The 144,179-nt window shown below is 41.1% G+C and overlaps 1 protein-coding gene across 1 annotated transcript; it reads left to right on the top strand.

Moving 5' to 3' along the window:
• Positions 1-38,118: 38,118 nt before the first annotated feature.
• Positions 38,119-129,797, top strand: LOC308671032 (gamma-aminobutyric acid receptor subunit alpha-4-like; the record flags this gene model as incomplete). Its single annotated transcript, XM_081332969.1, has 9 exons — positions 38,119-38,201; positions 38,455-38,573; positions 56,407-56,474; positions 58,118-58,338; positions 58,431-58,513; positions 58,732-58,875; positions 77,915-78,067; positions 102,025-102,284; positions 129,279-129,797. 9 exons carry the CDS (start codon positions 38,119-38,121, stop codon positions 129,795-129,797), a joined length of 1,650 nt encoding a protein of 549 aa, XP_081189095.1.
• Between the last annotated feature and the right edge of the window lie 14,382 nt (positions 129,798-144,179).

Below are 144,179 nucleotides of genomic sequence, written 5' to 3'. Positions count from 1 at the left end.
CATGGCTTCCATGACGGCCATGGACCTGGCGCAAGTAATTCAGGGCCCGACTCATGGGGGGGTCACACACTCGATTTGATTTTTCTATCTGGCCGGTGGTTAGATGATCTGGGTGGGGTTTCCCCAACTGTTACGCCCCTGTCATGGACCGATCATCATCTCCTGCGGCTGGTCTTCTGTTTTGCCAATCCTCGTCGTGGGGTTGTTGAACCAACTAGATGGTTCCACCCCCGGCGCTTAATGGACCCTGAGCGGTTCCAGGCGGCGCTTGGGTCCCCACCTGCCGCCCTAGTTCACAGCTTGGCCGAGGCCTTAGTGGAGGCCTGGGAAAAGGCTGCCACAGAGGCACTCGACCAAGTTGTACCCATGCGGCCCCTGACTCGGTGCAGATCCCAGTGGGCTCCGTGGTTTTCCGTGGAGCTCCGGGAGATGAAGCGTCGGAGACGGGGCCTAGAGAGCTGTTGGAGGTCCAGCTGGTCTGAATCCGACCGATTGCGACTAAGGTCCTTTACAAGGTCTTATCTCACGGCGATGAAGACGGCAAGGTCAAATTACTTTGCTACCCTCATCGCTTCTGCAGATAATCGCCCGGCCGCCCTGTTTAGGGTGACTCGCTCCCTCCTGAATCAAGAGGTGAGGGAGGACCCCTTGCAGGGTCGTGCCGAGGAGTTTAGCCAGCATCTGTCAGACAAAATCGCTCAGATCCAAAGCGGTTTGGACTCTGACTGGGCAGAGTCTGACGGTGAGAACATGGGTGGTCTTGTCAATGTCATCTGGGAGGAGTTCGATCCTGTGACTCTGAAAGACGTGGACAGGATTATGGGGAGGCTGAGCTCCACCACATGTTTATTGGACCTGTGCCCCTCCTGGCTGATATACTCGACTCGGGAGGGGACACGAGGCTGGCTCCAGGCAGTGATAACTGCTTCTTTGAGCGAAGGTAGTTTTCCCGCCACCTTGAAGGAGGCGGTGGTGAGACCCCTCCTCAAGAAGCCTGCCCTGGACCCAGCTGTGTTAAACAACTATCGTCCGGTCTCCAACCTTCGCTTTCTTGCGAAGGTTGTTGAGAGTGTGGTGGCGCAGCAGCTTCCTTTGTTCCTGGAGGAAGCTGATTATCTAGACCCATACCAATCGGGCTTCAGGCCCGGGTACAGCATGGAGATGGCATTGGTCGTGCTGGTGAATGATCTCTGGCGGGCTCGGGACAGGGGCTGCTCCTCTGTCCTAGTTCTATTAGACCTCTCAGCGGCTTTTGATACCATCGACCATGGTATCTTACTCTGGCGTCTTCGGGGGTTGGGAGTGGGAGGCACCGTCTTACGGTGGTTCTCCTCCTATCTCTTGGGACGTTCGCAGTCGGTGTTGGCAGGAGGGCAGAGGTCGGCCTCGAGGCCTCTCATTTGTGGAGTTCCTCAGGGGTCGGTCCTCTTGCCTCTCCTCTTTAACATCTATATGAAGCCGCTGGGTGAGATCATTCATGGTTTTGGGGTTGGGTATCATCAATATATAGGGACGCGGTGGCTCAGTGAGTTAGGACGCTGAGCTTGTCGATCGGAAGGTCGGCAGTTTGGCGGGTCGAATCCCGAGTGCCGCGTAACAGAGTGAGCGCCTGTTACTCGTCCCAGCTTCTGCCCACCTAGCAGTTCGAAAGCACGTAAAAATGCAAGTAGAAAAATAGGGACCACTACGGTGGGAAGGTAACAGCGTTCCGTGCGCCTTTGGCGTCTAGTCATGCCGGCCACATGACCACGGAGACGTCCTCGGACAAGCGCTGGCTCTTCGGCTTTGAAACGGAGATGAGCACCAGCCCCTAGAGTTGGAAACGACTAGCACACATGTGCGGGGGAACCTTTACCTTTACCTATCATCAATATGCTGATGATACCCAGCTTTTTATTTCTAACCCAAACCACCCCAGTGATGCCCTCGATGTGATGTCCCATTGCCTGGAGGCGGTTTGGGTCTGGATGGGGAGGAATAGGCTTCGGCTCAACCCTGACAAGACTGAGTGGCTGTGTGTGCCGGCGTCTCGGAAAATTCAGATTATTCCACCTCTTACTATGGGGGGTGAGTTATTACCCCCCATAGATAGGGCTCGCAACTTGGGTGTCCTCCTAGACTCACAGCTCTCTTTGGAAGATCATATAGGAGCTGTGACTAGGAGGGCCTTCGCCCAGGTTCGCCTGGTGCACCAGTTGCGGCCCTATCTGGACCGGGATGCCTTGCACACAGTCACTCATGCCCTCGTGACCTCCCGTTTGGACTACTGCAACGCTCTCTACATGGGGCTGCCCTTGAGGACTCCTCGGAGGCTCCAGCTGGTGCAGAATGCGGCCGCGCGAGTGGTGGGGGGGGTTTCCCGATACTCCCATGTAACACCTCTACTCCGCGAGCTGCATTGGCTTCCGGTTGTCCTCCGGGTAAGATTCAAGGTGCTGGTTATGACCTATAAAGCCCTAAATGGCATGGGTCCGGGTTACTTACGGGAGCACCTGCGGCCGGCATCAACTTCCCTTCGTCCAGTGTGCTCCCACAGAGAGGGCCTCCTTAGGGTGCCGTCGGTCAAAGATTGTTGACTGGCGGCCCCCAGGGGGAGGGCGTTCTCTGTGGGCGTGCCAGACCTTTGGAACCATTTACCGGTTGAGCTCCAGATGGCTCCCGACCTTCGCTCCTTCCAACGTGACCTAAAAACATATTTATTTGAACAAGCCGGCCTGGTCTGATGGGTTTAGGGTTATTTTAATATTATTGTATTAACTTATTGAATTGGGCTGTAGTATTTAATTTTTTTTTAACTTTTGTATATTGTATTTTATTGTATTGCCCTGTACACCGCCCTGAGTCCTTCGGGAGAAGGGCGGTATAGAAATTAAATTATTATTATTATTATTATTATTATTATTATTATTATTATTATTATTATTATTATTATTATTATTATTATTATTATTATTATTATTTACGTGTGTGTGTGTGTGTGTGTGTGTGTGTGTGTGTGTGCTAGTCATTTCCAACTCTAGGGGCAGGTGATGAGCACTGGCCCCTAGAGTCAGAAACGACTAGCACGCACCTTTACCATATATATGTGTTTTCTGAGGTTTTCGCGGGTGTTTGTATGTGGATCATTGGTCATTCGGGTTTTTCCCTGCGTAGAATTGAAGGTGTAGGAGCAACGTTTCGACGGAATCCCATCCGTCATCCTCAGGCTGGTGGTTTCAGCTTCCTTCTTCTGGGAGAAGCATGTGGTAGTGGCTGTTTGTTCCTCTTTTTTAAACTTCCAGAGGGGGTGTGTTCTGTGGGTGGAGGTGTGCTCTGATTGGGTGGGGGAGTAAGTGTGTTCTGATTGGGTGGGAGTGTGTTTTGAATGGTGGGTGTGTTCTGATTGGGTGGGGGTGTGTTTTGAGTGGATGGGCTGGTCTCAGCTGCCAGCCTTAGACCTGAGCTGGTGAGTTGTGCTGCTTTTGTTCGGCTTCGTGTTTGTGGTGGTGCCATGTTTTTATAGTGGGTGTCAGTTTGCTTATTGTAATCTTGGGCAGACCATAGAGCTTAGGACATCTGGATGATTTTTCTCTGGGAATGATTGTTTTCTGGATCTCTTCACTGATGGGGGTGGCTTTTATTTTGGATTTTGTGGTTTTTTCCAGGTAGGTGGTGGGATCTGTCTTGAGGAGTTTGTAGGTGGAGTCTCGGAGTAGGTTGGATAATTTGGTATGGTAGTCAGATGAGTTCATTACCACCGTGGCGTTGCCTTTGTCTGCTGGCAGAATGATTATGCTGGTGTCATTTTTTAGGTTAAGTAGTGCTGTCTGTTCCTCTTTGGGTAAGTTGCTTTTCTATGGTCTGCCCAAGATACACAAAGAAGGAACCCCACTCAGACCCATAGTCAGCTCCATAGGCTCACCTCTACAAAATCTAGCCAAATTTCTTGCCAAACAACTACAGCCTTACGCAAATTCCATCACCTCACATGTACAAGATTCATTCCAATTCATAGAGATCATAAGTAAACTAAACTTACAGCCCTGTGACCTACTTGTGAGCTTCGATGTCGTATCCCTCTTCACCCAAGTGCCAATCAAAGAAGCCTTGACAGCTATCCTAAATAAATACAACCCCCCAAAACACATCCTAGATCTGACCAACCACTGCCTATCTAACACATACTTCATCTACAATGGACAAAGATACAAACAAATGGAAGGAGCACCCATGGGATCACCCCTTTCACCTGTCATCGCAAACCTCTACATGGAACACTGAAACCCTCGCTCTAGAAAAATCCAACCACAAACCCAAACTCTGGCTCAGATACGTAGATGACACCTTCGTAATCTGGCCACACGGCAAAAAAAAACTGGATGACTTCCTCACACACCTCAATAGCCTACACCCCAAAATACAATTCACCATGGAAACAGAAGCTAACAATCAACTTCCCTTCCTTGATGTCTTAGTCTACAAGAAATCCAACAGCTCCCTAGGACACACTATCTACCATAAAAAAACACACACAAACCACTATCTGAACGCACTCTCACACCACCACCCAGCACAGATCAACTCCGTAGCCAAGACACTCATCTCCAGAACAAAACGCCTAGCTGACGAACAACACCAAAAAACCGAACTACACACTCTCACTAATGTACTAACAGCCAATGGATTCCAAAGAAACACGATTACCAACTTAATCCGAAGAGAGACACCCACAAAAACCCAAGACAGAGAACAAGAAAATGGCAAAGCCCTCCTCCCATACTTAAAAGGGACCACAGACAGAATCAGCAAGGTCCTCCAAAAACACAACATCAAAACAGCATTCTACACAGACAGAAAAATATCCACCATCCTAAGAAACCCCAAGGACATAATTGGCTTAGAAAACCAAGGAGTATACGAAATCCCATGCACCACCTGCCCCACCACATACATCGGACAGACCAACAGAAGAATAAGTGCACGCATTGAAGAGCACAAAATCTCACTCAGAAAAGGAGAACAAACTTCATCCCTGGTCCAACACTTTGAAGCCACGGGACATGAAATTGATTTTAAAAAAACCAAAACTATCGCCAAAATTGAACATTTTAACAACAGAATAATCAGAGAAGCCATTGAGATAGAAAAACGCCCCCACAGCATAAACAAACGAGATGATACCTCTCGCCTACCAACCATTTGGAAACCCGCCTTGATTGACAGACGAGTCCCAACCACCAAGAATGATAGACCCAAAGTCATGATAACATCACATGACATCACCACCACACAGCCATTCAAAAAGCAAATCCGAACACACAATGATAACGAGGCACAACCACAAAACAGAAACCTAACTACAGCTGCAACATCAGCCACTTTAAACCCCTCCAAACCACACAATAAGCAAACTGACACCCACTATAAAAACATGGCACCACCACAAACACGAAGCCGAACAAAAGCAGCACAACTCACCAGCTCAGGTCTAAGGCTGGCAGCTGAGACCAGCCCATCCACTCAAAACACACCCCCACCCAATCAGAACACACCCACCATTCAAAACACACTCCCACCCAATCAGAACACACTTACTCCCCCACCCAATCAGAGCACACCTCCACCCACAGAACACACCCCCTCTGGCAGTTTAAAAAAGAGGAACAAACAGCCACTACCACATGCTTCTCCCAGAAGAAGGAAGCAGAAGCCACCAGCCTGAGGATGACGGATGGGATTCCGTCGAAACGTTGCTCCTACACCTTCAATTCTACGCGGGGAAAAACCCGAATGACCAACGATCCACATACGAACACCCGCGAAAACCTCAGAAAACACACACACACACACACACACACACACATATATATATATATATATATATATATATATATATATATATATATATATATATATATATATATATGCGTGCTAGTCATTTCCAACTCTAGGGGTTTCCAACCCTAGGTGCTCATCTCCGTTTCAAAGCCGAAGAGCCAGCGCTTTTCCGAGGACATCTCTGTGGTCATGTGGCTGGCATGACTAGACGCTAAAGTTGCACGGAATGCTGTTACCTTTCCACCATAGTGGTCCCTATTTTTCTACTTGCATTTTTACGTGCTTTCAAACTGCTAGGTTGACAGAAGCTGGAACGAATAACAGGCGCTCACTCTGTTACGCGGCACTCGGGATTTGACCCACCAAACTGCTATATTGAGGGTGTCTTGGTGACGTTTCGACGAGGTCCCACTCGTCATCTTCAGGCTGGTGTCTTTGGTTTCATGCTTGTGCGAGTGATAATAATAATACTTCTATTTCTAACAATCTATTCTTAACCATATTCAAATTTCTAATTAATAATATAGCATCCCCTCTAATAGGTCAAAGCTTCTGTTTCCTTCAATCTTACTCTAGCTTTCTTTCTTTGCCAACTAACTTTCCAAGTCAGTGCATTTGGATCATCAAATAATTCTTCATCTATTTTTGTATATATTATTTGGAACAAGAGAAACCACTTGGTTAAAGTGTTTTTGGAAGAGCTAGCCCATTGGTATTCATCAAATCACCTCCCTCCTTCTTCAGTTCCCCACAGTTCTGTTAACAAATTTATCTTCAATTCCATCAGCTCTCCTTCCTTGTCATCCAGTATGTTCTGAAATTTTGGTTTACAAAATATCTTTTCTGTTTCCAGTATTATCATTGTGTCTTCTCAGTTTTCATTTATCTGAGTCTGGTCATTGGATTTTTCCTTTAGATCGTCAATATTTATGTAAGCATTCTCTAGTTTTCCTTCTATTTTCTAGGTTGCTGCTTCCTTCTTTCTAGTTGTTTTCTGAGTTTGTAGATTTAGGTTCGAAAATTGTTCTTTTATCTCCTTTGTGTTATTATTAACCTGCTCACAAGCTAAAGTAATTGGTTTTTGTATTAATTTCATCATGGAGAGAATTTCTTTCTTTATTTCATCAGTGTTTTCTTGGTGATGTGGCAAGTTAAGGCTAATGGGAACAGATGTTAAAGATGATGTTTTACTATTTAATGCTGAGTATGGAAGATCCATTTTTTAAATTTTATTTTATAAGTAGTCTTTATAGATTTATCCAACCAACTGTCCATTCCTGAGTCTGTATTTATGTTCAAAATTCAGACAGGCCAAATTTCATCTCTGCCACCCAGATAAGCAGCCCCCAAGTCTAGTCCTTATTTCTCAGCTGAAATTACCAGTGGTAAAAGCTTCCAAGCCCAGCAAAAGTCTTATCTAATTCTGGGCTTCAAGCCAGGCTTCTTTTAGGCATAAATAGGTTGTAGTGCCGTAATTCACCACCAGATGTCATAAACACCGCTTTTCAGTTTTTAGATCAAGAACTTTTATTGTAAACTTTTCAAGTGTTTTTTCTTTAAAAAATAAAGCTCTTAAAAACACTTTTAGTCCCCAAATTTTCAAGCTGTATTAATTGCAAATAGATCTTATGGGTTTATTTTCTGAGGCAATGAGGCAAAAATTCTCTTTCCCTCTTTCATCAGGAGGAGTGCTTTGGACAGATTTTCAGGAAGAGGTCTTAAAATCAGGTCTCACCCCGTTTCATCCACGTTGCTGTAACATTGCTTGGTAGTTCTTGTTGACTTCTGTTGTCAGCAGCTTGGAGGGCTTCCTCAGATCAAATGGGAGGGCTGCTGCCCCCTGCGATCAATGAGAATCCCTTCCTTGCTTGCCACCTCTATGGGTGACTTTCGACCCTTTCCAGGGTCCCCCACAGGGCAAAACCAAATGCGAAAGATGGAGCCCCATCTTCCAGCATCAGTATTGCTGCAACGTCAAAACTGGAAGTCCCTTGCCAGATAAATTTCAATATCAATGTATTTAATTCATTGATTTTTTTGTCAATTTTTATCGGTATTGTTTGAATAAAAAGAGTAGCTTTGGTAAAATGTTCATTTTCACAGTCACTATTCTTCCCAAGATTGATAGTTGTAGATTTTTCCATTTTTCCAAGTCTAGTTTTATTTGTTTTAATAATTTTACATAATTATCTTCTTTTAACGTTGCACACCTTGGTGGAGCAGTGGGCTAATGCCTCCTTCAGTAACACCAGCTGCCTGCAATTAGTGCAGGTTCGCATCCCACCAGGCTCAAGGTTGACTCAGCCTTCCATCCTTCCGAGGTAGGTAAAATGAGGACCCAGATTGTTGGGGGCAATTAAGCTGACTTTGTAATAATGCCGCTTGGGGTGTGTGTGAAAGCCCTAATAAGCAGGTATATACATAGAATGAAGGCTACTGCTAAGCTTGTAAGCCGCCCTGAGTCTTCGGAGAAGGGCGGGATATAAATGGAATTAAAATATATATATATATATATCCCCAAGTATTTAACTCTCTTAGCTACTTGAAGGTCTTTTTTCTATATAATTGTTTTTTTGTGTTTATCTGTGAGGTTTTTAACTATAACTTTAGTCTTTTCTCTATTAATTTTCAGTCCTGCTACTTCTCCAAATTTTTCAGTCTTTGCTAATAATTTAGGACTTGTCTCAAATGGATCCTCCAATATAAGGACCAAGTCATCTGCAAATGTTTGTAGTTTGTACTTTTCATCTTTTATCTCCATTCCTTTGATTTCACTTCCAGAGTTAAGTTAAATAATAGTGGGGATAAAGGACACCCTTGTCTTGTGCCTTTTTTAGTATTGAAACTCTCAGTGAAATCTCCATTCACAATTATTTTGGTCTATGATAAATTGTTTGAATTATATTAATAAAATTTTCCCCAAAGTCCATATAATTTAGTTGTTAAGCCAAAAATTCCCAATTGACATCATCAAAAGCTTTCTGTTCATCTAAAAAGTTCAAAGCTATTTGTTTCCTTGGGTGCATTTCATAATATTCCAATGTAGCTAAAATCATCCTTAAATTAATCTTTGTCTCTTTGGTAAAAATCCATTTTGGTCTGAATGTATAAATTCAATCAAGAATCTCTTTAGTCTTTCTGTTATTATTGAAGCAAAGATTTTATAATCCACATTTAGTAGATATATTGGTCTGTAGTCCTTTATCAGGATCAAGTCTGAATCTTCTTTGTGTATTAGCGTAATATTGGCATCTATACATGTATTTGGTAATTTGGCTTTTAATAGTACCTCATCACATACTTCTTGCATTGGTAAGATTAATGTATCTTGTAAACATTTGTAAAATTCTGCTGGTAGCCAGGCTGGACCTGGAGTCTTATAACTTTTTGTCTTTTTATAGCTTTTGTCAACTCCATCACTGTTATTTTCCCATTTAGCATATTTTTGAAATTCTCTGAGATTTTTGGTAGCTTAGCATTTTCTAAGTATTGCCTCATTTTTTCCTGTGGAATTTCTTCTGTATTGTAAAGTGTTTCATAAAATTCTTTAGTTATTTTTTATTGCATCATTTTGACATTGTAGATTGCCTCTCATGTCTTGTAGTTTGTTCATCAATTTCTTCTCTTTTTCTTTTTTCAGTTTTTAAGCCAAACATCTCCCTGGCTTATTAGATTTTCAAAAAAGTTTTGCTTTGCTCTTTTGATTTGTTGAGACATTTCTTTGGCTTCTATTAGATTTAATTTGTGTTTTATTATCTCCATTTGCTTTTTAAGAGTTTTCTTTTGTGGCTCTCTTTGTAGTTCTAATTCTAGTTTTGTGAGTTCTTCTTTAAGCTTAGTTTGTTATTGTTTTTTGTCTTTCATCTTTTTCACCCTATAAGTTATGGCTACTCCTCTAAAATATGCTTTAGCTGTATCCCAAACATTTTGGAGTGATGTATCTCCTTTCTTATTTTCTTTGAAGAAAAATTCCATTTCCTTTGTATAAATTCTTTCTCTTTCAATAAGAATTGGTTTAAAGTCCATCTCTTTTTTTCTTTGTTCCTCTCCAGGACATCTTTATTGGATTATGGTCTACCCATACATTAATTTCTATCTTGATTTCTTGTATATCCCTTTTTAGTTCAGGAGCTATCCTTATCATGTCAATTCTAGACCATGATTTGTGGCTGTTTGAATAGAATGTATATTGAGATTTCTTAGGATTTATTTCTCTCCATATATCCTGTATACAAATTTCTTCTGCCATTCTGAAAAAAGCCTTAGGCAAAATGTTCCCTCCTTTTTTCCCTATTTTACTACTCCTATAATCTAATTTTCCATCTACAATTGTGTTGAAAGCTCCTACTAAACAAATATTTTGGTACTCTGTTTCCACTATTTTCTTGTGTAATCTCTGATAAAATTCTTCTTTCATTATTCAGTGCATAAATTGCTACCATCAATGTCTGTTTTTTATATATCATTATTTTTACCATTAGTATTCTTCCTTCTTCATTCAAGTAGATTTGTTTAGGGTTCATTGTTTCTTTGATATATAAAGCTACTCCTCTTTTCTTTTGTTGTGCTAATGAGAAATAAAGTTTCCAAATTTTCAGGCACTCCAGAAATTTATAATATTGTCTTTTAATATATGTTTCTTGTAGAGAAACTATATCCATTTTTAAATTTTGTAATCATGTAAAGAGTTTTTTCCTCTTTACAGGGGAATTCAGTCCATTTATATTTATTGAGAGTATCCCATTATCGTTTTCCATCTTCTTCAATTATATTTAGGATTTATTCTCCTAGTTGTTCTAGTTTGTCTCTGTTCTTTCCCTTTGGCCCCTTTTTCTTGGTTTATGGTCTCTATTTCTTCCATGGCTTAGGCCCGGGATATTTACAGGACCGTCTGCTGCCAGGAACGACTTCCCATCGCCCTGTATGCTCACACAGAGAGGGTCTCCTCAGGGTGCCGTCGGCCAGACAATGTCGGCTGGCAACTCCCAAGGGGAGGGCCTTCTCTGTTGTGGTGCCTGCCCTTTGGAATCAGCTCCCCTGAGAACTTCGGATGGCCCCAGATCTCCGGTCCTTTCGTCGTGACCTAAAGACATACCTTTTCCAATTGGCCGACCTGGACTGAAGACGGGGGTTTTAATTTTGTTTTAATTTTTATTGGTTTTTATTGGGGCTTTGTAAATTTAATCTCTTTTAATATTTGTATTTATTGTTTTATTGTTGTTTTATTGTTGTTATCTGCCCTGAGTCCTTCGGGAGATAGGGCGGCATATAAGTCCCATAATAAAATTAAATTAAATTAAATTAAATTTCTCTTTGTTTCGCTGCCTCTTCTAATGCTGTCTCTTCCTGTTTTCTAAATTCCCCTTCTGGTTGAAGTTCTGGGTTTCCTTCTTTGAGAAAAGCTCTGTATCTGTCATAAAATTCCCTTGCTTTGAAGATAGAACCCAATCTGTATCTCTTTGTATCCCAACTGATTAGTATTCCTTCCAGCATCAGCTATCTAAAAGTCACTCCTTTCTTAATTAGTTTTTTGGTCAAAAATTGATATTCTCTTCATGAATCCCTTATCCTCCTGGGTATCTGCTTCAGCATCACAATTTCTTTTTGTTTATATTGCAATGGATCATCTCTCACTCTTCTCAGTATTTCAACTCTTATTGATCTTTTAACAAATGTGACATGGATCTCTCTGTGGACTTTGTTTCTTCTTGCGTAGCTTGAGTTAACTCTAAATATTTGATCTATTTCTCTTTCCAGTTCCTGCTTCCCCACTTCCAGTGCACCAGCCAGCAGTTGTATCATCAGGTCAACAAGGTCCTCCTCCTTGTCTTCCATTATATTCTGGAATCTTAAAAAATAGGATGCCTTTTCCATATCTAAGACTGCTACTGAATCCTCTAGTTCTCTATTTGTCTGCATCAAACTTGGGTTTTCATCTTTTATTTCTTCCATCTTTTGATCGGTTCTGCTGATTTGTCTTCAATTGTCTCAATCCTAGACGGTGGCACCGTCTTGGAGAACAGCTTTTATTTCTTTGATTCCGAAGGAAGACCAAGATGCTACTCAAGTTAAAAATTACAGACCAATATCGCTTTTAAATACAGATTACAAGATATTTGCTAAGGTTTTGGCTAATAGATTGATGAGGGTTCTGCAACAGGTGATTCATGGGGACCAAACGGGGTTTATTAGTGGTAGGCAAATGAAAAATAATGTGAGGCATATAGTTGATGTGTTAGAGTTTTTGGAAAGGAACAACCAGATCCCTGCGGCGCTAATTTTTCTAGATGCTGAAAAAGCTTTTGATCAATTGAATTGGCAATTTTTGATGAAAGTTTTAGATAAAATGGATTTTGGGGAAAATTTTCTACAACCGATTAGGGCATTATATCAAAAACAAACTGCCCGAATCATAGTTAATAATAGTCTGACAGAAGTATGTAATATTGAGAAGGGCACAAGGCAAGGGTGTCCGTTATCGCCCTTGTTATTTGTGTTAACATTAGAGATATTATTGGTTAAAATACGGAATTCGGAAAAAATTAAGGGGATACAAATTAGAGATCAGGATTATAGATTGAGAGCATTTGCAGATGATCTGGTTGTTACAGTGACCCAGCCAGAGAACTCTGTTGTGGACCTCATGGAGATAATAACACAATATGGGAAGGTTTCTGGATTTAAAGTTAATATACAGAAAACTAAAATTTTGGCCAAAAATATGACAGTTTCGCAAAAGGCTCTCTTAGAAGGATTAACTGGATTTGAGATTGTTAAAAGGGTTAAATATTTGGGGGTGCTTTTGTCGCCCTCTAATACAAAGTTATATAAAAATAATTATGAAAAATTGTGGGGGAAAATTCAAAAAGAATTGGAGAGTTGGGGAAAATTGCAATTGTCTTTGTTGGGACGGATTGCAGCAGTGAAAATGAATGTCCTGCCTAAATTTTTATTTTTATTTCAAATGATACCGATTCTTAAGAAAGATTCTAATCTGGAGGAATGGCAGCGAGGTATCAATAAATTTGTTTGGGCAGGGAAAAGGCCACGAGTTAAACTTAAGATTATGCAGGATACTCGTGAGGGAGGTGGTCTCAAAATGCCTAATTTTAAACTATATTATGAAGCTGCTGCATTAGTAGGAATAAGTGATTGGATTAATTTGTCACAAGAGAGATTATTAAATCTTGAGGGCCACGATTTGTTGTTTGGCTGGCATGCATATTTGTTGTATGACAAGAAGGTAGACAATGTGTTTAGAGTGCATATTTTAAGACAGGCATTGTTGAGAGTTTGGAAGAAGTATAGACATAAGTTAGACTGCAAGATACCATTGTGGGCAATTCCAAAACACGCAATAGAAAATATACATGCTGGCTTCAAACATGATGTGACTACGTACAAGAAGATCCTAAGCTTGGAAAGAAATGTTTGGTGTTTGAAATCATATAGCCTCTTGCGAGAAGAGAAGGTTGTTCAAAATTGGTTTCAATATACTCAGTTACGGGCCAGGTGGAAAGAAGACCAGAAAAATGGATTTACAATGACTGATGAAAACTTGATAAAGCAAATCAGAAATCAGGGACCAGCACATATTAAACGGATATATCTTGCGTTGATAGAGATTGATTCAGAAACAGAACTTGTTAAGGATTGTATGATAAAATGGGCCCAAAACATCCAGGAAGTTATTACAATGGACACGTGGGAAAAGATTTGGGTGAGGAATGTAAAATTTACACAAGCTCAAAATCTAAGAGAGAATTTTTACAAAATGTTTTATAGATGGCATTTAGATCCTAAAAAGCTTGCAAGTATGTATCTGAATTATCAGCCTAAATGTTGGAGGTGCGGTGATGAAGACGCAACATATTTTCACATATGGTGGACTTGTAAAAAGGTTAAGGCCTTTTGGATAAAAGTCTGGTGGAACATGCAGAAGATTTTTAAACAGAGGATAAAGTTTTGTCCGCAACTTTTTTTGTTGGGAATAATTACAGATGCTACAGTTGTGGACACTAAGTTGATGTTGAATTTAATTACGGCAGCAAGACTTTTGATAGGTCAGTACTGGAAGAAAGAGGAACTGCCGACCATAGAAGAGTGGACTTTAAAGGTTTCCGACCTGGCTGAGATGGCGAAGATTTCGGCCTATTTGAAAGATCACTCGCAAGAACGCTATATTATGGAATGGAGAAAATGGATTGAGTTTATCCAGAACAAGTATAGGGTTAAGAAGTTTCATGTAGCATTTGAATAAGTCTTCTTTCTTTTCTTCTTTTTCTATTTTTGTTTTTCTATATATATTTAATATATATATATATTATCCTATATAAGCTAGAGAGTGATGGATTTTAGAGTTTATGGATGTTAGTATATGGTTGTTTATGATTGTTTTTTTTATATACCTTGTATTTAGCTCTGGGAAGTCGGGGGGGAGGGGGGAGGGGGGAGAGGTAGGGGGGGAGGGAGAAGGGAGGGGGAGGGGGGATTTTTAAAGGAAAAATTGTATGTTAAAACTTTTTAATTAAAAAAAAATTGTCTCAATCCTTTGCTCATTCTTTGAGATCTTCTGTTGGAAGTTTTCAATTTGGGATTTCAAATCATGAATTTCTTCCTTCACTTTATCAAAGTTATCTTTTGTTTCTTCATGATTTATCTTTGTATCTTCTTTAAGTGATGTAATTGCCTCCTGAATGCATTGTAATTAGTTTGCATATCCTTCTGAAATGTATTCATTTTTTTCTTACTGTAGCATTGCATCAATTGATATCTGATACACAGGACTGTGGGTAGTAGAAGATGGAGCTGAGGATGGGTTTTTTGCTAGCTTTGGCTAAATTAGAGACACTCGTTTTTGTTCCTATCCTCACAAGCTTTCTCAATTCTAGTATATACCCCTATTATCAATTTTGTATAAAACCTCCAATCTTACAACCAATATTCTTGTATATCCTTTAAATTCACCTTTAATAAGTCTTATATTCTTCCCCTTATAGACTTCACACATACAGGGGGAAGCAGGAAGAAGGAAAACCTTCTAGTCCACTTCTGTCTTTCCGTCATGGTTTCAAAGAATTGTCCAAAGGTCCAAAGTTTTCACTCAGCCCAAATTTGTAATCCAAAAAGTCCTGAATATAGGGTTAGTAATCCCTCAAATGGAGTTGCCACAAGTCAGATTTCCATTGTCTCTAAATAGTTCTTGAACATAGGGGTCTCTTATCCAGTTTAAGGGGAAGCAGTAGCAGATTTTTTTTAAACAATCCACTGTAATCCACTTTTAGCTTTGTCTTTCAACACCAGTTATCCAAAAATCCAAAGATTAAAAAAACAGCCCAAATTTGTACTCCTCAAGGTCTTGGTATTCCAAGTTGGTAATCCACAAGGCCTCTTCCAAGGAAAATAAAATCCAATTTCCTCTGCTTCTAGATAATTCTTAACCAATAGTATTTGTAATCCAGAAAAGCCGGATGGCTTTTAAGTAATTTATAGTTATAATCCATCATACAGACAAACAGCCCAAAGAGTTTTTTTCCTCCCTTTTCCAGCTGCAATCTGCAAGGTTAGGAAGCACAGACACATCAAAAAGTCTAGTATGCTATTTCATTTCTTCCAGGCTGGATAAAAAACAAAATCTTGGTGATGTTCCTTTATTCCACCATTAGATGTCATGAAAGGTCTATCTTCAACCAGGACTTATTTCTTAAAAGTTCTATTTGGTATTTTTTCCAAAAAAGGAAAAATGAAAATAATAAAATGTTCAAAGTTCTTTTAGATCGCCCAGTTTTTTCAGTCTTAAAACTCTAAATTGTTTCCAAGTTAGTTTTACACTGTCTTTTTCTTTCTCCCAAAGGTTTTGAACCACTGCTACTTCTAGTGGGAAGGGTGCCATAACCCCCCCTTTCTTGCTTCTGGGAGCCATGCTTTTGGGATTTTTTTAAAATAAGGTTTTTACAATTATAGAGCAGGAGGGTTAGTCTCACCCAGTTCCAAACGTGATGCATTTCTGCTTGGTCATGCTTTTTTCCCAGCTGTCAGCAGCTTCTGCCTTGCTGCTTGCTTGCAGCCAGTCTTTCACCTGTTGGTTTAGAGGGCTTCCTCAGATCCAGAGATTTGGCTGCCGCCTCACCATGATCAATGAGGGTCCCCTCCTTCGTCACTTTTCTTCTCGGTTTTACTTGTTGCAAGCCACCTTTGAAGATTGCAAATGACAATCATATTACTGCCGGATGCTGCAACCATCATAAATGCATGCCAGTTGCCATGTGCCCAAATTGTGATCATTTGACTGGTTGTAAAACTACTTTTTCAATATCATCATTACTTTGAATGTTCACTAAATCTGTTAATGAGGACTATCTGTATATTTTTAAGTTTGAACCATAATGAAAAAACTAGACTTAGCATTTAGCATATAAAAATAGTGTGTGTGTTAAATTATTTATTTATTTATTATTTTATTAATTTAATTTGTATACCGCCCTTCTCCCGAAGGACTCAGGGCGGTGAACAGGGCAATACATAAAAACAAGATACAAAAATTAAAAATTATTAAAAAGTAATTAAACAGTGCCCATAATAAATTAATACAGATTAACAGTTAAAATCCATTTATAAAATCCAACCCCGTCCCATCAGGCCAGGCCAGCTTGTTCAAAGAGATGGGTTTTAAGATCGCACCGGAAGGAGCGGAGATCGGGCGCCATCCGGAGCTCGACCGGAAGATGGTTCCAAAGATCCGGTGCACCCACAGAGAACGCCCTCCCCCCTGGGGGCCACCAGTCGGCATTCTTTGAGGAGGCCCTCTCTGTGGGAGCGTACTGGGCGGAGGGAAGTTGACGCCGGCCGCAGGTGCTCCCCAAGGTATTCCGGACCCATGCCATGTAGGGCTTTGTAGGTCATTACTAACACCTTGAACCTCACCCGGAAGACAACTGGTAGCCAATGCAGCTCGCGGAGCAAAGGTGTGACATGGGAGTGTCGGGAAACTCCCAACACAACTCTCGCGGCTGCATTCTGTACCAGTTGGAGCCTCCGAGTGGTCTTCAAGGGTAGCCCCATGTAGAGAGCGTTGCAGTAGTCAAGACGAGAGGTCACGAGCGCATGAGTGAAGGCATCTCGGTCTAGATAGGGCCGCAACTGGCGCACCAGGCGAACCTGGGCGAAGGCCCCCCTAGTCACAGCTACTATATGGTCTTCTAAGGAAAGCTGTGAATCTAGGAGGACTCCCAAGTTGCGAGCCCTATCTACAGGGGGTAATAACTCACCCCCCATAGTGAGGGGTGGGATATCCTGAATATCCCGAGATGCCGGTACGCACAGCCACTGAGTCTTGTCAGGGTTGAGTCGAAGCCTGTTCCTCCCCATCCAGACCCGGACCGCCTCCAGGCATCGGGACATGATTATGCAAATATCGTCTAATAATAGAAATTTTGGCTTGAAATTAAAATTTCTGAGAAGTTGATCTTTTGATTCTTCTAGATTCAGATTTTTTGTAACAGGACCTGCAGTTGCTTGACAAGAAAATATTTTGAAATGAGGCAGCAGATGGAGTGCAGGCCATAGCTCTGATAGAGAGTGTGGCCCCGGTGATGGGTGCAAGACCAAAGGAAAGAGAGGTCTAGCAGGAACTCTTATGGTCATCAGAAGGGATTCTGTCTAGTGGAGATAATCCAGCTGAAAAAGAGCTCTGCAAAGGTCGCTGAAATTAAATTTCCACTGACTGCTTCTCATGAATCTCACTTTCCTGATTGAACATTTGGCACCTTGGGATGAGTCAGGGGAGTGGAAATACCTGACAGCAATTTGGAGCCAGTTGGTTGAACTATTGAGAGAAAGGTTTGAGGGACTGGAGGTGGGAGGAAAGGAGCCAGTCACCTGTCAGTTACTTTCCAGTGAGCGGGATGACAGATGACCCCCAGACCATCCCCAGTCCAGGAGAAGTCCCAGTCCCATAGCCAGGGCCAGAGCCACCTCCCCACGATTGAAGCCACCAACTTTAACTTTGAGTCCAGAGCAGGGGCAAAGTCCAGATCAGCATCAGCGTCACGTTAGCCCCGACCATCGCAGGCAGCCACTGAGTCCTGATTGTCATCGACGTTATGCCAGCCCAATCATTGAAAATGGTATGTTAGCCCTGAACAGTACCACCGCTACACAAGCCCTGATCACTACCTATGCCAAATCACCCCTGAACGTTATCAGCATAGAGCAAATCCCTATCACCGCTGATACCCTGATAGCCCTGACAGATACCCATGTCGGGCTAGTCCAGATCGCTACCAGTACCAAGCCAGTCCAGACTGTTATCATTACAGAACTAGTCCCAAGTGGAAACCCTGGTGACTCAGCCCCAACCACTGTTACTGGTGCCACACCAGTCCAGGACCCCTGCCAAGGATTGATTGGGCAGTGGGGTTCCCACAAGATCAATTGCAACAGTATGGGTGGCTACAAGCTCTCTTAGATTGGCAGCGACCTGCGGCAGCCCCTCCTTTCAAACCTACGTTTGATGGTGATCCCAAGAATTTGATTTTCTTTTTGAATCAAGTGCGCTCCCACATGAAACAGAATGCCAATGTCTATACAGACCCTGCTGCTATGGTCAATGTGATAGTGACAAACCTAGAGGGAGAGGCATCAGAATGGTTGAACAGCTTGTATAACGAACAAGCACCTGAGCTATGGGACTGCAATCTATTCATCCAAGGGTTGAGAGCCAGATTCGAGGATGGATCCATAGCTCTGCAAGCTGAAAAGAACATTCATGAAGTGAAACAGAGGGGTCGGCCAGTGAAGGAATATGTGCATGAATTCCGAAGAGTGGCTGACAGAATTGTGTAGTGGCCTGAAAGACCACTGGTTCATCATTTCAAAAACAGTCTAGATCCAGACCTATTCTATGCATATACAGGGGGATCCCTGACCAACTCCAAGAATGGTATTGCTTGGCTGTAAATTTAGACATCGAGCTGAACTGCTACAAAAGCTGCTGATTCCTGGACCTGGGCTGAGGCCTGACCCAACGAGATGTCAATTCCCCCAATGGACCCCACCAAGTGGGACAACTGGGACTCCAAAGACATCAACTGAACCACTGATCAAATCTTTTCTTTGTGGTCAGCTGGGTCACTGAGCTGCTGTTGGTCCAGTTCCATTCCCTCAGCAAAAAAGCATTTCAACTGCTCCAGATAAACAAAAAGGAGGCTCACAGCCTACCAGAGAAAAATCAAGCTGGATTAATCAGGAGCAAGCCACTCAAGTCACCTCCCCTACTCAAGAGAAGGCCAAGGCCCCGACTGATGCTGCCACTTACCTGCTCCATATCACAGCGATGATGAGGGAGAAAATGATCTGTTCCACCTTTTTCCCTCTCCACAAAGATCGTAGTCCCTAAGACAGGCACCCAAATGGACTTACAAGTATTAGTAGACTTAGGATGCTCACGATGCCTGATCAATCTCCCTACTGTCCTCAAGTTAGGCATCAGAGCAAAAAAGCTTTCATCCCCCATGAGGTTCAAACAAGCAGATGGATCTTTCATGGGCAGAGTTTTAGCCACCCACCTAATGCCCCCCATTCTTCTCTTTGATAAGAAATATACATACCTAGAACCCTCAACCATTCATCATATGATTTAGTCTCCAAACCCTTTATCATCTTTGTTGCTCTTCTCTGCAAATTTTCCAAGTTCTCAACATCTTTTTTTGTATTGTGATGACCAGAAAAAGCCAGGCAAAAGGTGGAAAAGCTGGAGTACCTGTGTTGGTTAGGGCTTGATCAGCCATAGGCCCTATGACATTCACCTTGAGTCCTTTTCTCATACATCTTTTCCTTTTCCTGCTTCAGAACTGCCTGCCAGCCACTTTTCTCCAGCCTTGGAGCAATGTGTGAAAACTGCAAGGGGATTGTTACAGTTGCTCAGGGCAACAGGAATTTATGATCAGTTTTGCCTCATAACGTTCCAAAGGGGAACATTTTGTGCTGAAGTGTTCTCCCCAAGACTTCTCCCAGCAGCCTGCCTTGGGCCTCTGTTGCTGTAGGCTACGGGAGCTGAAATAAACATAGTGTGAATTGCTGAAAGCAAGCAAGGAATGAGAAAGCTGTAGTTTGTAAGCATCCTTTCATTCATCTGCCTCCTCCCACTTTTCATAAAGAGTTTCTTTCCCAGAGGCTTTGCACAAACAAAGTCTGGAGCAAACAGCTCCAAGCTCTGAATTTATTTATTTATTTATTAAATTTATATGCTGCCCATCTCATTCTGAAAAGCAACTCTGGATAGCTTACAGTTATACTTGTAAATATAAAAGATATAACTACAAAAATTCCCGGAGGGGGAGCATAGGAGCTTAAAACCCCAAAGCACCCCTCCAACCCGAGGAGAGGAGAGAGCATTAGTGGGGGAAGAGAAGGGGTTACCAGAAATACTGGAAGAAGACGTGACCTTGCTGAAGTTTTCAGTGAGAAACGGGCAGATGAGCTTCCCCTTCACCGACCCACAGACTGTGCTAAAGAATTCAAACCCGGGGCAAAACTCCCAAAGTCCAGGCTGTACTCTATGAGCCAAGAAAGAAGTGGCAGAGATAGAAAGATTCATTAAAAAAACCTAGAAAGGAGATTTATTGAGCCTGTAAACCCAAAGTGGCTGCCCTGGTCCTGTTCAGGAAGAAGGATGGCACAATGCGTTTGTGCATGGATTATAGAGCCCTTAACACAATTAGTGAATGTAATCTGTATCCCCTACCCCTAATGAAGGATATGCTATCCCACCTGTCGAAAGGAAGGATTTTTACCAAACTAGACCTAAGAGAAGCATAATACCACATTAGGATTAAGGAAGGGGATGAATGGAAGACTGCGTTCAATTGCTACCAGTTCAAAGTCCTGCCATTTGGACTGCATGCCCCCCCCCTGCAGTTTTTATGCAATTAATTAATGAAGTGCTAAGACAGCACCTATATAAAGGGGTCCTGGTTTGCCTAGATGACATCCTTATCTTCACTGAGACCAAAGAGAAGCATATTAACTTAGTCAGAGGAGTTCTGAAAAAATTGCAGGCTACCCACCTATATGCAAAATTATCAAAATGTGAATTCCACCAGGAAAGAATAGACTACCTGGGATATCACATATCCCCACAGGGCATCAAAATAGACCCCGAGAAAGTCAGGGCAGTATTAGAATGGGCACCACCCCACACAAGGAAGCAATTGCAAAGTTTCCTGTGGTTTGCAAACTTCTACCACCAATTCATCCCTTCATTTCCCCAAATAGCCCTGCCCCTCACAAACTTGTTGAAAATGAGGGGGGTCACCAGTGAAACCCAGACAGCTGCTGAAGCAGCATTTGAGAGGCTAAAGGGCTTTTTTCTGCCAAACCTGTACTGAGACACCGAGATCCTGATAAACCTTTTGTAATACAGGCAGACGTGAGCAATGTGGCAGTGGAAGCTGTATTATTACAGGAAAATGATGAGGGAGCATTGCAACCATGTGCATATATGTCCAGGAAACTCACGGAGACAGAACAAAATTGGGCCGTGTGGGAAAAGGAGGCGTACGCTGTGAGGTGGTCATTGCTTACATGGCATCATTTCCTTGAAGGAAATAAAATCCCCTTCCAGGTCTGGACAGACCACAAAAATTTGGAAGCACTAAAATCACCCAGGAAACTCACTCCTAAGCAAGCCCGCTGGTCCCAGCACTTTCACCAATTCTGTTTCACTCTCAAACACTTACCGGGAGGAAGAATTTCCTGGTGGATGCATTATCTTGCATGCCCCAATATAACAGCACACAGGCCACTGACTCTAAACCACTTACGCCTGAACAACAAGTAGCAGCACCAGTAACCACCAGGGCCCAAGCTAAAATAAAGCCACAGGTGGATAGCCAAACCGGAATAGAATTCTGAAAGTGTTTGGAAACTGATGAATGGTTCCAGAAAAATAGACATGTGTGCACAATCAAAGATGGACTACCCTGGGTGGGTGAGAAGTTATACATACCTGCCATCCAGGGGATCAATTTCACACAGTTGTGCCATGATACAAAATCAGCAGGACATTTTGGGTTTGTAAAAACCAACCTAGCAGTTCGAAAGCATGTAAAAATGCAAGTAGAAAAATAGGGACCACTACGGTGGGAAGGTAACAGCATTCCGTGCACCATTGGCGTCTAGTCATGCCGGCCACATGACCACGGAGACGTCCTCGGACAAGCGCTGGCTCTTCAGCTTTGAAACAGAGATGAGCACCGGCCCCTAGAGTTGGAAACGACTAGCACACATGTGCAGGGGAACCTTTACCTTTAAAAACCTTACACGTAACTAAAAGGCAATTTTGGTGGCCATCCATGAAAAAAGACATAGAAAGCTATGTGGCCAGTTGTCAAACTTGTGTGACAGCTAAGAGGCTGCAAGGGAAGTCACCCAGACTGTTACAACCAGTGGCAAACCCCTCAGCCCCATGGAAAGAGATAGCCATGGATTTTATAGTGGAATTACCAGAAAGCAACAGGAACACTGTGATCTGGGTGGTCACAGATTTGTTTTCTAAACAGGTGCACTTTATTCCATGCCAAAAGATTCCCACTGGAAAAGCCTTAGTGAAACTATTCGTGCAACACATTTACAGACTGCATGGAGCACCCTAACACATCATATCTGACAGGGGATTACAATTTATGTCAAAGTTTTGGAAGGAATTTTTATCCCTCTTAGGAACTACTCAGGGACTGAAATCTAGTCACCATCCTCAAGGAAATGGTCAAACTGAACAGGAGAACTCTGTACTTGAGCAATATTTAAGATTCTTTATTAATTTCCAGCAAACAAATTGGACAGACCTGCTCCCTTTTGCAGAAGTTGCTTACAATAATGCAGTTCACTCCAGCACAGGCTACACTCCTTTTCAAATAGCCACTGGTCAAAGTTTCAGCCCTATGCCAGAACTGATCCCAAACAAACCGGAAATCCCATCGCTGAAGGAATGGATTGCACAATTACAAAACACCTGGCCAATTGTTAGGAAAGTGTTAGATGAAGCTAGACAAGCATATAAAACACAAGCAGACAAAAAGAGAGTCGATCCCACACCATTCAGGGTGGGAGAGATGGTATATTTATCCACAAAATACCTAAAATCCCTACAACCCTGTAAAAAACTCAGACCAAAATATATTGGACCTTTTCCAATTAAATGAATCATAAACCCAGTAACAGTAGAATTAGAACTACCCAAAAATCTTAGGCAGATACACCCAATTTTTCACTGCAGTTTACTAAAAAGGGAACAACAGTCACCCCTATGAACAACCCCCCCCCCACCTCCTATCATGGTTGAAGGAGAAAAACACTTCGAGGTAAAATAAATCCTGGATTCTAGGAAACACCATGGAGCAATTCAATACTTAGTAGCTTGGAAACCCCTCCCCTCCTCAGAAAATGAATGGGTCAATAAACATCACTTTAGAGCACCCAAGTTGCTAAAGAAGTTTCATACAGAATATCCTAGCAAACCGGGCTAACATCTATATTTTGTTTCCTCTACAGGTGGACCTCTCTTTTTTAAAAAAGGAGGGCAGGATGTCAGAATCCATCTATATGTCATTTCTAACTCCTTCTCTGTGCAAACCCAAATCTCACCCCCCCCTTTCTGAATTCTGCCATTCCCAAGGAGGAAAGAGAATAGATAAGGGCGTTTATTGCCCCCATCTCTTTCCCTTAGATGTAACTTTTTATTTATTCAGCCTGCTGTTGGCCATCGCAAAAAGACCGATGAAAGGAACCCTCTCCCTCTGAACTATGAACAACTAAGAAAGGGGGTGGGGAGAATTCTGGCTGTTGCCAACGAAAGGAATCCTCTCCCTTTCTGATCTACGAGCAAACAAGAAAGAGGGGGGGAATTCTGGATTGTATCTCTGGATGGAATCTGAAGGGGAGGAAGTAATTGTGTTGCAAATATTCTGATGGTTCTCCCTTTCCCAAGAGGGGTTTGACACCAGACACTTGACTGATCTGGGACTGACCAAATGGACTGAGGGGTGGGGTTTTGCTTGGAGACACTTTAAAAATATTGATCTCTGAGACAGTTTTCAGATCCTGTCTATTATATTCTCTGTCATATATGTCTTAGTAAAAGTTCCTGCTTGGACAATCTTGTCTCCAAGAGTTTTTCTTTTCTAAGATGTGGATTGGAGTGGGTTCTGACAATTCCAGTATTTGAGGAGCTGCCACAAAGAAGAGGGGATCATGTTATTCACCAAAGCACCAGAGGGCAGGACAAGAAGCAATGGTTGAAAATTGAACAAAGAGAGAAGCAACCTAGAATTAAGGAGAAACTTCCTGACAGTGAGGACAATTAACCAATGGAATAGCTTGCCCCCAGAAATTGTGGGCACTCCATCACTGGAGATTTTTTAAGAAGAGGCTAGACAGTCACTTGTCTGAGATGGTATAGGTTCTCCTGTTTGAGCAGGGGACTGGACTAGAAGACCTCCAAGGTCCCTTCCAGCTCTATTCTATTCTATTCTGTTCTGTTCTGTTCTGTTCTGTTCTGTTCTGTTCTGTTCTGTTCTGTTCCTCTCAAGAGATGAAATGCAGAGAATAAAATGACCAAACTATGTCACCAGTAAAAGCTTCACAAGAGGGTAATACTACAAAGCAAATAGCAGACAAGCATCAGAGTCCATAAGAAATATTGTTACTTCTTGGTCCTCCAGATTTTTTAAAATTTCTATTATAATTTTACTAGAAAATTGTAAGGTCACCCAACTCTACAACAGTTCTGGGACACATATTTTTTTTTCTTCCTAGCATTTTCCTGCAAGTGCAGGGTTCGCTTCCCTCCCCCCATATCAACCAAATGTTGAACCACTGGCTGCAACAGGAATTAACTAACCAGCTTATTAAGCAAGCCTGACATTGTGGGGTGAGAGAAAGTGACTGGCTCCAAATCACCCAGTTGATGAGACCTAGAATATGCTGACTCTGCCTGGTAGTACAAGCTGGGCAGAAGCCATAGAAGGCCTTCCTTTAAATAATCAGGCCCTACACCATAAATTGATTCATAGGTAGTAACCAATACCGCTGCACCTTACCAAACAGAAATGTTTCATGGACCTAATGAGATATGCCCATAATTGTGTATGCTACCAGGTGATATGAATCACATCAAGTGGTTTGTTTATTATTGCCAGAGGGGTGAGGGTTTATTGGGTTTTATATTTGGTGTTTTACTTACAGAAGCCATTTAGAGTCACCATGAATGAGTTGGGAGGACATATAAATTTTCTTAGTAAATAAATTAACAGAAGTGTCCAGATGGTATGTATCAGGTCCCCTTTTTGGGTGCCCTGCCATTCTGGTGTAGGGGGGAGCATTCTTTGCATGTTTTTGCTTTTGCAGTAACCACATGGGAATTAGGGAGGCAGGATCATTTTTGGAGATGGAATGGACTCCCTCCCAGCCAGTTCCAGCCTGACTCTAAGGTTGCTGCACCTTGAGGATGACCCATTATATATCCTGTACCTTAACATTCTCAAAACAACCTTGCGGCATTTTATTGGCTGCTGGTGGACTGGTCAGGGGAGTTGGGTTTCAAAGTGGGAAGAATAGCTTGGTGCTTTTGGTGTGAATGGTAGATTCTGCTTCTCAGTAAAAGTTTGTTTGATTAACCACATGGTATCAAGAGCCATACTTTCCTGAGAGGGCCACTTGGGGCAGGTTCTTACATTAAGCAGAATCTGCAATAGTGGTCAACCTGGAGAGGCACCCACCTCTACCATGGGACTGTGCAAGGAATGTCCGCACAAGGCAGTGACCAAGAGGAAGCTGAGAGCTGGGAGGTAAGCCTCTATCAAGGCGAACACTGGGGCAGAACTTTCTGGATGGATGGAGAAGGTCGCCAGCCTGGGATATTCATCAAAGCCCAGATTGTCCATTGGGGTCAGGAAGAAAGATGACTGGGAAGGGAGAACTAAAGGAGTAACTTGCACTCAAGGCAGCCAATGACACAAATGGCAAGTGGAGCTGGAATTGCTCAGAGATAAAGAAAGTGGCGAAGTCAATCACTCGACTTCCTCATGAAGCAAGCCATGCATTCCATGATGGAAGCATTCCAGAGCCTCAAGGCACACAAGACTCTAGCCAGGATGGCCTCTGGGGATGCTCACAAATGTTGAGAAATATTGCTATAATCTTATAATAAAGTAGTGTTAGCATTCATAACCTGGTGTCTTAGTCTCATCTGTCTTGAAGGGATGACACCTACTGTATCATCTCATTTTGAATTTCAAGATATATGAGATGGTGACTGACTTGCTATTCAGTAACTGTAACAGTGGTAATAAAAGAGGAAGATCTAAAATGATTCTCTATTCAGTTAGAAGGAGAAAAGCAACAAAGATGATTAGGAGACTGGAGGCTAAAACATATGAAGAACAGTTATAGGAATTATATACATTTAGTTTAATGGAAAGAAGAACTAGGGGTGACATGATAACAGTGTTCCAATATCTAAGGGGCTGCCACAAAGAAGCACCTGAAGGCAGGACAAGAAGCAATGGATGGAAAGTAATCAAGGAGAGAACCACTCTAGAACTAAGGAGAAATTTCCTGGCAGTTACAGCATTTAATCAGTGGAATAGCTTGCCTTCAGAAGTTGTGAATGCTCCAACATTAAGAAGAGATTGGATAACCACATCTGAAATGGTTTTACTGTCTCCTGCTTGAGCAAGGGGTTGGACTAGAAGACCTCCAAGGAACCTTCCAACTCTAATATTCTGTTTTGCTGTTATCTGCGTTCATTTTAGGATTGAACAATTGCAAATCCTAGACATTTTCAGAAGAGAAACAACAAAGAAATTGTCCTTAGCAATGAGATGATAAGGTTTCCATGTTTTATGGGATTGACAAATCACGACAGAGTAAGCCTACCAAATATGAACAGCAAAAATCCAGACAACCAGTAGGAGGCAGCAAAAAATGAGAAATTTGAGTATCTTTTTACTGCTACCCAGAGAACTCCAAGAAATGGAGTAAGTGCACAACTCATAAAGGAAAATATAAGTTGGGCACTTTTTCTATTTTTTTGGACTAGGCTGCTTCTTTATGGCAACAGTTAAAACATTTCTACTTCCATTAGAAAAGAAAAGAATTTTCTTTTTTTTTTATTGAAAAGTTTTTCAATACATTTTATCTTTAACCACCCCTCCCCCACACCCCCTACCCAACCCTTCCCGACCCTCCCCCCTCCCCTTCCCCCCTCCCCCTCCCCGACTTCCCAGAGCTAAATACAAGGTATAAAAGTAAAAACAATCATAAACAACCATATGCTAACAACAATAAGCTATTAAGTCTATCGCACTCTAGTTCATATAAAATGACTACAAGCAATACTAATATCACATCAATACTTATGCAAATGCTAAATGAAACTTTTTAGTCCCATATTTATTCTGGATGTAATCAATCCATTTTTTCCACTCCGTAATATAACGTTGTTGCGAATGGTCTTTCAAATACGCCGATATCTTTGCCATTTCCGCCAGGTCAGAAACTTTAAAAGTCCATTCTTCTTTAGTCGGCAGTTCCTCCTTCTTCCAATATTGACCTACTAAAAGTCTTGCTGCCGTAATTAAATTCAACATCAACTTAGTGTCCACAACAGTAGTATCAGTAATTATGCCCAGTAAAAACAATTGCGGACAAAACTTTATCCTTTTCTTAAATATCTTCTGCATATTCCACCAGATTTTAATCCAAAAAGCTTTAACCTTTTTACAGGTCCACCATATATGAAAGTACGTTGCGTCTTCGTCACCACACCTCCAACATTTAGGTTGATAGTTCGGATACATACTTGCAAGCTTTTTAGGATCTAAATGCCACCTATAAAACATTTTATAAAAGTTTTCTCTTAAATTTTGAGCTTGCGTAAATTTTACGTTCCTCACCCAGATCTTTTCCCAAGTATCCATTGTAATAACTTCTTGAATATTCTGAGCCCACTTTAACAAGTTCTGTTTCTGAGTCAATTTCTATCAATGCAAGATATATCCGTTTGATATGTGCTGGACCCTGATTTCTAATTTGCTTTACCAGATTTTCATCAGTCATTGAAAAACCAATTTTCTGATCTTCTTTCCACCTGGCCCGTAGTTGCCCATATTGAAACCAGGTTTGAACAATCTTCTCTTCTCGTAGAAAATTATACGGCTTCAAACACCATACGTTCCTCTCCAAACTTAGAATTTCCTTATATGTAATCACATCATGTTTGAACCCAACATTTATGTTTTCTATTGCGTGTTTTGGTATTGCCCATAAAGGTATCTTGTAATTTAACTTATGTCTATACTTTTTCCAAACTCTCAGCAAAGCATGTCTTAAAATATGCACCTTAAACACATTATCTACCTTCTTATCATACAATAAATATGCATGCCAGCCAAATAACAAATCATAACCCTCAAGATTTAAAAATCTTCCTTGTGTTAAATTAATTCAATCACTTATCGCTGACAAAGCAGCAGCTTCATAGTATAATTTAAGGTTGGGCATTTTTAGACCACCTCTTTCACGCGTATCCTGCATAATCTTAAATTTAACTCGTGGCCTTTTCCCTGCTCATACAAATTTATTGATACCCTTTTGCCATTCCTCCAAATTTAAGTCCTTTTTAAGAATAGGTATCATTTGAAATAAAAATAAAAATTTCGGCAAGACATTCATTTTCACTGCTGCAATTCTTCCCAATAGAGACAATTGTAATTTTTTCCAACTATCCAATTCCTTTTGAACTTTTCCCCATAACGTTTCATAATTATATTTATATAACTTTGCATTTGAGGGTGATAAATACCAATATTTTAGTTTTTTGTATGTTAACCTTAAATCCAGAAACCTTCCCATATTGCATTATTATCTCCATCAGGTCCACAACAGAGTTTTCTGACTGAGTCACCGTAACAACCAGATCGTCTGCAAACACCCTCAATCTATAATCGTGATCTCTTATTTGAATTCCCTTAATTTTTTCCGAATTCCGTATTTTAATCAATAATATCTCCAATGTTAAAACAAATAATAAAGGTGATAACGGACACCCTTGCCTTGTGCCCTTTTTAATATTACATACTTCAGTCAAACTATTATTTACTATTATTCGGGCTGTTTGTTTTTGATATAATGCCCTAATTGGTTGTAAAAATTTATCCCCAAAATTCATTTTATCTAATACTTTCATCAAAAATTGCCAATCCAGTTGATCAAAGGCTTTTTCAGCGTCCAGAAAGATCAGCGCCGCAGGGATCTGGTTGTTCCTTTCCAAAAATTCCAACAAGTCAACTATATGCCTCACATTATTTTTCATTTGTCTACCACTAATAAACCCAGTTTGATCACCATGAATTATCTGTTGCAATACCCTCATCAATCTATTAGCTAAAACCTTAGCAAATATCTTATAGTCCGTATTCAAAAGTGATATTGGTCTGTAATTTCTTACTTGAGTGACATCCTGATCTTCCTTCGGAATCAGAGAAATAAAAGCAGTTCTCCAGGACGGAGGCACCCCTCCTCCCCTTTGAATTGTCTGAAACAATTCCCTTAATGGCTTTATCATCTCCGACTGTAAGTTTTTATAATACACCGCAGTCAATCCATCCGTGCCTGGCGCTTTATCCACCTTCAATTGTTTAATTGCTAGAAGAATTTCTTCCTCAGTTATCAATTGATTAATCTCTTCCTTTTGTTCTTGTGTAAGAACCGGGATATTAGCATTCCTCAAATATGCATCAATATCTGCTTCATTAATCTTATCTTTAGCATATAATTTAGAATAAAAGTCCACAAAAGCTTCCTTAATAAGATCCTGTTGATACACAACCTTGCCCTTATATTCTATTTTATCTATATTGGAAGCCCTTTGCTTCTTCCTTAACATGTAAGCCAACCATCTACCTGGTTTATTGGCATTACAAAAAGTATTATGCCTAGCAAACCATAAGTTAGTTGCCACCTGATCAGCCATCAACTTGTCAAACTGTCCTCTTAACAAATTAATAACCTCTTTGATCTTCACATCCGATGGATTCAAAATTAGGGCCTTTTTTCCCTAATTTCATTCTCTAATTCTTTCCTCCTAAATTCCAAATTACGTCTGTATTTGTTGTTCATATATATTAACACCCCTCTCATATAAGCTTTGCTAGCATCCCAAACCATGTCCATAGAAGTACCCTTATTCATGTTAGTTTCAAAAAAAATCTTCATCTGTTTTTTACATTCTTCCACGTTTCCCTGATTTCTAAACAGGTTCTCATTTAGACACCAAGAGCGCCTATCTCTATTGTCCTTATCAATCTCTAACCAGACTGGGCTATGATCAGACATAGTTCTTGGACAAATCTTTATCTTCTTGATTCTAGAAAAAAAATCATTAGTCGTTAATATAAAGTCAATCCTGGAAAAAGATTGATGTCTATCAGAAAAAAAAGTATAATCCTTTTCTTGTAAATGTCTTTCTCTCCAAATGTCTTGCAACTCCAAATCATCCTTCATCTCAAAAAAAGATTTAGGCAATCTAGCGTGACTTGAGGTACGCCTAAAAGAACTACAGTACACTTGTCCAATTGTACATCCAAGACACCATTCCAATCTCCTATAAAAATAAAAGATTTATAATCCAACTGAGTGATCTTGCTGTGTAATGAACTGTAAAAATCAGCTTGTTGTTGATTGAGCATACAGTCCAACCAAAAGCGTTTTTTTGCCTTCTAGCAACAAATCTATTATAACATATCTTCCTTGTTTGTCTGCTTCTATTAACTCCGCTGTCATAGTATTCTTAACATAGATAACCACTCCATTCTTCTTGTTCATTGCAGAAGCAATAAATTGTGTACCCAATCTAGAGTTCAATAAGTACTTTTGGTCCATAGCCCTAATATGTGTTTCTTGCAAGCAAATAACATCAGTCTTAAATTGTTTTAAATATTGAAAAATTTTCTTTCTCTTCTGTGGTGAGTTTAAGCCATTGACATTCCAAGTTAAAAACTTAGTCTCCATCCTTAGTGACCCGAAGCTTTTAGAGCGCGTCTTCCAGGAGTCCCTTAACTTCCTTAGGCCGCGCCCCTCCCACAGCTTCGCTATAGGTACGCTTTGGGGGTTCCATAACTTTCTGCTGGTCCTGTTCTTGCTCTCGTCTCGCTCGTCTCAAAGCAGCACGCGTCATCCTCTGGTCTCTGGCATCTTCCGATGAAACTGTAATTTGATCCACTCCTGTAGCTTTCTCATCTGCTTGCGTTGTTCCTTCAGCGTCTTGAGGCTTTCCCTCGCCATTCTTCTTTGTGGATTCCAAAAGTGGTAAGGGGGTTGCTTTTAAAACATTGCTATAGAAATCACGTGCCTGCATCACTGTAATAAGACGATGTCTCTTGCCTTCATGCATCACCACCATACCCACTGGTATCTCCCATCTAAACCTAATATCACGTCTCCTAAGTTCTTGTGCCAAAAAAGCAAAGTCTTTCCTTCTCCTTAAGATTCTTGGAGGGATCTCTTTTAGAATCAAAACTTCTTGTTCAGCAACCACAAGCTTAGTATTATAAGAAACTTGGATGACTTCGTTCCTGATTGCTCTCTTTGTAAAATAAACAACCACATCTCTAGGTAACTTCCTTTGCCTTGCAATCCATGAATTCACACGAAAGATTTTATCTATGTTTCCCACAATTTCAGCTGCTGACTGTCCCAGTACCCCTTCCAAAGCCTCAGAGACTATTTGCTTCAAATCTTCATTAGGATTCTCTTTTAAGCCTCTGATCCTGATAGCAAACTCCATCTCATGGTACTGGACCAAGGTCAAGTCGCTGTCAATTTTATCCACCACATTTTCAGTCTCTAACATTTTTGCTTCTAATCTGGAATTATTTTGGCTAAGATCTTTCACTCTTTCGTCCAAGCGTTCAATACATAAAGCCATACCTTGAAGTGCAAGCAAGATGTCTGCCCTCATTTCTGTGAACTTCTCCTCCAGCTTTTCATCCATAACTTCAGCTAACTTTTCTGGCAGCTTGTCATCCAGCTTTTCATCTATAATATCTGCTATTTGTTGTGAATGCTTTTCCAAAGCATCCTGCAAGTCTTTAACTGTCAGTGCTGGAGCAGGTGCAGGAGGCAATAAAGCTTGCAACGAGGACTGCTGCACCGGGGAAGCCCCCGCACTCCTGAGAACTTTGGAAGATTTAGCCACCATTTTCCCCCACTTTTACTTGCTACGCACTTTCACTTTCAGAGTCTATAAAATCCATTGAGCTAAAGAACAAAAATCCACTTTCACCTTGATCTCCTGTATCGCTCTGCCTGCATCTTCGCACTCCAAAATCCTTTCCTGCTGGCAGGGGTGGTTGCTAACGCTTTGTTCTGCTCCCAAAAGCACGGAGCAGAAACGCTGCGCAGCCCGGAGCAAACCCAGGCTTCGGGGGGGCTCGATCCTTCAGCTGCTCGAACTTTAAGCTCAGGCGGCCCCGGAGAGCTCAACCCCTACCTGGGTACTCACCCCCTCCTCTTCTCCCGAGGAGGGGGCTTCCGAACCGCCGAAACAGCTGATCGGCGCTGTTTTCGGCGGTTCTACAAAGCCGCGGAGCGGACAGCCTAGAAATGGTTGTCTTCAGCGTCGCGTCGCCACCGGAAGTCCTCGAAAAGAAAAGAATTTTCAACTCAGACAATGACCCAAAGAACCAAGAACAGCACATGGAGGTACTTCTGAGTAATTCTTTGTAGTTATTTGCCTACAAACAAAAATTCTGTTCATATTTAAGTGATTGTCCACTAGGGCTCCAAGATCCCTCTCATTGTTACTTCTATTGAGCCACATTTCACCTAATTTGTACATGACATCATAGGGTTGGAAGGGACATTGGAAGTCTCCTAGTCCAACCCCCTGCCAAAGGCAGGAGTCCTTATACCATCCTGAAAAAAATGCTTGTCCAATCTTTTCTTTGAAAATCTTTGAAAATCTCCAGTGATGGAGCAACCACAAGGCTATACTCCTGACTTAAATAAATGAGTGACACTTCATAATAAGATATGTTTGGTTTTTCTTGCCTAAGTGTAAAACTTTATCTACACTGAATTTCATTTTCTTAGATAGGGCCCAATGTTGAAGTCTGTCAAAATCCACCTGGATATTAAGCTTAAATTTGTAATCTACAGATATAAAAATGATAAATAAATATATAAAATAACAGATGAATAAAAGATGAGAGCAAAAAAAAAGTCACAGCTGAAAAGGAAAACTGGTGTATCAGCTGAGAATAGAACAAAATAAAACAGAACAGAAAAGAAAAGAATTGTTTATTGACCAAGAGTGATTGGACACACAAGGAATTTGTCTCCGGTGAATGAACTCACAGTATAAGCAGCAAGTGATAGCTAATAGACCATATATTATAGTTACAATCATTAATCATAAGTTACAAAAAACAAATGATGCATCATAAAAAACCAATAGGAGAAGATAGTAGGAAAGATGAGAAGATGAGAAAAGATGAAAAATGAGACAGTGCTGTAGGGATTAAGTGTTCAGCAGAGTGATGGCAAGGGGAAAAAAACTATCTTTGTGTCTTGTTGTTTCAGCATACAATGCCCTATAATGGTGTCCTAAGGGCAGAAGTTGAAATAGATTATGTCTAGGATGTGAGGAGTCTATAGATATTTTCTCAGCCCTCTTTCTGTTTTGTGCAGGATACAGATCCTCAATGGAAGGCAGGCTGATTGTGACTGTTTTTTCTGCAGTCCTATCTGTTGAAGTTTGTACCTGTCCTGCTTGGTTGCTGTGCCAAACCAGATAGTTAATGAGGTACCAGTTACAGATTCATTAATTCCTCTGTAGAACTGTATCAGCTGATCCTTGGGCAGTGTGAGGTTTCTGAGTTGACACAGGAAGAATATTCTTTGTTGTGCCCTTTTAATGATCATTCTAATATTAGGTGTCCATTTCAAGTCCTTGGAGACAATAGAATCTAGAAACTTGAAGGTCTCTACTGTTGATACTGTGTTGCCTAATATTGTAAGAGGTGGTAGAATAGGAGAGCTTCTTCTAAAATCTACTATCATCTTTACAGTTTTAAGAGTATTCAGCTCCAGATTGTTCTGGCTGCACTACAGGGCCAGTTGATCTACCTCTTCTATATGCAGATTCATTATCATCTTGAATGAGACCAATGACTGATGTATCATCTGCAAACTTCAGTACTTTAACAGAGAGATCCTTGAAGATGTAGTCATTGGTATATAGAGAAAAGAGTAATGGAGAGAGCACACAGCCCTGGGGGCTCCTTGCTTTAAGTCTATGTCTATAAACAGATACAAGGTGAATCATACAGTGATCAGAGTGTCCCAGAGCTGCTCTTGGTAGAGAGCAATAGGCATCTTTCACTGTAGACAGCAGTGGTCTAAAATATTCTTGCCTCTTGTGAGACAGCTGACATGTCGAATGTATCTTGGTATTTTATGTTCTTTATATAACAATGTATCTTATATAACTGTAATATCAGCTTATAGTTAGTGTACAGGTATGTAAAAGTATGCAGTTTGACGTTCATGAAAAAAGAAGAAAAAAATTATGAAGTTTATAGTGAAAAGTTAGTGTATGTTTGATGTAAGACAAAAGAAGTTGCTGTGAACAAAGGGAAGGACTGCTTTCTCCCTAACAAAGGATGCCTATAGCCGGACTAGGTCACTGGTTTGCCGCTGTTCTGCTGGACTGGGTCTTTGGTTCGCTGCCCATTCACCACTGCTTATCTGGGCTGCTGGGCTGCCTGGCTGGGTCGCTGGTTCACCACCACTCAGTGCCATCTCTCATGTGGGCTGCTGGGCTACCTGGCTGGGTTGCTGGTTCGCTTGCAACTGCCACAAAGCTCTCGGCTCCTGGGTCTATGATTCACCTCCTCTCAGCTGGGATCCTGGGCTGCCTGACTGGGACACTGCTTCACTTCCACTCAGCTGGCCTCTAACTGCCATGAATTCCAGGCTCCTGGGCTGCTGCATTGGTTAATGTTTCACTGGGCAGCCTCTCACTCCAACTGCCTCCAATTGCCTTGAATTTCTAGACCTCCATCTTCCAGGCTCCTGGGCTGCTGGGCTGAGTCAATGGTGTGCTGGACAGTCTCTCAGGTGGGCCACTGCCTGCCTCTTCTTAGCGTGTACTATTTAGACTTCCTTGCAGTTATTACTTGAATTTCTAACTACAATCAAAAGGATCCATTTTAGTCATCTCAAAATATTTTGTGAAAGTTCAGCATGAACCTATGTGGTTAAAAGAAAACCCCACTATTTTCATTGGAACTTCTGGCCAAGTACTATAGTTACCCTATGTTAAATTTGCATATACAGCCACACCCAAATATACTCACACACTTGTATACACTTTGTGCAGCAAGTCTGCTGGCCTTGACATCATGCATTTTTTTGCCCTTCTAGATTTACCACTATACGGCTAGGAGTCAGCCCTGAATACAGACTGCAAGCCAAAAAATTGCTGTTCTTTTTTATGATTTCTTAGATGGGAGAGAGACAGTATGTTGGAGTAAGCAACAGGAAGAACTGAATTTAGCTATCTGGAATTCAACAGAGGAAAATGTTTGCTTTTTTGTGATAAGAATGAGAAATGTTGTTAACCAGCATTTGTTCCCCTGCTGCCACTTATTTAAATCACTTGGAGCTCCTACTCTATATCAAGTTGTACCTATGGACCACTTGGAGGAGAAAGTGGCAGATAGTGAACTAACTCTTCACTTCAATCCTTCCCAAAGTCAACTGCCAACATCTTGCCAGAATGATCACTCTCCACTCTTTCTGCTTATAGTATGCAACAGGTCAGACTGCATTCTCCAGATTGCTAAATCTGGCTCTTGTTCATCCAGGAGCTGATCCCAAATAATGAATATCCAGTTCTGTGCCCCATAAAGCCAGCAATCTTAGTGAATATGAATAAATAATTATTTTCATGGCACAATCAGAGAATCCATGAAGAGTGTTGTATGGGAGACATCCAGATCTGAACAGAATTGGATGAAGTAAATTTCAGAAATAGCATCATTATATGTTTGCTATCCCAAAGGATTTTCAGAAGGCATTTAGATCTCAAAGAAAATTTGGAAGCATTCAAGCATAAGGTGGAATTGAAGGCAATCTAATACATCTCATGGTATATTTTCTTACAATTTCCAGATATCTTGGATCTAAAAGTCCATCAGTTCAGTGGTTATTGTGTAAACCAGTGTTTTTCAAACTTGGTAACTTTAAGATGATGTGGTATAAACCAGTATGTTTACAAGGCCCAAGAATACAGAACACTGTTACACGTATTACTTACAGTAGCAGTAAGCCCTATGGGTATCAGTGGGTATCACTTCTGAATGGTCTTGTGTGGGATTGTGCAATAAAAATCCAATCTCTATGTAGTATTTTTAGTGGCCCAGATAAAACAGTCTGGCATTCTGATTGGAGGAGCCTTTTCTACCAGCTGAGTCCAATAGAATTCTGCTTGCAAGCTTTGATTGAACAAAATTTTTCTTTATTCTTGAAAAGTGGTTGATGAATACCTTGAAGGAACTGTGATACAAATTATTTGGGTCATCAAAATCTGATTTGATAATAGTGAGCAACAATGTAAGGGCACACATGTAACCGATTAGTTCCCTCTCTGTGACTTTGACATTTCTGTGTTTTGTGTTCAGTGACAATTAGCCCAACTGCATACATTGATGGGTTGAGAGACAGTTTTTAACAAAGCAGTTAATTTGCATGATTTTGCATGCTGCCTGCATCCTGTGATGGGGCTTCACTTGTTTGCGTGGCCCAGTTGCTAGTATGCCACACACTAGTGCCATTCCACAGATCGGGGGTTGGGGACCCCTGTTCTAGGCAATTCCCATCCACCCACCCCTGCTCTGAGGACCAATGAAGAATTCAACTTGATATCAGCCAGAAAAAGAAGAAAGACAAAATCTGCAAACCAGCCAGCGAGTGGAGGTGACAGTAATTCATATATTATGAACAGTAGAGTCTTTCAAGAAATGGAAGAGAAGATGTCACTCAGGCTCTCCACTCTGGATTATAAAAAGCTTCATGGCAGCCAAGTTAGATGTTTCCCTGTTTTTGCTGCCATCTGTGGTCAACTGGACTTTTGCAGGCCTGATGTGGTCACCCATAATGCCATTCAAGGAGGTCTGTAGCATCTGGAGCAGAGGAAGGTAGAAGACAAATTAAGTGGGGCAATGTAAAGCCAGGTTGTAGAGAGAGTTGTTAATGATTGTGTTCATTTTAAGTTGGAAGCAAAATTTATCCTCAATTCTGATTATTTAGCATATGGCATATCATATGTGGACTAGCAAAATATATATTGACATTTCATCTTAATCCTGGTTAAAGTAATGTTTAATTCTAGTTAAGGAAAAGATACCGTAGAGTTCTCCTAAAATAGTTGGTAATTTTAAAGAAGCTTCCTAATCCCAGATTGTATTGGTGCTAGTAACTTATTTGGTTATGAGGGGGAAATAAGACACATTTAATAGATACCTTTTCCTTATTATTTCATGAATTAGCTTTATACTGTATTTTTGGTTGCAGGACTTTTCCCTTGGCTTCCTTTATTCACGTGGAAGGGGAATACGTTAAGGGTAATCGTCGAGGCACTCTGCATATGCTCGGAAATTCATTAATGGCTGGTGTTAAGTCGAGATTGATTTTGCCGATCCGCGCAGACAACTTCACGAGGTGATTTTAACCCCAAATTTTGCTAAAGCAGAGAGAAAAAATTTAAACCGAAGCAAAAATGAGATGTGGGAGAGAGATGTAATGGGAATGGGGAGGAGAGAAGGAGGGGCTCCAGGAAGAGGTGGGGTTTGACAGCCTGGGATCCCCCAAAGAGCGAAGGGAAAGGACTCGCAGGCGAGGAACTGGTGTGCGCGCTCGGGCGCTAACCTGCCTCGGCTCCGGGGACGCCGAAAAGATGTAGCTTAGCTTGAGGAACGGGCCCTACTTTTTCCTCCTCGTTCTTCTCCGGGCTTTTGCCTTTCGGCGTGTACCAGATCGTTGTCTAGGCGGGCTCCGGGCTGGAAGAACGTGCGTACCGGTGTCGGGATCGTCCGCCCCTCCTCTCCTTCCCCCGCCCCGCCCGCTCTTTCCTTCTCCGCTCCCCCCCTTTCCTTCTTCAGCGGCCGGGTGATCTCCTCTCTGGAAGAGGCGTTTAGCGACGTGAAACGCGCAACCAGGCTTAAAGTATGGCAAGCGAAGATGGTTTCTGCCAAGGAGCCAACGATCGCTATGTTTTCGGGTCTGTCGATCATCTTCGTACACTTCCTGTGCTGGGCAACCTGGTAAGCGCTCTATTTCTCGCTTCGCTTCTTTGCCTTCTTCCGCCGCCGCTGCTTTCCAGTTTCCTTCCACCTGTACCTGATGCCCAGAATCGGGGACAGGGGGTGGGTGGTGGCAGAGAATTAGGAGTGGGCGCGAACCAGGGAGGCAAGGATGCGTCCCCCTTCTCCCGATGGCGGCGGTCTTATCTCGTTTCCTTTCCTGATTTCGTATGCGTAGCCCCAGGCTTCACGCTTCGTTTCCTTCGACTTCCAGTCTCACCGCGCACCCGGGACAGCTCAGAAAGGAAGAGAAATTACGGCCGGAGAATTTTACACGCATCCTGGACCGTCTCCTGGATGGCTATGACAACAGGCTGCGTCCTGGATTTGGGGGTATGGTTCATGCCTGCGGTCCTTGCTGTCTGCCTCTGTTTCTTAATTTGGGGGGGGGGGGAAGAAATGTGATTCAGGGATTCTACAGCGCCTTTGAAAATAGAACCGAAAGTAATTGTGATCTTTGCATTTTCCCCCAACCCCTTGTTGAGATGTGGCAGCCAAGGGGACTGGCTGAACCTTTCTCTTCTTGCTCCCACTGATGAATTTGAAGAGGGGAAAAAAAAGATAAGAGATCCTGCTAGTTCCTTCTCCCAGAACTCCTCAGTTATGGTACCTGCTCCTCCAATGCCTGGAAAGCCAGGGACACCATTGAACTGAATTCCATGTATTTAATACCAGGAGGAACTTTTCCTCTTCCAACTCATACCCCTCGGTGAGCTAAACACAGCAAGTGACTCCCAAATACCAGGCAGATTTGATGCCAATTCACATGCCACTTTTCTCCTCCTCTCAGCTTCTTTCTTTCTTTCTTTCTTTCTTTCTTTCTTTCTTTCTTTCTTTCTTTCTTTCTTTCTTTCTTTCTCTCTCTCTCTCTCTCTCTCTCTCTCTCTCTGTGTGTGTGTGTGTGTGTGTGTGTCTGTCTATACACAGACACACAAATACACACACACACACACACACACCACCCATCTTGTGGATCTTGTCCACTGGGAGCTGGGAGAAGTTGGGAGTGGGTTGTCTGGATTGTGCCACTTTGTGGGCAGCTATTGCTCGACATTCTGTGAAAGTAGAACAAGTGCAGCTGTTGCTTCTTGGTGAAAAACACACCTGTGTGCTCTAGTCCTCTAGTAGTGACAGCAGGGAGGAAATATGTAAACAGCCCAAGGCTTGAGATCTTGCACCTGCATCTGATTTATTCTTGGCAGCCATATTCACTTTCAAAGCCCCCATCTTTTGCAATTTATAGCAGCAGAAAGTGTATAACACCCCCACTTGCCCTTTTTAGCAACATCCATGCTTTCCATGGATGTAGAGATCTTGAAAGAATCTCTTATGTATCTCAGTTACTGGTTTCCTCCCAGATATTTCTACTCTGCTATTCTCACTGCCCAGCATCTGGACTTCACAGTTTTGGTGGCTAACTCAGAATTGATCCATGGCCAGCTTTGTGGATAGAAGAGATACAACTTAGAGTAATGACCCAAAGAGGGTCTAACAGCTTGTAGTATCACTTTAATTTCTGAGAGGTTGGTTCAAGCATTTCTTTCTCACCAGAGATTGGTATCTGTGAAAATGTAGGAGGAAGCCATCTTCCTGGGAACTACTTAGCTGACATTGTAAGAAGACTTAGTCCAAGCTTGTTCCCTGAAAAAAATGCGTTCCTTTCTTTGAGTGTTTAGTTTAGACATGTGACTTATTTACAAAAGCAACTATTCAACCAATTTCCATATACATATCCTGTTATCTACGACAGAAACTGTATAACCTGCTTATTTCAATATGATTTGAGAGACCTGGATTTTCCTTTTCATCCATTTAAGGATGGGCAGGATAGATACAGCTAATCTTATCAAAACACCATAGAGAATTGGTTCCTTAAATTCAGTTGGGCTTTTCTATTGTCTTCTGTGTATTTTTGTCTTGAATGTGTACGTTCTATTCTTCCCCATGTATTTGTTTATCCTATGTGTTTAGATGGTAACCACTGTGTGATGCCTCTGATTTTGCCAGCTTCTATTAAAGCGAGACTGTCTTTTCCAGTCTAATAACTTCCCAATGGATTAAGTCTACAAATCCTCATATTGATTCAGAGTTATGGGAACTGTAGTCTGGAGGTTTTTGATTGGAGAAAGAAATTAACTTTTTTAAGTTAGGGAAACCTCTTTAGCAGGAAGACAGAAATGCTGCCAGGATTGAAATGTATCAGTCATTTGCTTTTTGACTCTAGAAGGAAAGGGGACTTGCATTTATAGTTTGGGACCAACAGTTCTTTGTATCTTATGATAAATTGGTTTGGGAAATATGAGTAGAATTTTAAAAGCATTTTGTTATGCACCGTAGAAGATGCTTCAAAATGACTGGGGGAAATGAAGAGGAAATAAGCAAAATTGCTACTTGGTCCAAATGCATAGGAAGAGTGCTGTTCTATCCAGATGGACTGGAAAAGGATCCCTGCTGACTTCAGTGGAAATTACATGTGGGTGAAAAAATTTCTGATTCTCAAACTGGTGCCTGTCAGTTCTGTAAATTACAACTCAAGTCAGTGGCTATGTAAGATTAGTGAGAGGCTTTATATCTCCATAATGAGGGCTAGATTATGTTAGAAATTGCTACTGAGGAAATGGTCAGTCTGTGAGCCATATGTAGGTCAGAAAGAGAAATCCCATCTGCACGGTGAACAAAATCAGATATATAGGCAACTCAACTTTAAATTTTAAGTTTGGTAGAGGACAGTTTAATCACTTCAGACATATATATTTTCTTCAATAATCACAGCCTAGGGCAGGGGTGTCAAACTCAATTTCATTGAGGGCTGCATCAGCATTGTGGTTGCCCTTGGGGGGGTCAGGCAGCAGTGGCCAGGGTAGGCATGACCTACTGGGTGGGCATGGTTAGAGTGCATGTGGCCTACTGGGTGGCCATGGCCAGCTCTACATCATTCACGTCAAGGGTGCCTATAGTGGTCTGGGCAGGAGTGGGACAGATTTGAGGGTCTCTGGCAGAAGGGGGTGGATCGGGGCAAGTACCAAGGCATGGTCCACTGGAGGAGCCTCACTGTTCCTCTCAGGCCATGCAGGGGAGCTGGACAGTGGCACGGGGTGCCCGGAGCTCTGGGCTGAAGAAGTCAAATGCCCAGCCCTCAAGGACCCATGACACTAAGCCCAGCCCCACTTCTGCAAGGGGGTGCCCAGCTGCACTTACCTCCTTCTCAAGGCTGTTGCTGCTGTGCTTGCTCTCCTTAGCCAAGTTGTTCATGATGGGTACGAGGGCAAAGTCAGAGGGAGGCCCACTCCCTTTCCATGTGAGGAGACCTGGCTTTGTATCCAAAGCTTCCTTAGCAATAGGTTGGGAGACCCCCAGGATAGGCCAGGAAGAGGGGGCAAGGGGATGGTGAAAGGGCAGCAGGGAAGGACTAAGGCAGAACTTCCCTCAGACTCACTCACTCCCTTCCTTCCTTCCTTCCTTCCTTCCTTCCTTCCTTCCTTCCTTCCTTCCTTCCTTCCTTCCTTCCTTCCTTCGAGAACAGAGTGGTGGGAAAATATTTGAGATGAGGGAGGGAGAAAAACAGGCAAGAAACGCAGCTGGGGAGGTGTCTCCTTTCGTGAGGAATGAAGAAATGCACCATTGCCTGGAAGTGGCCAGCACATGGCCCTCACCTACTTCACGTATCCGGCTTGGTGGGCTCTGGGGGAGGGGATGCCATGAGCAGCGTGAGAGTCGACGTTACCTGCACAATGCTTCTCAGCCTCCAGCCTGCCCAGTTTCGGCAGGCAGCGGGGCACTCTTTTCCCAGTGCTGAGAGGCTGTGCCAGGTGGTGCAAAGCATAATGTAGGCAGCGGGGTGCTCTCCTCACAGCGCTGAGAGGCTGAGCTGGGTAGCACAAATATGAAGAGAAGCACAACACTGCCCAGTCCCCAGCCTACCCAAAGTAGGCAGGGCCATGTGCTAGCCACTTCCGGGTAATGGTGCATCTCTTCATTCCTCACAAAGGGTGATACCTCCCCAGTGTGTGCCCAGAGGGCAGAGCTGATGCGGCAAGGGCCAGTTCCTTGCTGTTTCCAGACAGCATTGTGGAGCTAAGACTGAATGTGTTTCAGTATAGATGCCACCATGAAATTGTACATTGGCTCCTGGTCAGCCTGGGCTGGGGCCAAGGCAGCCGGGGCCATTCCCTCACTGTTTCCAGGATGGCTTCGTGGGCCACATGAAACCACTTCATGGGCCAGATCTGGCCCTGGGCCTTGTGTTTGACATGTCTGGCCTATGGTCTTGGGGTAATAGGAAGTGCTACCAACCCAACTATTTAGACATTATTTGTCTCCTTCTAATATAATTTTTTCCCTTAGAAATATAAAACTGTTTTCTACTTGGATATCCTAAGGATGTTTCAGGACTATTTAGATTAGTAATTCCTGTCAGATGTTGTCTGATGCTGTGGCTTTCCTTCCTGTGCTTCACTGCAGAATACCCAAGGGAAATGTTTAAGAAATTGAAAGTTTAAATCTGCCATCTGAATGACCAGTAACCTTTTGCTGGATGCACATCCTGTTTGATGTGCCTGTGATAAAAGAGGTCAGCCCCAACTATATTCTGAATTGACTTGCACAATTGTTGCTTGGTATATCTAAAAAGTGTTTTTTCAAAAGGCAACTGGACTGTTGTTTTTTTCTTGAGATAGAAAACCAAAAACAGTCCAACTGCCTTTTGAAAAAGCACTTTTTAGACAACTATGACCTTGATGACCAAAACAATTGCTTGGTATACTTTCAAGAGTAGTTCAATCCAGATAATGGAGTTTGATTAGATTAAACTAGGATGGTTAAAAAGTCTTCATCTATCCAAAGATCACATGAGTAGGAAAATATCCACACTGCTGGCTCAAACAACAAATCAGTGAACATCTTGATGCAAACAAAGTCATCACTAAAAGTAAACATGGGTTTGTCAAAAACAGATCATGCCAGACAAATCTTATTGCATTCTTTGACCAAGTGACAAAATTAGTGGACCAGAGGAATGCTGTAAATATAATTTACTTGGACTTCAGTAAGGCATTTGATAAATTAGATCACAACCTACTACTTGATAAGATAGAAAAATGTGGGTTAGATAGCATCACCACCAGATGGATTCGTAGCTGGCTGACAGGCCGTACTCAGCGTATGGTCCTCAATGGAACTGCATCTACATGGAAGGAAGTTTGTAGTGGGGTACCCCAGGGCTCTATTCTGGGCCCAGTGCTCTTCAACATCTTCATCAATGATTTGGATGAGGGGATAGATGTGGAACTCACCAAATTTGCAGATGACACCAAGCTGGCAGGAATAGCCAATACTCCAGAAAATAGGCTTAAAATACAGGAGGTTCTGGACAGACTCGAACACTGGGCGCTATCTAACAAAATGAAATTCAATGGTGAAAAAAGTAAGGTTCTACATTTAGGCAGGAAAAATCAAATGCACAGATATAGTATAGGTGGTAGCTTGTAAGCCGCCCTGAGTCTTCAGAGAAGGGCGGGATATAAATGGAATTAAAATAAAAAAAAATAAATAAATAGTAGTAACTGTGAGAGAGATCTTGGAGTCCTAGTGGACAATCACTTCAATATGAGCCAGCAGTGTGCTGCAGCTGCCAAAAAAGCCAACACAGTGCTAGGCTGCATTAACAGAGGGATAGAATCAAGATCACATGAAGTACTAATACCACTTTACAATGCCTTTGTAAGGCCACACCTGGAATACTGCATCCAGTTTTGGTCACCACAATGTAAAAAAGATGTTGAGACTCTAGAAAGGGTACAGAAAAGAACAACAAAGATGATTGGGGGACTGGAGGCTAAAACATACAGGGAACGGTTGCTGGAATTGGGTATGTGTAGTTTAACCAACAGAAGGGTGAGGGGTGACATGATAGCAGTGTTCCAATATCTCAGGGGCTGCCACAAAGAAGAGGGAGTCAGGCTATTCTCCAAAGCACCTGAAAGCAGGACAAGAAGCAACGGATGGAAACTAGTCAAGGAGAGAAGCAACCTAGAACTAAGAAAAAACTTCCTGACAGTTAGAACAATTAACCAGTGGAACAACCTGCCTCCAGAAGTGGTGAATGCTCCAACACTGGAAGTTTTTAAGAGGAGACTGGATAGCCATTTGCCTGAAATGGTATAGGGTTTCCTGCCTGAGCAGGGGGTTGGACTAGATGACCTCCAAGGTCCCTTCCAACTTCTTCTTCTTATAATTATTATATTTAAGTGATTATCCACTAGGATTCCAAGATCCCTCTCACAGTTACTACTATTGAGTGACATATCACCTATACTGTACCTGTGCATTTGATTTTTCTTCCCTAAATGTAGAACCTTACTTTTTTCACCATTGAATTTCATTTTGTTAGATAGTGCCCAATGTTCAACTCTGTCAAAATCCTAGTTGACCAGCGAAATGCTGTGGAGATAGTATACTTAGACTTTAGCAAGGCATTCAACAAAGTAGACCACAACTTACTTCTTGGTAAGCCAGAGATATGTGGCATAGACAGCATCACCACCAGATGAATTTGTAACTGGCTGACAAACGATACTCAATGAGTCCTCCTTAATGGTACTACATCTACATGGAGGGAAGTAAGCAGTGGGATACCACAAAGTTCTGTCTTAGACCCAATACTCTTCAATATTTTCATAAATGACTTAGATGAGGGAATACATGGGGAACTCATCAAATCTGAAGATGCTACTAAGCTGGCAGGAATAGCCAACACCCCAATACTGCAACATGATAGCAGTATTCCAGTATTTCAGGGATTGCCACAAAGAAGAGGGGGTCAAATTTTCCAAAACAACAGAGGGCAAGAGAAGAAACAATGGATGGAAACTAATCAAGGAGAGAAGTAACTTGGAATTATGGAAAACATCCTAACAGTGAGAACAAATAACCAGTGGAAGTGCTTGCCTTCAGAGGTTGTGGGTGCTTTATTACTGGACATATTTAAGAAAAGACTGGACAGCCACTTGTCTGAAATGTTATAGGGTCTCCTGCTTGAAGACCTCCAAGTCCCTTCCAGTTCTATTCTAAATTGAATTAAATTGATATCAGAGAAGTGTTACATATTGTCTGAGATGTTCTAAAGTTGGACTATGTTCATATAGTTAAGAATTGTTTATTGTCTAGGCCTTATGACTCATTTCAAAAGTAATGTAGAATACATTTTTAAAAGATAAACTCCCTTTTATAGAGATTGGTTTGATCAAAATATTGACCTAGACTCAATATTTAGTAAGTGCAGGAGCCAAGTGATGCTCCAAGTGACTTAATATCATTGAGCAAATTACATACTATTTGTCATTTGGTTTATGAGAATATGATGTGACTGACTCAAATTCCATAATTCATGTCATTTGGGCAATGGTGTCATGATAAATACAACAACATTGTAGCTTCTGGGCACCTACATAGAAATTAAATAGGAAATGTTAAACTGCTAAATGAATAAGGATTTTTTCCCCACAAGCCTCTTTTAGAGGAGTATGTGAATTCTGATTTAAGATATTATACGAGATTTACTGCACTCCTCCATCAACAGATTCCTATAATTAATTTTTTTTTATTGAAAAGTTTTAAAATACATTTTATCTTTAACAATCCCCCCCTCCCCCTCCCCAACCTATCCCTCCCTACCCCTCCCCCCCTTTCCCCCCTCCCCCCCCGACTTCCCAGAGCTAAGTACAGAGTATAAAAACAAAGAACAATCATAAACATCCATATGCTACCAACAATAAATTCTTAAATCTATCACTCTCTAGCTCATATAAAATAACTACAAGCAATATTAATATTACATATAAAAAGAAAGAAAAAAGAAAAAAAAGAAAGGAAGACTTATTCAAATGCTAAGTGAAACTTTTTAGTCCCATATTTCTTCTGAATATATTCAATCCATTTTTCCCACTCCATAATATAACGTTCTTGCGAATGATCTTTCAAATAAGCCGAAATCTTTGCCATTTCTGCCAGGTCAGAAACCTTTAAAGTCCATTCTTCTATAGTCGGCAGCTCCTCCTTCTTCCAATACTGACCTATTAAAAGTCTTGCTGCTGTAACTAAATTTAACATCAACTTAGTGTCCACAACAGTAGCACCTGTAATTATACCCAACAAAAAAAATAGCAGACAAAACTTTATCTTTTGCTTGAAGATCTTCTGCATATTCCACCAAATTTTTATCCAAAAAGCCTTGACCTTTTTACAAGTCCACCATATGTGAAAATATGTTGCATCTTCACCACCACACCTCCAGCATTTTGGCTGATAATTCGGATACATACTTGCAAGCTTTTTAGGATCTAAATGCCATCTATAAAACATTTTATAAAAGTTCTCTCTTAAGTTTTGAGCTTGTGTAAATTTTACGTTCCTCACCCAGATCTTTTCCCACGTATCCATTGTAATAACTTCTTGGATGTTCTGGGCCCATTTTATCATACAGTCTTTAACCAATTCTGTTTCTGAATCAATTTCTATCAATGCAAGATATATCCGTTTGATATGTGCTGGACCCTGATTTCTAATTTGCTTTATCAAATTTTCATCAGTCATTGCAAAACCAGTTTTCTGATCTTCTTTCCACCTGGCCCGTAATTGAGTATATTGAAACCAGGTTTGAACAATCTTCTCATCTCGCAAGAAATTATACGATTTTAAACACCATACACTTCTTTCCAAGCTTAAAATCTCTTTATACGTAGTCACGTCATGCTTAAAACCAACATTTATGTTTTCTATTGCGTGTTTTGGAATAGCCCACAATGGTATCTTGCAGTCTAGCTTGTATCTATACTTTTTCCAAACTCTCAACAATGCCTGTCTTAAAATATGCACTTTAAACACATTATCTACCTTCTTATCATACAACAAATATGCATGCCAGCCAAATAACAAGTCGTGGCCCTCAAGATTTAATAATCTCTCTTGTGTCAAATTAATCCAATCACTTATCCCTGCTAATGCAGCAGCTTCATAATATAATTTAAGATTGGGCATTTTAAGACCACCTCTTTCACGAGTATCCTGCATAATCTTAAGTTTAACTCGTGGCCTTTTCCCTGCCCAAACAAATTTATTGATACCCCGTTGCCATTCTTCCAAATTAGAATCTTTCTTAAGAACCGGTATCATTTGAAATAAGAATAAAAATTTAGGCAGGACATTCATTTTCAGTGCTGCGATTCTTCCCAACAAAGACAATTGCAATTTTTCCCAACTCTCCATTTCTTTTTGAATTTTACCCCATAGTTTTTCATAGTTATTTTTATGTAACTTTGTATTAGAGGGTGACAAAAACACCCCCAAATATTTGACCCTTTTAACAATCTCAAATCCAGTTAATCCTTCTAAAAGAGCCTTTTGCGATACTGTCATATTTTTGGCCAGAATTTTAGTTTTTTGTGCATTAACTTTAAATCCAGAAACCCTCCCATATTGCCTTATTATCTCCATCAGGTCCACAACAGAATTTTCTGGCTGGGTCACTGTAACAACCAGATCGTCTGCGAACGCCCTCAATCTATAATCCTGATCTCTAATTTGAATACCCTTAATTTTTCCGGAGTTCCGAATTTTTATCAATAATATCTCCAATGTTAAAACAAATAATAAAGGTGATAACGGACACCCTTGTCTTGTGCCCTTCTCAATATTACATGCTTCAGTCAAACTATTGTTAACTATTATTCGGGCCGTTTGTTTTTGATATAATGCCCTAATAGGTTGCAAAAATTTATCCCCAAAATTCATTTTATCTAAAACTTTCATCAAAAATTGCCAATTCAATTGATCAAAAGCTTTTTCAACATCTAAGAAAATTAGCGCCGCAGGGATCTGGTTGTTCCTTTCCAAAAACTCTAACACATCAACTATATGCCTCACATTATTTTTCATTTGCCTACCACTAATAAACCCAGTTTGATCCCCATGAATCACCTGTTGCAGAACCCTCATCAGTCTGTTAGCCAACACCTTAGCAAATATTTTATAATCTGTATTTAGAAGTGATATCGGTCTATAATTTTTAACTTGAGTAGCATCTTGATCTTCCTTCGGAATCAAAGAGATAAAAGCAGTTCTCCAAGATGGAGGCACCTTTCCCCCTCTCTGAATTGACTGAAACAGTTCCTCTAACGGCTTTATCAACTCCATTTGTAAATTTTTATAGTAAACCGCAGTCAAACCATCCGTACCTGGCGCTTTATCCAACTTCAATTCCTTAATTGCTATAAGAATTTCTTCTTCTGTTATCAACTGGTTAATCTCCTCTTTTTGTACTTGCGTAAGAACCGGGATGCTAGCATTCTCCAAATATACATCAATGTCTTTTTCATTAATCTTTTCCTTAGCATATAATTTAGAATAAAAATCCACAAAGGCTTCCTTAATAAGATCCTGTTGAAACACAACCTTTCCCTTATGTTCAATTTTATCTATATTAGAAGCCCTTTGCTTTTTCCTTAGTCTATAAGCTAGCCATCTACCTGGCTTATTAGCATTGCAAAAAGTATTATGCCTAGCAAACCGCAAGTTGGTTGCCACTTGATCAGCCATCAATTTATCGAATTGTCCTCTTAATAGCTTAATAACTTCCTTAGTCTTTACATCCGATGGATTCAAAATTAAGACCTTTTCTTTTTCCCTAATTTCATTCTCCAGTTCTTTCCTTCTGGCTTCCAAAGTACGTCTGTATTTATTATTCATATATATCAACACCCCTCTCATATAGGCCTTGCTAGCATCCCAAACCATGTCCATAGAAGTATCCTTATTCATATTAATTTCAAAAAAATCCTTCATCCGCTGCTTACATTCTTCCACATTTCTCTGATTTCTAAACAAATTCTCATTTACGCGCCACGAGCGCCTATCCCTATTGTCCTTATTGATCTCTAACCAAACTGGACTGTGATCCGAAATAGTCCTTGCACAAATCTTTACCTTCTTAATCCTAGAAAAAAAATCATTAGTCAACAAAATAAAATCAATCCTAGAAAAAGATTGATGTCTGTCAGAAAAAAAAGTATAATCCTTTTCACGTAGGTGTATGTCACGCCAGATATCTCTCAATTCCAAGTCGTCCTTCATTTCAAAAAAAGATTTAGGCAATCTGGCATGACTCGGAGCACGCTTAAAAGAACCCGCCTTGTCCATCTGTACATCCAATACACCATTCCAGTCCCCCATAAAAATAAACGATTTATAATCCAATTGAGTGAGCTTTGTATGAAGTGAACTAAAAAAATCCGCTTGTTGTTGATTAGGAGCATACAGTCCAACTAAAAGCGTTTTTTTACCTTCTAACAACAAATCTATCATAACATATCTTCCTTGCGTATCTGCTTCAATTAATTCCGCTGTTAGAGTACTTTTGACGTAGACAACCACTCCATTTTTCTTATTCATCGCAGAAGCAACAAATTGCGTGCCCAACCTTGAGTTCGATAAATACTTTTGGTCCATAACCCTAATATGCGTTTCTTGCAAACATATAACATCAATCTTAAATTGTTTTAAATATTGAAAAACTTTCTTTCTCTTCTGTGGTGAATTTAATCCATTGACATTCCAGGTTAGGAATTTAGTCGCCATGCGTGGCATCCCGAAGCTTTTGAAGCACATCTTTAATAGCCCCTATATTTTCTTTGGGCCGCGCTCCTCCCACAGCTTCACTATAAGTACGCTTTGAGAATTCCATAAACTTCTGCTGGTCTTGCTCTTGTACTTGTCTTGCTCGTTTTACAGCGGCGCGCGTCAACCTCTGCTCTCCAGCAGCCACCAATGAAGCTGTAGTTTGATCCCCTCCAGCACCATTCTCCTCTGTTTGTCCCTCGTCAGCCTCTTGAGGTTTTCCCTCTCCAGATCCCTTTGCTGCTTCCAGGAGTGATAGTGGGGTTGCTTTTAAAACATTGTTATAAAAATCACGCGCCTGAGTCACAGTAACCAGACGGTATCTTTTACCTTCGTACATCACCACCAGTCCAACTGGAATCTCCCATCTAAACTTGATATCACGTTGCTTAAGTTCCTGTACGAGGAATGCAAAATCCTTCCTTCTCCTTAAAATCTTTGGAGGAATCTCTTTTAGAACCAGAACTTCTTGCTCAGCAACCACAACTTTAGTATCATAAGCAGCTTGAATAACTTCATCTCTAGTTGCTCTCTTTGTAAAATAGACCACCACATCTCTAGGTAGCTTCCTCTGCCTTGCAATCCATGAGTTTACACGAAAAGCTTTATCCATACATCCCTCTATTTCAGATGCTGGCTGGCCCAATACTGCTTCCAAAGCCTCAGAAATCAGCTGCTTTAGGTCTTCTTTAGGATTCTCTTTTAAGCCCCTGATTCTTATAGCATACTGCATCTGATGATACTGAACAAGACTCAATTCTCCGTCCATTTTGTCCCTTAAATTTTCATTCTCCAGTACCTTTACTTCTAATATAGTGTTCTTTTGACTAAGATCCTCCATTTTTTCTTCCAAACATTGCACACATTCAGCCACGCTTTCCACTGTAGACAAGATGTCTACCCTCATTGCACTAAACTTCTCGTTAAGCTTCTCTTCCATCCTCTCCTCCAATTTCTCCATTCTCTCCTCCAATTAATTTTTTAGTTTCATTTTGTAAAGAGTTCTTGCACAAACTCTAGAACAGTTTGAGACCCGTTTAATATTGACTTTACCCCAATTGATTCAATATTGATAGTTCTTTATTGGAGAAACTTGAGCATAAAGGAATACATCTTTTTAAAATTGACTAAGAATTAAACCAGAACATTTAAAAATGTATTTAAAATGAAGAAAAGAAATCTTCCAATATTTGAGGGACTGTCACAGAGAAGAAGGGGGCCAACCTATTCTCCAAAGCATCTGAAGGCAGGACATGAAGTAATGGATGGAAGCTTATCAAAGAGAGAACAAATGAAGAACCAAGGAGAAACTTCCTGACAGAACAGTTAATCAGTGGAATGGCTTATCTCCACGGGTGCTCCCTTGTTTGTGGGTGCTCCATCGCTGGAGAAGAGATTGGACAGCCATATATCTGGAATAGTAGGGTCTCCTGCTTGAGCAATGGGTTGGACTAAAAGACCTCCAAGTCCCTACCAGGTCTGTTAGTCTGTGTTTTGTAACTTCTAGAACACACATTTGCAATTATAATTGGCCAGAAGGCTAAACTGAAATGTTTACAGAGGTGCCAGCATAACAGCAGATGAACAAACTGTGTAGCTGAAAGAAGTTCTTGATACTAAATGTTTTTTATATTTTTGTACATTAGTATCTATCCATACATTTAAATTTTATGCACTATGATTATAGAACCAGTTATGCTTGGAAGAACAAGAGAAATGTAACAAATAAACAATCCATTTATATTTAAAATGTATATTTTGAAGGGACTGATTTGGGTATGTTGATATTGAAAGTAAAAAAGCTAAGCAACTCTATTCCTTACTTGGCAAGAATATTTAGAAGGCCTTCTTGCTTTCTCCTAAACTGCTCATTATTGTGTTATGCTTCTGTACTTTGGAACTGGATTTTACAGCTCATGTGGACATATAAACAGTAAAATAAATATTACCTCCAGAAATATTTAGACATTTAATTCTGGATTCTTTTAGCATAAATAATGTAAGGTACTAATACCTTTGAAATGAGCCATTGTAAGAACATAGTGTAAGAATAAGCTTCTACAATAGACTGTTATATAACTTGGTAACTTTAAGAATAGACTTCAACTCCTGAATTCCCCAGTCAACATTTGAAGTCTATACATTTTAAAGTGGCAAGTTTGAAAAACACTGGTTTATTCCATCATCCTTTTTGTTTGATTTTTACAAGCCAATATATATATATATAAGGCATGTGGGGTTCTGTGGTTTCACAGATTCAAGGATAATGCATGGTAAAAAAAAATATCTATAGATACACAAGGTACTAACATTAATTTGCACAGAAAATAAAATTCTGAGTAACATGCGAGAAATGAAATGAGGTTGATCACTCTTTCAGGCAGCTGTCCAGCCTGAGAAACTGGATTAGTCAAGGGACTGCAAAACAAGTATGGAAGTATTAATTGCAAGTTGATTCCTTCTTCAGGTTGACAGTGATAGAAATTATTACCATCTGTCTCTTGGTTGGAAACCTTGGCAAAATCAGGTGCTATTTTTAGCACTGTCCTTTTTGGACAGGTGTCCCAATCATGAATCTGGCCCATTACCATCTTTCTTTCTGTCTTCAGATGGTAGGCTGAGTGTTGAAGAAGAATAAAAATACAGTTTGTCCTCTACTTTCTACAGGTGACCTTTCTAAGTCAGGAATTAGAAAGATGTCACTGGTTGCTTTCAAATATTCTTGTATTGGTTTATTCAAGGAAGTCTCATCACAGGCCTGCAATACATTTTCTTATGGTTTGTTGAAAATGTTGTAGTATATTGTGTTTGGAGAGCTCACTAAGACTTGCACCATCATGATTTACAAGTTGCAGGAGTTAGGTCCCTAATTCATGCTAAGTAAAGCACTAATTGTCTCTCAGAGGTAAACTTGCAAGGCCTCTGTTGTGTCAGGATGATTTCCTACCAGAACTCCCTGCAGACATTAAGTACAACTTCAGCTTTGGCAGTTTGGCACCAGGTAGAATTTCTATAGCATAGTCAGTAGGTCTATGGGGAGGAAATTCATCTGAGCCCTTTTTGCTAAATGCATCTCTGAGGTCTCAGTATTCATTGGGGATGACAGGAAGGTCCTTCCCCTGAATGACAGCCCATAGTTTGTGTTTCAGGGTAGTCGCTTTTATAAGTTATTCTTGGGTGCAAGAGGAGCAGTTCATCAAAAACTTTAACAGTTCTTTCCTTCTATTCACATAAGGGTTCTACTTTTTTAGCCAGGCTAGCCCTAGAACTAGGGGTCTTTCCATCCTGGGTACTACTGTGAAGCTGAAGACTTCTGAATGGGCCCCCATCTCATCTCTATGGGTTTGGAGTAAAAGTCGCTGGGATGCTCCCCACAATAGAACTGTCCAATTGACAAAATGCAACCAGGACTTTTAACCATCTCAGTCAGATTCCCAGTTTTTGACCAGTGCTGAATTTACCAAGCATCTGGTATAGCCTGAGTCTAGTAGGGCTCTTAGAGTAGCTTTCATCCCTGACCCATGGAAACTCAGTTGCTGACATGACCAGGTCACTTACCAGGGGGTTGTTGTTGGAGTCAGTATCTGTTAAACCCTTGCTGTCATCTGGTGGGATTGGCATTCTCTCCACCCTTTTGGGTGATAGAGTGAACTCCATGACCTCCATTTTTTAAGCGCCATCCCTTTGGCCCGTGGCTGTGCCTTGTTGGTTTTCCCCATGGGGTTTGGGCTTGCCTTCTTGGCTGGATGGCCAGTTTTACATTCTGCAGCTCGATCCCCCTCCTGGCCACATTTAAAGCAGGTGGTGGATCTGACTTGCGCAGCTTGGGGTTTGGCCATTTCCCTCTTCTCTGCAGGGGATCTTTCCCAGGACCTCACCATGTGGTACTTGTTTCGGGCTTGGTCAACCTCTACTTCCTCAGCCAGCACACACCAGTTGTGAAGGGTTGCAGGGTCCCCACTTGCCACACAAGCATTGTCTAGGCCATTATTTAGCCCATCTTTAAAACAGATGATGAGGATGTCCTCTGGCCAGTCAAGTTGGCATGCCAGGTCACAAAACTCCTTGGTGTACTCTGCCGTGGCTCTGCATCCTTGCCTTATGGTTTTAATGTGGTCTCTTGCTTTTCGGTCAGCAAGAGAGTCCTCAAAATGGTGGTGGAGTGCTGTAATGAAATGATCGAGGTTCCTCAAATCAGGGGCATTTGTGTTGTGGAGCATCACCATCCAACGAGCTGCTTCTCCTTCCAGCCAGCGTGACACACCTTACCTTGGCATCTTTGGTGGGAATTTCTGGTCCATATTCCTGCATGTAGGTTAGGACATGGGCCAGGAAAAAACCCAGTTGCTGGGAGTCCCCATCGAACTTCACACCCAGCGGTGAGGCTTTTTGTCTTCATGGACCCATGGCTCCAACACCCCCAGGACAGTGGTCCTAGTGGGCCCCCTCTCCACTACTCCCATGGCCGCAGTTGCACTGGCTAGGGTTGATGCAACTCCCGCCATGGTGTCTAACGGTGAGGCTCTCCCACCATCCTTCTCTCCCACCATCCCCAGAGGCCATTCTGGCTAGGATCTTGTGTGCCTTGAGGCTCTGGAATGCTTCCGTCATGCAGCGCATAACTTGCTTCATGAGGAAGTTGGCGTGATTGACTTCACCGCTTTCTCCCTTCTTATCTCCAAGCTCTTCCCCTCCACTTGCAATTTGTGTCATTGGCTGCCTCAAGTCAGAGTTACTCCTTTGGTTCTTCTTACCCAGTCATCTTTCTTCCCAATGCCAATGGACCACCTGGGTTTTGATGAATCTCCCAGGCCAGCGAACTCCTCTGTCCACCTGCTGAGGTCTGCCCTGGGTAAGCCTTGGTAGAGGCTTCTCCCCAGCACTCTGCTTCCTCCTGGTCACTACCTTGTGCAGACATTCCTTGCACAGTCCTCATGGTACAGATAAGTGCTTCTCTGAGTTGACCACTATTGCAAATTCTGCCTAATGTAAACACCTGCCCCAGTTGGCCCTCTCAGGAAAGCATGTCTCTTGACACCATGTGGTTAATCTAAAGAACTTTCCTGAGAAATAGTGGTTGCAATAAGGTCAGGTGGAATCTAACAATCCTGCGCAAAGCACCAAGCTATTCTTCCCATTCCAAAACCCACCCAACCCTAACCAGTCCACCAGCAGCCAATACATTGCTGCAAGGTTGTTTTGAGAGCACTGAGGTACAGGACAGATAATGGGTCATCCTCAGGGCACAGTGACCTTGGAATAAGGCTGGAACCAGCTGGGAGGGAGTCCATCCCATCTCTGAAGACAATCTCCCTACGGTTAGAGCAGAAGCATGAAAAGAATGCTCCTTGGAGCCTCCCCCTCCTCCCCTCCAACAGAATGGCAGGGCACCCAAAAGTGGACCTGACATGAAGTTCCATGCAATAGTTAAAAAAACTTCAAATGTTTCTGCTAACTCATACTCTAATGGCCTGAATTATATGGTATAAGCCCTGGTGGTGCATTGGTTAGAAGGCAGTATTGCAGGCTATCTGTGCCCACATCCTGGAATTTGATCCTGATGGGCTCAACATTGACCTCATCCTTCTGAGGTCAGTAAAATGAGGACCCAGATTGTTGAGAGTAATATGCTGACATTGTAAACCATTCAAAGAGTGCTGTAAAGTACTATTGAACAGTATATAAGTCTAAGTGCAGGTTGCTATTGCTAATGTTATTTGGTTTTTAAACATAGAGCAAGTGATAGAAGAACTCATTGTAGGTAAATAAATAATTTGCATAAGAAGAGCTTTTAAAAATAGAGTAAAGGTAAAGGTTCCCCCGCAAATGCGTGCTAGTCGTTTCCAACTCTAGGGGCTGGTGCTCATCTCTGTTTCAAAGCCGAAGAGCCAGCGCTTGTCCGAGGACGTCTCCGTGGTCATGTGGCCGGCATGACTAGACGCCAAAGGCGCACGGAACATTGTTACCTTCCCACTGTAGTGGTCCCTATTTTTCTACTTGCATTTTTACATACTTTCGAACTGCTAGGTTGGCAGAAGCTGGGACAAGTAACAGGCGCTCACTCTGTTATGCGGCATTCAGGATTCGACCCGCCAAACTGCTGACCTTCTGATCGACAAGCTCAGCATCCTAACCCACTGAGCCACCACGTCCAAAAATAGAGTAGTACAATTTATTTTCCCTTGTTTGAAGTAGTATGGAATTAGGTTTTTATGCATATACTATATATTCTCTTATCCATGTCAGTGGGAAATGGAGCACTACAAAACTGTATATAAACTGTATTTGCATAAACAAAGGAAATTATATAAAGGTACATGGAAATCCATATTATACAGGAATCTGTAAATACAGCTGCCATATGTTAGTGCTTCATTTTCCTAAAATGAGGCCAATGAATTGTTCCTGTAAGTCTTAGCATTACTTGTCTGCATAATTTTTCCCTAGTTTTTGATGTGAAACAATTCAATTCTCCTTGGTTACTTTTTTTATACATTAGGTCCTGTTACTGAAGTCAAAACAGATATCTATGTCACAAGTTTTGGACCTGTTTCTGATGTAGAAATGGTAAGTATGAGTATTTTGGTAGGTTTAAGGAGGAAAAAATAAATAAATCTAGTACTAAGTGGGTGACTAAATGAAGGACTTTGGGATTCACCTGTTATTCATGTAAAAAAATACCAGATCACCAATAATTTATTTTCAGGGTTTATTACATGTGGCTATGACAGCTTCTATTCTGGTCTTTCCATATTTTAAAAAAGAAAAAAAACCTCAAAATATTAGCATGGTAGGGATGGGTGCTTGCCTGAAGTCAGTCAGGATATGATGAATACAGTACAACAGTGGTGGCAAATCTTTTAGAGACCGAGTGCCCCAAACCCGCCCCTGTCCCATCCCACCCACTCTGCCCCCACCCTGCCCCTGAGCCACCTCCACCTCCTCGGCTTGCTGCAGCAGATCACCCAGGCAGCCCAGCAGCACCATTGTGGCCACGCCCTCCACCCACTCCCCATAGCATCATCTGCACATGAGAGGTCACAAGGGTGGAGTCTTGTCCCCACTGCCCGGCTGCCATTTCTTTGGCTGCGCTGCTCCATGCAGGCTGCGCTTGGGGGCGACTCCTCTGGGGGGGGCTGCTGGTGAGGAGGGGGCCATGGGGGGAGGTGGGACTGGGGCAACAGCACGCATGCCCACCAAGAGGGCTCTGAGTGCCGCCTCTGGCACACGTGCCATAGGTTCGCCACCAAGTGAAATCATCCCATTTGCCTGGGAGGATCGTTATTGATCCTATATCCCAGTTCCTTGATATTTAGTTCAGAAACACCTCTGAATTTTCAAATTATACCACACATTACATATATATGTAAGCAATTATCTTGCAATAACAGTTTAAAAAGAATAATAAAGGATAAACTGAAATTTTTAGAAATTGAATTCTACCCTATGCATTTTTTATTTTTTTACTTATTTTATTCAGTTTTGACACTTGCAGGACATTGCAATAGTTGTATAACCATCCCCAGATAGAAATAGAAATGTTGCCCAGAACTATATGATTGAAACCCCTCTCCCACGTATTTTAAGACAGGGGAAGGCCTTAATTAGGTGACTATGGCCACCATCTTGATTTTTTAAAAAGACTTCTTGCAAATGTCCCAATGCAGGGGCCCAATGCAAAGATTCTGAGGGCCCAATTAAAATGATTCTGCATGATTTACAAACTTCCATATCTATCTTAAATATAAATGGTAGTGAAATCAGAAGACTTACTATTTTGTGGAAAATCTATCTTCACTTTTTGTTTAACCCAATTATGTTTTTACTGGTTGCAATTCAATAACATTCCTTTCATTTGTTTGCTATAAACATACAGTACAGTATATTCCCAGTATAAATTTTAATCATATGTAGAAAAAAACAAAATAGCATGGACATAAAATCATTAACATATGTGAGTCAATTAATCATTTTGTTTCCAGTCCTGAACAAATTTAATTACATGCTTCTTGCCATTCTATTAGATTACACTAATTATTTTTATTTAGTATGTTTAGTAATTTATATAACTAATAAAGAAAATATTAAAATGTTTATAGTTCTGTCAAACTATAGTGTTTAGGGAATTTATAGTTTCCTATCACTGATTTGTCCTTGGTGAAATGCATATAGTGTATAACATTGTTTCATTTGCCTCCCAATTATTGTAGGAATACACAATGGATGTTTTCTTTCGTCAGACATGGGTGGACAAGAGATTAAAATATGATGGTCCCATTGAAATTCTAAGATTAAACAACTTGATGGTTAACAAAGTGTGGACCCCAGATACTTTCTTTCGAAATGGAAAAAAATCTGTGTCTCATAACATGACAGCCCCAAATAAACTATTTAGAATTATGAGAAATGGCACCATTCTCTATACAATGAGGTAACTGCTTTATATATTCTGTACTTTTACATGATTTATTAATTGCTGATGTACTATCCGATGTGAGAACTAATTTTACATGTTTCCTATAGACTCACCATAAGTGCCGAGTGTCCCATGAGATTGGTGGATTTCCCAATGGATGGACATGCTTGTCCGCTAAAATTTGGAAGCTGTAAGTCCCCATTATGACATTTTACTTATGGTACTAAAGCTTCATTTTTGTTCTTGTTGTAAGAAACAGGTCAGAGAATAGCCAGAGGCTTGTGTCTTTGTCAAAAAAGAAAGCTGGTGTCCCTGAAAGCAACATAAATGCTTTCAGTGCGTTTTAGGATAAGTTCTTAAGACAAATGTCCTGTCCATTAATATTTTTCCTAAATATATCTTGTTCAGATGCATACCCAAAGAGTGAAATGATCTACACCTGGACAAAAGGGCCAAAAAATTCAGTGGAAGTCCCTGAAGAGTCTTCCAGTTTAGTTCAATATGACCTGCTTGGACATACAGCATCTACTGACACAATTAAATCCATCACAGGTAAGATTCTTCCAAGTTTAGATAAACTTGCTTGCTCTTTGCTGGATAATTCTTTAGGAGGCAAAGTGAAAATGATTGAAAAGGCAATTAAAAACATGGGAGTTTGTAACGTGGCATGTTTCATAACTACTTGTTTGTCAATGATAATCATTATTTGTGACTTAGTGTACAACCAAACTCTGCAGGTGGTCCAAAGAAATTCATATTAAAATGCTGCTAGAGCAAATCTATCAAGTATAACCATCATTACTGTTTGTGACGGTTTTTAAAATCATGTTTGAATAAAGCAATAGGTAGAATAGGAATAGAAGTGACAACACTGATGGTCTGTGGGTGGTTTTTTAATTAATTTTGTTGTTTATATTATGTGAAGATTTACTAATTTGCTGTTATTGGTGTAGCTGAAATCTTGTACTGTAACTGAGGACAGAACTGGGCAGCAGAGGGAGCAGATGTAGCTGACATATTTTTGAATGGCATTATTGATAGCAAGAGAAAGCAATATTTTCATAATGAATTGGAAATTATTAGTCAGTGAGACACTATTGATCCCTGATTCATTCAGAAAAACTTTATACAAAGAAGTTATCAAGGGATAACAGTCAAATCTTTGCACATTTTCTATTCAGTATTTGAGGCTCGTTAAGAGCATCCTTCTAACCCAGTGCCTTTAAATTTGCATCCTATTAAATTAAGTTTCAATAGCAGCCAATATTGGAATAATTATTTGATACAAGAAATTTTAAGTATATAGAATTAAATTAAAAAGTAAATAAATTTTTCCATTGATGTACCTTGATATGAGCTGAGAAAATTGCATCCTATTCTCCAAACTGTGATCATCTAAATGGCTCTCTGAAGGTTCAATAAACTTTTTTTCATTGCTGCCAAAGATGGCATTGTTTTGCTTTTGCAGCCCATGCTTTCTTGGAAGAGCCCAGAAATTCATATAAATATAAGATACACTTAAAAATCTTATAGATGTGCTTTTGAAACCCATTTTACTTTTCTGTTATATATTTAATTACTTCTCAATTACCATCCTCTAACAGGGAGGTGAGAGACCATTGCACTTTTGAAAAAAGTATATCTTACTTAGATTGATTCATTCATTCTCTATTATGAAATAATCTGATTTCTCATTTGGGACACTGAACCTGAAATACAAGTTACCTAGAAGAGAATACTTGCTTGTTGGAACACTAAGTATCACCCAGACCTTTGATAGTACCTTTTCATCATGTTGTATTTTCTTCCTACAAGATAGCATTTCTTGCTTTCTTTTTTCTTTTTATTAAGTGTGTGAGTGTATGTAACATAATACCAGGATGTAACATAAGATCAAGAGAATCTTCTGCACACTGATGATCTCCATGAATTTCCTTATATGAATTCAGTGCTGGTGCAAAGCAGGTTCAGCAGTATGTGCTCTTGGTTTGAGCAAGTTCTGTGCAGATTTCGCAGAGGGCCTCCTTATTATGTCAATGGCCTTGTCAATGCTTCCTTGATAGCAATGGCAAATAGCAGTAATTACTCCACCCTGTATTAAGAAGCAATGTAGAAACATTGAGTTCTCTAGAGTAGCTTAGATGTATACAGCTATCTGTGAGGGATTATGGAAGACGAGGAAAAGAATGGAAGGGATATAAAATATAAAGAGATGATTGGCGAGGCAGTTGATAGCTTAAATGGCAACTCAGCCTAGGTGGGAAGAAATCTAGGCAGAATCATTGCAAAATATTCAAAATACTCTACCATTATTTCCTTATTATAAATGAAGCTGGGAGATTTTACTTACATTTTCCAAGGTTCTGTATTTCTCCAGATGAGCATTAAAGATTTTACTGAATTCTGTGTAATTCTTGCTTTCTTGAACTTGCTCAGTTTCATGATGCTCAGTACTCTCACAATTTGGACAATAAGGCAGGAAAAGAAAATGATGGATCCAAGTTATACATTAGGGACACATGATCTAATTAGCTGTTTTGGTGGTCAAGTCAAAATAAAACATGTAGAGAAGAATTTGGATTGGATGGGGCAACCTTTTAATACCCAAAATTCTTCTCTAATGTTTTCTTCTGGAAGAAAATATCAATAGGTGGGGACATAACAGTTGAGATGGTTCTGAATATGGCTAATGATAATTAGAATAGAATAGAATAGAATAGAATAGAATAGAATAGAATAGAATAGAATAGAATAGAATAGAATAGAATAGAATAGAATACTACACCAAAATAAAACACAATAGGGAGTAAACAGTTTCTTAAAAAATGATGACCCCCATACAGAATAGAACAGAACAGAAGAGAACAGAACAGAACAGAAGAGAACAGAACAGAACTATCTGTGAGCTAACCAAACTGAATACTTAACAGTGGTGACAAAGGTGGGATGTGCTGCTTAACAAAGAAAATCAGAAGTCACTAGGGGGTGAGGCCAGCACCAGAATCTGGCAGGAACTATGTTCCTCCCCTCGGTCTACCAGCAAACCATGGTGTAGACCACCATGCCCTATGGATCCATCCTAGGGCCAGTAGAGAAGCCTAGCAGTACAAGGCATTGTGAGCACGAAAGCAACTCACCATGGGCAAGGTCGGCAAATTGGAAGAATTCGATGTGGCGCATCCCGAGAGGTGGAGTTCTTACATCTCTCGCATTGAGAACTATCTCCAAGCTAACCAGGTTAGCGAAGATGGCTTGAAGGCCATGACACTCCTGTGCATGTGTGTCCTGGCAACGTTTGACATAGCCGAGAACCTGGTCGTCCCTGCTACGCTCAATTTGGTCGCCTACACAGATCTCAAAAAGAAGCTCAAGGACCATTTCGGGCTGAAACTCTCTGTCATTGCATGGAGACACACGCTTGAGCAGCAGGAGCAACAGCTAGGAGAGTCTGCAACCGAGTTCATAGTCACTCTCTGACAGGCATCTCGGCTTTGCAACTTTGCAGACCTAGAGGAAAGGCTGAGGGACCATTTAGTCTGCGGACTGAGGAACCGAGAGCTCCAGCAGAAGCTGTTCGCAAAGGAGAGCTTCTGATTACAAGATGCCTTGAAGGAGGTGATGGCCGATGAAGTTGCCAGAGGGGTCATTAAAGCTTTGTGGCCCTCCAAGAAAACTCCCAGCCCAGAAACCATCCACCAGGAGGACACCAAATGAACAGAAGATTCTGACTTGGACTTTGAGGTCGACCAGCTGCAGAAGCAACCAGAGACGGGACAGTGGCCAACTGACAAGGCAGTTTCCTTCCCTCGATGCTTGGCCGACATAGAAGCTTGGAGTGCAGGTTCCAAGCAGCAACATGCAGGGCATGTGGAAAACCAGGCCACATTGCCACCATCTGCAGAGGTTGCCGGAGGGACAGACCACAGGAAGAAGCATTCAGGAGAGGTACCGGGGCCCCAGGGCAACATAGAGTAGGCTTTTGCTCCAGCTGGAGGAGCGTGTTCAGAACTGGTGCCCATCACCCCCTTAAAGAGAAGCTTAGACTCAAGGTCAAGCTTCAGGGAGTTCCATGCAACATGGAACTGGACACATGGTCAGCCCTATCCATAATTTCCCAAGGGACCTTCAAGCATATTTGCAGTCACAGCAGCAGACAAGCTAAACTCAGGCCATCTAACCTTTTGCTGACAGATTTCCAAAACTCCCATGTAGTGGTCAAAGAAGAAGCTATGCTCAATGTACAGTTCAAGGGATTTGAGGGTCCACTAGATGTCATACTAGTGGAGGGCCAGTGCACAAGCCTCAATGGCTTAGACTGGTTTGATGCCTTGGGCATCCAAGTAACCAGCATTCATAGAACACAAGCAGCAGACCTGTCGGCAGTTTGCCAGGAATTTCCTGATGTCTTCAGCTCAAATTTAGGGAAGTACAAGGGTCCACCTGTTGCTCTTCACCTTGATCCTACCATAACCCCAATACAGATCAAGCCTCATAGAGTGCCTTTTGCCCTCAAACCCAAAACTGACGCAGAGCTGGACAAGCTGGTGCAACAAGGGGTGTTGCAGCCAGTAGACAGTGGGGTGTGAGAGACTCCCCATAGTCACGCCACTTAAGGCCAATGGTGAGGTGCGCATATGCGTGGATTATAAGTGCACTATCAACAGGGCACTTCAACAGCATGCATATCCGGTGCCTGTAGTCAGCCATATTTTGGCATCACTACAGGGAGGCTGCATATTTGGCAAATTAGATTTGGCTCAAGCCTACCAGCAACTGCCCGTGGATGAGGCCACGGCAGAAGCTCAGACCATTGTCACCCATGAGTGGCTTTCAGGGTTAAGTGCCTACAGTTTGGGGTTAGTGTAGCCCCAGGGCTTTTCCAGGGAGTGATGGAGCGCACGCTCAAGGACATTCCCAGGTTGTGCCCCTATTTCGATGATGTCCTCATAGCAGGGGAGTCAGAACCGTTTGGCAGAATGGCTTAAGACTGTCCTTCAGCATTTCCGTGAAGCGGGACTGAAACTAAAAAGGGAGAAATGCAAGATTGGGGTATGTTCAACCAAATTCCTTGGGTTCCGCATTGATGCCTCAGGCATTCATCCAGCAGACTCCAAGCTCAAAGCAATTCAGCAGGCCCAGAGTCCGAAGTCTAAGGGGGAGCTTCAGGCCTTTGGGGGGCTTTTGAAATTTTACCATGCCTTTCTTCCACACAAGGCCGCAGTGGCAGAGCCGTAACACTGGCTCTTGGACAAAAGGGCAGAGTGGCAGTGGACAAGTGTCCACGAGAAAAGCTTCTTGGCAGTCAAATCACTGCTGTCTTCAAACTCAGTGCTCACTCACTTTAATGAGAAGCTGCCTATTTGCATCACTTGTGATGCATCTCTGTACAGGGTTGGGGCCATGTTCAGCCAGTTGATGGCTGACAGGAGATAGACTCCCATTGCTTACTGCTCTAGGACCCTGTCATCAGCAGAACCCAATTATGTGCAAATAGACAGGGAGGCACTGGTTATAGTGGCCGGCATAAAAAAGTTTCATGACTAGTTGTATGGCTGCAATTTCATGGTATTCATGGACCACAAGCCACTTCTTGGGTTGTTCACCACGAACAAGCAGACACCTCAGATTCTATCGTCATGAATGCTGAGGTAGTCTATCTACCTTTCAGCCTACAGCTACAGGCTGATTCACAAACCAGGCAGGGAAATGGGCCATGCGGTTGGCCTTAGCATGTTACCCCTGCCAAACGTAGAGCCAGATCCCGCTCTGGCTGCATGCATCCTGGCTATCCAGGATTTGCTGGATTCTCCCCTTCATGCTGGGGACACGGCTGCTGAGACAGCCGCTGACAAGACACTTAGCCGCATGTTGAATTGGGTGCATATGAGATGGCCGGACAAATGTCCAGGGCCAGAATTCCAGAGTTTCTACATGAGGAAAGATGAGCTCTCAGATCATAAGGGGTGTATTCTTTGGGGGAGTCAGGTCATAGTCCCGAGCTCCTTGAGGCCCAGGTTTTTAGAGTCTCTGCATTAGGGACATCTGGGAATGAAGGCATTCATGAGGAGCTACCTTTGGTGGCCTGGGCTAGATAAAAATATTGAAGTCCAGGCTTCTGGTTTGCCAAGTTAGCCGACATAGATGTCTGGAGGATGGCTCTCATCTTCCACGTCCAGTTTCGCATCGCTGGGGGGTCCTAAAAGAGCCAAAGAGCCTCCTTGGAGGGGCAACCAGACGGAAGGGGCTTTTGCAGAAACGCGGGGGAGCCACAACCACCCATTAGTGCCTGCATTCCCTTCGTACCAGCAGATGAAAGACTGGCCATAGTAATATGGCCAGTTACTAGGCTGCAGACAGCCAAAGTCAAACTTACCATCAGGCAACATTAAAGCAGCATGGAAGAGACAAAGGTAAGATTCCTCTCTTATACCTTAATCTTCTTCTTTTCACCTAAATAAGCTGCTAAGTACCTTCCCCCCCTGTGGAGAGGGATGGGGGAATTCAACCCTCCCTTCAAATAAGCGGCGAGCAAGCCCAGGGGTGTTTTTTAAAAAAAAAAAGGTTGAAAAAAGAAATGGACTAAAAGAAAAGAATTTTCAAAGTACTTGGGGGACATCCAGTGTCTAAACATGAAATTGCAATCTGACTTTCTCTTTTAAAAAATTAAGAAAATATTTAAGAAAAACAAGATAAGATTAACCTTGAACACCAGATGTGAAACTTCACTATGGAAGAGTTTCAAAAACAAATCTATGCTATGTGGGAAATATCTTACCAAACTTATCAGTTCCTTTCTTCAGCTGGCGATGAAATAAGAGCTTTTGGAAAAGAACTAGAAAGCATCTTGAAGAAACAAACTCAAACTGTGACTACAACTAATATTTTATTGGGACAGAACTTAACAGAAGAAATTGAACAATCAAATACATTGGCAGAAGAATTAAATATTCAACAAATACAGACTTTTGAAGATTATAATGGAAAACAGGTGGAAAAAATTTATTCAGATCAGGACAATTATATCAAGAGGCGAAAATAATGAGAAGATTTGGTGCTGTTAACAGACTCCTCAATCCTTCAAAAGTGGAGACTGGAGGGCCACTTCAAGAATGCTTTGATGAACCTGAGGCAAAGAAGCGAAAAATGACATGGCAAAGGAAGAAAGCAAGAATAAGATTGAAGAAATATGGACATTCTTAAGAGGCCTGAAATAGATAATACCAAAATAGACAGGATTGTACTTGGATTATGAGAGATTGTTTTGATGAGTAGATAAAAATACTGGCTAATTAAAAAATAAAAAATAAAACACAGATGTTTGAATACTAACATTGAAATATTGAGTTCCTTAAATGATATGGATTAAGATGTGTATATGTTAAAATGATAGAATGTAACTAATATACTTGGATGTAGTGACATGAGCGGATGTAGTAAATGTTGAAACGAAAGAAATTTTGGTTAATTTTTAATATGTGGAAACTATAAATGAGAAACAAGAATATTATATTGTCCTCCTCTTTCTCCTCCTTGCAATTGGTATTCTAATGACTAATATTCTAATATTGTACTACTAATATTGATATGGAAATGAGATAAATAAGAACTGTATTACATTACTAGATATTGGAGAAAATTGTGTAAAGGGAAAGGAGGTTATTTAGCAATATGAAAATGAAAAATTTTAAAAGTTTAATTTCAATATCAATGTAAAATTAAAGCTAGAAAAATATATAAGGTGTTTGATGTTTTAAAGATGGAATGTTAAAATATAAAATATACTAAAGTATTGATAAATATAAGAAAACTATTAAATGACTGATGGATAGCAATGAGAAGTATGTTAATTTAGATAAGAGATAGTATGTATTAAAGGAAAAAAGAGAGAGGAAGTATTGGTTACAACAATTTGGAGATTTGTAATAATATGTATTTGTCTGAAATGGAACTATTGTAACCCAGACACCACGTTGCTTTTTCAAGATACTATTGTAATATTGGAAAACTAATAAAAAAAAATATTGAGGCCCAGGTACATGGCTGTTACACTTGCCAGCAATCCAGGCCCGAGATACCGCAAGCTCCTGTCCACCGATGGGAAGCCACATATGCACCATGGTCAAGAATCCACATCGACTTTGCTGGGCAATTTCAGGGACAGCTGTTCCTCATTGTGGTGGACAGTCACTCCAAATGGTTAGAGGTCGCACTAGTCACAACTATGACTACTGCCAGGACCATTCAGGAACTGCACAGAATCTTTGCAATGCAAGGGTTACCAGACGTGCTAGTCTCGGACAATGGGGCTCAATTTACTGCTATAGAATTTCAGTCCTTCCTTAGGGCTAACTTAATAAGGCACACCACTTCACCCCCTTTCACCTGGCCTCGAATGGCCCAGCAGAACACATGGTCCAAATGACCAAAGAATCCTTAAAGAGGATGGTCACCAGCAATTGGCACCTCAGGCTGGCAGATTTCCTACTCTGCCAACGCACAACTCCTTGCACTTCCACAGGCAGAAGCCCAGCTGAACTTAGATGGGGCCAGTGCTTAATTACTAAGCTGGATCAGCTGCACCCTGACTGAGTTGCCTTGGACCCAGCACAGCCAAAACCAATGTGAAATTTGCAAGTTGGTGACCAGTTTGGGCCTGGAATTGTCAATGCCTAACCAAACCGAATACTTAACAGCAATCATTTTCGCTATTTGTTTATTGTATATCATTTTTATCATATTTATAAAATTCTGCCCAAAGTCCATTATTTGTAATTGTTGAATCATGAATTTCCAGGAAACATTATCAAATGCCTTTTGGGCATCCAGAAATACTAATGCCATTTGTTTTCCTGGATGCAATTCATAGTATTCTAATACATTCATTATCACTCTTAAATTGTTTTTAATTTGTCTCTTTGGTAAAAAACCACTTTGATCTGATTGTATGAATTCAGTTAAGTATCATTTCAGTCTCTCTGCCATTATTGAACTACAATATTGGTCTGTAGTTGTTTATCTGTGTCAAATCTGCATCTTCTTTTGGTATTAAAGTGATATTTGCTTCTATCCACATATTTGGAAGTTTAGCCTCCAACAAGAGTTCATTACAAACATCTTTCAATGGTTCACTTAGCATATCTTGTAGGGTTTTATATAACTCCGCCGGTAGTCCTTCTGGCCCCAGTGTTTTTTTCATTTTTTTTTGTCTTTTTATGGCCTCTGTTATTTCCATCATAGTCTTGTAAGTTTCTGGAATTTTTGGAAGGTTATTTCCTTCCAAATATTGAATCATTCTCTCTCTTGGGATTTCTTCTATAGCATAAAGTTTTTTGTAGTATTCTTAATTATCTTTTTTATTTCTTCATTTTTAAATTGTTGACCATCTTTTTCATCTACCAATTTGTTTATCATTTTCTTCTTTTGTTTTTAAGTTTATAAGCTAACCATCTTCCTGTTTTCTTCAGTCCGCCCGGACCAATTGCCATCTGGTCTGAACTCCTGAAACATCCTTCCTTCTTCGTTGCCCCTCCAGGGCAACTTTCCAACCTCTTAGAGTCTCCAGGGCAGAACAAAATCAGGCTGGGAAACTGGAGCCCCAGCTTCTTTCACCCGTCTCATTCTGCACCAAACTGGAAGTCTGAATTGTTTCTCCCCTGATGTCACCTTGGAGGAGAAAGAAATGAGCCTCCGGACATCTGGCTTATCTCCCATTTCGGAAGGGAAGGTGCAAAGCCACAACATTGCTATGAGCCTGGGAAAGACCAGCAACTTTCCCACAATGGACTTAACACCTGAAGATTGGCCTTCGAACTGACCAGAGGAACTATTGGGGTGGGGTTTGCTGGGGACTCTTAACCTATTGATCTGAGTGGGAAACCCTCAGATCCTGTTTATTAAGCCTGCTATCAACTTCTCATAATAAAAGTTCCTTTTGGAAGAAACTGCTTGCACAAGTTCTGCTTTCTTAGGATGAGTATTGAAGAGGGCCCTACATACATTTGTTAACTGGTTGGCAAAGAGTTCATCTATTTCTTCTGATTGGTTGGGTGGCCTGTAATATACACCTATGGCAATGTCACTTTTTCCCCCTCTTTTATATTGACCCATATACATTCTGGAGAGATTTTATCTTTGATCATGTGCATTTCTGTAGATATGTAGTGTTCTCTTGCATATAGTGTAACTCCCCCTCCTTGATAGTGGTGGTGATGATGATTGTCAGCTGTGACCCAGAGAAAGCTGACTCATATGTTGCAGGATCAGTGAGACTTATTTCTATCAATAAGAATAGAGCTGGAAGGGACCTTGGAAGTCTTCTAGTCCAACCCTTGCTCAAGCAAGACACCCTATACCATTTCAGACAGGTGGTTGTCTAATCTTTTCTTTAAAACCTGCAGTGATGAAGGACCTACAACTTCTGAAGGTAAGCTGTTCCAGTGGTTAATTGTTCTCATGGTTACGAAGTTTCTCCTTAATTCCAGGTTGCTTCTCTCCTTGATTAGTTTCCATCTATTGTTTCTTTTCCTGCCCTCTGGTACCTTGGAAAATAAGTTGACCCCCGCTTTTTTGTGGCAACCCTTTAGTTGCTCTTCTCTGCACTTTTGGCACAGCTACGTTTAGTGAAGACCAAATGATTTTTGTAAGACCACTTTTTATTTTTAAATTTCATATAAAGGTAAAGGTAAAGGTTCCCCTGCACATGCGTGCTAGTCGTTTCCAACTCTAGAGGCCGGTACTCATCTCCGTTTCAAAGCCGAAGAGCCAGCGCTTGTCCGAGGACATCTCCGTGGTCATGTGGCCGGCATGACTAGACGCCAAAGGCGCACGGAACGCTGTTACCTTCCCACCGTAGTGGTCCCTATTTTTCTACTTGCATTTTTATATGCTTTTGAACTGCTAGGTTGGCAGAAGCTGGGACGAGTAACAGGCGCTCACTCTGTTACGCAGCACTCGGGATTTGACCCGCCAAACTGCCAACCTTCTGATCGACAAGCTCAGCGTCCTAACCCACTAAGCCACTGCTTCCCTATTGGAATTTCATATAAATGCTGTCTATTCTTTCTTCTCATGCCTTATGTTGACTCTGATAATTATAATGATAATAATTATTGACTTATCATGGTGCTAATAGTGACATTAATGATCTTTACCATTAGATTTGCCATTTAGGACACTGGAGATCTTTACTATAGAGCATCATTTACATTTCATGCCAGTTCAATATGTGTTGCTGCCTGCTAACATTATTTATAAAGACAGATGAAAAATACTACCTTGTTTTATAAAAATATCTATTTGGTATGCTTGTAGAGAATATAAGGATTGATAGTAAAGTGTGGATCCTGCATGCAGAACATTTTAGTTGATTCACTTTTTGGCTGGGAAAGATTGGAAATAATAAAAAGTTACTGGTTGTTAATAGAGACAATGCTAAACTAAATTTTATCAAGGCAATACTGAGCTTAAATCTATTTAGACAAATTGAACTAAAATCTATGTAAACAAGATAAACTACATTCCCTGACTTGGTTGATAGTACTTTCCATATTCTTAAACTAGATGAAGTTTTTATTAAAATCTGCTTCATACTGATTCTGTTCCTGTTTTACATAGAAAAGGTATATTTGAAAAATGAACCGGTTTGTGACTGTTTAATTCACTATGTTTTGCTTTGAGTGCTTATGGTTGATGAAAATGTAAATATTTGCAATATAATCCAGTCAAAAATTAGAATGTGTAAATTGGACCATGCAATTTCATTTCCCACAAATTTGGGGATTTAACTTTTTTGTTCTTTTCTGGAACTTATAGTTTAATACAATAATTACTTTATCATTTAAATATCTAATAATTGGGTGGGCCTAATGATATGAGAACACCTATTGGTACAATGACAATCTGTCCCATGAAGCTGCCATGGAAGGCATATGTTCCAGCTGTTTCAAAACGCAATTGCCAAGGTTTCGTTGGAAATTGCTCAGTTGAATAATATACAATATTTCTCAGCTTTCACTGATCATCAACAATTCAGTGATCATCAACTATAGAGGAGTGGATGCTTAAAGTGTCAAATCTAGCAGAAACGGCTAAGATTTCTGCTTACTTGAAAGATTATTCACAAGAGAGATACATTTTGGTTTGGAGAAGATGGATAGATTATATTCAGAAAAAATATGGGACTAAAAAGTTCCATTTAGCTTATGAGTAAATTTTAGATTGTTATTATTGTTATAATTTTAATTTTTTTTAGAAGTTGGGTATTTTAAAGTGTTGGTAATTATGTTAAAGGTGGGTTAAAGTGTATTATGTATTTGGTTTTTTATATAGTTGATTAATGTTAGTTAGATTATGATTACTATATATTTGTAACCCTGTAATCAGCTTTGGGAAGTGGGGGAGGGGGGGTTGGGGGGTTGGGAAGGGGATAATATTGTAACTCTTTATAAAACTTTTCAATAAAAAAAACAATTCAGTGTGTTGACTTTTATCCGTTTAATTCAGTTGAAGCCCTTGGTATGTTTAATATGGGGAGCCAATGTTTCACCCAAATAGAATGACAACAACAACAATAATAATTATACACATCTGCCTATCCCAGGTCCTTGATAAAGACTCAATAGGTAGACAAAAATGCCAAATCCAGTCTCAACATGTACATGATTATTATAATAATTTTGCAAAATACGACTTCTGGGTGTCAAGGCTCCGCCGCCGACAGCCATTCTGGCTGTCAGCCCTGTCGTCTCCGTAGAGCTGCCGAAAACAGCGCCGATCAGCTGTTTTGACGGCTCGGAAGCCCGCTCCTCAGGAGAAGAGGAGGGGGTGAGCGCCCAGGTAGGGGTAGAGCTCTCCGGGGCTGCCAGAGTTAAAATTCTGGCGGCTGAAGGATTGAGCCCCCCTGAAGCCTGAGTTTGCTCTGGACTGTGGGATGCCTCTGCTCCGGGCTTTTGGAGCAGAGCAGGGCATCAGCAACCATCCCTGCCAGCAAGAGAGAACTTTAGAGAACTTGGATGCAGGCAGAGCGATACAGGAGAACCAGGTGAAAGTGAATTTATGATCTTTAACTTGGTGGACTTTGTGGAGTTTGATGAAAGTGAAAGTGCGTAGCAGGCAATAGTGGGTGAAAATGGCTGCCAAATCTTCTAAAGTTCCTAGAAGCGCGGGGGCTTCTCCGGTGCAGCAATCTTCGTTACAAGCCTTAATGCCCCCCCCTCTGCACCTGCACCTGCACCTGTACCAACTTTTACAGTTAAAGATTTGCAGGATGTTTTGCAAGAGGCTTTGAAAAAGCAATCTCAACAACTAGTTGATCTTATGGATGAGAGGTTTACTGAAATGAGGGCAGACATCTTACTTGCATTTCAAGGCATGGCTGTATGCATAGAGCGCTTGGACGAGAGAGTGGAAGATCTCAGCCAAAATAATATCAGATTAGATGCAAAAATGACAGAGACTGAAAATGTGGTGGATAAAATTGATGACAATTTGACCTTGGTACAGTACTGAGAGATGGAGTTCGCTGTGAGAATTAGAGGCTTAAAAGAGGATTCTAAAGAAAATTTGAAAAAAATAGTTTCAGAGGCTTTGGGAGGTGTTTTGGAGCGACCAGCAGAAGCAATCATGGAGGATATAGACAAAATTTTCTGTGTTAATTCATGGATTGCAAGACAAAGGAAATTACCCAGAGATGTGGTGGTTTATTTTACAAAGAGAGCAATTAGAAATGAGGTTATCCAAGCTTTTTACAATAATAAATTTGCAATTGCTGAACAAGAAGTTTTGATTCTAAAAGAGATCCCTCCAAGAATCCTGAGGAGAAGGAAGGAATTTGCTTTTCTGGCACAAGAATTAAGAAGACGCGATATTAAGTTCAGATGGGAGATACCAGTGGGTATGGTGGTGATGCATGAAGGCACGAGACATCGTCTTCTTACAGTGTTGCAGGCACGTGATTTTTATACCAATGTTTTAAAAGCAGTTGCCATACCACTTTTGGAATCTAAAAACAAGAATGGTGAGGGAGAGTGTCAATCACGAAGTGAGAATCTACAAGGTGCTGAAGGAACAACGCAGATGAAAGATGGAGAATTCCAGAAAGTTACAGGAGTGGATCAAATTTCAGTATCATCGGAGGAGGTTAGAGACCAGAGAATGACACGTGCTGCTGCCAGACGAATGGGACGAGAGCAAGAACAAGAACAGCAGAAAGTTATGATGGCACCTCCAAAACTTACTTAGAGTGAAGCAGTGGGAGGAGCACGACCTAAGAGAGTGCAGGTGATTTTGGAAGAAGCGCTCCAAAAGCTTCAGGTCGCGAAAGATGGCGACAAAGTTTCTAACCTGGAATGTTAATGGCTTAAATTCACCACAGAAGAGAAAGAAAGTTTTTCAATATTTAAAACAATTTAAGAATGATGTTATTTGTTTACAAGAAACACATATTAGAGTCACGGATCAAAAGTATTTGTTTAACTCAAGGTTGGGTACACAATTTATTGCCTCCGCAATGGATAAGAAAAATGGAGTGGTTGTTTATGTTAAGAATACTTTGACAGCGGCTTTAATTGAAGCAGATAAACAAGGAAGATATGTTATAATTGAACTGTTAATAGAAGGCAAGAAAACGCTTCTGGTTGGATTATATGCTCCTAATCAACAACAAGCAGATTTTTATAGTTTATTACACAGCAAGATTACTCAGTGGGATTATAAATCTTGTATTTTTATGGGAGACTGGAATGGCGTTTTGGATGTACAAATGGACAAGGTTGTTTTTTTTAAAAGCACCCCAAGTCATGCTAAACTGCCTAAATCTTTTTTTGAGATGAAGGACGATTTGGAATTGCGAGATATCTGGAAAGAAAGAAATTTGCAAGAAAAGGACTATACTTTTTTCTCTGATAGACATCAATCTTTTTCCAGGATTGACTTCATATTAATTACTAATGATCTTTTTTCTAGGATTAAGAAGATTAAGATTTGTCCAAGAACTATGTCTGATCATAGTCCAGTATGGTTAGAGATAGAAAAAGATAATAGGGATGGGCGCTCCTGGCGTTTAAATGAAAATTTGTTTAGAAATCAGGAAAATGTGGAAGAGTGTAAAAAACAGATGAAGGAATTTTTTAAAATTAATATGTATAAAGGTACTTCTATTGAAATGGTTTGGGACGCTAGTAAAGCTTATATGAGAGGTGTATTAATATATTTGAACAATAAATATAGACGTAATTTGGAATTTAGGAGGAAAGAATTAGAGAATGAAATTAAGGAAAAAGAAAAGGCTTTAATTTTGAACCCATTGGATGGGAAGACTAAAGAGGTAATTAATTTATTAAGGGGACAGTTTGATAAGTTGATGGCTGATCAAGTGGCAACTAACTTACGATATGCTAGACATAATACTTTTTGCAATGCCAATAAACCAGGTAGATGGCTAGCTTATTTGTTAAGGAAGAAGCAAAGGGCTTCTAATATAGATAGAATAGAACATAAGGGTAAGGTAGTGTACCAGCAGAGTCTTATCAAAAAGACCTTTGTTGATTTTTATACTAAGTTGTACGCTAGAGATAAGATTAGTGAGGCAGATATTGATGAATATTTGATGAAAGCTAATATTCCTGTTCTTACGCAAGAACAAAAGGAAGAGATGAACCAATTGATAACTGAGGAAGAAATTTTTTCAGCAATTAAACAATTGAAAGTGGGCAAAGCGCCAGGTACGGTTGGACTGACTGCGGTGTATTATAAAAAATTACAGTTAGAGATGGTGAAGCCTTTAAGGGAACTGTTTCAGACAATTCAAATGGGAGGAGGGGTACCTCCGTCTTGGAAAACTGCTTTTATTTCTTTGATTCCGAAGGAAGACCAGGATGTCACCCAAGCAAAAAATTATAGGCCAATATCACTTTTGAACACGGACTACAAGATATTTGCTAAAGTTTTAGCTAACAGATTAATGAGGGTAATGCAACAAGTAATTCATGGTGATCAAACTGGGTTTATAAGTGGTAGACAAATGAAGAATAATGTGAGGCATATAGTAGATTTGTTGGAATTTTTGGAAAGAAACAATCAGATCCCTGCAGCGTTGATCTTCTTGGATGCTGAAAAAGCCTTTGATCAATTGGATTGGCAATTTTTGCTGAAAGTATTAGATAAAATGAAATTTGGGGATAATTTTTTACAACCAATCAGGGCAATATATCAAAAGCAAACAGCCCGCATAATAGTTAATAATAGTTTGACTGAAGTATGTAATATTGAAAAGGGTACAAGGCAGGGGTGCCCGTTGTCGCCCTTATTATTTGTTTTAACATTGGAGATATTATTGATTAAAATACGGGATTCGGACAAAATTAAGGGAATTCAAATTAGAGACCAGGATTATAGATTGAGGGCGTTTGCAGACAATCTGGTTGTTACAGTGACTCAGCCTGATTATTCAGTTGTAGAATTGATGGAGATAATAATGCAATATGGGAAAGTCTCTGGATTTAAGGTTAATATACAAAAAAACTAAAATGTTGTCTAAGAATATGACAGTATCACAAAAGGCTGTCTTAGAAGAGCTAACGGGATTTGAAATAGTTAAAAGGGTTAAATATTTGGGGATATATTTATCACCCTCAAATGTAAAGTTATATAAAAATAATTATGAAAAGTTATGGGGAAAAGTTCAAAAAGAATTAGATAGTTGGAAAAAATTACAATTATCTTTATTAGGAAGAATCACAGCTGTGAAAATGAATGTTTTGCCAAAATTTTTATTTTTATTTCAAATGATACCTATACTTAAAAAGGATTTAAATTTGGAGGAATGGCAAAAAGGTATTAATAAATTTGTTTGGGCAGGGAAAAGGCCACAAGTTAAATTTAAGATTATGCAAGATACGCGTGAAAGAGGTGGTCTTAAAATGCCTAATTTTAAATTATATTATGAAGCTGCTGCTTTGTCAGCGATAAGTGATTGGTTTAATTTAACACAAGTGAGATTACTAAATCTTGAGGGCCATGATTTGTTATTTGGATGGCATGCATACTTATTGTATGATAAGAAGGTGGATAATGTGTTCAAGATACATATTTTAAGGTATGCTCTGTTGCGAGTTTGGAAAAAGTACAGACACAAGTTAAATTATAAGATACCTATATGGGCAATACTGAAACACGCAATAGAAAATATAAATGTTGGGTTTAAACATGATGTGACTACATATAAGGAAATTTTAAGTTTGGAAAGGAATGTATGGCAATTAAAGCCATATAATATTTTAAAAGAAGAAAAGATTGTACAAACTTGGTTTCAGTATGGGCAATTACAGGCCAGGTGGAAGGAAGACCAGAAAATTGGTTTTTCAATGATTGATAAAAATTTGGTAAAGCAAATTAGAGATCAAGGTCAAGCACATATTAAAAGGATATATCTTGCATTGATAGTAATTGATTCAGAGACAGAACTTGTTAAAGACTGTATGATAAAGTGGGCTCAGAATTTTCAAGAAGTTATTACAATGGATACTTGGGAAAAGATTTGGGTGAGAAATGTAAAATTTACACAGGCCCAAAATTTAAGAGATAACTTTTATAAAATGTTTTATAGGTGGCACTTAGATCCTAAAAAAATAGCAAGTATGTATCCGAACTGTCAGCCCAAATGTTGGAGGTGTGGTTGTGAAGATGCAACGTATTTTCATATATGGTGGACCTGTAAAAAGGTTAAAGCTTTTTGGATTAAAATTTGGTGGAACATGCAAAAAATATTCAAGAAAAGGATAAAGTTTTGTCCGCAACTGCTTTTACTGGGCATTTCTACAGATACTACTGTCGTGGACACTAAGTTGATGTTAAATTTAATTACGGCAGCGAGACTTTTAGTAGCGCAATATTGGAAGAAGGAAGAACTGCCGACTATAGAAGAATGGACTTTAAAAGTCTCCAATCTGGCGGAAATGGCAAAGATCTCAGTGTACTTGAAAGACCAGTCGCAACAGAGATATATTGTGGAGTGGAGAAGATGGATTGACTGTAGTGACTGGTAGAAGATGACCCACCAAGACCCCGATGGCTCCTCGTGGTTGGGAAGAAGAAAGAGTGGGAAGAGAAGCCCATGGGAATGACTTTCCCCCACAGGAGCCATGGCAGCCATTGACAGGAGACAAGAGTGGAACTGGAGAAGCTGGAGGAAGAACTAAGTATAGGTGAGTTGGATTGAGAGGACTGGATGCTGGAGCAAGCCATAAAGTTCCTGAGGTGGGCTTTTAGCAACCTCAAAGCACAAGAAGTCCTGGCCTAGGTGGCACAAACTGCTGACCAGCTGCCTTCAGCCATGGCAAGCAATAGGGCAACCCCCTCTTCTGCTGCAATGGCAGCAGCAGTGGACCTCATGGCAGAGCCAGCTGCCCCTGGTCCTGCAACCCAGCCTGCACCGGCTGTAGGAGCAGTGCCACTGCGGCAGAGAGGACACAGGACACCAACCCTGGGTGTAAAGTTCAGTGGAGATCCCAAGCAGTTGGAAGTCCTTTCTGGCACATGTCTGGACTTACATGCAAGAGTATGGTCCAGAAATAGCCACAGAAGGAGCCAAAATGAGATGCATGACCATGGCATTGGAAGGAACTGCAGTTGAATGGATGGTCACCCTCCACGATGACAAGCTCCCTTTTTCCTGTGCGCTCCCACAGGGAGGGCCTTCTCAGGGTACCGCCGGCAAAAGATTGCCGGCGGGTAACACCCAGGGGAAGGGCCTTCTCTGTGGGTGTGCCTGCCCTTTGGAACCAGCTGCCCGTAGAGCTCAGGACTGCCCCTGACCTTCGTTCATTCTGCCGGGACCTGAAGACTTGGCTCTTTGAGCTTTCCAGCCAGGACTGAGAATTTTAATTGTAATTTTATTTTAATTGGGTTTTAATTGGAGTTTAACAGGGGTTTTATTTTATTCAAGGACTAAATTTAATTAATTTTAATTGTTCTTAACTTTTGTAATTGTATTGTTATATTGTTATTTTAAATTCCTTCTGAACCGCCCTGAGTCCTACAGGAGAAGGGCGGTATATAAGTCCAATAAACATAAACATAAACATAAACAATGCTCTGGAACTGAGAAACTTTGACCACTTCATGGCCGCCCTTTTGTTTCAACCCAATGGAGTCTAGGTTCTTTCTTTCCTAAGGGATCAGATTGGGGCAGATCTGACACATTTCTGAAGAATTACAAGCCCCCAAGCAACCTTTTAAAGCCCTTAAACAACCTTTCTGAGAGGGCATCATCTTTTGGAAGGCCAACCTGAGGAAAATCAAATGGTACTGATTGATTCATATTTGTTCTTTGTTTTAAAATCTGTTACCATTCCTTGGTCTTACCTTGTCATTCCTGGGTTATTCTATGTCCCTCATTACCTTCACAGAGATAAAAGTGATATAGCTGGGGCTTCAATATAAGATGTGACCCTTTTTACTTTAGCTTCTTATGATTTTAGGATGAGATGAAATAACTAGAGATTTTTTTTCCTGATTTTTTATTAGATTCAGTGTTTTGAATTTTTTTGTTTAAAATATATGGGGTCAAGTGTATTGTTTTTCTGCTTTTTTTTAGGTGAATATGTGGTCATGACAGTACATTTCCATCTCCGAAGGAAAATGGGGTACTTTATGATACAGACGTATATTCCATGCATTATGACTGTGATCCTCTCCCAGGTGTCATTTTGGATTAATAAAGAGTCTGTTCCTGCCAGAACTGTTTTTGGTAAGTGCCACCATTAACTATGTCTGCCTTAACCATGTTGTGTGTTCTCTTTTCTTACCAATATTAGTATAAAAAAGGTATTAAGAAACTTTTAAAAGATTGCTATGAAAAGAAAAGTCAAGGTAGTGGTGATGATTATATATGATATACCATGATATACTTCACTGTAACTCTTTAATGGAAGAGTGAAGCTTATAGAAATAGAATATTAATATTCTATTTATTATGTATTAATGTGGAATATAAAATCAGAAGTTGTAGGTGCTTCATCTCTGGAGACTTTTAAAGAAGAGACTGGACAGTCATTTGTTTGAAATGGTATAAGGCCTGCTCAAGCAGGGGGGTTGGACTAGATGACCTCTAAGGTCCATTCCAACTCTATTTTTCTATCTTCTGAGAAATATGTTCTGAAATATTTTCTAACATTTATACTAGGTGAGTTATAAGGGAAAGAATCTGAAAATAGAAGAAACCTATGGAAGATATATTGTGCTCCAGTTAAATTGTGTTCCTATTGTTTACCTCAGTAAGAACAAAATCAATTATTTTGGTCCTTTGACAAAGGACCAATCTTTATTTGCATGAAGATATACTTCATATTCTGAACTGAAACATTGAGGTACAGAATAAATATGACTGCTCCCAGTTTTCCAGTTGGAAAACTCAGCTCCTTGTCCAGAGCATATGAAAATGGTCTGCGACAACTCGCCACAACCAACTCGCCATGGCCAACTCACCACAACCAACTTGCTATAGCCATCTTGCCATGGGACAACAGTTACACTAATACTGAAGAAATAATGGAACAGAATCATTAAAGAAAGAATGCCATACCCTGGTGCTTGAACCATGTAAATTTCTTCCTCAAACTCTGTATTGAGGAATGCTGTGGTTATATCAAAATGCCAAATTTTATGACTATGTGCCATTGCCAATGCTAGTGCCAACCTTATAGTTTCAGTTTTTACCGTTGGTGCAAATACCTCATCATAGTGCACATTTTTCTTCTGCAAAAACTCCTGTGCTGCTAATCTTTCCTTATATTGGACTTCATTGTTGGGTAACTCTTTTTGTATACCCATTTACATCCTACAGCTTTGTAACCTTGTGGCAAAGTCATAGAGGTGAACACTTTATGTTCATCCATGAATTTCATTTCTTTATCCATGACCTCTTTCCACTTCACTTGCTCCACTTTGGGCAGTGTCAATACTTCCTGATAGTTTCTTGGCTCATACCACACCTTACACACCTTTACTTTCCCAGCAGAATACCTGTCAGGTGGAATCCCCTTGTTCCATCACTGTGACCTGCATGGCATTGACTGCTCTTGATTGTCAACCCTTTCCTGCTTCACATTATAGTCACTATCTCCTTCTGACTCCTTTTCTTGCTTATTATCAGCTTCTCCTTCCTGAACCCATCATTAAGTGAGTCACCATCATTAAGTGAGTCACCATCACTAAGTGAGTCACCATCACTAAGTGGATCATTTCCAGAACTGGCATCAATTCTGCCCCAATTCTGCTCTGCAAAGCTAGCAGATCTGGAAATTACTATACTTCTGCTCCCATCACTAAAGTGATAGCTCTTTGAGCCAGGCTCATAGCCCATGAATCTGAGCTTTCTAGCCTTTTGTTGCCCTTTTCTCCTGATTGCCTTTGGAATATGCACCCATGCATTGCTTCCAAACACCAGAGATGGCTTTCTCCCATGTAGCACAGCATATAACGTATCATTGATAGAGGAACTCCACAGCCTATTGACTAAATAATTGGTAGTCAACATGGCTTTGCCTCAATATGACGTGCTCAGACCATAATCCTCCAGCAGTGAGTCTTTCATGGTCTGCAAGACTCCATTTCGTCTTTCAGCCATGCCATTCTCAGCTGCTATGTATGGATTTGTGCATCTATGTCTTATTCCTAGCTGCCTCAACGACTGTTGAAAACTTGCTGACATGAATTCTGAACCCTTGTCAGTTTGCAGCTGGCATACCTGTTGCCTATATCTTTTTTCTGCAAAGCTCACCCATTGCTTAACTTCTGCAGCACTTCTGTTTTGCTCTTAAGCAAATAGCAGAACCCAAATCTGCTATGGTCATCTACAATGACCAGTGCCTACCTTGCTCCTCCCAAGCTGGCTTGCATTGGTCCTACTAAATCTGCATGTACTAGCTCTAGAACCCTTGTTGTCTGCCTTGTGTTTACTGGGAATACCTTAGATTTCGATGATGTACATACTAAGTATGCCTTACACCCTTTCAAGGTTAATCCCTCTGCAAACTCTGGCATCCTATGCAACACTCTGAAGCTGGCATGGCCAAGCTTTCTGTGCAAGAGATGAATGCATGAATCATGTTGTGCCACATTACCAAATTTTTAGGCACATTTAACCTTTTGTGTCTGCAACACATAAAGATTATCCTGTTTCATGCCCTGTGCACATACACTCCCATTTCTTTTTATGAGACATCTGCCATCCACAAATGTGGTCTCAAACCCTTGTTTCTCAAGACTGGAGACACTCAGTAAATTATGCTCCATTTCAGGCACACATAATACATTATTAAACCTTTCCTCCAGACATGGAATCAGCACACTGCCTTTCCCCATGAATTTTGCCTTTTTTGCAGTTTTTAAGTCAGCTACATTTAAGAATTGTTCATCTTCCACACTTAAGATGATGTAAGCCAGTCAGTGCCTTATCATTCCTCCATTGATCTGCAGCTGCTAATTGCCACGGGGTGGACTAATCAGAGCTCCTTAGCCTTCCAAAAGCATTCCATTTTTGCAGCCCAAATAAGATATTTCTTTTCTCCCAATTGAGGCAGAGAGCTCTCCTTTAAATCAGGCATCCTGCAAGCCTTCAGCTGAGCAGCCTTTTTCTTTCTTAACTCAGGCAGTCCTTCAGCTTAATTACAGCTCCATGTTGAGCCTCCATCCTTCTTCTTCAGTCTGAACTGTATGCAAGGGCTGGCTGGGATCTGAGCCCATAGCCCATTAGAGTTTACAGCTTTCCAGTGCAAAAATAAGCCCCCAAAATAAGCACACATTCAAATTGAGCAGGAGACATAGTTTAGAAAAACTTCATCTATAAAAAACATATAAACATGATACATATAGTTTCATTCAGCTCTGGCAAACATCACTAACTTTTAACTTGGAGATCAGAAAAACAACAACAACTACAACAAAAACAGAAGACTAAGACACGCCCAGACCAAGGCTGGATCACATGCCTCACACAGCCAATACTGTGTCTAAATCAAAAACAGTTCTCATTGTCTGGTTTGTCACTATGGCTATTCCATAAAATTTCTTACACAGTGACAAAACCATACTCAGCAAGTAGTATACTCACAAAGAAGAGTGGGTCAAACTATTCTCCAAAGCACCAGAGGGTAGAACAAGAAACAATAGTTGGAAACTGACCAAAGAGAGAAGCAACCTGGAATTAAGGAGACACTTCCTAACAGTGAGGACAACTAATCAATGGAACAGCTTGCCTTCAAAAATCGTGGGTGCTCCATCACTGGAGAGTTTTTAAGAAGAGACTAGAGTCAGTCACTTGTCTGAAATTGTATAGGTTCTCCTGCTTGAGCAAGAGGCTGGACTAGAAGACCCTATACTATTTCAGACAAATGGCTGTCCAGTTTCTTCTGAAAACCTCCAGTGATGGAGCACCCACATATTCTGAAGACATGCTGTTCCATTGCTTGATAGTTCCAACTGTCACAAAATTTCTCCTTAGTTCTAGGTTGCTTCTCTCCTTGGTTATTTTCCATCCATTGCTTGTTGTCTAGCCTTCTGGTGCTTTGGAAAATAAGCTGACCCCCTCTTCTTTTGGAAACCCTTCAAATATTGGAACACTGTTATCATATCACTCCTAGTCCTTCTTTTGTCTAGAATAAAAATACTCAATTCCTGCAACCATTCTTTATATATTCTACCTCCAGCCTTTAATAATCTTTGTTGCTCTTCTCTGGAAAGAGTGCAGAGGAAACTGATTACCTGGACCCGTACCAATCGGGCTTCAGGCCTGGGTACAGCATGGGGAGACGGCATTGGTCGCGCTGGTGAATGATCTCTGGAGGGCTCGGGACAGGGGTTGTTCCTCTGTCCTAGTCCTATTAGACCTCTCAGTAGCTTTCGATACCATCGACCATGGTATCTTGCTGCAGCGTCTCAGGGGGTTGGGAGTGGGGGGCACTGTTTTACAGTGGTTCTCCTCCTACCTCCTGGGCCGCTCACAGTCGGTGTTGGCAGGAGGGCAGAGGTCGGCCCCGAGGCCTCTTGTTTGTGAAGTTCCTCAGGGGTCGGTCCTCTCTCCCCTCTTGTTCAACATCTATATGAAGCCACTGGGTGAGATCATTCATGGTTTTGGGGTGGGGTATCATCAGTATGCTGATGATACCCAGCTTTTTCTCTCCACCCCGAACCAACCCAGTGATGCCCTCAACGTGATGTCCCGTTGCCTGGAGGCAGTCTGGGTCTGGATGGGGAGAAACAGGCTTTGACTTAATCCCACCAAGACTGAGTGGCTGTGCATACCGGCATCTCAGATTAACCAGTCTATTCCATCGTTATCTATGGGGGGTGAGGTGTTATCCCCCATAGATAGGGCCCACAACTTGGGTGTACTCCTGGACTCACGGCTCATTTTGGAAGATCATATAGGAGCCGTGGCCAGGGGGGCTTTTGCCCAGGTTCGCCTGGTGCGCCAGTTGCGGCCCTATCTGGACCAAGACGTCCTACGTACAGTCACTCATGTGCTTGTGACCTCCCAGATAGACTACTGCAATGCTCTCTACATGGGGCTGCCCTTGATCACCACTCGGAGGCTTCAGCTGGTGCAGAATGCGGCCACGCGAGTTGTGATGGGGGTTTCCCGATACTCCCATGTAACGCCTCTTCTCCGCGAGCTGCATTGGCTTCCAGTTGCCCTCCGGGTGAGATTCAAGGTGCTGGTGATGACCTATAAAGCCCTAAATGGCATGGGTCCAGATTATCTTCAGGAGCACCTGCTGCCAGCATCAACTTCCCATCGTCTTGTGCGCTCCCACAGGGAGGGCCTACTCAGGGTGCCGCCCGTCAGGGAGTGCCAGCTGGCGGCCCCCAGGGGGAGAGTGTTCTCTGTGGGTGTGCCTGCCCTTTGGAATCAGCTGCCTGTGGAACTCCGGATGGCCCCCGACCTTCGCTCGTTTCACCAGGACCTAAAAACCTGGCTATTCGAGCTTGCCGGCCTGGACTGAGGGTTTTTGGGTCAAGGTTTTAATTTTTAATTATTTTGGGGCTATTTAATTTAATTTTATTTTAATCTGTATATATATTTTATTGTTTTAATTTGCCCTGTAAACCGCCCTGAGTCCCTTGGGAAAAAGGCGGTATATAAATCGAAATAAATAAATAAATAAATAAATAAATAAATAAATAAATAAATAAATAAATAAATAAATAAATAAATAAAATAAAAGATGACCAAAACTGAATGCAGTATTGCAAATAAGATCTTACCAAGGCCTTATAAAACGGTACTAACATTTCACGTGATCGTGATTCTATCCCTCTGTTAACACAGCCTAGGGTTGCATTGGATTTTTTGGATGCTGCAACACGCTGCTGTCTCATATTTAAGTGATTGTCTAATAGGACTCTTAAGACCCCTCTTGCAATTACTTCTATTGAGCCATGTTTCATCTAATCTGTTCCTGTAGAATCCAAAGCTGGAAGGGACCTTGGAGGTCTCCTAGTCCTATCGCCTGCCCAAAGCAGGAGTCCTTATATCATCCTGTACAAATGGTTGTCCAATCTTTTCTTTCTTTCTTTCTTTCTTTCTTTCTTTCTTTCTTTCTTTCTTTCTTTCTTTCTTTCTTTCTTTCTTTCTTTCTTTCTTTCTTTCTTTCTTTCTTTCTTTCTTTCTTTCTTTCTTTCTTTCTTCCTTCCTTCCTTCCTTCCTTCCTTCCTTCCTTCCTTCCTTCCTTCCTTCTTTCTTTCTTTCTTCCTTTCTTTCTTCCTTTTTTCTTCCTTTTTTCTTCCTTTTTTTCTTTCTTTCTTTTTTAAAAAAACAATTCTATTAATTTCTGTTATTACAAGTCATACGTGCTTAGTAAACAACATGTTGTCTGGGCTCATTTATTACTCAGTAATACTTATTAACTTCTTCAACATTGATCTGTCCAATACTACACAGTATAGTGTTTTCTTGATCCTCTCTTCTTCCAATGGCGTTCTCATTTCCCAACATTAAGCAAATACAAATTTTACTATTAATACCTGCAAAGTTAAGTATACACAGAATTTCCTAGCATTATACATAATAAAAATAGTATCAGTTTGTAACATCTCTTCTAACCCACTCATGTCTTAGTTGTATTTGCAATTAAAGTCCCCTTTTAAGTCAATATCCTGTTTTTCCAGCCCTTATTTAGCTTTAATTTCCCCTCAGTATTCAAAGTATCTTTATAAATTATAATTTTCTCAATATTAGTTACATTTGGATGACCAAATTTTCAAATGACCAAACTATCCTAGTATTTTCATATTTCCCCTATCATAAAGAAGTGTGCTATCCTAATTATAAATTATATCTTTCTAATTATAAAAATCTTTTTATATCGAAAGGTTATATGTTCTTTTAGCCATATGCAAACACAGTTTATTCATATGGTGTCCCATCTGGTAAGTAAGATCTTCTATTTTCTTCAGTCTAACTCTGTCTTCCTTCCTTTGCTAAATAACTTTCCAAGTCAATGTATTTAAGTCACCAAAGGATTCTTCCTCTGTTTTTATGGATATTGTCTGAAATAGGAAAGACAATTTGGGTAGAATATTTTTGAGGGGGAGTTCAACCCATTTATATTCATTAATCAACTCCCACTTTCCTTTCCTTTCCTTTTCTTTCAGTTTCTCTTTTCATTTGTTGTTTTCTGATTTCTAACATTTCACCTAACAGTTCTATAGTCCATTCAATAAGATCTTCTTCCTTATCCTCAGGGTTATTTTGAGGTTTTAAGAAATAGGATATTTTTTCCATTTCCGGTATTATGGTTAAGTCTTCCAGATTTTTATCTGCGTATACCAGTCTGTAATTTCCTTCCTTTATAGCCTTCGTCTTTGGGTCAATTTCCTCTGATTTGTCTTCTGTTTTCTGACTTGCTTGTTCTTGCTTGTTGGGAATGTTTTTTTCCACTTTTAGCTAGGTACAAAACACCCATTTTGTTATGTCCTTCCAGATATACTATTGTATTCTCCAAGTATTGGCCTTAACTGACATAACCAATCTTAAAATCAATACAGGAATACAGCAGTATCTCATAAAGTTGTTATAGTCTTTACCTATAGCTTTTATAATCCAGTAGGTCTCAAAATATAGGTCCACCACTAAAGGTAATATTTTGTAACAGTTCTTCTGTTCAGGAGTTCAAAAATTATCAGTCAACCGATGTTTGTAATCCAAAATGTTCAACCACCCTTAAAAACAGTCCGTAAGTGTCTCCCAGACAAAAGTAGCCAAAAATCAAATTTTCCTTTCACTCCAAATAGTTCTTAAAATTAAAAGTCAGACTTCAGTCAATATTTGTAATCCAGGAAGGTCAGCAGGTTTCAGAACAATTATAGCCCCACACCCTGTTGAAAATAGCCCAAAGTGTTTTTCTCTGTATCCAGCTGCTCTCTGTTGAATTAAGAGTCACCAAACATCAAAGAAGCTCAATAGTTATCTAAGTCTGGGCATTCTGCCAAATTCACTCAGCCATAACACTATGGTGCTGTACTCTATTCCACCACTAGATGTCATTAAATATACATTTCCAACTCTTAAAATAGAAAGTTAATTTCTTGTACTTCACCTCAATATTCTTTCAAAGAGAAAATCTTAAATTTGCTCAGTTTTCAAATTTTCAAGGCTATAGCTTTTTATTCCACATTGATGTTATGTATTTCTGTGCCCCATAAAAAATTAAAATGCTGCTTCTGTTTCTCTGGAAGGATGTGGCTGCAATCCCCTTCCTTCTCATGTTTTTTCTTCTTCTTGGGAATTTGTCTTTTCCAGGAAATCCAGTTGCAAAGTAGTAAAGAAAGGATAGATATCTTCACCTGGTTCCAAGCACACTGTTTACGATCTGCTAATTAGCGCTTTCTTTGTTCGGTTGTCAGTAGCTTGGACTGGCCCAGGAATGCAGCCAGTCTTTCCCCTGCCGGTTTGGAGGACTTTCCTTGAATCAAACAGATCGACTGCCATCTCTCCATGATAGACGAGAGTGCCCTCCTTCTTCATCGCCTCTCCAGAGCGTCTTTAGACCCCTTTAGGCCCCCCTGGCAGGGTAAAATCAGTCATGGGGGAGCAGAGCTCCATTTTCCCTCAGTTGCAAGGCCACAACACAAACCAGAAGTCGGTTGTCCAATCTTTTCTTGAAAACCTCCTGTGATTACAGCACCCATAAGAACATAATCTTGACTTAAATGAGTGACACTTCATAATAAGATATATTTCTTTTTCTTGCCTGTATACAACCTTGCATTTGTCTACATTGAATTTCATTTTGTTAGATAGGGCCCAGTGTTCAAGTCTGTCAAGATCCATCTGGATCTTAAGCCTATCTTCTGGGGTGTTGGCTATTCCTGCCAGCTTGGTGTCATCTGCAAATTTGATAACTTCCTCTTCCCTCATCTAAATCATTTATGAAAATATTGAAGAGTATTGGGTCTAAAAGAGAGCCTTGCAGTATTCCAGTGCTTACTTCTCTCCATGTGGATGTAGTTCCATTAAGGACTATACAGTTTGTTAGCCAGTTCCAAATCCATTTGATGGTGATCCTGTCTATCCCACACTTTTCTAGCTTACCAAAAAATAAGTTGTGGTCTACTTTGTCAAATGCCTCACCAAAATCCAAGTATACTTATATCCACAACATTTTGCTGGTCCACTAATTTTTTCACTTTATCAAAGAATGCAATAAGATTTTTCTGGCATGTTCTGATTTTGTCAAACCCATGTTGGCATTTGGCTATGACTTTGTTTGCCTCTGGGTGTTTGCAGATTCATTGCTTCATTTTCTTTTCCAGAATCTTTCCAGGTATTGATGTCAGACTGATAGGTCTATAGTTTATTGGATCCATTTCCCCCCTTTTTTAGAAAAAATATATTTTTATTTTGTTTGAAACAAGATTGAAATACAAAATACAGAACTCAAAAAAAAATCCAAAAGAAAAAAAGACAAAAAACACAAAACAATTAAAGAAAAAGATGCATCAATAAACCCTATCATATGTACATATAACATCCTCTCTAGCTGAATACTGATTAATAGATTACTACAATATTAGTTCCCACCCCCAACTAAACAGGCTCTCCCAAAAATTTTAATCTACTAAATCTTACAAATTGTTGACCATCCTTCTATCAGTACATTCCAGTCATGAGTTTCATCCCACCAAGTTTTAATAATGGCAACAATATTATATCTGCCCTCATATATTAGTACTTCAAGTTCATCCTATTTGTTCCCCAAACTTTGAGCATTGGTGTATAGGCATCTTACCCTTTTATGGCTGACCCTGGGTATGTTTCCTACATCTCCTAAGTTGTATCTGAGTTTTTCTTCCTTCCCTTCACTCTTTATCTCCTTGTTTGGTTGAGCTGTTCATGTAGGTAATGCAGACAATGTCTAGGAATCCAATGTTCTCTTGGTGGCACCAACTCTTAAGCCAGTGGTTCATTTCTAAAATCCTTTGTTTCCTGATAGGATGTTGATCATTTGTTAGAAGTATAGATGAAAATATGACTTGTGCTCCTAACTCCTTAGCTTTCTTGACTAGCTGTTTGTAACCTCTTGATATTGTTTTCAGTTGTCCTTTATCTTTTTTCCCTTCTCCTGTCTTCCTTCTCTCACTATCTTTCTGCTCCCTCTCCTCCTCCTCTCCTACTTCCATTCCTTCTTAGTTTATTAACTTTTTCTCTTCATGATGGAATGCTGCCATTGTGATCATCTTGGGATGTGTGATAAGACAAGACATGATATAAGATAAGATAAAATATAAGATGTTAAGACAAGACAAGAGTCAACTGTCCCATTAGCATACGTATGCAGAAAAAGAAACTCCTTGGACATAATTTCACCGCAAATTCTATAAAGTTTCCCACAGAAAGCAGTATAGGTAAATTTTCCCTTTTTCCCTTTAGGCCACCCACTATCCATTGTCTGCCAAGCTAGCACTCTGGAGCCACAGTTGCCGACCCGTGGTATAGAGGCTAAGTAGCAGCCAGGTGCTGCTAATCAAGTGCCCTTGATCAATTAATCATCAGCAAGTTTAACTACTTTTATAAAAGCTGAAGTTTTAGGAATTTGCTGGTCTCTAGCACTGAATTGTGTGTTAATGCAATTGGAATGGAACAACTAGGTGCAGCCATCCTGGTGCAGCCATCTCAGCATGGCCAACTCACCACCACCAAGTCATCACAGGACAACTCAATACAGCCAATATCTCTACAGCGAATTGGCCTTGTTGAGTTGTCCTGTGATGACTTGGTGGCAGTGAGTTGGCAGAGGTGATTTGGCAATGACTAGCTGGCCATACAAAACTGGATGTGCTGAGATGGCTGCACCAAGTTTTCCTAGAGCCTAACACAATGCCAATGAAGAACAACATCAGCACTGATCATATAAAAGCAATTATTGCTGCCCATCAATTTGGAAAGGGTTCTATGGCCATTTCCTAACAATTTAAATTCCATAACTCTACAGTGAGGAAGATTATTCACAAGTGGAAAACATTCAAGTCAGTTGCCTATCTTCCCAGGAGTGGGCGTCCAAGCAAAATCACTCCAAGATCAGACCATGCAATGCTGGGGTCTTTTTACCATTTATGGTGGACATGTGATAAAGCAAGAAAATATTGGAGTAGGATTCATATGTTAATAGAAAATTCTTAAAGTGAATATAGAATGAAAACCAGAGATTTTTCTCTTGGGGCTAAAGGACAAGGACCTGGAAAAAAAATGGAACTTTGATGTTATATATGTTGACAGCAGCAAGATTACTCTACGCTCAGAAATGGAAGACTACATCAATTCCCATAATGGAGGAATGGTTGCAAAAACTGATGGAGCTAGCAGAGATGGCTAAACTGACTGTATTGGTTAAAGAAAAGAATACAAATACTTTTATTGTTACATGGAAACTACTTCTAGACTTTGTGCTTGAGGTGGAAAAAAAATGAATTTTTGATTTTGGATATTACCAGTTAGATAGACTTGATGTTATCGAAATGGCTAGTTTATATTATTTTGTAAAAGTAAGAAGTTGAGGTTTGATGTTGATATTCTACTTTACTGCACCAAAGGAAGTTGGAAGTCAATGCCTTTTTTTCTTTTTTTTCTCCCTTACCTCACTTCTCTACTTCTTTTCCCTTCCCTACCTTTTCTGCTATTTAGTTTTCTATTTTCATTGTATTGTATATTATAAACTAATAAAACTTTTGAAGTTAAAAAAAAGACCATGCAATGCTCAGAGAAATTGCAAAAAATCCAAGAGTTACATCTCAGACTCTACAGGCCTCAGTTTTAGCATATTAAATGTTAAAAATCATGACAATACAATTAGAAAAAGAGATTGAGCAAGTATGGTTTGTTGGGAAGGGTTTCCAGAAGACAACCTCTTGTCTTTAAAAAGAGCATGGTACATAGCTTAGGTTTGCAAAGTTGCATCTGAACAAATCACAAGACTTCTAGTACACTGTCCTTTGGACAAATGAGAACAAAGTGGAGATGTTTAGCCACTGTCAGGACCCACTTCAAAACCTCATCCCAAGAAAGTAGAACTCGTGGAAGCAGTTTATTATTATTTAGATTTATATACCACCCTTTCCCGAAGGACTCAGGGCGGTTTCTTCCAAGAGAATCTTTTATTAGGAGAAGATGATAGCAGGCATAATAGACAGGATCTGAGGATTTCCCACTCAGATCGATAGGTTAAAGGGTCCCAAGCAAAGCCCCACCCCATAGTTCATCTGGTCAGTTCAAATGGGCCAATCCCCAGGTGTTTAGTTCCTTATTGGAAAAAGGAGATACATCAGGTCACCTCTGGGCTGCAGTGATGTTTTGGCAGCTTTTTGCACCAGTTGCTGGAAGTTGCATTCATTTCTTCTGCCCCCACCTTTACTAGCTGACAACAAGGGGAGAGAAACTTCACAGAAGAAATATGCAGAAACAGCAAAGTGTTACATTGTAGTGATAGAGGAAGTCAAGGCAATAACCCACAAGCACTCCCCTCCAGGAGTATGGCAGAACCCAGGAAGAGAAGAGAGTGGGCTTTGGGTTAGGATGAAAGAGAAAAGAAAATGTTTGGGTTAGGAGGGGGTAAAGGGGGACCCCTAAGATATTGGTTCTGACAGCCACAATGCACAGAGTCACATTTTGGGGAAACCAAACACAGCATATCAGCACAAACATCTCATATCAACCATCAAGCATGGTTGTGGACAGTTCATGATTTGGGCTTGTTTTGCAGCCACAGAAACTGGGCACCTTGCAGTTATTGAATTAACCATGAACTCCTCTGCATAACAAAGTATTCTAGAGTCAAATGTGAGACCGTCTGTGTTACAGCTAAAGCTTAGCCAACATTAGGTCATGCAACAGGACAGTGATCCCAAGCACACCAGCAAATCTACAACAGAATGGCTAAAAAAAAGAATGTTGCAATGGCTCAGTCAAAGTCCAGACCTCAACCCAATTGAAATGCTGTGGCAGGACCTCAACAGAGCTTTACATAAAAAATGCTCACAAGCCTCAATGAATTAAAGCAATGTTGTAAAGAAGGGTGGGCCAAAACTCCTTCACAACAATGTGAGAGACTGATAATTTCATGCAGAAAATGATTACTTCAAGTTATTGCTGCTAAAGGTGGTTCTACAAGCTATTGAATCATAAGGTGCACTTGGTTTTTCACAAATGGCTTCTTCATTTTGGCTATCTTTTTGTAAAATAAATGACGACATGATATATAATATGATGTATTGTTCATCTGAGTGTTAGGGTTCCAACAGATGAACTCTCTAAAGAACTTCGAGGCATTGTTTACCTTAAAGAATCTTTAATCAATTTGCATAGCATTGGCACATACATGGTAAAGCTGAAATCTGAATTCTCCTCCCCCAAGCATATAGAATTAAAGCACAGTTCCCTCCTCCAATTAACAGTCATAAATCACATTGTCCAATTAGTTTGAAGGCAGACCTTTTCCCCTTCCTCCAAACCCCCATTTCTTATCATCTCTTATTTCAAACAGCCTTGAAAAATGTTCTGCTGCTTTATCATTATGTCTAACTAATCCCCATACACATTCTTCCTCCCCACAGAACCATTTAATTCTAACTCTAAAAGTAACACACAGGTTATAGAGAAAATGGCTGTATCTTCATATTTTGTCAAAGCAAGAACATCCAATGTTAGCAGCATTGACATCCACTCCCCCTTACAAAAAGATGGATCCTGTAATGTAAACAAAAGCATATGTTAGGGATTATCTCTCCGTTTGTTGGGGTGTCTCTCATAAAAACTCTTGATGAGTCTATCAGCTTTCACATCGCTAGATTTCACCCGAGTGGCTTCAGACAATGAGTATCCCTTCCATTGTACTAAGTACTGCAATTTCCCCTTAAAGATTCTAGAGTCAAGAATACGATTCATAGTGAGTCTGACCTGCTACTATGAGAGGCCTGGGTGCCTTTTTAGGAGGAGGTCTTAGAGTGGAGCCCTGAAAAGTTTCAGTAAGCTGCAATGGAAGACCAGGTGAATTCTTCCTAAATGTCTAGGGAGTTTCAATTCTACTGTGACCGGGTTGATAATTCTCATGATGGGGAAAGGCCCCAAGAATTTAAGTCCTAATTTTTTACTGGGTAATTTGAGGCGTAAATATGTAGTCGACAGTTAAACCTTTCCCCCAACTTGGAATGTTCTTTGGGGAGCCCTCTTTTTATCAGCATGCTTTTTATAGATCTTGGAGGTCTTTTTTTAAAGCAGTCTTCATGTTTCTCCAGACTTCTTCCCACCCCTTCACACATTGATCAAGTGTCTGGAAAGTGGAGGACAACTGAGGGTATTCAAGTATTAGGCTGAATTCTTTTTCTGTGGCTACCCTGAAAGGCATGTAGCCAGTGCTGCTGTGAACAGAATTATTGTAAGCCACCTCTGCAAAAGGGAGGAGGTCTGTCCAATTTGTTTGTTGGTATGAAACGTAACATCTGAGATATTGCTCCACCATCTTGTTAGCAGATTCTGCAGATGATAGACCTTGAGATGATCCAATTAATTTAATAAAGCTTCTCTAGAACTTCGCTGTGAACTGCACTCCCCTGTCCAAAATTATTCACTTAGGGGCACCATACAGCTGGTAGATTTGTTTCAGGAACAATTTAGTCAGTTGTTGGGCTGATGGGAGTCCTTTGCAGGCGATGAAATGAGCCTGCTTTGAGAACAGGTCTATTACAGTCCAGATGACAGTATTTCCTCTACTTTCAGGTAGGTCTACTATAAAGTCTGTAGCTATTTCTTCCCATGGTTGAGAAGGGTGTGCCACCAGCTGCAGTAATCCAGGGGTTTCCCTGGGATCCTTTTCATGGTGGCACATATAGCACAACTCCTGACATAGTTTTCCACGTCCCGTTTTAGCTGCAGCCACCAAAATTACCAGCAAATGAGATGTAGAGTTTTTAGATATCCAAAGTGTCCAGCCTGTTTTATGTCATGGCTGTGTTTGAGAGCCTTAAGATGGAGGGATTTGGGCAAATACAGTCCCCCCCCTTGTAAGCCAAACCATCCCTACATGTTAGGGAGGTTTATTGTCTTTGAACCATTGATCGCTGAGGAGTTCTTGTTTTCTTTTCTTTTCTCCAGGGTCATCAGGATTAGGGGTTCTGCAAGGTGTGAGTTGAGTAGCAGTTTGTGGACTAGAGATAATTGCCTCGTTAACCTCTTCACTCTTGTACTGGGGCAATCTCGATAGTGCATCAGCTAGGAAGTTTTTCCCTCCCGGTATGTACTTTAGAGTAAAGTTGAAATGGTTAAGATACTGTGCCCACTGTACTTGTTTTGGGGACAATTTGTGGGGCTTTTTCAGTGCTTCTAGATTTTTGTGATCTGTTCATACCTCAAAAGGCACCTTGCTTCCTTCTAGATAGTGTCGCTAGGTTAACAGCCCACACCAAATTGTGAAGGTCTCCTTCTCCCATATTGCCCATCTCCTCTCACTTTCGGTATTTTTTTTAAAGGTGTAGGCACAGGGTTGCAGAATCCCATTTTTATTCTTTTGCAGTAATACGGCTCCGACTGCCACGTCACTGGCATCGGCTTGAATTACAAAGGGCTCCCCTGGACAGGGGTGCTTTAGGACCAGTTCAGCAGCAAATAGTCTTTTTAAATTCTCAAAAGCTGTTTGACAGCTCATAGTGGTTGGTCCAGTTGTGCTTTCCTTCCTCTTTTGCCTGTTTTAAGTATGTAAGGGGTAGGGCAATCTCAGCAAAGGAGGGGGTGAATTGACAGTAGAAGTTGGCAAAACCTAAGAAGGTCTGGAGCTGTTTGCGAGTCTTTGGGGGCTACAATTCTGATGCCTCTCCCTCTAAGTTGGATGCAATCACATCATCCAACATGCCTGGGTCCGGGTTGGGATAGGCCCAATTTGTTTGAGGGAAAAAATCAGCTTCTCTGGGTCCCCATTGAAGGTTTTTTTGAAAGGTGGAGCGATCATTGGCTGCTGGGATCCCCACTGTGGCTGTTGCACTCCCAGTTGCTGTTGGCTCCACTCTGCCTGCTGATTAAATAGCTGTTGGGCTCCCCACTGTGGCTGTTGCACCCCCAGTTCTTGCTGGCCCCATCCTGGCTGCTGTCTTATTCCCAGGGGTTGTATGTTCAGGGGCTGCAGCCGCCCCCCTTTCTGTGGTTGAAATACTGGCAGAACTGGCCTTTCAAGTTGCTGGAGGTCTCCTAAAGGTTGCTGCCTGGGTGGGGGCTGCTGTTGCCTTCCCTGCTGTTGGCCAGTGTGGATCTGTGGTGCCCTCTGCTGCTGTAAGTTCCTTAATGGTTGCTGGATGGGTGGCAGTTGCTGTTGTCTTCTCTGCTGTTGGCTTGCGGGGCGTTATGGCACCCTCTGCTGCTGGTCTGCCAAAGATCATGTTAACTTCAATTGCTGTTGGACTTCCTGTGGCCTCGGAGGGGATTGTTGCTGAACCTCCCTCATTTGCAGGCTCCTCAGTGGTTGCTGAGTGCTTGGGGGCAGCGACCAACCTTCAAACTGCTGCTCTCCTGGTTTCTGCACTACCCCAAGCTGTTGTAGGGCCTCTATTAACTGATGCAAGCTCAGAGGTTTTTGGCCTTCCATCTGTGGTGGTTTCTAAATTCTGCACTGCTGCGGGGGGCCCAGGCTGGGGTTCTCTCTCTCTGTGGGATTGGAGGCCCTGGCAGGGGACTCCAGGGGCTGGGAGGCTGTCTGATCTGCGAAGGAGGGGCTGGGGGCCTCTCTCAGCAAGAGTTGTTCTCCACTCCTCACTTTTAACTCTTCAAATCTTTCTGCCAAATAGTCTGTTGACTGACTACAGACTGCAGACAAATATCTCCACTCACCTGAATTGTTAGAGGTAGATGGCCTGGCAGCTCCCCACTGGTCTGGGGAATGTGATATGTGGGGATCCCTTTGTAGCAGCTCCACCTCTTCTGCCTTTGAAGCCCTTGGGGGTGGCAAGGCTGATTTGAGGCATCTGGAGTCTTAGCTGGGCTTATCCCACTCTGACGACTAGATCAATTCTCCTAGCTGCTTTAGTTTTGCTCCCAGCTGGGAGGCCTATAAAAGCTCCTTCCCCACCAGTTTGTTCGCTGTCACTTCCCCCCCTGTGGTGGCAGCTGCTGGCTTCAGGCGATTTCCCCTCCTCCATGATGAAATCTTCCCTGAATCTTTGTCAGTCTGCCCACCAAGTTCTGGGGACAGTGACCGGGGTTCGGGACCCCTAGGTAATTAGAAAGGTTTGTGGATTTTGGCTTCATGTCAAGGTTCTGACAGATGAACTCTCTAAAGAACTTCAAGGTATTGTTTACCTTAAAGAATCTTTAATCAAGTTGCATAACATCAGCACGTAGATGGTAAAGTCAAAATCTGAATTCTCCTCCCCCAAGCATATAGAATTAAAGCACAGTTCCCTCCTCCAATTAACATCATAAATCACATTCTCCAATTAGTTTGAAGGCAGATTTTTCCCCCTTCCTCCAAATCCCATCATCTCTTATTTCAAACAGCCTTGAAAATGTTCTGCTGCTGTATTATTTTTTTTTTATTGAAAGGTTTTATGGTACATTTTATCCTTAACAATCCCCCCTCCCCCCACCCCTACCTAACCCTCCCTATCCCTCCCCCCATTCCCCCCTCCCCCCCCCAACTTCCCAGAGCTAAGTACAAGGTATAAAAACAAAGAACAATCATAAACATCCATATGCTAACAACAATAAACTATTAATTCTATCACCCTCTAGCTCATATAAAATGGCTACAAGCAATACTAATGTTACATATAAAAAAACCAAGAAAAGAAAAAAGAAAGAAAAACTTATTCAAATGCTAAATGAAACTTTTTAGTCCCATATTTGTTCTGGATATAATCAATCCACTTTTTCCACTCCATAATATAACGTTCTTGCGAATGATCTTTCAAGTAAGCCGAAATCTTTACCATTTCCGCCAGGTCAGAAACCTTTAGAGTCCATTCTTCTATAGTTGGCAGTTCCTCCTTTTTCCAATATTGACCTATTAAGAGTCTTGCTGCTGTAATTAAATTCAACATCAACTTAGTGTCCACAACAGTAGCATCTGTAATTATGCCCAGCAAAAACAATTGCGGACAAAACTTTATCCTTTGCTTGAAGATCTTCTGTATATTCCACCAGATTTTTATCCAAAAAGCCTTAACCTTTTTGCAGGTCCACCATATATGAAAATACGTTGCATCTTCACCACCACATCTCCAACATTTTGGCTGATAGTTCGGATACATACTTGCAAGCTTTTTAGGATCTAAATGACATCTATAAAACATTTTATAAAAGTTCTCTCTTAGGTTTTGGGCTTGCGTGAATTTTACGTTCCTCACCCAGAACTTTTCCCACGTGTCCATTGTAATAACTTCTTGAATATTCTGGGCCCATTTTATCATACAATCTTTAACAAGTTCTGTTTCTGAGTCAATTTCTATCAATGCAAGATATATCCGTTTAATATGAGCTGGACCCTGATTTCTAATTTGCTTTATCAAATTTTCATCAGTCATTGAGAAACCAATTTTCTGATCTTCTTTCCACCTGGCACGTAATTGAGTATATTGGAACCAAGTTTGAACAATCTTCTCATCTCGCAAGAGATTGTACGGCTTCAAACACCAGACGTTCCTTTCCAAGCTTAAGATCTCCTTATACGTAGTCACATCATGTTTGAAGCCAACATTTATGTTTTCTATTGCATGTTTCGGGATTGCCCACAACGGCATCTTATGGTCTAACTTATGTCTATACTTCTTCCAGACTCTCAACAATGCCTGTCTTAAAATATGCACTTTAAACACATTATCTACCTTCTTATCATACAACAAATATGCATGCCAGCCAAATAACAAGTCGTGGCCCTCAAGATTTAATAATCTCCCTTGTGTCAAATTAATCCAATCACTTATTCCTGACAACGCAGCAGCTTCATAATATAATTTAAAGTTAGGCATTTTAAGACCACCTCTTTCATGAGTATCCTGCATAATCTTAAGTTTAACTCGTGGCCTTTTCCCTGCCCACACAAATTTATTGATACCCCGTTGCCAATCTTCCAAGTTAGAGTCTTTTTTAAGAATCGGTATCATTTGGAATAAAAATAAAAATTTAGGCAGGACATTCATTTTCACTGCTGCAATTCTTCCCAGTAAAGACAATTGCAATTTTTCCCAACTCTCTAATTCTTTTTGAATTTTCCCCCATAACTTTTCATAATTATTTTTATATAACTTTGTATTTGAGGGTGACAAATACACCCCCAAATATTTGACCCTTTTAACAATCTCAAATCCAGTTAATCCTTCTAAAAGGGCCTTTTGCGATACTGTCATGTTTTTGGCTAAAATTTTTGTTTTTTGCACATTAACCTTAAATCCAGAAACCTTCCCATATTGCATTATTATCTCCATCAGGTCCACAACAGAGTTTTCTGGCTGGGTCACCATAACAACCAGATCGTCTGCAAACGCCCTCAATCTATAATCCTGATCTCTAATTTGAATACCCTTAATTTTTTCCGAATTCCATATTTTTATCAATAATATCTCCAATGTTAAAACAAATAATAGAGGTGATAACGGACACCCTTGTCTTGTGCCCTTCTCAATATTGCATACTTCCGTCAGGCTATTATTTACTATTATTCGGGCAGTTTGCTTTTGATATAATGCCCTAATTGGTTGTAAAAATTTATCCCCAAAATTCATTTTATCTAAAACTTTCATTAGAAATTGCCAATCCAATTGATCAAAAGCTTTTTCAGCATCTAGAAAGATTAGCACCGCAGGGATCTGGTTGTTCCTTTCCAAAAACTCCACCACATCAACTATATGCCTCACATTATTTTTCATTTGTCTACCACTAATAAACCCAGTTTGATCCCCATGAATCATCTGTTGCAAAACCCTCATCAATCTGTTAGCTAACACCTTAGCAAATATCTTATAGTCCGTATTTAAGAGTGATATTGGTCTATAGTTTTTAACTTGAGTAGCATCTTGATCTTCCTTCGGAATCAAAGAAATAAAAGCAGTTCTCCAAGACAGAGGCACCCTTCCCCCCCTCTGAATTGTCTGAAACAATTCCCTTAATGGCTTTATCAGCTCCAATTGTAAATTTTTGTAGTAGACCGCAGTCAAGCCATCCGTGCCTGGCGCTTTATCCGCCTTCAGTTCCTTAATTGCTATAAGAATTTCTTCTTCTGTTATCAATTGATTAATCTCCTCCTTCTGTTCTTGTGTGAGAACCGGGATGCTAGCATTCTTCAAATATACATCAATATCTGTTTCATTAATCTTCTCCTTAGCATATAGTTTAGAATAAAAATCCACAAAGGCTTCCTTAATAAGATCCTGTTGAAACACAACCTTTCCTTTGTATTCAATTTTATCTATATTAGAAGCCCTTTGTTTTTTCCTTAACCTGTAGGCTAACCACTTACCTGGTTTATTGGCATTGCAAAAAGTATTATGCCTAGCAAACCGTAGATTAGTTGCCACCTGATCAGCCATCAACTTATCAAATTGTCCTCTTAGCAGGTTAATGACCTCCTTAATCTTCACATCCGATGGGTTCAAAATTAGGGCCTTTTCTTTTTCCCTAATTTCATTCTCCAGTTCTTTCCTTCTAACTTCCAAATTACGTCTGTATTTATTGTTCATGTATATCAACACCCCTCTCATGTAGGCTTTGCTAGCATCCCAAACCATATCCATAGAGGTATCCTTATTCATATTAATTTCAAAAAAAATCCTTCATCTGCTTTTTACATTCTTCCACATTTCTCTGGTTTCTAAACAAATTCTCATTTACACGCCAGGAGCGCCTATCTCTATTGTCCTTGTTGATCTCTAACCAAACTGGACTATGGTCAGATATAGTTCTTGCACAAATCTTTACCTTCTTAACCCTAGAAAAAAAGTCATTAGTCAGTAATATAAAGTCAATCCTAGAAAAAGATTGATGTCTATCAGAAAAAAAAGTATAATCCTTTTCATGTAGATGTGTATCTCGCCAAATATCTCGCAATTCCAGATCATCCTTCATTTCAAAAAAAGATTTAGGCAATCTAGCATGACTCGGGGCACGCTTAAAAAAACCAGCTTTGTCCAGCTGTACATCTAGGACACCATTCCAATCTCCCATAAAAATAAAAGATTTATAATCCATCTGGGTAGTCTTTGTATGTAGTAAATTAAAAAAATCAGCTTGTTGTTGATTAGGAGCATACAGTCCAACTAAAAGCATTTTTTTGCCTTCTAACAGCAAATCTATCATAACATATCTTCCTTGCTTATCTGCTTCGATTAGTTCCGCTGTCAAAGTATTCTTAACATAGATAACCACTCCATTTTTCTTATTCATTGCAGAAGAAATAAATTGCGTGCCCAGCCTTGAGTTCAACAAATACTTTTGGTCCATAACCCTAATATGCGTTTCTTGCAAACAAATAACATCAGTCTTAAATTGTTTTAAATATTGAAAAACTTTCTTTCTCTTCTGTGGTGAATTTAATCCATTAACATTCCAGGTTAGAAACTTAGTCGCCATTCTTGGCGTCCCGAAGCTTCTGGAGCACGTCTGCCAGGACCCCTGTAACTTCCTTAGGCCGCGCCCCTCCCACAGCTTCACTGTACGTACGCTTTGGAGGTTCCATAACTTTCTGCTGATCTTGCTCTTGCTCTTGTCTCACTCGTCTTAAGGCGGCACGCGTCATCCTCTGCTCTCCAGCCGCTGCCGATGAAACTGTAATTTGATCCCCTCCAGCACCATTCTCCTCTGTCTGTATTCCTTCAGCATCTTGTGGCTTTCCCTCGCCGTATCCCTTTACAGCTTCCAGACGTGGTAGGGGGATTGCTTTTAAAACTTTACTGTAAAAATCACATGCCTGAGTCACTGTAACCAGACGATGTCTTTTACCTTCGTGCATCACCACCATGCCGACTGGAATCTCCCATCTGAACCTGATATCACATTTCTTAAGTTCCTGTGCAAGAAAGGCAAAATCTTTCCTTCTTCTTAAAATCTTTGGAGGAATCTCTTTTAAGACCAGAACTTCTTGCTCAGCAACCACAAACTTAGTATCATAAGCAACTTGAATAACTTCATCCCTAATTGCTCTCTTTGTAAAATAAACCACCACATCTCTAGGTAGCTTCCTCTGCCTTGCAATCCATGAGTTCACACGAAAGATTTTATCTATACTTCCCTCAATTTCAAATGCTGACTGGCCCAGTACCACTTCCAAAGCCTCGGAGACCAGCTGCTTTAAATCTTCTTTAGGATTCTCTTTTAAGCCCCTGATTCTGATAGCAAACTCCATCTGATGGTACTGAACAAGGCTCAAGTCTCCATCCATCTTATCCCTTATATTTTCATTCTCTAATACCTTTACTTCTAATATAGAGTTCTTTTGACTAAGATCCTCCACTTTTTCACCCAAACGTTGCACACATACAGCCACACTTTCAATTGTAGACAAAATGTGTGCCCTCATTGCTCTAAACTTTTCTTCAATCTTCTCCTCCAGTTTCTCCTCCAGCTTTTCCATCTTTTCATCCATCATATCTGACATTAATTGTGAATGCTTTTCAAAGGCATCCTGTAAATCCTTAAGCGTCAATGCCGGAGCAGGTGCAGGAGGAAGCAAAGCTTGCAACGAGGTCTGTTGCACCGGGGAAGCCCCCGCACTCCAGAGAGTTTTGGAAGTTTTAGTCGCCATCTTCCCCCACTTTCACTTGTTGCGCACTTTCACTTTAAAACTATAAAATCCATTGAGCTAGAGAGTAGAGATAAAAGTCCACTTCACCTTGACCTCCTGTACCGCTCTGCCTGCACCTTGATACTCAAGAGTCTTTCCTTCTGGCAGGGGTGGTTGCTAACGCTTGGCTCTGCTCCAAAAATCACGGAGCAGAGACGCTGCGCAGCACGGAGCTAACCCAGGCTTCGGGGGGGCTCAATCCTTCAGCCGCCCAAACTTTAAGCTCAGGCGGCCCCGGAGAGCTCAACCCCTACCTGGGGCCTCACCCCCTCCTCTTCTCCCGAGTAGGGGGCTTCCGATCCACCTAAACAGCTGTTCGGCGCTGTTTTCGATGAATCAACAAAGCTGCGGAGCGGACAGCCCAGAGATGGCTGTCTTCAGCGTTGCATCGCCACCGGAAGTCCTGCTGCTGTATTATTATATCTAACTAATCCCCATACACATTCTTCCTCCCCCCAGCATCATCTAATTCTAACTCTAAAAGTAACACACAGGTTATAAAGAAAATGGCAGCATCTTCATATATTGTCAAAGTAAGAACATCCAATGTTAGCAGCATTGACACTGAGGTTGTATTTACCTACTTTTAAGAACTGCTAAGGAGCAGATGATTTTTACTACATCCTGATATGTAAAATCATAGGACTCATAGAGGGTGTACTGTAGATTCTATTAAAATCACTGGTATTTTTCCCTGGGAACTGTAAAAGTATTACTATATAACCTGAGACACCAGTATTTTATTGTCTTCACCCAATTATAATGGGGAATTAATTGGCTTTGATGCTTTTTAAATAAAACCTTCGGATGTAGGTTTGCTTCTTTAATAAAAAAGTTAGTGAAGTCTCCTTTAAGTTGGGCTCATTTGTTGATGACTTCATGAACAAATCCATCTGTTTTCTTTCGAGCAGTACAGAAGTGCCTTCTATAAGAATTTTTTTTAACTTCTTAAACTTTCCAGTATATCCTACAGTCCTGGGAAACCATGGGAGATTCCCAGCCACGTAGCTCTGACCCTACTTAGCTTTTCCAAGATCAGCCAAGATCAAGTTTGTATTGCTATTTGCCCTGTTCAAAGGCATCAAAGCATTTGACTCTCTTCATGGAAGATAACATTCAGAATAACAGAATTGGAAGGGACCTTGGAGATCTTCTAGTCCAACACTCTGTGCAAGCAGGAGACCTTATGCCATTCTGGACAATGGCTGTTCAATCTCTTCTTAAAAATCTCCAGTGATGGAGCACGCACAACTGCATAGTTCATGTTAGTTCACAACATGAACCAACACACTTTGTATTCAGTTTTTCCTCACAATTGAGGGTAAGTTACGCTTTGGTTTTTTTTTTCTTATTCCATAAAGATACCAATTACATTTATTATATTTCTTTTCTTTCCAAGGAATAACCACTGTGCTGACCATGACAACTCTGAGCATCAGTGCCAGGCATTCCTTGCCTAAAGTTTCCTATGCCACAGCCATGGATTGGTTCATAGCTGTATGCTTTGCCTTTGTATTCTCTGCATTGATTGAATTTGCGGCTGTCAACTATTTTACAAACATTCAGATAGAAAAAGCCAAAAGGAAGGGGGTGAAATCTATTCCTGAATGTTCAGCAGCCCCTCTACAGAAGGAAATTTGTACAGAGGAGACATCCACGGTAATACCCATTGCTAGCAAAATGACCCCTAATAGCATGCTGAAAGATGTTTGGAGAGATGTGTGGCTCTATCTTAGGTGGACTTTTGAAACATCAGGGTTTTGAGGGTCTGAGAGCTGCAGAGTAGTAGGACCTTATAGAGCCTGGTGAAGTCTTCTATGCCTATTTGAGGCTTTTAAGACAATTGTCATCTGTTCCCTGGTTAAAGATGGGAGAAAGTTGTGATGTCAGTATCCAGCAGTCATGGTGAGAGGCATTCTGGGTAATCCCAGAAAGAACATTGTGCCCTTGGACTTGTAGGCTGCTGACTCCAGCTTTATCCTCTCTCGTGTCCTGATATTTTATTTGTATTTCTAAGAATGGCAAACTTCTTGATGATTCTGGATAATATATAGAAATTGAAATCAAAGGTGCAAACAACAAACAAAAAAGATAACGATTACAGTGGGAAAAATATTCACTAAAAACCCCTGTAAAACTCCCTGTAGACATCCCAATCTAGTCTGAGCCCTGGAGAAAGACTGAGCTGTTCAAGGCTCATGTATATGGAACCAGAGTTAGGGTCATTTGAATCTTGGGGTGCTGGGAAGATAAGAAAATACTGCCATTGAATGACATTGCTTAATGGTTGGGAGCCAGATCTCTGTACTATCCTACAGAATGGGCAATAACAGCATGAGACAAGATGGTTGCACAAATAATTAGAGCATGTGCTATTTGCCATATATAACCAGCATCTTCAATTGTGCACAGAAGCTTCCTAATAATCTGTGCAGCTTTGGTAACAGAGGTGTACTCTGATAGCCCCATAACTCTCATGCTACAGGTAGATTTTCAGTTTATGCATCAGTTTTATCTGGGAGGGACAAAATCATTCAGAACTAAAGATGGAGAGACCTGGACCCAGTTGTGACATCTTGCTATTACTCTTTTAGTTGCAATAGTTGGTGTTTGGGTAGATGCTAGCCCTCCCCAACAAACGATGTCAGTGCAATCTACAATAGTCTGCAACAGAAATGGGTCTGTAAGGTGGTTAACTCAGACTTCTGATAACATCTATGGGTTCCTTTCCTGGCTATTTGGGAGAGAAGAGAAGAGCTTTTCAGGAAGAGAAAAAGAACAAGAGAGAGAAAGTAGTGTCAGAAAAAAAGGAGGTTAAATCTACTTTTAGTTCTGACCCTTCCTGTTGCTTGCTTTAGCCTCAGACTCCAGTCACATTGGCTTGTAATCCTGTGGTGGAATGTAGTACAGACTTGCAAGAGGGAGAGGGTCTTTCCCAAGGAGCAAAGAGACAGCTCAATAGTGAAAATTTGGTATGCAGGAGAGAGCCAGTGTGGACACTCCCCTAACTTTTCACAGGGTGTATCTAATATTTATGCAGATTTGTGCTTTAGTCTGGCAAGTTTCTTGTCTATAGGTGGGCAACAATTAAAAAAAAACTACTCAGAAGTAATTCGTGTCCTTCTCAGTTTCTTGCACCTGAAAAATCCTCAGAGATTAATACAAAGGAAAGATTGAGATTGAGATTTATTAAATTTATATGCCGCACTTCTCCCCAAGGACTCAGGGCGGCTCATAACAATAAAAAATTAAAAAACATAAAATACAAAATTTAAAAAAGAATTAAACAATGGATGTAATAAATAAATGACAATTTAACCCAATAAAAGTCTAATTTGAAACCATAGTCAGTCCAGGCCCGCTTGTTGGAACATCCATGTCTTCAGGTCATGGCAGAAGGACTGAAGGTCAGGGGCCATCCGCAGCTCTAGAGGCAATTCATTCTAGAGGGTCAGTGTGCCCACAGAGAAGGCTGTCCCCCTGGGGGTTGCCAGCCGGCATTGTCTAGCCGACGGAACCCTGAGCAGGCCGACTCTGTGGGAGCGAACCGGGCGAAGGAAGGTTGACAATGGCAGCAGGTGGTCTCGCAAGTACCCCAGGCCTAAGCCATGTAGGGCTTTAAAGGTAATTACCAGCACCTTGAATTGCACCCAGAGGGCAACCGGAAGCCAATGCAGCTCGCACAGGAGTGGTGTAATATGGGAGTATCGAGATCCTCCCATAAGCACCTGCGCGGCCACATTTTGCACCAGCTGAAGCCTCCGGGTGCACTTCAAGGGCAGCGTCATGTAGAAAGCATTACAGTAATCCAGGCGAGAAGTGACAAGGCCGTGGGCGATCGTGCATAGGGCATCTCGGTCCAAAAAGGGGTGCAACTGGCACACCAGGCGAACCTGTGCAAATGCCCCCCTGGTCACAGCGGTTAAATGGTCTTCCAAGTTAAGCCGTGAATCCAGGAGGACACCCAAGTTGCGGGCCCTTTCTGAGGGGGGTAGTACCTCCCCCCCATCAAAAGAGATGGAACATGTTGGACAATACGATATGCTGGTATCCACAGCCACTCGGTCCTGGAGGGGTTCAGCCTGAGTCTGTTCCTTCCCATCCAGACCCGCACCACCTCCAGGCACTGGGACATCACAATCAAGGGCATCACTGGGTTGGCTCGGGATGGAGATGAACAACTGGGTATCATCTGCATATTGTTGATACCTCACCCCAAAGCCATGGATGATCTCACCCAGTGGCTTCATATAGATGTTAAACAGGAAGGGGGAGAGAACCGACCCCTGAGGTACCCTGCAAGAAAGGGGCCTCGGGGTAGATCTCTGCCCCCCTGCCAATACGAACTGTGAATGGCCCAAGAGGTAGGAGGAGAACCACCATAAAACAGTGCCTCCCACTCCCAACCCCTTGAGCCATCACAGCAGGATATTATGGTCGATGGTATCAAAAGCCACTGAGAGGTCAAGTAGGACCAGGACAGAGGAGCAACCCCTGTCCCGGGCCCTCCAGAGATCATCTACCAGTGCGACCAATGCCGTTTCCGTGCTGTAACCGGGCCTGAAACCAGACTGGTATGGGTCCAGATAGTCCGCTTCATCCAGGAATTGCGGGAGCTGATGCGCCACAACACTCTCAACAACCTTTGCTACAAAGCAAAGGTTAGAGACAGGATGATAATTATTCAGCGAGGCTGGGTCCAGGGCAGGCTTCTTGAGAAGGGGCCTCACCAGCGCCTCTTTTAAGTCAGAGGGGAAGACACCCTCTATCAATGAAGCATTGACAACTGCCTGGAGCCAGCCCCCTGTCACCTCCCCGGTGGCCAAAACCAGCCAGGAGGGACATAGGTCCAATAAACAAGTTGTAGCGCTCAGTCCACGCATAATCCTGTCCACATCATCCAAAGAGACAGGGTCAAACTCACCCCAAATGGTATAACCAAGACCTGCCCTCTCCACTCTGCCAGATTCCACCCAGTTGGAGTCCAAGCCAGTCTGGATCTGAGCGATTTTGTCCTGCAGATACTGTACAAATTCCTCAGCCCTACCCTGCAAGGGGTCATCCCTCGGTCGCTGGTTAAGCAGTGAGCGGGTCACTCTAAACAGGGCGGCTGGGTGGTTATCTGCAGACGTAATGAGAGCGGAAAAGTAAACATGCTTTGCCACTTCCATCACCACTACGTAAGACTTAAGATAAGTTCTTAGTTGTGTTCGGTCAGATTCGGATCCGCTGGACCTCCAACAGCTCTCCCTGACAAAGAAAAGGAACTCTTTCCTTATGGTACCAGAATGTGAGCTACTGCTGAGTTGTTCCTCTTGTTTGCTTTAGTTTTTCTGCTATTTGTTAACCAGTTGCACTTTGTTTGGCAAACCTCTATCAAAGCAACACAACTGGTGCTTCAGAAGTCAGAGCTTCCAAGGTAATGGTGGGACAACTGCCTTCAGCCTCCCAACTACTCCTGTTTATCTCTCACTTTCTATGCCTTGCTTCCTAAAACTATAAATATTGTCTCTTCCAATTTAATCCCCTACATATGGCTTGTGTAAGGCAGCAGAAATATGCTTACCTAATGTTGTACCAAGTCTTGATGTCCAGTGGATTGTTTGGCAGGCACAGTATTTATAATTTAATCTACTTCTCAGACACCTTTCAAAGCCATTTTCCCAGGGTGAATTTCAAAAGAAAACAAAAGCATGCTATATTTATTCAATGGGAAGACAGCTGGTTTTAGGACAGCTTTCTCAAGAAGATTGTAGACAGCAAAAAAGAAAAAAAAGGAAAGGAAAAAAAGGGGGGGCTTCTTCATTAAAATATTCTCAGCAAATTTAAGACAAGTGTTTCAATTTAAAGATTAGGGTTTTTTAGTATGTGTTTTTGAATCAGTATTGATGGCTAGTGGCGGCTTGGATAAGCAATTTTCTTGGCAAGATTTCAGAAGTGGTTTACCATTGTCTACTTTCTAGGGTTCAGAGAGAGTGACTGGCCCAAGGTCACCCTGTTAGAAGTCATAGTCTTCCAGTTTCTAGCCTGGTGCCTGTAACTACTACACCCAACCTATGGAACTGTCTTCATTCTGTTACATCAGCACAACCCACCAAGGAACATATGTTGTGGACCCCATCAGCCAAAGAAAGAGAGCCTTTTCTGCCATTGTCCCTGCCCTATAGAACATACTCCCCCTGGAAGTGACACAGGCCACCACTGCCTTAGTCTTCCCTAAAAGCATAAAAACATTGCTCTGCAGCCTTACTTGGGGCATGCAAAAGAGTATTGGGGTGGAGCTGCTTAGCACCCTACAAATCCCCACCCCCGTCATTTAATAAATTTTTAACATTCTTTGCCTCATTTAAATTTTATATACTGTTTTTATGCTTTGATATTTTATTGCACACTGCCCAGAGTCTTTCTGTAAGGTAGATAGGCAGTTCTTAAATATGATAAATAAATAAAATGGTAGTAAGGAGAAAATGCCTATTAAAAAAGTTTCTTGAAAACTATTTTTCATTAGTCTCCCAATGATTATAAATCAAAATAAGGGCATAAAAGCTAGGGGAAGAAAATGGGGTGCCCCCTCTCTTTGGTGTCTTAAGCATGTGTTTATTTTGCTTAATGGTTAATACAGGGCTGGATCCAAGCTGTTTTAAACTTCCACTAACTTTTGCAGTTTGGCGGGTCAAATCCCGAGTGCCGCATAACAGAGTGAGCGCCTGTTACTCGTCCCAGCTTCTGCCAACCTAGCAGTTCGAAAGCACATAAAAATGCAAGTAGAAAAATAGGGACCACTACGGTGGGAAGGGAACAGCGCTCCGTGCGCCTTTGGCGTCTAGTCATGCCGGCCACATGACCACGGAGACGTCCTCGGACAAGCGCTGGCTCTTTGGCTTTGAAACGGAGATGAGCACTGGCCCCTAGAGTCGGAAACGACTAGCACACATGTGCGGGGGAACCTTTACCTTTAACTTTTGCTTTGGGAAAAACAAACTCCTTCAATTTGAAATGCAGTTTTAATAACAAAACAATAACATACGTAGCTTGAAGGTTTCTCAAAAATACTTTCTGAATGGCACATAAGAGTTAAGTATGCTAATAAAAATCAGTGGTGTATTAATCAATCAGAATAGAGCTGGAAGAGACCTTGGAGGTCTTCTAGTCCAGCCCCCTGCTCAAGCAGGAGTCCCTATATCATTTCAGACAAGCGGTTGTCCACTCTCTTCTTTAAAACCTCCAGTGATGAAGAACCCACAACGTCTGAAGGTAAACTGAAGGTTAATTGTCCTCACTGTTAGGAAGTTTCTTCTTAATTCCAGGTTGCTTCTCTCCTTGATTAGTTTCCATCCATTGTTGTCCTACCTTCTGGTGCTTTTGAAAATAAATTGACCCCCTCATCCCCCTAGTCCTTTTTTTCTCTAGACTGGTCATTCCCAAATCCTGCAACCGTTCTTCATATGTTTTAGCCTCCAGTATTTTTTCCAGTATCTTCCCATGTATTGATGTCAGGTTGATTGGTCTGTAGTTTCCTGGTTGTTGTTGTTTTTCTTCATTTTTTGAAGATGGGAACCACATCAGCTCTTTTCCAAGATTATTGAAAGATATGGTTCTGAGATAACGTTTGCCAGCTCCCTCAGAACTCTGGGATGTAAGCCACCAGGTCCCATTGATTTATATCCATCAAGTTCAGACAGGTGTTCTCTTACCATTTTCTTGCTTATTTTAATTTTAATTTCTAGTTCATCTTTTACAGTTATGTTTTTGGTAGGTTGGCCTATAGCAGGGGTTTTCAAACTTGGCCCTTTTATGACTTGTTGACTTCAACTCCCAGAATTCCTCAGCCAGTGTGCCTGGTTAAGGAATTCTGGGAGTTGAAGTCCACAAGTCATAAAAGGGCCAAGTATAAAGACCCCTGACCCCTTTTTGCATGAAGACTGACGCAAAGTCTGAGTTAAGCAAATCTGCTTTCTCTCTACTGCATGTTACTTCCTTGCCATCTTCTCTTTTTAGTGGACTGACTGTTTTTATTATCTTTGACTTTTGTTGCAAGTCTTTGTTAATTATGAGCCTTTGCTTTTTTAACTTCATCTTTGCAGATTGGGCTATCTGCTGATATTCTGCCTTAGTTATGTGTCCCTCTTTCCATTTTTTGTATTTATTCTTTCTGTCTTTCAGTTTATCAAAGAGATCTTTGTGTAACCATTATGGTTTCTTCTTGGATTTCTTGTTTTTCCTTTTCAGTGGTATTGTGTTGGAGTGGGCTTTTATGATTGTATTTTTCAGTGTTTCCCATGCTTTTTGCATTGTTTTCCCTTTAGGATTTTTATGCATGAAATTTTGCTTAGGCTCTCTCTGAGTTTGTTAAAATCAGCTCTTTTAAAGTTTAGGACAGTGGTTGGATTATATTCTACTGCTTGTGTTTGCATTATATTGAATTCCAGTATGATGTGGTGATCCTTGCCCAAGGTTCCCACAATTTCAACTTCTTCTCTGTTACCATATCTCCCCGAAAATACGACCTAGCCATAAAATAAGACCTAGCTTATTTTTTTGGGTTTTGGCTAATGTAAGCCCTACCCCAAAAAAGTAAGCCCTACTTTAACCCCGCCCACTTCATCCCACTGTAGTTTTTTTGGCAGGCTGGATTGCCCGCCTTACCTGCTGCCGGTTGCACCATTGCAAGTTCAATTTTGCGGCTTGGTTAAATTGTTCAGTTGCTGTGGGCCGCAGTTCCCATCAGCTTCAGGAAACCTTAGGCCAGGCTCCTTGCAGCTGAAGCAATCTGGCTCATCCCGGGTCAGGTTGGCTGTCACAGGAGGCATGACCCATCCCCATCCTCTAGCTCTGCTGCACATGTGGGACAAGCCTCCTGTGACGGCCAACCTAACCCTGGGTGAGCAACATTGCTTACAGGGAGAGGCTGTGCATTGCAGGAGCATGACTGCAAAGGGCACCCCAGATCTCTGCAGCTCCTGAAGGCTCCAAGCACTGTTTTTGTGCTGCTCAGTTTCCCACCGCACCCTCACCTGCCTGATCTGGTGGGTGGGATTTCCTTATGTCTTCCCCGCCATTGCATTGGCAGCTGACGCTGCCCTCCTGAGAGGCAGCACGGCGATTGGACGGTGGCCATGCTGCAAATGGGGATAAACCATCTCCCCAAAGCACTGCCAAAACAGCAAGGCAAACCCTGTTTGCCAGATGCAGCACCAAAAACAGTGGCGTGAAAAGGGCATGCACACACCCCTGCAGGTCTTGGAGGCTCCAAGTGCAGCCCCAGGGCAGCTGTGATGGGCAGCAGCAGGAAGGGCACTGAAGTGGCAGGTGGAGCCACTGGTGGCTTGGAGAGGAAGGCTGGTGAAGCAGGCAGGAGTCCTGCCATCAGCATCCTTTCCTTTCCTTACCTGACTCCCAGTCCCACACTATTTCTCCTTCATGATCTGCTGCTGCCACATGCAAAATAAGTTTTGGGGGAAAGGTCAATCAATTCCAACTTCGCGAGATCTTTTTTTTTCACGAGAATTTGGAACTGATTGATTGACCTTTCCCCCCCCCCACAAACTTCTTTTGTTTACCTGCACGCAGAGGCTGTGGATCATGAAGGAGAAACAGTGTGGGGCTGGGAGTCAGGTAAGGAAAGGCATGGGTGCTGATGGCAGGGCACCCACCCGTTTCACCACCCTCCCTCCCCAAGCCACCAGTGCTCCACCTGCCATCTTGGTGCCCTTTCTGCCACCACCCCGGGGCTGCAGGAGCTGGCATGGCACAGGAAGGGCACGTGCGTCCCATGCATCTGCTTCACCACCCTCCCTCCCTGAGCTTATGGAACTCCATCTATCATCTTGGCACCCTTCCCACCCCTGCCCGGCACAGCTGCCCAGGGGCTTGTCTGGCACAGGAAGGGCATGCACCCACATGGCTGCCTCAGTACCATACCATGCTCTTGCCACAGTGTTGCTTATCCACAGGCCCCACCCGATCCCCACACGCACAGGCCTACCCTATCCTCACACACTGCAGCCTACCAGTACCAGCAAAAAGTAAGCCCTTCCCGAAAGTAAATCCTAGTGGTTACTTCAGAGCCCAAAAGAAAGTAAGACCGGGTCTTACTTTTAGGGAAACACGGTAGTAAGAATTAGGTCTAGTATAGCTTATCCTCTAGTTCCCTTCTCTACCTTTTGGGTGACAAAGTTGTCAGCTAGGTTGGTTAGGAATCTGTTCAATCTCCCACTTGCTGCAGACTTTGTCTCGCAGTTGATATCCCACCTACATTTAAAGTCTCCCATTACTACTGTGGTATGTTTCCCACCTACATTTGTTAATTGATTAGCAAAAGTTCATCTATTTCTTCTGCTTGGTTGGGTGGCTTGTAGTATACTCCTATAGCATAGTCATTCTTTTTTCCCCTTTTATATTGACTCATATGTATTCTAGGAGGTTTTCATCCTTGGTTTTGTGTATTTTTGTAAAGATGTAGTGATCTTTTATGTATAGTGCAACTCCACCTCCTCTTTTATTGAGTCTGTTTCATTTGAATAGTTTATATCCTTCCATCAGTACATTCCAGTCACGAGTTTCATTCCACCAAGTTTGTGTAATGGCAACTCTATCATATCTGCCTTCTTGTAGTAATACTTCAAGTTCACCCAGCTTGTTCCCTAAACTTTGAGCATTAGTATATAGGCACTTGGGTCCTATATTTCTTGTATCTCCTACTTTGTAACTGGGATTTCCATCCTTTCCATCGCTCTCTATTTCATTATGTTTTTCTTTTTTTCTTTTAGAAACCATTGATGAATACTCTTTTGTGAGTGTCTGTATATTTTCTTCCAGGGGGAGGCTATAAAAGCAATTGTTCAGTTCCAGAGGGGCTTCATTGTGGTGGGCTAGGGTAGACATTAGGGGCTTTGCTCTTGGTTGTTTTCTTCTAAGAGTGACATGTTTCCATCAGTCTTGCTCTTTAGGTACATACGTAGGCTCATTTTTTACAGAAGCTGTTTATTCCCTATTTTGTTCGATTTGGGTGCATTTGTTTTCTTCTTTATGTTAATGAATAGACCAGGGCCCACAGCTGGCATCAGGCCAGGTGCTGCAGACAGTAAACCAGGGCCCACAGCCAGCAGCAGGCCAGGTGCTGCAGAAAATGGTAGACCAAGACCTGCAACAGACAAGGTGATACGGATAGTGGTAGACCAGGGACTACAGATAGCAGCAGACCAAGTGCTATGGATGGCAGTAGACCACAACCTACAGATGGCAAAAACCAAAAAAGAGGGATTTTCAAACAACAAACTCATGGAACAGGTGACTGATACTATTGTGGTATGCAATACACGTTCCATGCATGTGCTTATGCCCAAAGATTACCCAAACTATACATGCATTAGATGTAAACTATATAAACTACTGAAGGAAAAAGTAAGGAACTTTAGAGGCAACTCTAGCCAAACTCCAATCTACAAAAGAGCTATACCCAAACTGAACCAATTAATGAACAAATAACTCCCAGAAGATTTGACCCTACTGATAAACCCTTGGAGGAAGACAAATGGAGGTATGTCACACATAGAAGGCAACACAATATTCAAAGAAAGAAGCAACATACAACTAACAAACCCCTTCTGCCCAATTGAACTCAACCAGAAACAGCCCCACTAAAACTTAGCAATCAATTTCTCCCCTTAAATGGAAACATGCAAACCCACAACCTCAAAGAAAATAGGCGGACACCTAGCAAAGAAACAACTTCAAATATCCCTAAAAAAAAGTCACTTCAAATATCCCTAAAAAGATCACATCAATAAACATACCAGACATAAACAGAAAAGCACTCCAGACTGCAGCCCCCACCCAAAGGAAGGTGAGTGCTGGTGATAGGAGATTCTATCCTCAAAGGAACGGAATCATCCATCTGCAGACCGGACATACAATCCAGAGAGGTATGTTGTCTCCCTGGAGCAAAAATCAAAGATGTGGCTGAGAACCTAACCAAAATAATTATGCCCACAGATTACTACCCTTTCCTCCTCTACCACATTGGGACAAATGACACAACAAAGAACTTGAGTACAATACTGAGACAACTAGGCAATAAAGTTAAGAAGCTAAGAACACAAGTAGCATTCTAATCCGCACTCCCAACAAAAGGCCAGCACCCACTGAGGGAAAAAAGAATTCTAGAAATGAACCATTGGCTAAAGGATTGGTGTTGCCAAGAAAACTTTAGTTTCCTGGATCATGGACTGCAATTCCTACACAAAGTACTCTGGGCAAGGGATGGGTGGCACCTTATGGAAACAGGGGAAAATGTACTTGGAAAAAGACTGGCCCAACTCATCAGGAGGGATTTAAACTAAAATTCAAAGGGCAGGGTGACCAATCCTTAGAATCTTTAGAACCCAAAACCAATCATAAATCCCAAGAAAACAAATTAAACAATGAGGTAAGCAGAGACAAGAAAAAACAAAAACCCAAACAACAATCAGGAGATGCAGGAAACATACTCACAAACAGGGATAAAAGTCTTAAATGCTTATATACAAATGCTTAAAGCTTGGGGAACAAACAGGGCAAACTAGAAGCAATAGTACGTGATGGAGGGTATGACATAGTTGGCATTACAGAAACCTGGTGGACGAAACCCATGGATGGAATGGACTGATGGATGGATACAAATTGTTCAAAAGAAACAGGTCTGCAAACAGAGGAGGGGGAGTTGCACTATATGTAAGAGAGCACGACATATCTACAGAAATGCACATGATCCAAGATAAAATCTCTCCAGAATGTATGTGGGACAATATAAAAGAGAAAAAAAAGTGACATTACCATAGATGTATATTACAGGCCTCCCAACCAATCAGAAAAAATAGATGAACTCTTTGCCAGCCAACTAACAAATGTATGTAGGAAGCATACCACAGTAGTAATGGGAGACTTCAACTATCCAGATATCAACTGGGAGATAAGCTCTGCATCAAGCGGGAGATCAAACAGATTCCTAACCAACCTAGCTGACAACTTTGTCATCCAAAAAGTGAAGGAGGGAACTAGACATAAAGCCATACTGGACTTAATTCTACCTAATAGAAAAGAAGTGATAGAGGGAGTTGGAAGTTGCCGGAACCTTGGGGCAAAAGTGACCACATCATACTGGAATTTAATATAACACAAACATTAGCAAGAGAAAACAATCCAACCAATGTCTTGAACTTCAAAAGAGCTGACTTTAACAAACTCAGAAAGAACCTAGGAAGGATCCCATGGATGAAAATCCTAAAAGGAAAAACAAGCTAAGAAGTGTGGGGAATTCTGAAAATGTGATCATAACAGCACTACATCCACATGGAGAGAAGTAAACAGTGGGGTACCACAAGTTTCTGTCTTAGGCCCAATACCCTTCAATATCTTCATAAATGACTTAGATGAGGGAATTGAAGGGGAACTCATCAAATTGGCAGATGACACCTAATTGGCAGGAGTAGCCAACACCCCAGAAGTATCCAAAAAGATCTTGACAAACTTGAACAACAGGCCCTGTCCAACAAAATGATTTTCAATGTGGAGAAAAGCAAAGTTTTACATTTAGGCAGGAAAAATCAAAGGTACAAGTACACATTGGGCAAGACCTGGCTTAAAAACAGTAACTGTGAGAGGGATATTGCAGTCCTAGTGGATGATTACTTAACCATGAGCCAGAAGTGTCAGCAGCCACCAAAAAAGCTAATAAAATCCTGGGTTATATAAACAAAGGCATAGAATCATGATCACATGAGGTATTAGTATCGCTTTATAAAATCCTAGTAAGACTATACCTGGAATACTGCAACCAGTTCTGGTCACCATATCACAAAAAAGATGTTGAGAATTTGGAAAAAATTCAGAGAAGAGCAACTAAAACGATCCAATGCCTGGAGACTAAAACATACAAAGAACGGCTGCAGGACTTGGGTTTGGCTAGTCTAAAGAAAAGAAGAAATAGGGGAGACATGATAGCAGTATTCCAGTGTTTGAGGGGCTGCCACAAAAAAGAAGGGGTCACGTTATTCTCCAAAGCATCAGAGGTCAGGACAAGAAACAATGGTTGCAAACTGACCAAAGAGAGAAGTAACCTGGAATTAAGGAGAAAATTCCTAACAGTGAGGACAATTAACAAGTGGAACAGTTTGCCCTCAGAAATCGTGGGTGGGTCCATCACTGGAGGTTTTTAAGAAGAGTGGACAGTCACTTGTCTGAGATGGTATAGGTTCTCCTGCTTGAGCAGGGGGCTGGACTAGAAGACCTCCAAGGTCCCTTCCAGCTCTATTCTGTTCTGTTCTGTTCTGTTCCGTTCTATTCTGCATGGGGGGGTCATCATTTTTTTAGAACTGTTTGCTCCCTATTGTGCTTTATTTTGGTGTAGTCTTCTTGTTTAGGCTGGGATTTCTTGCTTTGGTCATTGAGTTTCAGAGTGGCTATAGTTGCCTCTAAGTCCTTTCCCTTTTGTTCTAGTATTTAAAATAGATTACATTTGATACATAATAGTTTGGATTTTCTGTGGGCATAAGCTGAAACATATGGCACACTTTGCAAGTCACTATTGTGTTAGTTTCTATCTCCACGACTTTCTTCTTTTTTTGCTAAAAAAATTATTTTTTCTAAAATTTAAATATTCTCTGTGTTGCAAAGTGTTGGTTTACAATAAAGGTAAAGGTAAAGGTAAAGGTTCCCCCGCACATGCGTGCTAGTCGTTTCCGACTCTAGGGGCCGGTGCTCATCTCCGTTTCAAAGCCGAAGAGCCAGCGCTTGTCCAAGGACATCTCCGTGGTCATGTGGCCGGCATGACTAGACGCCAAAGGCGCACGGAACGCTGTTACCTTCCCACTGTGGTGGTCCCTATTTTTCTACTTGCATTTTTACATGCTTTCGAACTGCTAGGTTGGCAGAAGCTGGGACGAGTAACAGGCGCTCACTCTGTTACGCGGCACTCGGGATTCGACCCGCCAAACTGCCGACCATCTGATCGACAAGCTCAGCGTCCTAACCCACTGAGCCACCGCGTCCCTTACAATAGTTTACTATAATTACTATAATAGTTTACTATAATTCTTGACCTTTTGTTCTCTGTCTTGAAGAATTCATCAGCTTCCCTGTCTGCCTTTTTTCTTCTCTTAGATCAAGGGTGTCAAACTCGCAACATCATGTTGCGTGACTTTTTTTCCATTGCCGGCAATGGGGGTGTCTTAGATTAAGAATTTAAAACTTTCTAAAGAATTAAAATACCGTAAGTAAAAAAAATATATCAATGTTTAATTAAAATAAGAAATTGAAAAATTGAAAAAAATGAAAAAAGGATTTTATAAACAAATTGGGGAAAAATTAAAATTGGAAAAGATTTTAAAATTAAAAAAATAAATAAGAATTTTATAAAAAATTGAAAAAAGAATTTTAGAGTTGAAAAAGATTTAAAAATTGAAAAAACAATTTTAAATTAAAAATATTTGAGAGTTGTAAAAAAGAATTCAAATTGGAACAAGTAATTTAAAAATTGAAAAAAGAAATTGAAAAAGAAATTGAAAAAATTGAAAAGAAATTCAGAGATTTTTTAAATTTAAGAATTTACCAGAGTTTTGGCCCCTTATGAATCCCTGACTTGAAAGTTTATCCCTTTCCTCCCTTTCAACAAGTGTTTTGTATTTATCTTTCTTTCCCCTGCTTTCTTGCCCTTCAATTGCCTGGCCATTGTCAGGGATTTCAGATACAATGTGCTGATGTGGGCACTCTGCTTAGTTGGTCCACCATGCTGCTCTCAGCTAGTGCTGGTCTGCTGCATTGCTCTCAGCCTCTGTTGTGGGCTGTTGATCCTCTGTGTTGCTCTCAGCCACTGCTAATCCACCTCACTGCCCTTAGTCACTCCTGGGGGCACTTTATTCCTCTGCTACATAGCTCTGCACTGCTGCTGCTCAAAGTTTGCTGTGCTGTTCACAGTCACAGACCTGATCTTACTAGAAAAAGAAGTGTTTTGCTCTGACCCTGATTCACAATGAAACTCAGAAGAATTTTCTTCAGAAAATGTATATCAAAACAGGTTAATTTATTGCAATATAAATTAGAACAGGAATCCCTAACCCCTGGCACTGGGCTGCGCATGACAGAAACCAGGCTCTGCAAAGAAGCAAAGCCCCATCCGCTGGGTGGAACCAGCAGGCAAAACTATGCCCCCTCTGATCCACAGAAAAACCTCTCTCCATGGAACTAGTCCCTGATGCCCAAAAGGTTGGGGACTGCTGAATTAGAGGAAACTATTTCAGAAATACAAAGAAGAGAACTAGGGATTCATTAAAATTCCTCTGACCTTTCCTATACTGCATCTTCTTTCCCCTTTGTGCCTTCAGTATTTCCTCACATAGTGTTGGTTTATTGTATGTTGTGTATAAAGATGGGAACACCCTAATGTCATTTTAATGGTTGTGATAGACCTTACATTCTTACTACACTGTGGGAAGAGAGCTCAGAAGGGAGAGAGGAAGAAGGGCCAACCAACTACCTCAGGGGTCTACAAACTTAGCAAATTTAAGACCTGTGGACTTCAATTCCCAGAATTACTCAACCAGCCATGATGGCTGAGGAATTCTGGGAGTTGAAGTCCACAAGTCTTAAAAGTGCCAAGTGTGAAGACCCCTGAGCTAGCTGGTAGTGGTGCATTAATAAACATGGATAAATTCATCATACATTTGTCAGTGCAAAGGGAAAGTGATTCAGCAAAGGAACAGCCACCAAAGAAATTAAAATTGGTACCTTTTTTCTACAGTTTGTAATATTTTATTAGATTATAGAATAAAATACAAAAATACAAAAGCAAATAGTGGGGAGGAAAAAGGGGGGAAAGTGAAGGGGAGAAGGGAAAAAGAACAGACCTCTGTTGCAGTAGAAGGAAGTATTAACATTTTATCTCAACTTTTTACTTTTCCATAATATTATAAACTAGCCATTTCTGTAACAACAAATGAATCTAATCAGTAAAACCCCAAATCCCCCCCTTTTTAGTCATCAAGTTTTTGACACCTTGCTAAGCACTAGTGGTACTCAAATATTGTCGTTTCCTAAAAGTTGTACAATATGTGAAAAGGTTGAATAGCCCTGCTTTATATAAACCATCCCAACATTTTTATATTTCTCATGTCAAAAAACAAAACAAAAAAAAAAGAAAGAAAGAATGCTATGTTACTTGAGGGGTTCATCTATCTTAAACCAAAATTTATTTATATTCAAAATCTTTCTATTTCTTTAACCATATTCAAACAGATATTTAATTTTTAAATATTCCCTCTGATAAGTCCCATCATCTAATTTCTTAATTCTCACTTTAGCCTTTTTTTCCCTGCCAAACACCTTTCCTAATCAATATGCTCCGCTGAATCAGTCTTCCCATAGACTTGTAAATGTTGTTATAGGTACAATAGGCAAATCAAGTAAGATGTTTTTATGGGAAGGTTTCGCACCTTCTTATTCATTGAAAATCTTTTCCTTTCTTTCTCTCTTAATTTCTCTTATAAATTTTGTCTGTCAAGTTCTCATAGTTCTCCTGAGAACTCTGTAATCCTTTTTGTGGAATTTTGTTTCTTGTCCTCAGACTTATTTTTTGATCTTAGAGTATAAGTTATCTTTTCCATGTCCAATACTTTCTGCAACTTTTTTTCCACCTGGATTAAGTCATACTTCCTTCTATTGTTAGGTTCCATCTTTAAGTCTCTTTCCTCTGGTTTATATTCAGTTGTCTGTTTTATCTGCTCGCTCTCTATTTTTATTTTTTGAGAGTTTTTTGTTGTAAAGTTAAATTGGAAATGTATTCATTTTTATTTTCAAAGTTATTTTTTAATGTCCTCATGGTTTGAGATCAATGTTGTTTGAATTATTGCAACATAGCATAAAGCTGCTCCTGGAAAGTGTTTGATTTTTCTTGGTATATTCTTTCTGCAGATCTCTGATTTTCCATGATAACCAAAAATCAGGGTTTTCCTTTCTCTGCAAACAGCTTTAGAGTCACAAATGAGTAGGTATTTATAATCCAGAAAGGTCATTTTTTTTCTAAAGTTTATAATTCTCACTTTGTAGATAGCCCTTTCTACTGCTAGTTTCTGGAGGGCTTTCCCTGAACAACCGGATCAACTGCCATATCTCCATGGTTGGTGGGGCTGCCCTCCTTCTTTGTCACCTCTCTGGGGTGAGTTTAGGCCCATTTAGGGTCCCAAAACATAAAGAAATCTGCTGTAGGGTGCGGACCCTCACAATCCCTCAGCTACTTGCACTACTGTGCAAAACCGGAAGCCCCTCCAATTGTTTTTTAATAATGCTTCTCTCCACCCCATAAAAGTTTTTACTTGTAGCCTTCTTTGTAAGGCTGTATGTTGCTCCATCCTTCCCACACTGTTTTCTCTCAATTGTATCTTGCATCCTTTCCTTTTCTTAAGACTCTACTTCTGTTGACTGTTAGAGTTTTCCTGCAAATTAACAAAGAAAGAAGAAACGTAGCAGAAAATGTTGTTTGAACATTCCATGGCTATTTAATATATATCTGTATTAGTTTGGAAGACAAGGCTACCATTATTTGATGAAATACAGTAGCTTGGGGGTAGGACTAGAACAGTGCTTTTCAACCTTTTCAGAGATTGTACCACTTTTAGGATATGGCAGTTGTTGTGTTGCCGGTTCTTTGCAGGCATTGAGCGAGATGGAAGGTTCAAAACAGCAACAGGCTTTATTGAAGGTCAGACATAACAGAAACAACAAGGGAGCTGCTGTGTAGCTATTTGTATGGTTGGCCAATAGGTGGCGACCAATAGATTTGAAGCAGAGATTTCCCGCCCAAAGACCTACTTAGCCGGCTGGAGACAACCAGACTGGGCTGGCTAGCAACCGTTACAAGCATACACATGAACTAGCACTTAGCAGTTGAACAATTAAGCAAGCAGTGCAACATAAGCAAACACTTACACATATAAGAAAAGCCAATACATTACAGCAGTATTTGAGTACCACCACTCACTAGCAGATGGCATGGCCTGCTCAACGCCACTCACTATACACAGCTGACTCAAGACAGAACAGAACAAGTCACACCAGCTAACTCAATGTGGGGACAACTTGGTGCCCCACAAACTCCTCGCCTCCCCAATGCTAGTAGCCAAGCACATGCATGCATGGACACATATGCACAAGTACACACACTGCATTGCACGTTTGGGGACTTTTATCCACAGAGGAAGGAGAGGGCCTTCTCCCCAAGCCCAGGCATGATTTGCAGTTTGCTAGCTCAGATGTGGATGCAAGTTTCCAAGCTTGGAATTCTTGTGTGTGTGTGTGTGTGTGTGTGTGTGTGTCTGTGTGTGCGCATATGTGCATAGCACGCTAAAGAGAAGTTCTCCCAATCCCAAACATCGTTGGTGTTTCCCTGTCTGGTGCCTCATCCTGGCAAAGCAGGAGGTGGAGGACAATGCTGCTGTGTGTGGAAGCACAGAGGAGAAAGTTTGCAGGAAACAGTTTCCTCCAAGTCCAACTTCTGTCTTGACAAATCTCTGGAGAGCAAGAGGAGGAGGCAGGAGAGGAGTGCTCCTGGGTCCTGCACAGGGGAGGCTGGCCCTTCTTGAAAGGGAATTTCCATTTCCAATTGTGCATGGTAAAGATGCTGGCTTGTTGGGGCAGCCTTCCTTCACACAGCTCCCCTGCCACCCCCTCCTCCTCTCCAGAGATCTGCAGGGGAGACAGAGATCTGGAGGGAAAGTTGCAGCCTCCATATTGGCTACTTCTACGTCTCCAAGCCCTCCTTGATTAAGCATACATTATATATAAATTAAAACACAGCCAAAAAGAAAACATAGTTAAATCACTAATTACAATTCTTCACATATTTTCTGGAAAAACCACTTTATTGATGTTAGGAAGGAAGAGGAAACCTTATTAAGGAACTCTTAACAGGAAGAGAATTGAAGACCCCAAAAGGTCTCATTCTTTTTAATCTGCCTTCCCTTTGAGCCTTTAGTTTATTGATTGATTGATTGATTGATTGATTGATTGATTGATTTTATATACCGCCCTATTCCCGAAGGACTCAGGGCGGTTTACAGGGCGAATAAAACAATACAAATAAATACAATTAAAATAGAATTAAATTAAGACTAGCCCACGATTAAAACAAATTAAAATTTAAAATTAAATTAAAATCCCCTCAGTCCAGGCCAGAAAGATCAAATAATCAAGTTTTCAGGTCCCGGCAAAACAAGCGAAGGTCCGGGGCAGTCCGAAGTTCCACCGGCAGTTCATTCCATAGCGCAGGCGCACCCACAGAGAATGCCCTACCCCTTGGAATCACCCGCCGGCATTCCCTAACCGGCGGAACCCTAAGGAGGCCCTCCCTGTGCGAGCACACAGGACAATGGGAGGCTGATGCTGGCAGCAGGTGCTTCCTGAGATAATCTGGACCCATGCCATTTAGGGCTTTATAGGTCATCACCAGCACCTTGAATCTCATTAATGTAGTTCTCATTATTTTATTATTATTATTTATTATTTAAGAAGATCAAAGGCCTCTGTAGCTCAGGACACTCACTTTAAAATCAGAACCCAGAAAAAATTAGTTAATCCACAATACCACCCTATGAAGAATGAAGGTAATCTTGGGGCTCTGAGAGCATGCAGGTGTCAAGTCAACTGGAAGTGCATAAGTCTATGTACTTCCCTTTCCTGTCTCACAGCTGAATCCATACATCCTTTAATTTTCAGACACATCTTTTTCTCACAGGTATACTGTAATAAGGTATACTGCAATTAACAGGAAAAATAAATCTAGCACTTCTGAATTCTTTCCCCAAAGGAGAAAGGAAAGTTCACAGTCTGCAGGTTGCTAGCAAAGTCATCAAAGAATGTAGTTGTTGCTGCTAAAGGCAAGAATAAATAACAAATCAATTTTGCAGCCTTCTCCTGTCACTACATCCTCTTACCTCCAGAATGTGGCCTGGGATTGCACAAGGGGCTAGACTAAAATCCGGTTGTCTTAAGTTTGCAGCCATGTGTTCGGTGCAGACCTTGCCAGTGTGATTTTAATAGCCCAGGTTGGGAAAGGAAAACCTGAGGAAAACTTTGTAATCAATAAACCATGTGGACTACACTTGTTTTGCCCTATTTTGATTCTCCTCCCCAGCAGCAGCACATCGATTTTAGAACTGCATGGCCACAAAGATAGAGGCCTCCAGCCTCCAAATCCCTGCTTCTAGAGCAGAAATGTCAAACTCGTGAGATCATATGACATCGTGTGATGTATCAGAGCTTCCATTGCCGGTAATGGGTGGGCGCGGTTTCCTGATGACGCGTCTGGCCTGCGGGCTGGCAGTTTGACACCCCTGTTCTAGAGTGATTTGCATTTTGGTGAGGGTCAGACCATATGCCCCCAATCAAAGGAAAACCCGAATCCAGTGGGCCAGAAGGTAGCCCAGCCACTGTGCCCCTCCTGTTCCTTCTCCTCAGCTCCTGGGCCCAGAGGCAGTTGCTGCTCCTCGCCATAGCTGGGGCTGGACTTGCAAGTACGCCCATCTGCTTCATCCTGCGAAGCAGAACTCACCTGGTGCTCCCACCCACCACCATGCCGGCAGCCCTGACTAAAGGTCATGCGCTCCAGCCTTGCCCTGCCAAGGAAGGGGGCAGCAGCCAAGGCTACATCAGATTTGCAGCTTGTCAGGGGCACTCAAAGGCTCCCCAACTTTACTCTGGAATTTCGGGGTTGGAAAGTGGAGGGACAGCGCTTCGCTTCCTCCCCCCCCCCGCCAGCTAGCTCCTTTGGAGCCTTCCTGATGCCAATGGGCCTGCTGGCATAGATCCACCTGCTTCATCCTGCAAAGTGGGGCTCACCCAGCACTCTCTCCCCCCGCCATGCTGGCAGGCCCATTGTCATCAGGAAGGCTCTGAAGGAGGTAGCTGCAGGGGGAGGGGGAAGCAGGAGGCTTTCCAGGAGGTGCTGCCATGCCTACAAATGCAGCAGTTCAGTGATAGAGATGGACAGACAGGATAAACAGGCAGACAAACATTATCCTTTTCATGAGGACAAATATTTAAGCACTAGATATCTGGAAAAATATTATATTCATGGGCATCATGGCTGGCTGCTGGGGAAAAAGAAATAAGGGACTGGATCATATTAAGTAAATAGATATTTATGGTCTTATTTGGTATTGGATTATACCAAATCAAATCAGTAGTTGGGACACGTCAGTGTTCCCTTTTATAAAAACATCTGACCCATTGTTAGGTGTAGAATATAGCTTTAAAAAGCATAGACTAACCACTTTCATTTATATTTGTATTGTAAATTGTGTTTTTTGGCTTTTTTTCTTGTTAGTGGACAAATTTTATGTCTCACTTTTATCATCTTAGAAAATGTGAGTGTATTGGCCACGTAAATCCCACTTGTTATGATTCACATTTTCAATTTGACTCAGTGGAATGTAAAAATTGGTCTGCTAATCATAAACTAGTAAAACATTCAAAGCAATCAAATACTTCCCTTTATGGCTCAAGTGGAGGATTATAGATTCAAAAGACTTTTTTTCTTTTTCAAAATTTTGCACTGTTGAACAGCCTATTAACAATTGAAGAACTGTAGCAGCATTTTATCATAATGGTAATCACATCTTAATGAGTTGCAAGGTGGCATTGGAAATAATGATGGATCATTGTGCTATTTTTTGTAAGAGAGAAATTATGAATTGTTTTAATTTTCTAGAAATCAACATTTTGTTTCAGAAGGTGAGTTGCACAGCCTTTATTTAACTGAACAGCTCTAATATTGAAGAATAGTTTAGCCCAATTTGCAGCAAATTATGCCAATAGCATACTTCACTGTATTATGCTCAGTTGACTTAATGTGCATTCATTTTCATAGCTATGGCCTTGCCTCTAATTACAGTACTTATACATTTATATCTACCTTTATTCAAACACCTGTAGATTTCTGTGACTGTGTTGATAAAACAATATATTATTTGAGTCTTTTAGATGGGCAAAGAAGACAATTTTTTGCTATTCTGCCTGTCAGTGTCTCTATAAAAAGTGTCAGGCATTCTCTCAAAGAATTCAATCTTCTGTGTGCTGCTTCTCTTCTTTAAAATTGTTGGTGAAGTTTCAGCAGAGCTTCCCTGAACAATGTTTTCAAGAGAATAGAATGCTTCCTATTTGATTTCAGAAGTTATTTTTCAAATTTATATGTACATTTTGACTGTAATCTGTTTACATCATTTCCTCTTAGAATATATAACTGTGGGAATATTTCACCCTCCATCTTTATACATTACAACAGGGGCAATACAGAGCTGTGAACATGAATAGAAAAAGCTGTGTCATAGTGTCCATACAGTACAACATTTGTCTGTAATTTCCTACAGTGGCTGCGTATTTCTTCAGGATTGTCTATGCACCCTGTGCAACCCTGGGAAAAGACGGATTTGGTTTGAGGAATTGCTAATCCATAACAAACAATTCATGAAGTTGTCATGCATTTAGTGTTTTACTCAGCTGATCTCCATTATTATAATCCAGGGGTCAGTCTCAAGTTCCCACTATTTCTGTCTCATCTTCCATGATTGCCTGCTGGTTACAGGTTGAAGTTGTTTTGATTTTTCTGTTAGGTTTGTTCATAGGTTTTCTTTTTAAAGCCCACTGTTAATGGAGACCTCAAATCCAATCATGGAGGTTATTGATATTCTTATAAGATTAATTTTCCTTTAAATAATATATGAGCCAATTTGGTGTAGTGATTAAGACACGGGGCTAGAAATTGGGAGTTCAAGTCCTGCCTTAAGCACAAAGACAACTGAATGATTTTGTACCAGTCACTCTCTCAACCTAGGAATAAGAAAGCCATGGCAAACCATTTATGAAATCCTGTTAAGAAAACACCCCACCCAGGAGTACTTTTATCAATTCTTTGTTTCTAATTTGTAGATGTTCAATACATAGTCTATTTGTATATTCCTGAAATAGTTAAGGGTGCTGTAATGTTGGGATGAACTTTTCACAGATCATAAATATTTTTCGGGCTTAATAATTCACATCGATACTGTAGATCATTGTTGCCTATGGTGGAATATGACTGCAGTGTTCATAGCCACATTCAGTTACCTATGCTGTTTTTTTAAAAAATTCCATTTATATCCCGCCCTTCTCCGAAGACTCAGGGCGGCTTACAAGCTTAGCAGTAGCCTTCATTCTATGTATATGCCTGCTTATTAGGGCTTTCACAACACACCCCAAGCGGCATTATTACAAAGTCAGCTTTATTGCCCCCAACAATCTGGGTCCTCATTTTACCTACCTCGGAAGGATGGAAGGCTGAGTCAACCTTGAGCCTGGTGGGATGCGAACCTGCACTAATTGCAGGCAGCTGGTGTTACTTAAGGAGGCATTAGCCCACTGCTCCACCAAGGCTCTTCATCCTGTTATTGGCTTTTGTTTCCTTCCATTCTAAAAACAATGCATTTATTCTTTAAAATGTAGACACAAAAGAGCAATAAACAAGAAACAGAAATAGTGAACTGAAGAAATATGCCAAACAAATCACCTTTTGTTTTACTATCTTTTGGGCACCACTGAGGAATAGTTTCCTTTCTCTATATCATGCTTTTTTATACATCCCTCTCCCAGTTCTTTTTTTTACTCAGAGGTTTCTCTAGCTTATGGACTTCAAGGCTGCCAACCTTCTCTACCAGAAGACATTCTTTTGTTTGTTCCCCATACAGCTCTGTCTTCATCATTTTGCTTTGAAGTGCAATTGCCAATGCTACTGTTCTAAAAGTAGTTACATCTGAGTTTTATCTAAAGGAGTATGTCATAGTTGTATTTTTTGTTCCTTGTGATCCCAGTAAGTAACCCGCACTTTTCATAGTATAAGTTACTGCAAGCAAGTTATATAATAAGCAGACATAAATATAAATGTTTAAAATAGTTATAGCATCATTTCAATAAACCAGCATAGTATGTGTATTCATTTTTTTAGATTTGCTTATGCTGAGCAGGATTTGCCTTTTTAATGTCAATTTAAACTCTGCAGCTTGGAGAGTTTCATTCTGAGTTTTTTGTGTTATGTTTTCTTAATTATCTTAAAATAATTTGGCCTTATCAACAAACCCATAGCTAAATCTGAGAATGTGGTAACATACATTTAAACCAGATACTTACCTGTCTTACTATGATTATTGGTATAGGTAATATTGTCTATTGTGCAGTTCCTAAAATGACTGATCATTCCTTTTCCATAACAATATTTAGTTTTTAGTAATTTTCTTTATTTTTTGCTGGATGTTCTTAATCTAACATCTGCCATAAGTGATTTCACCATTTACCCTCTGGAGATTAGTGGAGAACAACATTTGTTTTCCTCTGAAAACAACAGACCTATTCTAGTTTTTGTTATTTATGCATTACTTGGAATTATGTTCTCTGTCAAATACATTTATCTCAGACAGCAATACATTACTTTTCAGATCCATACTCTTTACTGTATATAATCTAACATTGGTTGCAAACCATGCAAAACTAAACACCAAATATACACACCAAAAAGATGTCTAATGTCACTATAACCAATCCTTATAATAAACAATAAGAAATTAATAATATAAATTGTACTTAATAATAAGTCATAACCAATCCCTAAATATATAAATCAGAGGATATCACACATCTTCATGTTCCACTAATCTAATAACAAATATTGCTCCAATTGTATTTAGCAACTTTTAACTCAGTATTTACAAAAGATACTGCTTAAGGGACGCGGTGGCTCAGTGGGTTAGGACGCTTAGCTTGTCGATCAGAAGGTCGGCAGTTTTGTGGGTCGAATCCCGAGTGCCGCGTAACAGAGTGAGTGCCTGTTACTCGTCCAAGCTTCTGCCAACCTAGCAGTTCGAAAGCACATAAATATGCAAGTAGAAAAATAGGGACCACTGCGGTGGGAAGGTAACAGCGTTCCGTGCACCTTTGGCATCTAGTCATGCCGGCCACATGACCACGGAGACGTCCTCAGACAAGCGCTGGCTCTTCAGCTTTGAAACGGAGATGAGCACCGGCCCTTAGAGTTGGAAACGACTAGCACGCATGTGCGGGGGAACCTTTACCTTTACCTTTACTGCTTAATTAACATACACTTTCTCTAAATCAACAAAGATATAAAGATATTCACCCCTCCACATAGGTTTTACACTTAACATTTGAAGAGCAAAGCACTGGTTTGTACACTCTTGGCCTGGTATAAAGCCACACAGCACTCCCCAAAAAGTTCTATGTCACTTTTTTTACCCTTTCAATTAAAATTCTGCCAAGCACCTGTGCTACCCTTAAACATCCCTGTGTTTTTGTTCCATTCAAATTTGTTTCTTTTCCCTTTGCTTATGATAACCATACCAGTTTTCTTCCAATCAGCAGACTTGAAATGTACATTAAACAAATTACACAACCAATCCATAAGCCATCCACATCCATACTTTTAACATTTCTCCAGTTACATGTATAATCATTTTTCAATGTTCTTTTGCTTTATTTTAATCATCCCTTGCTCTCTCTCATTATATTCTTTACAGCTTTTTTCTCTAGTTACATAACATCTTTCATCCTCATACTTGATTGAGGATATCAGCCGAAGCATGCATGAGGCTTGATTAAACAAAGGCTTTTTACAACCTTGGCATGTAGCCAGGAAATCCTGTAATAAACTTTGAAGTCCCGCCCAGTGACCAGTTAGACATAGAACTGACCAACAACTAAACTACATTTCCCAGAGGCCATCTCTTAAGAAGACAGCTTTTAACCCCTTAAATGCTAAATGCTCTAACAGCACATACATGAAACACTTGCTTCTATCTATAAGGCTGCTTGCATGTAAGAAAATTTATATAAAATAGCTACAAAATAACACTACTAATGTCAAGCTTAAGCATAATAAAATCATAAGCACAATAAGGTCCCTTCAATTTCATACTAATTTTCCCCCACACCCCCTCTTGACACTACCAAAAATATTTGTCTTACATTCAGACCCTCTCATCACTTCTGCATCCTTCAATATTTGCTTTAGTCTTTTATCAGAAACAATTAAATCAACTATGCTTTTAGATTCCTTCCTTTAGTTTATGTAGGATAAATTTATTATATGTTTAAAACAACATTCAAAGCACATAGACATTTTTCTAAGGATATTTTTTCCATTTCCCCCCATCCCCCCATAGCTCTTTCCCAACCCCTGCTGCTTTCTTCCTCTTCCCACCCTGAGTCCTACCCTGAGAACCTGTGTCTCATCCTGAGAACCTGGATTTTCCTGAGTCCCATCCTGGGAATACAATATTTCTTTAATATAACATATACAGTAAGCTGTAGAATTCAATTGAAAAACAAACTGAAGTTTTCAGATTGTTTTTCAATTGAAAAAATATATTTTGGGGATAATGTACAATAATGTGGTTGCATAAGTTTGCACACCCTTCAACTCATAATTTGTTGAAGCACCTTTTGATTTTATGAAAGCATTCAGACTTTTTGGTTAGGAACTTATCAGCTGAACTTATCCTGAAGGCCATCGACAGGCAGTAGTCACACCGGTGACAGCTCATATTTGTGTAAATTTTTAGAAATGCATTTCAGTCTCCCTTAATTCTTTGTTAGCAATTTAAAAATTTACACAAATATGAGCTGTCACCGGTGTGACTACTGCCTATTGATGGCCTTCAGGAGAGGCTGACACAGGAAATAAAGATTTGTCCCATGTTTGGGGCCTAGCAAGGTAATCTAAAAAATAGTTAACAAGCATTTGTCATATATCTCCCCTTGCTTCTCTGCTAACAAAGCGAGAGAGATCCTGTGGCTTAGAGGTGAAAACAACTGCCTAATGTGTAATCAGCCCAGGTTCGAATCTCAGAAGGGTATGGCTGACTGATGAAAACTAATAAGTTAGAAATGCATTTCAGTCTCCCTTAATTCTTTGTTAGCAATTTAAAAATTTACATATATATATATATATATATATATATATATATATATATATATATATATATATATATATATATATATATATGTGTGTGTGTGTGTGTGTGTGTGTGTGTGTGTGTGTGTGTGTGTGTGTGTGTATCCAAAAGATTTCAGCTTGGTAGGCAGACGTTTCCTGAGGATGCACTCCAGCACAAGCATGAAAGTTTGGAAGACTAAAGCTCTGGACAGATTTGATCTGGTAATCAATAGATTTACATTGAACAGCTAAATGCCATTTCTAAGTTATCAAAATTATGCTGATTTTTTTTCTTTTGCTATTAAAAATATTGTCAAATGTAATAGAATCTGTTGTTGACCTTGGGGGACAAGGGAAAGAAAGGTTGCCTAGGAAACGGACAAGAGAAGTGGGATCCCCCAAGGACTTAATGGTCAGAGGAAGAAATTTAGGAAGGACTGCCCTAATTGATCGGATGATGTGATGATAGAAAGTTCACAGTGTCTGTTCATGTAGCCTTATGATAAATTAGTATTAACTCATCTAGTTGTGTTTCCTGTCTTTACCCAGGAAACCTGACAAAAAAAACCCATATGCTGTTTTAATTATTTTTGGCTTCTGTGTGAATATTGATTTTCAAAATCACTGATGATATTCTTTTAATACTGCAGTGTACAGATTCAAATTCAAAAGTGAGGAAAAGAACAAACACCATAGTACAACCAGATTTGGAGACTGCCAAAAGAATTGACCCAGGAAACAATTCATTAACTCAGGGGCCCTTGGACATTATGCCCCGATCGCCTTCAGCTTCAAGTCCAAACCCGTTCAGCCGAATCAGTATATCAGAAACATTGGCTTCTGCAAGAGCAACTCCTTCAGCTCCTCCATCCAGCCCAGTTTTAACGGGTTATATGGCCCAGCAGGGCACCATGGGATCTCCATCCATTCATCATTTACTTGGATCTAGACTGGAGGAGATTCAGACTACTACAAATGCTTTGGGAATGCCCACAAAATCCCCATGCCTCAGTTCTCCTCCTGCTCCATCAGCCTGCAGCTCTGGCACCAGTAAGATAGACAAATATGCACGCATTTTGTTTCCTGTCACTTTTGGAGCATTTAACATGGTCTACTGGGTGGTTTATCTATCCAAGGACACCATGGAAAAATCAAAAAATCTAATGTAGTCCTGTTGCTATGTAGTAACTTCTTTTTCCCCCCTGCAGTTTATTCTAAACATGTATGGATGCAGAGTTTCTTCTTTTAAAACTATTTTTTAAAAAAGAGTCTTAATGCCGATTTTATACAAAACATCTGTGCTCATTATCCCATGGTGAAAGGCAGGTATTCTTAGATTATTTTAACTCAGCAAAAGTTGGGGAGGCTATAAATAATGTCTTCCGGGCTCTCTACAAAGCGCATTTTGTATGAACAAACTACATTGGGCCATTGGGAATAACAGACATGGGATGTTAAAGTCAACTGCAGATGCATACAGATGTATGACAAATGCTCTGTTTTTTTCTAAATTTGTATATTAATAAGTAGATATCTATATTTTCAATACTTAACTTTGCCACACCAGTGTGAGTTGTGGCATCTGTCACTTGGATCTTCATCCAGATCTTTGTTAGTACAGGCCTTCCTTTAAGAAATATATTGATAGAACAATCTCATACCTGTCTGTTCAAAACCCTTAGGGTCAATGGGTTTATTTCCCAGTAAATAAGCAGAATACTGTGTCAGAACGATGACTAATTATGTGCTGTCAAATTGTTTTTGATTCCTAGCAACCATATAGATTTTCTGCATGAATTATGTAAAAGAAGAAGCAAAAGAATCTTAAGTGATTGTATAAGCAGAAAGAATATGAATGTAATTATAAACTTAATATATGGGGATATTTTGGGAATGAAAAGAATGATACAAAGAATGTGGTAGATATGTTTTATGAAATTGTTTTATCTACTAATATATGGGTTATTATGCCCATGAACAGGGTTTTTTAAAAGAGGTGGAAAACTATGCAAACTATCATTCTGTAATAGATGCTGAATATGATTTAGTCAAGGTTAAGTATTTGGAGAACATCTGCTAAATATAAGATGTGAAAATGCTTAACTAGGATGAAACTAAGTCTTCTCTTATTGAAGGGAATTGCCTGGGGACTTTACTTTGTAGATAGGATTTGCATTACTGTTTAAGAACTTTTTAAGTGCATAAGCTGCCAGCCGATGAAACAAAACACTATGTGATATAATGAGTTCTCCTTCCTTAAAGTCTTAAACCAGAAGCTGGATAGACATCTGCCAGAGAAGCTGTAGAGGACCTGGCACTGAGCAGTGGCTTGGAGTAGATGATTAATGTATATTAATGTATGATTCAAGTCCTTTATGTAGGCCTTGAAATATTTACATCACACTTCCCCAACCCAATACTCCTCAAATCACAGAATCAAAGAATATGAATTGAAAGTTACTTTGAGAACATCTGTTCCAGCCCTTGTTGTATTCCCACAATTCCCAGTCTATAGATATGAGATTGTACGGAAGTTGAAAACATCTGGAGTACTCAGACTGGAGAGGACCAAATGAAAATAATGTTCTTAGACTTCCTTTTGGCTTTAGTTTGCAATTGCCAACATAATAGATGCTTCTCTTGCTTGCCATGAATATCTTGCTACGTTCCTTTTTTTGTTTAGCCTGAATATAAAAATGGTGGATCATGGTGAGATCCCTGTTGCAAATTAAGTAGCCTTAGGGACATTTTAATGTAAAATCAGTTGACGCATTAACCATTGTTGTGTTGAACCTGCTTCTTGTAGTTCTTTATCAAGACACACTGCAAACATTTATAACATGTTTACACAGATTACTGCAGTAATCTATACAGATTATTGGTCTGGAAGTAATCTAAATCTGGGACTAAATCATTGTGATAAACACAAATGAGTAGGTAGTAGAACCTCCATTGTTTCCAGGCATTAAAAAAAATAATGGAGTCTTGCTGTCCTTTTCTAAACTTCAATCAAATGGTAGTTAACCAATAGGCCTCTGCCAAATGACATCTGCAGTTTTTCTCTGTATCACTATTTGTCACCACCAAGTGGGAAATTTTTTAAAAATTAAAACCTAAAAAGAACTCCAGAAATATGTTCCTACTACCCACAAAATAGTAATTCATGAATATATTCCAGACAGCTGCCCTCCTTGCATCACAACCATGTTTGCTGCATCATTCTCTCCCACTTTGTGTGTGTGTGTATGTATGAGAGAGTGAGAGAGAGAGAGAGAGTTAGCCTCCAATCACCAACAGTTTGTCCCCCCCCTCCCACATGTGGAGAACAGGGCTTACTTAGTTACTGTACTGTATATAATAGGAAAGCTACTACAGTGAAGTCAGGGGTTCTCTTCAAAGACATTATATAATACACTCACTGGCACAAACATTTTAGATCCAAATGTTAGTAATTCTAAAGAAATGTCTTTGGACTAGTTCTGCAGACAGTCAGCATTTTTTCTTGATTTCTACTTTAAAAATGAAAAGATAGGAAAGCAACCTGCCATGTTTGGTTTGCTGAAAAAATGTTTTCCCCCTGTTTCTGTTTGCTGCAACTTTTCTGTCCTTAATGTTTCTAATACTCTGGGCTAAGCATGTCCTCAGAATATGGTTAAGTCAAGATGGCATCTGTAATGGTGTGATCAAAACTCTACCAGGTTTTTATATGTGTTCCATGTGTGACGCATATAAAACCAGACTGGAACATTGTTCACACATCACATCTATTTATATCATTGCAGATCTCATCTAAAGTTTTATGGACATATACTGTGCATAGACCTGCTATGGACTTAATTAACTGATTGTCACTGAATGTTGTCTTTCTTCTTGTTTTTTAATATTCTGCCATAAAATATGGAGTTAATCATTGTTTAATTTCAATAAAACATGAAAAGAAAAAGATTGGTAGATATTCTTCCCTGCAAACAAAAATGCGTATATGACTAGTGTCTATCATGTTACTAAAACTGGCTTCAAAAGGCAGGTGTACACATGTTGCATTAAGCATTATGCATAGATGAACACATCTCCTTTTCAAAGAGTTTACCAGTTCATAATTCAACTTTCATGCACAAAATAGGCACACACATGTTCATTTATATATGTCAAAGAAAACACATTCATGCTATTTATGACTTCCCCTTAGGATTCAAGAAACTCTAAAAACAAACAAAAGGATTTTGTCCATAGTTTTAAAGAGATGTGGGTCCATTGGATATTAATTAATTACTATTAACAAATAATAAAATAAATAAAAGCCAGTGTAGTTTAAGTAAACAATTACTTCTTCCAGCAGCAGTTAATTTTGACAGGGAATAAAATGATTCTCATGGTAAATCTTAAGCCCTTGCCCTAGGTACTTTTCAAAATATATGAAATATAGATACAGAAAATACCTCCTTGAAATTATTGACATGAAGATACCAAGAGCAGAAAGACATTTGGATTGATATATTTTATAATTATATTGAAACTATGATGTCATTTATCATTTTTGTAGAAATTGGCTGATCTCCCCAAAATCAGCAAGGTGGAAAATAATAAGCTATTTTCATTTCTTTCTCTCTCTTTTTAGCTTTTTTTACAGTAATTCCCAATGACCTTCATACATTTGTGGTCCAGATGAACTTTCAAGCTTGGCAGCTATGACCATTATTTCTCAAACTGATGAAAGAAATAAAAACTACCAAGAGAGAAAATAGATGCAGATTGCCAACCTTTTATCTCCCTTGTGTATCAGAAAGGTAGAAAGAAAAAAACAGAATTTTACAACCACATATATATAGTTATCTCATGTGAAAGTAAAATCTTTGCTGAAATGATTGTGTTAATCAAGAGCTGCTCCTTGAATTAAATCTGACAGTACTTTGTTGAAATCACCCTCTTCTTCTACTTAACCTTATATGATTCACAGTTGATAAATTTATCATTGTCGCAGTCAGGAAATTGATTATTTATGTTATAGTTAGGATATGCTCTATGGTATATAACTGAAAACCCCTTGAGATGTCATAATGATTTTGAGGTTTGTTTTCACTTGAGGTCTTCTTAGTTGTTTAAATCATTCTGTTATATGAAGAGTTTAATAGCTCATCAGGTGCAGAGCCATGTCAAATCTGTATATCTGTCTCCAGTGCTTTTTTTTATAAAAGAAAAAGGTGCCAGAACTCACACATGTCATCCAACCCGTCTTGCCTACCCTACAAGGTTCCATCCAAAAAAGGTGATGGAACTCCGTTCTGAGCGTTCTATGAGAAAAAAAGCCCTGTCTGTCTCTATCCTATGTTCAAGGAATTCCATTCTTGGAAATCTCCAGTTGGACTACTTTGCCTCCATTTTTTTAAGAGAACCTTTATGAAGCAAAGATAACAAGTTGCCAGTGGATTATAACTTATCAAATTTGCAGATGATACCAAACTGACAGGAGTAGTCAACAACCCAGAAGACAAACTCCAAAAAGATTTAGACAAACTTGAATAATGGGTCCTATCCAACAAAATGAGTTTCAATGTGGAGAAAAGCAAAGTTTTACATTTACAATACAATCCTGGTTTGTATAAACAGAGGCATAGAATCAAGATCACATGAAGCATTGGTATCACTTTATAAAACCCTAGTAAGACCACACCTGGAATACTGCAGCCAATTTTGGTCACCATATCACAAAAAAGATGTAGAGAGTTTGGGAAAAAATTCAGAGAAGAGCAACTAAGATGATCAAATGCCTGGAGACAAAAACATGCGAAGAACGGCTGCAGGACTTGGGTTTGGCTAGTCTAAAGAAAAGAAGAAATAGGGGAGACATGATAGCAGTATTCCAGTATCTGAGGGGCTTCCACAAGGAAGAGGGGGTCACTTTGTTCACCAGAGCACCAGAGGGAAGGATGAGAACCAACTGTTGGAAACTGATCAAAGACAGAAGCAACCTGGTGTTAAGGAGATACTTCCTGACAGTGAGGACCATCAACCAGTGGAACAGCTTGCTTCGAGAAATCATGGGTGCTCCATCACTGGAGATTTTTATAATAATAATAATAATAATAATAATAATAATAATAATAATAATAATAATAATAATAATAATAATAATAATAAAGTTGGAAGGGACCTTGGAGGTCATCTAGTTCAACCAGACTGGTGAGACGTCAGCTGTGAGCTCATCGTCTGGACCGGCTCAGGTGAGAGCAGAGCCGGATTAGTGGATGAAGATGTGTTCCGGTCTTAACATTTTATCATCTTAACATCTTTAACATCTTACAACATCTTATAACATCTGACTTTCCATTGTGAACAATGGCTCACACAGATATTTGCTCTATATGGGCCAATTACAATATTCTAGGTCGGACTTCTACGCCCTTAGGGGGGTTTCTCCCTCCTGGTCACAACCAGCCTTTCTGTCTACCATCTCCCTTGATGATGGGCCCAATTGTTGGGATCCCGAGAGGTGGTTGGGTTTACCTAGGGGCCTCTGGGGGAGACACACTAAGAGGACCCTGATATGTTTTTTAGCCGGTTATTTTAAGGGGTTAGGGAGGGGGAGGAATAGTGGGGAGGGGAGGGAAGTAATAACCGGCACTCAGTCTGGGTCTGTTATGGGCTCTGGTGGAATGGGGTTGGGGGTGGAGGCTGCTGGCTCTGCGTGTGCTGGGGTGGGGTGTCAAATCCCCACGATGATAGGGAATGGCAGCAGGTGGTTGCACGGAGGGCCACATCAATATCTGGGATCGCGCCCTCACTATCTTCGAGCGGTGGCGTGCTCCGACCCTCCGGTTAGCACCCTTTTGCCTGGGGATGAGGGTGATCAGGTCTCTGAGCTTAGGCTGGTGTATTTTAATGCCAGATCTGTTGTTAATAAGGCTCCCCTCGTTCGTGATTTGATCAAGGAGGAATGCGTGGATCTGGCATGCATTACCGAAACCTGGTTGGGCTCGGAGGGAGGGGTCCCTCTGACTGAGCTATGCCCCCCAGGTTTCTGTGTGCTACACCAGCCACGGGCTCAGGGTAGGGGCGGTGGGGTGGCGGTGGTTATTCGGGAGACTTTATGTCTGCGGGAGACCACCATTGTCCAGATAGGCGGGAGTGAGTCCCTCCTCCTGAGATTTGGCCCTCGGGTCCAGATGGGCTTGTTGCTCACATACCTGGCACCCAGCTGTGTGGCAACAGCCCTGCCTGGGCTGCTCAACACCCTCTCAGGGTTGGCGGTGGAGTTCCCCAGGCTTATAGTGCTGGGTGACTTCAACCTGCCTTCCCTGGGAGGGTTGTCAGAGTTAGCTCGGGAGTTCATGGCTTCCATGACAGCCATGGACCTGACCCAGGTAATTCAGGGCCCGACTCACGTGGGGGGTCACACTCTCGACCTGGTGTTTTTATCTGGGCAGTGGTTGGATGATCTGGGAGGGGGTTTGCCAGCCATTTTCCCCCTGTCATGGTCCAATCATTATCTCCTGTGGCTGGTCTTCCGCTATGCCACCCCCCGTCGCTGGGCTGCGGAGCCGACCAGGTGGTTCCGCCCCAGGCGCCTAATGGACCCAGAACGGTTCCAGATGGTGCTTGGGTCTATACCCATCGCCCTCATTCACAGCCCGGCCGATTCCTTGTTGGATGCCTGGGAAAGGGCGGCCACCGAGGCACTCGACCATGTTGTACCCTTGCGACCCCTGACCTGGTGCAGATCCCGTTGGGCTCCATGGTTTTCTGTGGAGCTCCGGGAGATGAAGCGTCGGAGACGGTGTCTGGAGAGTGGTTGGACGTCCAGCCGATCCGAATCTGACTGATTGCAGTTAAGAACCTTCATAAGGTCTTATCTTGCGGCGATGAGGACAGCAAAGGCTAATTATTTCTCTGCCCTCATCTCGTCCGCAGATAATCGCCCGGCCACCCTGTTTAGGGTGACTCGCTCCCTTCTTAACCAGGAGGTGAGGGAGGATCCCTTGCAGGGTTGGGCCGAGGAGTTTAGTCATCATCTGACGGACAAAATCGCTCAGATACGGACTGGTTTGGACTCGGACTGGGCAGAGTCTGACGTGGAGGAATTGGACGGTCTTGAGCATGTTATCAGGACTGAGTTCGATCCTGTTTCCCCTGATGATGTGGACAGGATTATGGGGAGGCTGAGCTCCACCACCTGTTTATTGGACCCGTGCCCCTCCTGGCTGGTTTTTGCGGCCTGGGAGGACATGAGGCTGGTTCCAGGCAGTAATAACTGCTTCCTTGAAGGAGGGTATCTTCCCCTCCGCCTTGAAGGAAGCAGTGGTGAGACCCCTCCTCAAGAAACCTTCCCTGGACCCGGCTGTTTTAAACAACTATCGTCCGGTCTCCAACCTTCGTTTTCTGGCGAAGGTTGTTGAGAGTGTGGTGGCGCATCAGCTTCCCCTGTTCCTGGAGGAAACTGATTATCTGGACCTGCACCAATCGGGTTTCAGGCCCGGGCACAGCACGGAGACGGCATTGGTCACGCTGGTGAATGATCTCTGGCGGGCTCGGGACAGGGGTTATTCCTCTGTCCTAGTCCTATTAGATCTCTCAGCGGCTTTTGATACCATCGACCATGGTATCCTACTGCGGCGTCTCAGGGGGTTGGGAATGGGAGGTACCGTTTTACAATGGTTCTCCTCCTATCTCCTGGGCCGCTTGCAGTCGGTGTTGACAGGAGGGCAGAGATCCGCCCCGAGGCCTCTCGTTTGTGGAGTCCCTCAGGGGTCGGTTCTCTCTCCCCTCCTGTTCAACATCTATATGAAGCCGCAGGGCGAGATCATTCGTGGTTTCGGGGTGGGGTATCATCAGTACGCTGATGATACCCAATTTTTTTCTCCACCCCGAACCAACCCAGTGATGCCCTCACCCTGATGTCCCACTGCCTGGAGGCAGTCCGGGTTTGGATGGGGAGAAACAGGCTTCGTATCAATCCTGCCAAGACTGAGTGGCTGTGCATACCGGCATCTCGGGTTAACCAGACTATTCCATCATTAACAATGGGGGGTGAGGTGTTACCCCCCGTTGATAGGGCTCGCAAGTTGGGTGTCCTCCTGGATTCGCGGCTCAGTTTTGAAGACCATATAGGAGCCGTGACCAGGGGGGCTTTTGCCCAGGTTTGCCTGGTGCGCCAGTTGCGACCCTACCTGGACCGAGATGCCCTACGCACAGTCACTCATGCGCTCGTGACCTCCCGTTTAGACTACTGCAACGCTCTCTACATGGGGCTGCCCTTGAGGACCACTCAGAGGCTTCAGCTGGTGCAAAATGCAGCTGCGCGAGTTGTGATGGGGGTTTCCCGTTACTCCCATGTAACACCTCTTCTCCGTGAGCTGCATTGGCTTCTGGTTGCCCTCCGGGTGAGATTCAAGGTGCTGGTGATGACCCATAAAGCCCTAAATGGCTTGGGTCCAGGATATCTGAGGGAACACCTGCTGCCGGCATCAAGACCTTTCGTCCTGTGTGCTCCCACAGGGAGGGCCTTCTCAGGGTGCCGCCGGTAAAAGAATGCTGGCGGATAACACCCAGGGGGAGGGCCTTCTCAGTGGGTGTGCCTGCCCTTTGGAACCAGCTGCCCGTGGAGCTTAGGACTTCCCCCGACCTTCGATCATTTTGCCGAGACCTGAAGACCTGACTCTTCGAGCTTTCCGGCACAGGCTGAGTTTTAATTGGGGTTTTAACTAGGGTTTTATATGTTTTATATTTTTCAGGGATTTAGTTTAATCTTTTTAATTGTTCTTAATTTTTGTATTGACGTTTTTATGCCCTGTAAACCGCCCTGAGTCCTACGGGAAAGGGCGGTATATAAATTCAATAAAATTAAATTAAAATTAAACCCCCTGCTCAGGCAGGAAACCCTATACCATTTCAGACAAATGGCTGTCCAGTCTCTTCTTAAAAACTTCCAGTGATGGAGCACCCACAACGTCTGAAGGCAAGACATTCCACTGGTTAATTGTTCTCACTGTTAGGAAATTTCTCCTTAGTTCTAGGTTGCTTCTCTCCTTGATTAGTTTCCATCCATTGCTTCTTGTCCTGCCTTTGGGCGCTTTGGAGAATAGCTTGAGTCCCTCCTCTTTGTGGCATCCCTTGAGGTATTGAAAAACTGCTATCGTCCCCCCTTGTCCTTCTCTTCATTAAACTAGACATACCCAATTCCAGCAGCCGTTCCTTATATGTTTTAGTCTCCAGTCCCCTAATCATCTTTGTTGCTCTTCTCTGTACTCTTTCTAGAGTCTCAACATCTTTTTTACATCATGGTGACCAATCACCTAGACAATCACCATCTGAGATGGTATAGGTTCTCCTGCTTGAACAGGAGGCTGGACTAGAAGACATCCAATGTCCCTTCCAGCTCTATTTTATACACTGCTTTTTTTTAAAGGTCCTGGAACTCACACACTTCATACAGCCCTCCTTACCTACCCTACAAGGTTTACCTTTGTAGTTGAAAAAAAAACCCTTTAATTTTTACTGTATCTAAAAGACTAGGATTTTGTTCAAGGTAAGTTAATGCTATTAATGTTACCATGCACTGTGTGGCTTTAAATTACAAGAAGGCATTTTATTAATCTTTTGGGACATTTACCATTGGCACACCCATTTAGTTTAATGAGTGGAAATGTCAGCTTTCTATGTGGAATGAAATTGGCCCAATAAAACAAAATTTGGTTGCTTGTAAAAGATTGAATTATTTTTAAGAAGTTGTCAAACAAGGTGGAAAAATTTATATCTGGAGTTTAATATGGATATTGACTTGAAATAAATTAAAGTTGCAACTTTGTCAGTGAACATATTATTTTTAATTTATTTATTTATTTATTTATTTATTTATTAATGGGATTTATATCCCTCCCTATCTCCCGAAGGACTCAGGGCGGCTAACAACAATAACATATAATAAGTACAGAAATTAAGATAAAAATAAAATTAAAATCATCTGTGCAATAAATTAAAATTAAAAAATAAAAATAAATTAAAAATTGTAAATATAGTTAAAATGCTTGTCAGTCCAGGTCAGCCAGGTGGAAAAGGAGTGTTTTGAGGCTGCGGCGAAAGGACTGAAGATTTTGGGCCATCCGAAGCTCAGGGGGGAGCTGATTCCATAGGACTGGCGCTCCCACAGAGAAGGCCCTCACCCTGGGGGTCGCCAGCCGACATTGTCTAGCCCAGTGTTTTTCAACCTTTTTTGGGCAAAGGCACACTTGTTTCATGAAAAAAATCACGAGGCACTCCACCGTTTTCCGCACCGTTGGACCTCCCCACGGTCGCAACACGAACGGTCGTAAGTCGAGGATGGCCTGTGTTCTCAAGGGGTTGGACTAGATGACCTCCAAGGTCCCTTCCAACTTCTTCTTCTTCTTCTTCTTCTTCTTCTTCTTCTTCTTCTTCTTCTTCTTCTTCTTCTTCTTCTTATTATTATTATTATTATTATTATTATTATTATTATTATTATTATTATTAGCCTCTTTATTTTATTTTATTTTATTTTGGGGCTTTTGTTTGTTTGTTTTTGCTGTGAAGGAAAAGGAAAGCTTGCATTTCTTTTTAATTTATCTTTCTGTATTTTCTTTTTTCTCTTCTTTTCTTTCTTTCTTCCTTCCTTCCTTCCCTCTCTTCCCTCCCTCTCTTTTCTTTCTTTATCTTCCTTCCTTCCTTTCTCTCTCCCACTTTCTTTCCCTCCCTCTCTCAATTTCTTGCTTTCTACTTGTTGTGGAAATTGGAAGCTACTTGCATTTCTTTTTAATTTTTCTTTCTGCATTTTTCTCCTTCATTTATTTTTCTTTCTTTCTTTCTTTCTTTCTTTCTTTCTTTCTTTCTTTCTTTCTTTCTTTCTTTCTTTCTTTCTTTCTTTCTTTCTTTCTTTCTTTCTTTCTTTCTTTTCTCTTTCTTTCTTTCTTTCTTTCTTTCTTTCTTTCTTTCTTTCTCTCTTTCTTTTCTCTTTCTTTCTTTCTATCTTCCTTCCTTTCTTTCCTGCCTTTTTCTCTCCCACTTTCTTTCCCTCCCTCTCTCAATTTCTTGCTTTCTACTTGTTGTGGAAACTGGAAGCTACTTGCATTTCTTTTTAATTTTTCTTCCTGCTTTTTTTCCTTCCTTCCTTCCTTCCTTCCTTCCTTCCTTCCTTCCTTCCTTCCTTCCTTCCTTCCTTCCTTCCTTCCTTCCTTCCTCTCTCTCTCTCTTTCTTTTCCTTTCTCCTTTTTTCCCTTCCTTTTTTCTTTCTTTCTCACCTTTACCATCAAAAGCACTTCACTCCAGAGGGGGGGGGGAAACCCCAAAGGTTTTTAATTGCTTTGGTCCAAAGGACATTTTATTATGCAACGTATCAAAAGGACAGGTTAAAAAAAAAATCAGCCGTGTAATTTTTCAGACGCAAGCGAAGCCTCCAAGAGCGAAGCGGTCAGATCCCTCTATTTCGGGCTGGGGCAAGGGGTCGCGGCGAGCAAAGAAAGCAGAGCCAGGCAGCCGACCAGGCGGGAGTCTCGCATCCTCAGCCGCGCGGGGAGTAAGGAGTAAGCGGTACGTGCTAGGGAAGAAGAGCTTTTTCGAACGTTGCAGGCAACCAACCACGCGACAGCTCAGGCGAGCCGGGCTGGCCGCCTGTCCGTCCTCTTCTGATAAGCGAGCTGGTCGCCTCTCCCCAGCTTCTCTCTCTTCAGCAAGAGACCCTCCAAAGCCAGAGAAGGGGGCGGAGCTACGCTGCCGTGGAGCCCTGGTGCCTAGAGAGCTCGAGCCCACTTCTTTTCCTGGGCTTTTGCTTCCAGCGAAGTAGGGCCGTCAGCTTAGCCAAGGCTCCAGTGCCCAGCGCTCCCCGCCAGAGAGTCTTGCAGCGCCGCTCCGCCCGCGGCTGTTCCTCCTCCTCCTCCTCCTCCTCCTCTCACCGCTGTCTCCTAGGTCAGTGTTTTTTCAATTTTTCCCACGGCACACCAGGCAACATCTCGCGGCACACTAGTGTGCCGCGGAACAGTGGTTGAAACACACTGGTCTAGCCGACGGTACCCTGAGGAGGCCTTCTCTGTGTGAGCGTACTGGGCGATGGGAATTCGTTCCCGGTAGCAGATGGTCCTGCAAGTATCCCGGGCCTAAGCCATGTAGGGCTTTAAAGGTAAGTACCAGCACCTTAAATCTCACCCGGAGGGCAACTGGTAACCAATGCAGCTCATGGAGCAGAGGTGTTATATGGGAGTATCGGAGAGCTCCCATCACTACCCGTGCAGCCGCATTCTGCACCAGCTGAAGCCTCCGGGTGGTTTTCAAGGGCAGCCCCATGTAGAGAGCATTGCAGTAGTCTATACGGGAGGTAACGAGTGCGTGGGTGACTGTACGTAGGGCATCTCGGTCCAGAAAGGGGCGCAATTGGTATATTAGGCGAATCTGGGCAAATGCCCCCCTAGCTACGACTCCAATATGATCTTCAAAACTGAGTCGTGAATCTAGGAGGATGCCCAGATTGCGTGCTCTATCAATGGGAGGTAACATCTCTCCTCCTATAATCAAAGATTTGATTAACTTAAAGATTTACCTTTAAGTTAAACCCAATTTAATAAATAGATCTGATTAAATCTGATACTGTAGGTCTACCTTTACGTCTGACCAATAAATAATAATAATAATAATAATAATAATAATAATAATAATAATAATAATAGTTATTATTATTATTATTATTATTATTATTATTATTATTATTATTATTATTATTATTATTATTATTATTATTATTTTCTAAATCACAAGACATTGGCTTTATTCTTATTCTTCCCCTCTGCAGTTTGAATATAAAGTATAAAAGACTAAAAAGATTTTCGTAGACATCCCAGCCTTTGAACTACCCAAGGAACTGAAACAGCAAAGTTTTTCTGTCGGGCAAGCTTCCACGCCAGCCTTTCTTTCCTCTCACTTCGCCTCTTTTTAACCTCATACCTCACCTTCTCTAAGGGAAGGCAAAAGGCTCACTCACCCTCTCATGAAAGATGGCCTCCATATTTACGTGTCTCCCACCGCTACCATCAGCTTCCACACCACATGGTCTGACCCAGCCAATCAAGCCACACTCTGGCTGTGGTGCTCTGGCGCCTCATGGCTCCTCCTAGAGGAGGCAGACAGTGCCAGAGGGGACCCCGCTTGCACCGTACCACCAGTGGGGCATTTTCAAAAACAAATGAGGATAGGAAGGAAAACAATAGGAAACTAACATAACTCTGGAAAATCCATCGAAAAAAGGTGCCGGAACTCCGTTCCAGTGCATTCTCTGACAAAAAAAAGCCCTGATTCTATATATAGCCCCAATAGAACCCTTTTTCATTATGTTGCTTTGTAAAGTCTCATTACAATATTTTAAAGATGCCAGAGCTGTTTAGGGACGCGGTGGCTCAGTGGGTTAGGACGCTGAGCTTGTCGATCAGAAGGTCGGCAGTTTGGCGGGTCGAATCCCGAGTGCCGCGTAACAGAGTGAGCGCCTGTTACTCGTCCCAGCTTCTGCCCACCTAGCAGTTTGAAAGCACGTAAAAATGCAAGTAGAAAAATAGGGACCACTATGGTGGGAAGGTAACAGCGTTCCGTGCGCCTTTGGCGTCTAGTCATGCCGGCCACATGACCACGGAGACGTCCTCGGACAAACGCTGGCTCTTCGGCTATGAAACGGAGATGAGCACCGGCCCCTAGAGTCGGAAACGACTAGCACGCATGTGCGGGGGAACCTTTACCTTTACCTTTTAGAGCTGTTTATGTGATGTGTATTTAAAGCTAGTTTTATGGACAACAGGAAAATGCACTTCTCTAAAAACATAATGCTCACTTTTCTCCATAATATATTGGATGGTGCATGACTGGGCCTGCATAATGGATGGCCAGCCAGTGGATAATGTTAGTGTATAATTGTTACAATAATTGTTTACAACAGCAGTTGTTCACAACTGTTTTGGGACAGAGAACATGTTTGGAATATTTAAATCATGTTGTAGGCAACTACACAAAATTGTGGATTCAGCCAATTAGAAAATAAGCTTTCACTAGAAGCAAATTGATAAGGTTGCTCTTTGTATGTTCTAATATTCAGGATATTCTCTAATACTTTGGGTTTTTCTTTGATTTCATGGATGTATTTCTGCAATCACATGCTGTCTAAAACTTGTATAGCTAATCCAAGGATTAAAGAGTTAATTTATCCTTGTGGTCTATATTACTTCATAATGTGAAGAGGATACCATATTGGAATATTCCTTAGGATTTAAAAATGTACCTCTTCTACTGGAGAAGATTTGGAGTTGTTTCTGAGGTTCTGTCAAACATTTTAGCCTAGACTGGCTTGGTTTTTCTTTAAAATAAAAAAAACCCTACCATAAATAAATTTATTTTGATCAAAGAATTGCATGAAGGTCTCCTAACAGTTGTGTGCTTACTTACTCAAGCAGCTAAAAGATTGTTGCTATTGTTTGATTTGGGGGGAAAAATTCAAAGCATTATAGTGCTTTTTGAATAGTCCAAATATAGACCTCTCTTTTTTTTAAAAAAAAACCTCTATATCCTTTGCTAAC

The sequence above is a fragment of the Vipera berus genome (genome assembly GCF_964194415.1).
Source record: "Vipera berus genome assembly, chromosome: 7".
In the NCBI taxonomy this organism is placed as follows: Eukaryota; Metazoa; Chordata; class Lepidosauria; order Squamata; family Viperidae; genus Vipera; species Vipera berus.
The sequence above is the reverse complement of the archived record's forward strand: the minus strand, read 5'-3'. Positions and strand labels throughout refer to the sequence as shown.